Below are 142,282 nucleotides of genomic sequence, written 5' to 3' on the forward strand. Positions count from 1 at the left end.
GTGAAGATGCGGGCCCAGCAGAGGCCTTTTACAATTTATAGTCCATTTTCTGCGTCCAGGCCCTTCATTTTTAAAATCCACAGTACCCCTAACACAGATGTAGAAATTGAGGCTTCTGCAAGGTGCCTGGCTGAGAGCCTCCTGTGGGTACTGCCCGGCAGCCAGGGTGGGGGTGCTCAGAGCACTGAGTAGGCCTTAACTGGTGGTGACTTAAATGCACCGTTGAGTTCTTCCACAAAGGACGCTGCGGCCTGAGACTGCACGGCAAGCTGGGCACACACCAGCCACAGGCGACCCTGTCACCCTCTTACGAGCCCGACTGTCCCTGAAGCCCACTGAACTGTCTCCTTCTGGACATCAGGAAACATCAGACAAAGCTACGTGAAAAAAAACAAAACCCGATTCCCACACCAGAGAGGGGGTATCAATTAAACAAACTTGTCTTTGTAATTCCCCATTTTGGTGAATGAAGCAGCAGTATGTTACATTAACGTCTATCCATTCCCAGAACTCAGCATTTGCAATACGTATAAAAAAATGAACTTATCTGCAAAGGACCAAATTACTTGTATTTACAGAAAAAGGGGTTTGGATTTTAGTAACAAGTACCAATTGTCAAATTTAAGAAAACTGATTTTAATTTAAAAAATTCAATCAGAAACCATGTTTCATTTCAGCCATAAGCTCTGAACATCTGATGTGACCACAGGCGGGGCCTAGGGGTGTGGCTTTCTCCGCGATGCGGGTACTGATTACCTAGCCAAGGGCTTCGCACGTTTCGCTGAGATCAACTCAGCTTCTGTGCTCCACTAGCTTTCTTTAAAGGAAGTTATTAAAATGAGGTTTTCTAATTTCAAAACTGTGCTTAGTATTTTAAAAAATTAGTCTCACCTAAACTGCTCAGTAGGATTGAACACACATTTTTGTCAAGATTGAAAATAACGTTCCTCTTCCTTCTCGAGCTAGTGGTCAGTCAAGATGGACAAGGCCTGGAGTCCCTGACAGAGAGGCCAAGGACAGAGGGGCCCTGCAAGGCTCAGCTGTCCACAGAATGACCCAGAAGGTCCAAGTCCCCCTTCCCCCCGTCCTCTGATCCTCACGAGGGCCATTTCCATTCCTGGAGCAAGTTTCAACACCCCTACCCACGAGGCCTCCTTCATGTCAATCCTGGGACTTGACAAAGTGAACAGGTGACGACGAGGAAGATTGCCCGCCCTCCCCGGCGCCGGCAGAGTCCTGGCACTTCTCGCTACAGGTGTAAAGGCAGAGACCACACACCCGGGTGGGCCGCGTCGCACAAGGACCCGGCCTTGGGTTTAGGGAGCAAGAATCCTGGACGGAACCCCCAACCCCCAGAACAAAGTCTTAATGTCCCGAGTTCCTCACGTGCACACAATCCCCAACTCCTTTCACTGCTTTTATTCTTTCCATCCTTGGTTACCAAGCAAAATCAGTTTAGATACTACCCATTCCTGCAGGCCATTTCCCCACGTGGACAGCAAGTGGGCAGCAATTCCCTAGGATTCTTCCCTCGTAAGGAAGTCACCTCCAGGCTCCACACATGTCAAGAGGAGACACCACCCCTTCTCTGTGAGGCCTTTCTGGTCCCTTTAACAGTCGCTTTCTGGACCTTGTGCAGACAGACCGCCCTCTGTGAACGCCCAGTCTTAGCTGTCTCCTGCTTACAGCACCACCACACACAGAGGGAGCCCGCCTGACGCTCAGCACACAGGACACGAGCGTCCGATGAGAGCTACCCTTCACTGGCACTGCACGCAGGTCCGTCTCCTTTCTAAATGCTGGCTCGCACGCCCCTTCCTTACTGCCACCAGGTTTTGTGGAGCCCTAACGGCCCAATCAATAGGTGGGAAAGTTCATGACCATAACACAGGCCCCAGGGGCTCCAAAAATCTAAGAACCATGGAAGTGAATCCGGTCACCTGTTAATGGCATGCGTGACTGAGGCCTGAGGGAGCACCCATTTTTTCAATATGCTAGACTCAGGGTCAAAAATGCTGCTGAAATTTTCACAGACCTCAGGATGTTATGAACCTACTTAAGAGTGAAATCAATCCTGTCCATACAGCGACTGAAATGAGCTGTGATGCTTCACACCAGCTGACAACACATTCTTCTCCATTATGAAGAAAGCACCTTCTGTGACATACTCAGTGAGAAGTCACTCCCTCCGGTTTCCGGGTGACACACGGCTGGTGCTTTCGGCAGCGAGCAGCGAGCCCGAGTAGGCCGGCGTCACCTCTGCTCTCACCAGGGCCAAGCTCAGAAATGCCATCAGGAAAAAAAAGACGTAAACTGGAATTTTCCCAAGCTGTAAAGAGGTGTCTGGCCAGTGAGGGGAGCCATTGGTTTGGTCTGTGAGTTGTTCTAAATAGTGTGGATTACAGACTCCATCACTCCAGTTCTCTGTTTCTTGAAGGCTATTTCCTCAACCGCTACAAGAAACCCACATCTTAAGAAAAGGAAACTTAAAGTGGTAACTATTATGTTTAACATCACTGTAAAGATGCACATTTATTACACAATTATTTTTAATTAATTTGAACATGTTTATTGTATTCTATTTTTGGTGGGGAAAAAATGTAACATATATTTATTTAGCACAACCTTCTGGAATACACAAAGCGAAAATGGGGAAGACGCATTTTTCTTCTCCCAGTCCATTTCTGACGACTAACTCATGAACTGCTCCACTGTAATGAAAGATTTCTTGCAATAATTGGGCACCAAGGTTAACATTTATTAATTTTCTCCTTTCAGTATAGGCAGCAATTCACCATTTTCTTTTAGTTCCTAAAAAAAAAAAAAGAAAAAGAAAACAGTAACAACGTGTATATATAAAAAATGAAAATATCTAAACAAGTACAGATTTCATCTGTATCAGAGAAGCAAAAGAAACACCTTATTGGATTAAAAGTCCAGTCTACCAACACACTCAAACTAAATATTATGTCATAAAAACGATAAGATCACAAAATTAAAGTGAAAAGGTATTCTAAAACCAACAGATTGTTTAGCATTAGCGAATACAGGAATTGAAGCAAAACTATGAAGCCTACCATTAAAACAAGTTATAAAGAGGAAAAGAACATTTGAATGAAAGAAAAAGGGATGTGATGTTAACGCCCACTCACCCACCGGGCGCATGACGCCTGCTGCCCCCAAGTAGTAACACACTTCACTATTTCAACCCCACCTGGAAAAGCAACAGAACTACCTACCACGTAAATACCAATGTGAAGGCCAGAAATCATTAAAAAGACATGATAATCCAGAAACTTTTGTGCCTATCTCTGAGAATTAAAATTTGAAATACAGCATCGAGTTTAAGACAAAAAGGCAGAGAAGATTTTCTAGTTTAACGTGAACATTCAACCGGATGTAACATGTCAGAGCATTATGAGCAGCATGTACAGCAATCAGTAAAACCACTCAAACCCACGCGAGCTCCTCTCTGGGTTAAACCCAACCGGGCGCGATCCTGCAACACACACTCAGGCAGGCCCCGTGGTGTCTGGGGCTCGCCCACCCCTTGCCAAGCAGAGATCCCGCTGCACTGAAGGCCCTCCGGGAGGACGTAGCCTCACGGGCAGACTGGCTGTGACACCGCGACAGTCACCCCCTTCTCTACGTCTGTCTCCTCCGCTGAGAACAGGGCTGCTGGAAGACCCAGCGGTGTGCGTGGCACAGGGCATTTGTCATCGTCACTGCCGTCAATGGCCACCAGCAGCCTAGAGGGCCACGGTCGGCTCCAGAATGTCTGGAGGCCAAGCAGTCAGCAGCAGTGAACTGTCCACTCGCTAGAGGGGAGATGGACTCACTGAGTTCACATCAATTAGCAGCTGTTCTTCTGAGGACGTTGAGACTTATTCACCATTGAGCTACGAGTCATCCACTTACGCAGTCGCCATTCCACACAACAGGCCCTCAGAGCTCCAGCAGAGGCCAGCCGGACAGATCCGTCTGGAACCAACTGATGTTTCCACTGAACTAAAGCTGAACCACTGCGCTCTGCCAGAAACAGAGCAAAATGGCAGTCTGGAGCTAGGCCCGGTCATCTCCTCCAGAAGAAATGTTGCCAACAGCGCACATTTCCAAACGTGTCTGTTCTCAGCAGGGGCACATGACAATCACACAACACCCTGTTACACACCTACAAAGAAGCTGCCCACAGCTCAGCTGACAATGAGACTTATCGACTGTATCTTCCCAAGAGTTACCAATGGCTACGGTACAGGTTACCGAACACTCAGACCAGAACAGGCTCAAGAGTAATTGGGGTTTAAAGACTGTTGGTTTGCGTCTTACAGAAGTTAATACGCACACGTGTGTGTGCACACGTACATATATAAACAAACGCAGGCCGACTTTTGTGCTTTAGGACTATTCAAAAGCTGCTAAGTGAGGCCTTTTTTCCCGCCAGGAACGAGACTTTATTTACCAGGAAGACACCTCACTGGCTTGCTTACGAAGTGGGCCGCACACGGGAGCCCAGCAGGACACACCTGCATGGAGACAACGTGGGGCCAGCAGCCTCTGCACCCGAAGGCCTGTGTCTACAAACCCGGCCCGACCCCCGTGCTGATACCCTCAGGTAGACCCGAGTGCCTTTACGTCCCCAAGTGCCAGCGCGAGCCTCCTGCCCTGTGACATAGCTGGAACCACGGCTGCTCACACTTGCTGCCCGCTTACCACGGCAGGGATGTGACTGCAGGAAAGGCCTCCTGGCCGTGCGCAGAGGACGGCCGGGCCAAAGCAGCTCCGCCAGCCCGGCCGGGGGGGCCTGTGCTTCTCCAGCGTACCCCACTCCCGCGCAGGCCGTCCCACACCCATCCACTGCCACGCTCTTCCAACACCGTGACACAGCCCTAGGCGCAGTGGGGTGGGGGAGGCTGTGAGGACAGGAAAGCTCAGCTTCCCTCTGGGGGTCGGCTAACAGACAGCTCTGGTGCGATCGCACAGGGGTGCCCTCAATTCTAGACTTTCAATCTGGGAAGAGAAGTCATGCCCATTTAAAATTCAAAGAGCGCTGACGCAAAGCAAACCAAGGAAGGAAATTCACCATCAAAGACGCATAAGAAGCGGTGTCTCGCGAAGCACGCTTACAGCCTGACAGCTGACCCATTTGCTAACACCTGAGAACCAAACGGGGGCCTGGATGGCACCCAACGCAATCCTGCATTTTCCTTTTAGGAAACTGTAGTCAGTAGGTGACCTCGGGCAGTGCCGGGCCAGCATTGGGACTCAGACCTCCTGCCCAGGGCCTAGCACCTTTCACTCCGTCACCCAAGAGCATGTGAGTGAGGCCAAATGAGTGACACGAGAAGATAGTCATCATAACAACACAAGTAGGAAGGAAAGGAGAACTTCAGAAGCAGGAGCCAAACAGGCGTTTCTTGCTGGAAGAATCTGTACATGCTTCACAGGCAAGACGCCTTGAAGGACACAGAAACAGATTAGCTGTGGAAGACGCAAGGGTGGGAGACGCAAGGCCGTCCGCAGCAGGAGCCAGGGTGAAGAAAAGCTGAAAACATGCAGAAAAGTCCTATCGCCGTTAATACATTGGGAGTAAAATCAAATTGGGAGCTGGGAATAACTCGGCTTCTCTGACACAACGTTCCAGAGCTGGGATTGAGCTGGAAGTCCCTTGGGAGCGGAAGGCGCTCGGAAGGGACTCAGCACGTCGGGAAAGGCCCCACACTGGGGGACGTGACCGACGAGCTCAGGTGAGAGGCAAGAAGAGTGACAGTGAGAAGGACAAGACAGGATGGTCGTAGAAACGGTAACACTGGTTAGAAATGACGGGATGGGGCCAGAAAGGAAAGGCGGCCAGGACAACCCCCGAGTTTCTGTTCAAAATGAAATGATAATTTTCGCACACGTCAAAGCTCTCAGTTGTGCAGGAGGCCAATGAGTTCTGCCTGACCTTACCTTAACGATGTCCAATCCTCCGACTAGCTCCCCTTTCACATACAGCTGGGGGTACGTTGGCCAGTTGGAGAACGTTTTTAATCCTTGCCGAACCTACGGAAACAGAAGGGACCCTGAAACCTTCCACCACACTGCAGTGATTAAAAGTAAGACAAAGGACAGAAAACACAGAACTCACTTCTTCATCCTCCAAGATATCAAATGTCTCATATTCAACACTACAAAAAAGAGAAAACATTGTAACAGGAAATACAGAAAATTTCTGTTTTCAACAAAAATTGTAAAACCTATTTTTGTGTTTTAAAAAGTCAAGAAAAGTAAATAAAACATTTGTTGCTAACAAAATTTACTGTGGAAAAATGGAAACGATTTTACTTCTTAATCTGTCAAGAACTACACAGAATAAGTCATCCCAAGATACAAATGTCTGCGAATTTTCCTCTAGGCACCATTAGGTTAGACAAGGGTCAGCGTCCTTTTTCTTAAGGGGAGATGACACTGAGGCCCGCAGCCACGGCTGGAGGCTGGCGCACGGGCTGAGCGGGGCTCACCGGCCGGGAGAAACTGCCAATGCCGCCCGCACTGTGAGGGTCTGCCTATTCCAGAACACGCATGCCGCTTTCAGTATGCAGAAAGCCAGACACAGCTTTCTTTATGCTGTATCATGAACTCTACTTGTGTGAATGCATGAAAAATCTGTGGTTGCACCGACCTCCAACCACATACATCTACCCGGAAGGATTTCACTCTAACGTGGTCAGGAAATCAGCAGGAACGTAGGCCGAGTCCCTGCAGTGGGCGAGGGCATGTGTGCACTTCCAAAAGCTGGCCAAAGGAAATGCCTCAAAAAAAAAAAACCGAAACCACCTGCAGAGGAAAATCTTGTTTACTTAGTAAACAAGTTCCCAAGAAAACTGTCCATGTGCAGAAACAGTGAAAAAAATAAGACAGGATAAATCAGCAGCAGTACCAAAAAAGGGACTGTCTGAAAGAACAAAAAGCGGTTTGAATAAAGGACCCACACCACGTAAGTCTACCTTCAAGTTGAACTCCAGGACGTGGAGCTCTGAATCGAACAGTGTGATACAAATAATGAGCCACAGGAGCAGCTGCAAGGGGTCCAGGAGACCGGGCCCCAGTGTGAGCAGCTGCACGGCATCCTAACAGCCACGGCATCCTAACAGCCACGGCATCCTAACAGCCGATACACCTCCTGAAAGTCCTTTGTAAAGGGTACCTGTCACACCTCGATATACACCTGGGACTCAGCCCCTCACAGCATGTGAATTTGGGCTAGCAAGGAAAAGGTAAGTGCAAGAGTGGAGGAGAAGGGATAAAAAACCAGTTTTCTCCACATGCCATGACCCAGCTAGAGCACGGTCTGTTAAAGGAGCCACAGAGGTCCCCACGGCCTCGCTGGTCACAGAGCGATCGATTGTGTTTACCGAGTCTAGCGCTGGGCAGGTATTCTCTCCCAAAGGCGGCCCCTGCTCTGGGAAAACCGGTACTTCAATCAATGTGTTTTAGACAGATATGGGACAGAAAGCAAAGACAGAGAGACTTCCCCGTACACGAGCTGAGACAGGCCCACTGTTGTCCTGGCCTGTGCCCCGAGGGGACACGCTGAGGCCAGGGAGAGGTGAATGGAGTGTCTCACCGTGGAGCTGTGGCCGAAGAAAGACAGAGGAAGGGGGCCGTAAAGATGATGACCAAAACCAAGCCAGCCTCCCCTCCGCCCGCAGGCGGGTGAAGAAGGGGCAGGCTGGACACCACAGGACAACAGGCTGACTAGACTCTCGTCTGTAAAATGTCACAATCATTTGAGGAAATCAATCGTTTTTCTCTTTACTTACCAAAGGTGGTATTTCAAGCCATGCTGCTCAACTGATACTTTCTGTTCTGCCCAAGAATGTCTAAATATTGCGAAGGTTACTTTCCCTGTAATTTCATAGGGTTGCCTGCTCTATTTACAGCTATGGTTAGAATCTTTACAATATTAAAGAGCAATCATGAAGTGAGAAATAAGCAAAAACATGTGACAAACCTTAAGAACGTGTTAAATAAATTACCTCCAAGTAAGTGGTTTCTGCTTTTACTTTTTTTAATTGAAGTACAATTGACATATAAAATGGTTTTGTTTTTAGTCACAATTTTCTTACCTGGCAGCTTCATCCCTGAGCAGATCAAAAGCATGGACACTGCAATCTCACCTAACCTACATCTCAGATTCAGATAAGGGACTTTAATGTGTGCCTATCAGTTCTGTGAACTGTTTAGAAACTAGAATTGTGTTTGAAGAAAATTAAAAACCCACAATACACTTTCCCTAAAATGTCTTATGCCTGGTAAGACCTCAGTTATTAACTTTCCTCTGGGAACGTAGACAAATAGTTATGTCACTGTTGCCTAAGAACCTCCTTTGTTACCAACAGGCATGACGCTGGCCAGAAAATTCTACTGTACTCTAAGTTAAAACATTCACAAAACATTACAGCAAAATTAATACGTAGATAAAAACTCATGAATGAACAGACATCACAACTGAAAACCATCAGTGGCAGAACCGAAAAGTTGGAATTTCTTAAATACACCATTTGAAAATAAGGTTTACTCACCCAGTACTATTCAGTATTTCCAAAATTTGTTTGCTGAATCCACACTTAGCTTCCTAAATTTAGAAAAACAAATTTTAAGGTGGGTTGCATTTTCCACACGGCCCACTGGCATGGCTGTACCTAACGCTTTGTCAAGCTGACAGCAGCTGACAGTGACACGCCACCGCGATGACGAGGTTTCAGGAGGCCACCGGAGCCTCTGACCTTTGCGATTCAGGTACTTCTGAGTCCAAGCTGGACGCTCTACTGCTCTATTTCTCTCACACGGAGATCTCAACCAGCTCAGCCTTTTGGCGGCGATTTTCATCATCGCTTCCCTGGTCCATTACATTAAAGATGAATGTAACTTTGTCTTATTTTACAAAGCATCAAACTTTTTTGAGGTTCTGGAAATCTTACGCTCTTTTTCACGCCACAGGAGCCCACATCCCATCAATCCTGAAGAAGAGCTTTGCCACCACATAAGCATCTTGACAGCGCTAATAATTATATTCCCGAGATGCACAAACAGTTTCTGGGCTTCCAGAAAAAAACGTTTCGAGAATAAAAATAATCACCAAGAAGAAAAAAGAAAGACGACTTTTCCACCAGTGGGAATTATTAACATCCTCCATTTTGTTTTAATAAATACAGTGAACTGCTCACAGAATCTAGGTCCCATCCAGTGAGCACACGTTGAAATTTATACTACCATTTTCCTGGTTATATTGCTTTCATTATAACAGTTTATTAACTAATTCGTTATGGAAACTAATTGGTTTCATTACATTAGTTATATTAACTTTCCCACGAGTTATCGCAACCTCGTTCTCAGTATCATGCAGTCTGTTCACAAAAGGGGAAAGTGGGGCTCTGTGAAGTTCAGTCAAAGAGCTACAAGAACCATCCAATACAAAAAAGAATTAGTTGCCTTGATGTCAGAGGAAGAACCCAGACAAAACAGGATTTAGAGGGAAGTCAGATACATCAGTGGTTCATAACCAGTTAGGGGCAGACTCTGTGAGAATTGGATGAACACTAAGAACTCTCTTTTTAGAAAAGGAGGAATACACAGTCACATACAAAAAAAAAAAAATGCCCAACTGTTTCACTCAAACAAGTACTGAGCACACACAAGGCAGCCAGGGTTTATTTCTCCACCGTGGACACTTCGGACAAGAGCTCGGAGCGTCCCTGTATCCAGAGGTACAGTGGCCGAACTGCATGCTGCAAGTCAGTGGACAGACTCAAATGGTGACACAGCTCACAGAACAGGACGCAGGTCACAGTGCTGACCACGCTGGCAGCAGAAAGAAACGCACCATGGAGACTCCTGTTTGATCTCCATGAGCCCCGTTCAGGCCTGGAGAACTTCCTGAAGCCGCGCGGCTTCATTAGCTACGCTGGAAAAAAGGCCGAAGTGGCCCCTCGGTGCACATGTGAACATCGAAAGAAATTACAAATAAAACCATTTTTGAGTTCTTTACCTGTTTGCTTCCTTTCATAAAGAGCATCACAGAGGCTTTATTTGTCAGTGCTTTGAGCCTAAGGAGAGAGAAGTGACATAAAACGGCTCAGCGCAATTATTAAACACCACTTAGGTCCGCTTCAGGAGCCCCACGCGTGTTTCAGGGACAGCGGGATGACAGTTCACAGCTCTGACTGGCACTGAACAAGCAAAGGCACTGACACTTTCCTTTATCTCACTCCCTCCCTGAGCCACTGTAAAACACAAAATGGCCTTTTAAGGCAACGAATGTTCCTTCAAGCTGCAATTCAAGCCCATCGACTCATAGTACTAAAAAGATACTAATAACCAACTCAGTAAGGAATTGTTCAGTCAGGGGCCTGTCCATGGAGCCCATCAGGAACTTCCAGAACTGCAGCCCGTGTGTTCCCTCCTTTTCCTCAGGAGGCTGTGCTGGCTCCCCAAGGTCACACCTGGGTGGGTGGGTACCCCTGAGACTGACTGGCAGCAGCTGGGGGGCGGGGAGGACGTAATGCTCTCATCTGGTCTCAGGTTCACCATTTACAGTCTCCCAAACCCCAGGACCTGACTTGCTGTCGGGGATTTTCCGTCCTTCTGCTACAATGCCGAGTCGGTAACAGAACTGAGGACCAGTCTGCGTGGGGACAAGGGCCACCCAAGGACTGCTCAGCCTCTGGTGGTCCCGGCACCGTGTTCTCCTGCTTCCCCGGTGCTCTAGATCGTTCGAGGCTCAAGATCTGCTCACAGAATCAAGTCCTCACCAGTGAAACCGCCACCCTCGCAGAGGTAGCTCAGCACACACTGACTCCAGTCTGATTAGCTGGTCCTCAGAAAACCACTAAGAAACAAAGAACACGATGCTGGGCCCGCTCGCTCACGTACGACCCCGCCTACCGGGCCCAGGGGACCAGCACGGCCCCGCGTCCCACCCCCAGATGCCGCCAAGTCTCAGCACCGCTTACCAGGAGCCCTGGAAATTATCGCTCAAAATACACTGCAGTTACTTTCTTTTTTACATATTTCTAGCCAGTCGTCCTTTGGTGTCTGAAGCCACAGGATGTACAGAAGCAGCACACGAGGAACCAGACACAGGGACACACACAAGAGCAGTGCAGTCAACACAGAGCAAAATAAAAGGGAAGCATGTGCACAGACAAGGGCACAGCAGGCCCGCCACCCCGCGTGGGCTCCCAGGGAAGGGACACAACAGAGGACCCAAGTCACAAAGGGACAGCGGCATCACCTCCCTGTCAGAAAGGCTGGGAAGGCTGGGGATCACTTGAAATGTGGCGCTTACAGGTCCTCTTGACACACACGAACACCACTGCTGAGGACAATTCCGTCCCCAAGGGCAGGTAAATCAGGGGGTTCTTGTTAAACACTTGGAGAAATTCTCCAAATGGCATGTGGCACGACAACCACCGAGGCGTTTTACTTGACACACTGAAGCCCCAACAATGAACGGCTGACAGGCTGCCGCATTTCAAAATTCCTTTTAAACCTCGGCATTAATTCCTGTTTATTACAATAAAAGTCCCTGTAGGGCTCCCTAGGGGCCAAAGTCCCAACTTTCTATGAGACAAAATCTCTACAAGCTGATTGAGACCCTTCATAAAACAAGTAAGGCAGGTTTCACAGCTTCAAAACCTCCTTGAACTCGAAGTTCGCGCGGTTTAGAGAGGCAGTGTGCACAGGTGAACCACGGACAGCGTCTGCTTTTCACACTCAACACTTGCACGCGTCCCAATGGGACAATGACAGCAGCAGGCATGGCAGCTCCGCACAAGAAAACACAAGTAGTCCAGGTCTATGCCGTGAGCAGGAACTGTTACTACCACCTGAACACCAAGACAGCTGGATCCTGGCTCCAAAATATGGAGAACTAAAATGTGGTCAGCCCCCTGTGACAATGACACTTCTATAAAAACAAACACCATTCTCCACTTCATCATTAAATTGATGCAAAACTCTCCCCAATCCAAATTAGACCTTCCCAAATTTGCATGACTAGCTTGGCTATAAATAACACAATTATGACCTTAGCAGAGAAAAACAAATCTCTGACTTCTATATAGAAAGGCAATGAGAAAACTGAGAATTAAAAATTTTTTTAAACAATAAATGATCGACTATTGGAAACTTTTAAAACACTTACCTTTCCTCTAATTTGGGAGCTTTGGGGCAAATTGTATCTAGTTCTTTAGATGCTTCAAGCTCCTGAAATAAACACACATGAAAGTTTAAGAAAATACTTGTAAATGTACATCTCCTTGGTCATAATGTAATAGTATATTAGTCAATCCTCTCGTCAGAAATACTTTGCATATGTCCCAGATTCACACAGGTAAATGTAGAGATTCCTGAGATTTATGTAGCTTTATTACAGCGTTTATAAAAGTGTGCTCTAAACGAAAACTCTTTCCGAGGTGCAGATGGCTCAGCGCTGACCTTAATTATGTCCAGTCCTCCTACGAGCTCCCCGGAAACGTAGAGCTGGGGGTAGGTGGGCCAGTTGGAATAGGCTTTGAGGCCCTGACGAACCTCTTCGTCTGAGAAGATGTCAAAGCTGCTAAACTGAATATTGTGCTTGTTAAGAATCTCCACCATCTGCCTGCTGAAACCTGCGCACAGAGAAAGACAAGAGGAACTTAGTTTCTCTCGCTCACATACACGCAATTTTAAATTAATGCAGAGCACACATTATCTATTGACCTGTCTGCTTTCCCAGCGATTTCAGCAACACGGCTGAATGGCATGCAAAGAGAAAGCGAGTCCCAAGAACCCCTTATCTGACCGAGACCCACATACCACGTCCACGTATGGCTTAATTTTTTAACACACTGGTGAGTTAAAAAAAACTGTGTGTGTGTGTGTGTTTATCAAAGTTCCTCTTCAATACTGCACACATTTTTTTGGTATAGGAGAACAATACTGGCCAAAAAGCAGAGATCGCAAGCCCGGCACCGGGCCCATCCACCAAGGGGACGCACAGGGCAGCCCTGGGACTCAGGGGACTGGCCTGGAGCCCTGGACAGTCCCTCCCACTTCTGCTGGTTTGTAAATCTGTGCGAGGCAACACCAGGTGGAGGAGAAAACTCTCCCATAGTTATTTTAACTGCTAGCTGACCAGACTGGAAACCCAATTCTGCTTGGTTCCTGCTGCCCTGTACTACTTCCTGTGGATCCATCTCAGCAGCTCTCAATCTTCACCATCTCTAAGCAGAAGACATTAAACATCAGGACGGAATGTGTTGTCAGCCTAAAACGGGTGTTTTATAGCACAGTGAGTTTCAGGGCTGTCTTCTCGGTTGTTATGTATGAACTGTCAATAAAGTCACACTGTTCTTCCTCATCTGGTGTCACAACTTGACAGTCTCTCCTTTAAAACTATTTACATTCCCCAAAGCATGTTATGCGATGTTTTTTACTACACAGTGGTGACAACCTAAGTCCCATGATTTCATTGTGAGTCAGTGACACGTTTCTGTCCGGGCTTTTTTGACATCTTCTTCTTCTTCTTATGACCTTAGCACTGAAGGTAAGGGTGGGAACGGCAGCCTTTTACAAATCTGCATCTTGTCTGGAAAGAGGGTATTTTCCTTTCCGTAAGCTAATTCTTCCCAACACTTTATACCACTCTGCTCGTTCATGTTCCATAACTCTTCTTTTCAAACACAGCTCTAAGTCACTGGGAAATAACCTATTCTTCAGATTCCACATTCCTACAAGATTTAACAACATCAGCAATTATTTGTAAATAAAAATCGCACCATAAAATTCAGCATGAGATCAATTTCAAGGAGAGGCATTATCTGATGTCCTGCAAAAGCACTTTCACTATTGAAACATGGATCTGTTCCTGAGCTCCAGGCACCTTCCAGATGTGCAGTTTACTGAGATGAAGCACCGGTATTTATTTGTATAGCACATAAGTTGCTTTTCCTACAACTAAAGTGTTAAGTTCATGTACAGCCTGAAGTAAAACACTGATTCTGAAATTTTTCCATTCATCTGGGAGTTCATTAGTAAACAGCTAACGGCTGATTGCTGATGGTTATTCTGTTGCCAATATATTAACTCATTTCGACTGTAACTGGCTGAGAAAAACCTTTCTTTTAGCTTTAGGCAATTACATGCAGACTAGAAAGATTGATTGGTAGTGTTTCATTTTTAAGGGTTAAAGTGGCAGACGGGAAATGTTATGCTTCGGATAAAATAGTATGAAGGCTTTATTCTAATAACAAAATATTTGCACACTTTTTTTTTAAGAAATCGCATGCATGCATGCATGCATGCATGCAATAAAAATACTGAAATTAGAAAAACCATGTCTAACCACTACAGAACCACTGTTTCTATCCAGTCACGTGTACTCCTGACAGACATGAGTAACGGGCCCACCTGCCACATTTCATCACTATCTCACAACAAAAACACCCCAAAAAACACTTCTGAACCTGCAATGTTTTGTGTCTGATTTAAAAAGTAAACCAGTTAGATGACCCCTCACTGCGGGAGAAATTTCTGTGCTGTGGTTCAAATACCTTTTGTTTTGCTCAAAGCTTAGTTAATGGAAATAGATAGATAAATTCCCAAATAACCAAATTAACCTGCACGTTCGAGGACTTAACATTCTGTTTAAACAGATGTCCATCTCAGTGCTTCGTTACAGTCTTCCTGAAACACAAGAGCACCCTGTCTGTCCTCCTGGGAGCACAGAATAAGGACAAGCTGACCCTCTGGCCACGGAGACCCCAGCCGCACGTCAGGCCCCTAACACACTGCCCGGTTCTGAGGCAGCGCCCAAGGACAGGTTCGGGAGACAGAGCCGTGAAACGAAACGTGCAGGGGCTGGACTGAGCCCAGGACACTCCAGGGCAGCTCCCCAAACAGCTACGTAGCTTTCAAGGCTTCCTGACTCACCACTTAAATGCTCCTCATTCATGTTTCCTGATTAACTGAAGTGAGGTGGGGGCCAGCTAATCAAAAATCAAGCCTAGCTCTACTCCTCAAAAAGGGAGTAATGGGTATTACTGAAGGGAGTGTTTTCAAAGTGAATTCTGCACAAAATACGGAAAATACCAGCACCTCAAGTTCGAGAGTCCATGGCCATTGCTTTGACAAAGGAGGCTCTGCCTATCTCCACCTCTAACATGCCAACAGAGGAGCAAAGCAACATTCCACTAAACAGGCTCAGACAGGAAGAGGGGGAACGGCATGTGGTTCCTGCAGGAAGAAAGAGTCAAGCTAAACACTGTGTGCAGCAGTGTACCCAGGAAAGGGCCCGCGGGTCCGGGCCGTCACTGAAGGGCATCGCACGGCCGTGACAATGACAGCATTCCGATTCATCCCTGAGTGGGGCTTTGATTAGAGAACACCAACACCGTAAAAGCATCTAGTAACTGCATGTGCTAGAAAGACATGTAACAGAAACCAAAATATCGGGAAACAGAAAAGCCTATCATTATAAAAGTGTACCTACAAAAATTATAAAGAATAAAATACTCGTGAGTACTTGTACGGAATGAAACTGTTAAATTGTATATATCTAAAAATCTCTTAATTCCCTCATTACGTCTTTTATTATCTAAATGTCTGATACCGTGTTTTTCAGATTGCCCTGAAATGTTTTAAAGCTTCTTTTTGATTCTACCTTATTTGTACAGTCTTCTAAATGCCACTCATACAGGTAATATAAAAATGGCTATCAGTACATCATAAATTCAGTCTCGCAAAGTAAAAGGTGAGCAGGAAAGTGATTATTTCTAAGTGTAACTCTAACTTATCTGAACTAAACAGGATCTTCAGGATTGGCCGCAACCCCTGCCCTGCAAGGAAGAAGTGAATGGAGGCACGAGGGGGGTCACTAAGCTGCAACTCCAGTTACCGAGGCAGGTGGCACGGTGGTCAGGACCGGCCCCCTGTCGTGACATCCAGCCTACGACGCTTCCCAGTATGCCACCTGCCCACCTGCCCGAGGCGTCGGTTTCGTCACCTGCCCATTGCATGAGGTCGTCCTTCAGAAAAGCTGCCGAGGACGCTCCTGCCGATCCCGAGGAAGGGGCCACTCCATGGGCTTTCCTGTCGGTTTCCTGTGTCTGACGGTCCCAAGCGCTCTGGACCTGAAAGCCCACACTGACCTTGCAAGTCCTTGTCATGAGGCCACCACATCCAGTACCAGAAAGGACTGTCAGGCCTGATGGCAGGCAGCAAACCAGCTGCAACTTCCATTAAAACCCAAGCACCACATACAGAGACCGTGTTGCCATTTTTAGTTAATTCTGGTGCAGACCAAGTGAGCTTTTCAATACATCAAGGGCAGCATCTCACATGCAAATACCAGCAAGGAAATTTTTCAAGTAGAACTGAGAAATAAAGGAACCATTTATCTTTTTAAGTTAGAATTCACCACGAACCTTTATTTTTTAAACTGTAGACTTTTTCATAATTTAATATGCAATTTGGTAGCCACCCTGAGAAGAATTTACAATTCAATTTATTTTGGAGGCTTGGCTATTTTTATAAAGCCGCACCGGACAGGTAGTAACCCTCTGAACAGCACACTCAGTTATACTGCCACCTGTGCAGTTGAAATAACTACTCAGATTCTCAACAGAATCATCAAAGGGCACTAAACGCTCAATTATGCGGTATAATGTCACACGAGGCACAGTAAAAAGAAAACATAAACCCAATACCAGAGGGCTCAAAGAACTCTACCACTGACGTAAGGACAAAATCACAAGCATGCCGGTGTATGAGGTTCAGAAAACAAGAGTGACTACAAGCCACAGCATTGGGAATCTTTCAATTCCCAGAAGCCCTGGGTGACGATGACAGCAACGTGCGGGCGACATGGTCATTAGACCTGAGAGACAACAGGCCAGGCAGAAGCACCAGGGCAGACAGAGGGGCACTGCCAAATCCTGCCAAGGTGTGAACTGCTGAATCCGGACCAGATGAAGGAAAGGGGGCTGCCAAGAAAGAGATGATGGCTGTTACTAGCAAAATTCACCGGGCAGAAGCCTATTCCTGGAGCCAGCAAGATGGGAGCTGCATCCTAAGCCCAACCCTGCTACCAGGCGACCGTGAGCGAGTTGCCCACACCTTTGGGTACTTTGGGTACCACCACCACCTTGACTTAGATGACGTCTAAGATGCCTTTGGGTTCAACATTCTCTGAGTCTGTCGTGCAAACTCATTCACATCACCCACTCACACAACGCCACTGGGTGTTAGAACCGTTCTGCTTTTCTGCAGGTGTCTGAAGACAAGTCTAAGACACACGGTGCAGCCTGGAAAGAGCGTGTGCAGCCCAGCTTCCTGGAGCCTGGTCACGAACCTTAACAGCAGCTCCTTACCACAGCGAGGTTCCTGGGGAGTCCCCTTCATAAACAGCATGCAGGGGGCGGCGTGCGTTAACTTCTTCAGGCGGACGCTGAGGTCTTCTTTAGGGTGTTCACTCCCGCTGGGTGGGAAGGAGCCCACAGACGCGTGGCGCTGAACTTTTTTGGTCAACTCTGGGGCATGTGCGCCATCTAACCGGTCAATTCTCTGAGAATTCTAAAGTCAAAAACCTCCTTTAGAATACTTGTGACATTCCTTCATCATCTCTACACTTTAGGCTCCGAAATGGGAACAAGTATAAATCCATAGTTCTAGCCAGTTTGTAAAGGGGGCAACACTATTATTGGAGAAGTTTGTAACACTCTGACTACCGCTTGCCTGCGATGCACCTCAATTTTAAAAAGAAATGTTTTCTTCCCCCCCCCTTTTGGGAACACACCAGGAAAACATTTGTAAATTTTCAAGTATCAAATCCCTTCAAGTAGTTAATGTTTTGAAAGACTGCGGTACAAAAGTTTATGACACATTTACATCTAAATGAGACTCACTGGGATAGCTGTAAACTTCCTCACATCTCACACTCACACCAGATCAGAGTCTAATCTGAAAGAGAAAGGATCGCCCCACCCTCGCTGGGATGAACACTTTAAGTATAAATGACAGAGTTGGGGAGCTGTGGTAACACCCAGAGGTGCTCTGAAGCACAGATTTGCACCATCTCCTAAGAACCATAAATCAACCCAGACCCAGCCAGATGTTTCATTATGCCCTAGTGACCAACATCTGCCCCAACTCAGGGAATGTTTGGGGTCTACAGCACGTATCTGGATTTTTCTCAAGAAGCTCAGTTCTAGGTGCTGGACCTGCACAGTCTAGGTCCCTTTTCCAGGACCCCCAGGACAAGCAAACAAAGAGACTACGCGAAGAAAGGGCAAAGCCAAAACAACCCAACGCCCATGTTCAGGAAAGAGGGGAGAGCAGAAAGGAACCAAAACAGACCCCCAGGCCCGGGACAGATGGAGAATCTCTTGAGCCATTTTTATCCTTACCTTGAAAAACAGAAAGGTGGGAACAGAACTAATTTCATATTTTTCAGATACTTCAGGAACAGCCTCCGCTTCCAACTTAAAAGAAAAGAATTTAAGCTTGATTATAAAAAGGTCCTTTTTCACTACTTCAAATGCAAATCAGTTGACTTTTTTTTCCAAGAGTACACAAAAGTTTGTGACACATTTCCATTTAAATGAGACTCACTGGGCTGGCATGACATCCACTGAGTATGCAGTGTCAAAACAGGTTCAGAGGTTTTTATTTTGTTGCACATTTCAAAAGATGCCTGCAGGCTGTGAATAAAATTTTTGGTGCACTAGTGACCTAGTAAATTTTCAATCATATGCAGCTACTACTATATTGAAATCCATAAATCACTGACCCCAGTTATGTCATGATTACAGCGCTTATTTTCTGCCCACAGCAATTCTTGCCGTTTGCTCTATTGACTAATTTCGAGAGGCAGTGCATCATGACTGACAGTTGCAGCCTTCTGCAAATTACAACCAAAAAGGAATGTTTCTTCAATAAAGTATCGATGTCTGATAAGTTCACTTTTAACTCCTGCAAGGCTGCTGACACTAAGCAGATACCTTGCTAGGTTACCTGCTTAGGGTCTATCTACACATTTGAATGCACGTTAGAAAAGACGGCTGCACTCTGTCTGGTAATTTCCCCTCAACAAGAAATGATATGATACCTGATACATGGATTTAAAGCAAATTTAGTGACACAATTTCCAAATAATTAGAACACAATTACTGTAAACTATTTAGGTAGAACTTCATAAACAGTGTACTTTGAGAAAAACCGAGAGTATTATATCTTTCCCTCACAGGACTGCCAATGTAATATAAACTTTTTAAAACCAATAAAAATCTGTATTCATATTATACCTATAGGAAATAAGATTTATTGATAAATTACATTGTTAAAAGTTGTTTAAATACATGTGCTGTATTTCTCAAAGACTGAAAGATTTCTACTGGGCTTGAAAGACCACTTCTATCTAGTGCTTAAACCAACCCAGCCTCCCCGCCTAAATGCACCGTGAAGATAAGTGCAGGCACCACCATTTGTTTTTGGTCTGTATCTTCCAACTCATATATTCTTGGGTGCTCGTTGTTTTTAGAACATCCTTCTGAAACAGTATTTTTAATTATTTTCATTTTTTAAATGTATTTATGTGAAAACTATATACATTTAAATCAACATCAACTGTTCAATACAAGTGAAAAAAGAACAAAGACAAAAAGCACTGGGAGACAGCTATTTAGAACAGACTCTTTCTCAATTTTAGAAACTTTGGAGCTGTTTTCTTTCCCACAATTCCGCAATCAGACCAAAGCGGAGCAGAGGCGGTGACGACACAGGCAGTTCATGATTCTCTTTCCATCGAGCGCCCACCATACACTGGGCACGGGCTAGGCTCACGTAGGATCCCCACCTTTGGTATTACTGGATTCTAACAGAAAGGATACAATCCCAAAAAAGGGCAGGAGGAAGTAGAAACAGGAGAATACAGTCTTTAACCAGAACAAAACAGGTAGCATCCTGACTCATAAAAACCAATTCCTATAGGCTTTCAAAAGCTGATGTCTTCTGCTGGGTTTCAGTGGGGTCCCTGACGGATAACTCTCCTGGGAAGCAAACGACCCTACTGCTGTCCCTGCTGCAGCTGGGAGGACCACTACATGTGCCTCCCCCCACGGGCGGGCTCCCGGAAGACCAGCTCTTAATGAGACCAAGGCAGTAGTGACAGACAAACCCTCCTGAGCACAGGCCTATCATCAAAGGCAAAGCCATTCCTGGGACACCAAGGGCATCTGAGCTCCGGAAACCTTTGCAGCACTGAAACTCCTCAGAAATGTTCTTGATGGATGTAAAATATGAGTGATATGTAAATAGAAAATAAGTATATAAGTACTTTTAAATGTTCTGCATTCAGAAGAGATCAAAGACGGTCAAGACCAGGTGCCTTTCCCAGAAGGCCGACTCTGCCACAGACCACGTGTGCCCTTTACATAAGCCTTGTCTACTTGGGTACAACTGGAAAGGTGGCCGCATATCATCACATCAACCTCACACCTGGCTAGGGACAGAGGTAACTTGTCCAGACACACAGTTAATAAGTAGATGGGCCGAGAGACAAACCCAAGGGTGCCTGACAAAGCCCGTGCAGCTTTCACTACACTAAGGTTAGTTTTGTCTACGACGACAATCAGAAAGAAAGACTCAGTGTCACAGACAGGATTGACACATGACTTCACGACAACCAAGCACGCACATTTCCAGAACGGAATCCCACAGACAGAATGCTGTCGGTGGGAACCATTTGCTTCCTGTACCGTGAATCTCCAACCTGGACCCTTTCCACGCAGCGTGCCGTGGGTCCGTGGAGAAGGGATGAGCAGAGGCAGGGAGGTGTCACCAGCACAAGATAAAGCCAGGGGGAGGGAATTCTCTCTCCACAGTCTACTCCAATTTACCCGGGGTCACCGAGGCCAGTACGACAGTAATGGCCAAAGCTGTGGTTTCACTCAGGCCAGACGAGGCTCTAAGCGCGTGCGTCTCGTGTGCTGACTCACTGAATCCTCACACCATCTCGGTGCTGTCATTACACTCAGCTCAGGGAAGACACTGAAGCTTTGAGACGTTAGACGTTGCTCAAGATTCCAGCACCGCTGAGTGGCGGACGGAGGCCGCCTGGCTCCAGTCACATTGCCATTTACCAAACCCAGAGATCACTCACTTTTCCTCATTTTACCAACCTCTCAGTGTCATTCACTAAGCACGCGGCACTGAGCTGGTGACACCCTTCGCTTAGCTTTCCATTTCTTCTTCCCTCTCGAGCTCTCACTCATCTCTGGCTTCTGCCTGCACCTCTGGCCAACGGCCGCATGGCCGCACAGCCCAGGCTTGGCTTCACGCTTGCTTGTCCTCACCCCCTGCAGCGGTCTCATCCAACCCACAGCTCCAAGGAACCCAATACGGCAACGACACTCAGTGCAGTGTATCCAGGCCACAACTGCCCTGCCCTCCCCTCCGGGTCTGCGCTCGACGCGGCACTCGGATCTCTACTAGACATCGCCCACTAACCATGGTCTTTCCATGTAATCCATCCAGTTGCTCAAATCAAAAAAAGACAACCCTGATTAATCCATTTTCCTCCCCACAACATCCAACCCATCAACAGGTCATCTGAATTCCCCACCAAAACATAAGCCGACTCAGACAGGCCATGACATCATTTCAGTGCTCTCTCCCTGCTAGTGTCCCCTGGCCTAGTGACACAGCCTCCCCCTGGTGTACCTGCTTCTCGTCTGCACCCTTACCCCCTAAGGCATCCTCCAGGCAGCGGCCAGAGTCAGCGCCTTAGCACTTGGACTGTCCGGGCGGGATGAAGCCGCCCTGGCCCTGGCCCACCTCTCCACACTCCCGGCACAGCTCTCCCCTCTCACTACCCGCCAGCCCACTGGCTGCTGCCGCTCCCCTAACACCTGCACTGCTAAGCCTGCCTGAAAGCTGTCCCCCAGCGCTCCCAATGACCATCTCCTTTTCATGGCTCCTTTACATTTCTCCGCTCTTTCCCGCCCAACCTAAACAGAGCCCCATCTTTCATAGCACGCCCATTTATTTCTTCTGTAGCACTTTTTACTATCTGCAATGACCTTGGTGACAAGTGACCCATGACTGTCTATACCCTTTCTGCTCTGGACGCCCACTGACTAGCATAATGAGTGGCACACAGTGTCTCATCAATGAAGTCTGACAGACTACTGAACAAATGGCGGTCACTACTCCAAAGCCGAACAGGACAGAAGACTTGCCGGTGGCAGCACTGTGGCACCACGGTTGAGGAGGGAACGACTAAACCTACGTTCAGGGACATTTTGTTAAACCTCATACAGAGGTTTCTTTCTACCCTGTGACGTGTGATATAAAAGGAACAATTTTCAAAATCATATTCTTTCTGTCAGTCAGTCACATATAAATTTCAAAATGAACATTTAAATTAACATTTTTGGTAACTTTTTTTAAGCCTCTTGCCAAATGTAGCCCAGTAACAGCTAATAAACTAAGTTAACTGCGTTATTTTTTTCCATGATAACATAGATGAAAACTAGGATATTTTTAAGATTTAACAATCCTACCAGAATTATGAGACATTTTTAGAGTTCCTAAAAAAATGAATCCTACATAAACAAGTTGGTTGATTTTTCTCTGACACTGAAGAATAGGAATTCAGCTAGTTAGTTGGCACCTAGTTAGTTGGCACCTAGTTAGTTGGTACCTAATTAGGTGACACTCAGTTACTTGGCACCCAGTTAGTTGGTACCTAGTTACTTGGTACCCAGTTAGTTGGCACCTAGTTACCTAGCCAGTTGGTGACCGTCTGGAGATTGCCCTACATTGTCTGCTTACACACACTAATTGTACAGACATTTAAACAGTGTAAACTACAGAAATTACCTATACCGATTGTACAGACCTTCAGAAATTAAACAGTGAGCTATATCTTTAAGACACTGCACATTTAAGAAATCAAACTATAAAGGTTGCTATTTTGTAAAGAACCAAAAAATACAAATTTAAGTATATAACTCATTCTGTATCCTTGACTTTATATCTGAAGTTATAATGGACATAAAATGCAAGTACAGCAGCTATCATACAAACAAGATTAATAGTAAATGAAATACGATAGTGTGAAATCTCCCTGACCAGATGGCTGGTAAGACTGATGCTGAGAATTTCATACTAAAGTGCATCACATGGTAAAAACGAGGGCCCCAGCCCTGTGGGATCCGGGAACTGAGGCGGGGACAGAGGCTGGCAAGGGAGGTGGGAGCCACCTGCACAAAGGAGAGCGATTTTAAAAAATGGTAGGTAACGGTGCCTACACTTCAAGCACCCACCACCTAGTCAAGAAGCCAATCAAAACAGGAACTAAAGGACAAAAATACAAGGTATTTCCTGACAAATAGTTCAACCAATGGCACAGACTAAGTTCGGAGACTAAATAAACAAATAAATAAATAAACGAGCCAGAGGGGTACACAGGGACGGCCTCACACAAAACGGTTCGATGTGACTATCACTGCTGTACACCTCTGCTGGACACTGTATCTTGAAAGATTCTATCTACCAAACAACTGATTAAATGATAACGTGTATTCCCACTTTAGGTCGTGCTAACAAACTGACTTGACGTAATCGGAAAAGCAAAGGCATTTGACATTTTCATTAACTATTTAATTTTATTCAGTAAAAATAAGGTTTCTATGAGAACTGTAGTAACAGAAACCATTCATGTGTCTCCTCTAAGCTGCGGGAGGAAGGAATGCGAGGCTGGGACCCAGAGCCTCAGGACGTGACTAGACAAGCTGCCGACGCAGGTGTGTGGGACCCCACGCGGCATCGACGTGGCCCCGAAGGAGCACATGTGCACGTCACCAGCACGTCACCAGCCCGGGAAATGGGGGGGTTCAGATTCGGTGATGTGAGCACCAACTACTTGGACCCAAAATGTATGCTAACTTTTCTCAGGTATTATTTTACCATCTTCTACAAAATGAGAAATTGCTGAGGTCACCAAACTTTACCATCAAACTATTAAAAACATCAAGTTTAAGATCCCCTACTAATGATTCTATAAATCTAAATCATAGAATGAACTAATCGCTATACTTCACAAGTCAAAAGTGCCAAACTATTGCAGCCATTAAAAAAAGACTAAGAAATCAAATTAAAAGTCACAGAAATAGCAGAACATCCGTTCTATAGCCCAGAAGTTTCGAAAAGCTCTTATTATTGGGAAAAGAAAGCTGTTTTCAAATGAACCACATGCCTCTCTTACTAGGAAATGCCAACAGACGTTGCAAATATTTGACTCCACATTTGCCCGCCGGTGTTTAGCCACTGTGGCCTTTTAAATGGCCTACCTCACAAATTCCATGCAAACTGTCTTTGCCCTGGACGATGTCTAGTGAAAGGAAAACCGTGCCATGGAATGACTACCTGGAAAGTCACCGTGCCCGCACAAGCGCGCACCTGCGATCACCGGCCCGGGAATGGCAGGTGCAGTGGGCTCAGGTGTCCACAGGGAAGGGCTTCCCAAGCTTGGCTTGCTGACACACTTAAGCACCTGAACAACTTAAAGTCTCTCTGCCAAGTCTGGTACCAACGTGAGAGGGAATTCTATAGTCACTTTAAATAAATCATTCAGATGGCACCTAAGAACAATGTGCTACCCAAACCAGTAACATTAGACACATAAAAGCAGACTTACAACAATTACCATCATCTTGATTAATCTTATGATTGAAATGTTTAATCATTCATTTCACTTGTAATCATTATCTTTTATCACTGACCAAACATGCAGTTTTAATGTCCCCTTCTATTATTTATATGGGACATTTTAGGGTGACAGTCTAAGGTTACATTACACGTTTCATTGGAATTTTAAATAAGTCCTTAAATTTTAAAAAGCTAACCATTATATTCACACTCGCTCTGTCTGCATAAAGAAACACTGGAAGGATTCATACAAAATTAATACAAGCAGTTACTTATGGGGTGGGACATGAGGGCCGAAGTGAGAAGGCGGGAGGTGCCTACTCAATGCACACTGACACACCGGGGGCGCCTACTCAATGCACACTGACACGCCGGGGGCGTCTACTCAATGCACACAGACATGCTGGGGGTGCCTACTCGATGCACACTGACATGCCGGGGGCGCCTACTCAATGCACACTGACACACCGGGGGCACCTACTCAATGCACACTGACATGCCGGGGGCGCCTACTCAATGCACACTGACATGCCGGGGGCGCCTACTCAATGCACTTCGACCTGGTTTTGATTTTCAAGCCATCTAAGTGCAAAGCACACTGACCTATACAGAAACTGTCTGAAAGTTATATACCTACTGTACAAATGAATTAGCCCGTCCAAATTCAGTGTTTTCTGTTTACACAGAAAATGCCATGCAGTCAAACACAGCGCTGTCATTTTTCACCCATACATAGGTGTACTTGCCCACATGTCCCATGAACTCATAAATTCTGTTTTGAAAAAACAAGGCTTTGGTTTTTTGTTTGTTTGTTTTAAATCCTAAGCATTCAGGCTTTGAAAACAGGGTGTGTCTCCCTTCCCAATAACTCATTTCTAAGATTCTCAACTCCTATGTTGGCCATGCTGCCTAAACCAGCCCGGAGTCCTGACGACGTTCACTAGCTAAAGAAATGAGCTCCTCCACAGGTGCAGTGACCGCCTCCCTGTACTCACCCGCCCAGCGGAGGCACGAGGGACACACAGCACGCAGAACAGAGCGAAACAAAGCAGGATACACGTATCACGGAGCACAAAGCCAGAGAGACTGCCTGGCTTCCTTTGTCCTCTGCTTCCTGAACTAGTGAGAAAACCGGTCCGTTTCTCTGTAGTGCTACCCGATCCAGACAGCAACGTCCTCCTGTTCCGTGGATCCCCGCACCTTACACCCCTTCCCTTTGCACATCGCACCCAGCTTTCCAATGAAACACATCTTGTTACTCATTTTCCTATATTAAACCACGGTCATCACTCAGAAACTCCCGTGTTGCCATCCTGCTCCCTCCTGCCCCACGCACACGTTAGGAGAAGCGTGGTGGGTCTCACAGTACTCAGGACTTCAGAAATGCAAAACCATTTTAAGATTTTTATGCAGAATCTACTGCAAAAATCACAGAGCCCAACACCAATGATAAACGTGTGGAATTCCACACCACTCCGTTCCTATATTCGTTGATATAAACTCATAAAAGACACGACACTGGAAATGAAGTACCTTCACAAATGAAACTTGGGGGTGTTCTTTGGCCAACTCTGCCATGACGTCGTTCATCTGAACACACTGTGGAGCCCATGGTGCCCAAAAATGGACGACAAGGAGGGACCTGTAAGGCAATAAAACGCAGTTTTTAAAAATTCTGGTATCTTCAGAAATAAGCAAATACTGATATAAACTAAATTCTATCACCAAAACACAACCTTTATGAGATCTGCCTGAATGCTTTTCGTACTGCTAGAATTTTGTTATATTAAACACAGACTGACATATAAGGACTTGCAAGGTCTTGAGACTATTGTCTATGAATTTCCAAGGTAATGCTATTTCTTGAGTCAATACTTAGCTCATATGAAGTGATTCTGAATATTCATCCATCTCAACTAATAGTCACATAAATCCACCGTATGTTCAGCCCTTAGGAAAGGTGGAGACGAGGTTTCTGCAGTAGAGGCACACTGTGTGAAAAATGACTGTCAAAGCATGCTTATTAATGCTAGTGTTTACCTTTTTAAACACGATACTCTGATGAAGGGGCAAAATTGTGCCCTTAGGAATAGAAATGTTGAAAATGAAAGCATGCAAGCAGAAAACATGGGAAAATGGAACTGCTTTTTACAAAGATATACTTTTGTACCATGCTACAAAAGACTGTAAAAATTGACAGTATGAACAGACAGAACAGTGGATTAATTGTTGGTGACCTTCGTAGGAATCTGTGCACATCTACCAACTATTTTCATATAAAATTATCTCAGCAAAGGTATCTTTAAGTCTATCCTCATATACAACTGCAAAACACTTTAGTTTCACAGAATCCTAAGTTTAAATATAATCCCCCAACCAAAAAAATGTGAAAAATCAGGAAGAAAATGTTTTAAAATACGTTACGTGGAGAGCGGAACCAAGGACAACTAACCCGTGGGCAAGGAAAAGACAAACACGCTGTAAAACCAGACCAGTGCAGGTGAGGAAGGAGAGTGGAAGCAAAGGGTGGCAATGGGGGGTTCCAGGAAAAGGAAGGCAGGATTTGGAGACATTGGAAGCAGAGTCTACAGAAAACACTAAGTTTCGGGCTCAGGTCTGATGGCTAATGGGGGCACCAGCCAAGAATCAGAGTACAGAAGCTGCCACCCGGAAGAAAAGGAAGGCGAGTGAACTGCTGGCAATCAGGAGCGCAGGAAAGAAGTCTGCCCTTGATCTGCAGACGCGGGAATCAAACTGCCCATGCCGGCATCACGCTCACTCCCCAATGCAGCAGGACAAAGAAGGGGCCAAGGGCAGAGCCTCAAGGCCTGAGTTACAGGCCAGATGGAGGAAAAGGAGGCAGGCAGTGGGCCAGAGAAGGGCCCTAAAAGGCACAGCGAGATGAGCGCCTCACAGAAGTCAAGAAGGAAAGAGGGACAATCCCCCAGCGCAGCAGGAAAGGACAGCCAGCAGAGGCAAGAGGAATTCCAGGGGGTGGGACAGCGAGTCTGATGGCAGGATGTGGAGGGCTGACAACCAGGAAGCACAGGCCACTGAGAGATCTGGCTGTAAACAGGGAGGGAACGAGGCGAAGACAGGATCTCGGAAGGGGCTTTTCATTAGAACCAGAAAACCTGGACCATTTATTTTGTGAGGGGACAGTACAAATGGACAACGAGAGGCTGAAAAAGACACAAGAGACAGCTGAGGATGCAGGGTCTTGGTGGCAGGAGATGGAAAATCTAGAGCACAGGCTCCACGTTGGGAAGAGGGACTGTCCCCTCTGGATCAGAAGCAAAGGACTCAAAGAAGGGTAAAGCCATAGATATATGTGTAGGTGTTGGGGGGGGGGGGCAAGTAGGAGGAGAGCTTGGGAGACGATGCTTCTGGAAGTCCTGTTTCCCCAGGTGGGAAGCACGGTCTTCTTCTGAACCAAAGGAAAATGGACGACAGGGGTCAGAGATACGACTGACACAGAAGGGAGGGTTGCCCAGGGGCACACAAAAGGAAGGTAGGAGGCTCTAAAGGAGGACCCACCTAGGGAAGACCCCCATCTGTGTGTTTTCCTTTGTACCCAGCAGAACTCAGAAGCTTCCGTGTGTGAGCAGGTGGGCCTCAGCGTCCACGGCAGACACTAGAGTGTGTTTCCAGCACTGTTTCCTCTTCCTGTCCAGCATCTAGCTAGTCTACGTTTCCCAGTGTTCCTTGCAGTTGTTTGGGGCCCTGGGTGTGAGTTTTGGCTGATGGGATAAAGGTCAGAAGTAATCTACCTGGCCCTTCAAAACCCTCCTGCGTGAGTCTCTGCCCACTCCAGTCTCATCACGCAGAGCCTCTGAGAGAATGAAGGGGTGCCCCAAAGCCTAAGGGACGGCGAAAAGGAAAACGGTCCCCAAAGGATCCGTGGAAGAATGCTCATAGCAGCTTCGGACACAAGGGGCAAATCCTAGAGAAACTGCTGTACGTTCATACAATGGAATGAAAAGAATCCAACTATGGCTACTTGCAACAACATGGATGAGTTTCGAAAATATACTGAGTAAAACGACAGACCAGGAGCTGTGTGACTCCATTTACATTAAGTCCAAGAACAGGCAACCGGAGTTACAGTGACAGAAAGCAGATCGGTGCTGGGGAGCCCTGGAAAGGGGCTAAAGAACTTTCTGCGGCTCTCTGTCCTTGTTTTGAATGATAGCTATTTGTGTGTATACAACTGTCAAAATTCATCACATCTAACAATTAAGGTCTGTACATTTTATTATAGTATGTAAGTTAATACCTCAATTTTTTAAAAGTTAGGATACCACTTTTTACCGGATCGAAAAAAGATTTTTTAAATGATAATATTCAATGATAAGAAAGACGGAGTGAGACAAGCACTTTCATATCCTGCTGGTTCAAATTAAATTGGAACTTGTCAGAAATTTCCCACTTTCAAGTATCCAAAGAAAGTATTAGAGACAAAGGTTTATGTGAATGAATACTTTCCTATTATTTTCCATAGCAAATAACTGCAAAAATGTATTGCTCAACAAGTTTTTTTAAGTCATATAAAATATTATAAAGCCATGAAAAAATCGTATGTTGAAGATTTTTTTAATGACATGGGAAAATGCTCACAACATAATTACATGTATTTTAAAAATTGAAATACATTACCAAACTTTTTAACAATATGAAATGACATGCAAAAAAGAAAATAAAAAAGTACACACATACAACTTAAATTTCATTACTACGAATGTGGCTTTTAAGAGTAATGTAACTTCCACCTCTGTGAAGCAGCAATAACCCAAATCCTGGGATGTTGGGAAGATCAAACAAAAATATAAAGCACTTTGAAAACACTCAAGAATGACATTAATGTTCACTGTTCTTGTGACTCATCCGCAATATTCTCGTATCTAGACGCGTAGCTTCCACTTTCCAGTTCAGTACATGGTGCCTAATGTCGTAAGGACATAAACCTGAAACAAGCATAAATGCTATGTATCACCCTCTCTTGGGTTACACGGAACAGCACTGTCTCCATCTTCACGGACAGCCCAAAATGCAGGGTGCACTGTTTAAGGAAAACCTTTAGAGAAATCCTGATTCATGGGATTTCAGACAATGCCATGAACCTGGGTTCTTCATCAGTAAAACAATTTGTGCTCATTACTGGCTGTTTCTATTATTACAGGTGTTCTGCTCCGACAGTTATTCATCTGCAGGTAACACAAGCTACCACTTCTTAAACACTAGCACATGCTAGACTCTAGTAAACATTTTACAAATAGGCAAAACCTTAATTACTCTGCAAATGGATATTAATATCCCCACTGTACAGACCACCTGAGGTTTCACTAACATGTAAAACATGTGATTGAGTTAAGCAAAGAAAAATTTTCAGTTCATGTGAAATTTTAAAACTGAGAAGTGAAGATTTGGAAAGTAGACTTTAAATTATTACATTAACGAATGCTATTTAATAATTCTTAAATGCTTTGATTTTCACAAAAAGCTGCAGAGATTTGTTCCTTCCCCACATAGAAGGCATCACTTCCCATGTGCCCAATGAAACTCTCTCTATAGAAAAGGTGCACTGTTTTGGAGTCACTTCAAGTACAGACCAGTGACAAGAACACATCCAAATAGTACTTACATTTAAATTTTTCCTGATAGTGATAACCTTAAGGACCTTAATGTTTCAAAAAATGAAATACACAAAAAGCAAAATGGTCTTCCAGATGGCAGCAAGTTCATTTACTGAGGGCAGGTCCACACAAGCCCTGCTCACTTTAAGAGGCCACCTCTGGTGACTTCATAACTGCGCTGTTTTCAGATGTGTGGAGCGCGGGATGAACCAGAACCCACCTTCCATCAATGAGTAGACGTCACCCCCTCTCCTTTTCAAACAAACCGTTTTCCAGGTACCCCTGAAACGCCAGAAGAGCTGTGTGGTTAACACTTTCAACTCCATCCCCTTCCTAAAGCACGAAAGGCCGAGGACCAGCTATTCGCACCCTCCCCATCCTCCACGAAGGCACTGCGCCCCCGTCTCACCTGCACACGCCACCCGAGCTACTCGCCCAGAGCAGCACCTGTCTCTCACTCAAGTTCGTCAACAAAACTACCGCATTTAGGTCCGTGAGCATCTGCTGCGTGCGAGCGCCGCGCCCTCCGCTCCGTCCAGAAAACGCCGAGCGAACGCTGACCGCTCGTGCCCGCGAGGCCGCGCGGGGCGGTGCGTCACCCGCAGCAGCCGACTGTGCGCCCAACCGCGGGGCGGGCACTGTCCTGCCCCATTTCACCGCTGCGGACACCGAGGCCCGGCGACGGAACCTGCCCGGGGGCGCACGGCTGGCGCAGGCTGAGCAGGGCACCGGCTCCGGGCAGTGGGCGCTGGAGCCGCTCCGCCAGGGCCACGCCGAGAACGGCGTCCCGGGCGGGAGGCCCCGACAGAGTGCGGCTGGCACGACGGGGCCCGTTCGTCTCCAGTCGCGGCCCGCGCGCCCGCGCCGCCCCGGCGCCTTCCCGGCGGGCGGACCCCAGCGGCCCGCGCGGCCAACAGGAAACGCGGGCCGCGGCCCGGGCGGCCGTAGGTGCGGCTGCCGGCGGCGCCCCCGCGCCCCAGACGCCCCGCAGCCGGCAGCCGCGCCGGCCCTGCCCGGCCTTCCTCCGCCGCCGCCGGTCACACCGCGGAAGGGGCCGCGCCGGGGCTGTGCGGCCGGACCCGCTCCTCCGCCGCGGTGAGGGGCCAGGGCCCGGGGCCGCGCCGGCCGCTCCGCCTGGGCCGGGCCGCGCCGTCCCGCGAGGCCGGCTTCCGCCGCGACGCTCACCCCTGCCGCCCGCCGCCCCGCTCACCTGGCTCTGAGGCGCAGGAGCTCCTCAAACTGCTGGGCTGAGCCGACCTCCACGGCCAGCGCCGCCGTCTCGGCCGCTCCCGCCGCCATGCTGCCGCCGCCAGACAGGAGCAATCGAGCGCCGGCGGCCCGGGGGGCGGGGCCTCCGGCTCTGTGCGCGAAGCCCCGCCCCCGGGCCCGCCCCGCCCCGGGCCTGCGCCTGCGCCAGCGCCAGCACCAGCCGAGACGAGGACACCTGGGGACAAGCTTCCGGCTGCTTGAGCTTGCGCACTGCTCCTGAGCTTCCCGGCCCCGACGGCCAGGAGTCCTGCCTGCGGGGCTTTCTGCTCCGTACCTTCCCTGCACCTCCCACAGCAGCTGGGACAAGGATGTGCGTGTGATGTGAGTGTAAGTGAAGTCAGGTTTGCACAGAACAAAACAAAAATTGAACCTAAAATGAAATTACACCAAGGTGAGGCTGGATGGGCGGTCAGGGAAAGAGAGGTTGTGCCATCTCGGAACCTCAACACGGACGAAGACCTTCGAATTCGGACCTGAAGGACCCGAACCCGAGTCCAGCGGTGCCCCCCACCACCCATTGTGACCTGGAGCAGCGCCGCCTGGCACACGGCCCAGCTCCGGGACCCCTGCACCTCCCTCACTCGGGCCTCCAGGTCCCCATACTCTCGAACCTCGAGCCCTTCCCTGGCTCCCTGGGCATCGCCCTAATGTTGACTCTCCAGGTGCCGTCCTCCCACACTTCTCAGGCCCCGCACACACTCTCCGGCCTGAGTCATGTCCATGCCCTGAGTATCCTCCATCTCGACGGCAAGTCCCTCCACCCCCAGAGCCCAGTCGCCATCTGCTTTGGGGAGGGCTGTCTCCTCTTGGAGGACCCCACACCACACCTGGCCTTTTCTCCAAAGCGCCGCTCCTGTTGTAGCTCCCACGTCACTGACAGTTCGTGCTCCCACCCAGACAGGCGGGGCTCCTCCTGGACAGCCCTGGGGTTCTGGACAGGCTTTGAGGGCAGGCCCGATGGAGCCTTCCGTCGTGTTCAGGGCACCTGTGCCGCTTCTCCACGTGCACATCTCACCGGACTGGAACTGTGCTGTCTCCTCCAGCAGCTCAGTTCTCGTGGAGGCAGGCAGGGATGTGCGTACCCCAGCGTCTGCATTAGAGCCGGGCAGAGCCGTGCTCAGTGCGCGCTCGCCACGCGCAGCTACTGGAAAAGTGGGCTCACTGAGTTTCAAAGATTTAGTAGTACCAAAAAAATAATCTATCTCATTAGTAATTTTTAATTGATTGCATGTTGAAATGATAACATTTGGGATATATTGGGTTTTGTGAGACATGTTATTAAATTTAATTTTCATCTTTTTGTATTTTTAATGGGGTTGCTAGAAATTTAGTTATGTAGTGACTTTCATTTGCGGCTCACCCTAGATTTTCCCTTGGCAGCGCTGTTCTGGTCATTGACAGTGACGGTTAGGAGCCCATTAAACATGTGCCTCACCCTGAGAAATAGGTGTTACTGACAATGGTAAATTACAGTGTTTGAAATGCAACAGGAGAGCAATGAGGAACTGTTTTGTTCCTGACTGTGGTGGGAGATACTCAAACATGTGATAAAATTGCATAGAACAAAATATATACAAACAAGAACAAGTGAAACTGGGCAATTGAAAAGAATGGGTCGGTTGTATGGATACCAGCATCCTGGGTGTGGCACTACTACAGTTTTGCAGGATGTTATCTTTCGAGAAAGTGTACACAGGTCTCTTTGTATCGTTTCTGATACCTGCATGTGACTCCACATTATTTTAAAATAAAAAGGTTAGTTACTCTTTTTCTTTTTTCTTTTTTTCTTTTTAGTAAAGGAAACCGAGAGATTACTACGGGGGGGGGGGGGGGGGGAATTCAACGGGGGAAAAACAGCATGTTGCAAAACAGGGTTAGGCTCCAGTAACCATTTTTAACAGAATTATATGTACACAAATATATAACTGTACATGGCTGTATGTAGCATAGGAAGAGGCCTTCAGGAGGGTCTCCCCAAAGTGGTAGGAGAGCTCGCCTCCAGAGAGTGAAAACGGGCGTTTTAAAGGGAGGACCTTCATGCCTCACATTGTAGTCTTCTGAGTGTCATTGGCGTTTGTTTCAAAGAGCAGAACTGGCCTTGTAATTTAAAAAACAATGAAATTGTAATGCACCAGGGAAATGTGGTCTATGGCTCTTTTTCAAAAACAAAGCAAAACAGTAAGCAGCCCTCTAATGTGGCTGTTTTAAAAATCCTGATTTTTCCTTTAAATGGAATTTGCCGAAAGCAGCATACACCAGCTACAGAGCGCACTCCCTACTTCAAAACAAAAGTTAGGAACATTCCCAGACATTTCCAGTCCTGCCCCCTGCTCTTTTTGCAGTTATCACTGTTGGTATCAACAGGCCTGACATCAGCAGATGACGCCTGAGCTTGAAAATGCTCTCACGTAGGCAACAAAGACTGCTCCATTCGGCTTTGAGCCCGAGCCGCATGTTGGGGAGCTGTGGCATCTGGGTTCCAAGTACATAAGTGTATACACAGGTATATGGTGGTTTCAGCCTTCCAAAGCGATTGCACACGTGCCTGCATTTAGCATTCTGTGCAACCTTCAGCTGTAAAACCTTCACTGCCTACCCCACTTTATAGCCAAGGAAACCGGCCAGACCCACAGCAGGCAAGGGCCAGCGAGTGACTGTCAGGCCTCACCCCGGGGCCTTCCCGTTGGGCTTCAAGCTCGTCTCACTCCCACTGCCACCCCATCCCACGTGCTGCTCCAATGTTGGACAGCCCAGTCCTCTCTCTCTTGTTCAGGCCCAGAGGAGAAAACTTGTCATTGTCATATTAAACTGGTTTGGCCTGTTGCTTCAGTTACACTCTGGACTTGGCTTTTCCTTGCGCCCCTATTAGTGCTTGAAAGCTCAAAACCACTGGAAACCAAGATACGGGGGCTGATTTGGGCCTGTGTCCCCAGGGTGGGTTCATCCCAGGCACCGACATTCTGCTGACTCCATATGTAAGCATCGTTTAGCCACATCCTAGTTCCAATTTGGAGCAGTGAAGGAGGTGGGGACCCCTTTGGAACCCAGTGACACTTCATCTTAAGTACCCTCTGGGCAGGGGCTTCTCCTGGGCCCCTCTTGGTGAGGCACCAGGAACAGTTTTCCTAGGACAGCAGCACAGCCCTGAGAAGGATGGGACAATTAGGTTTCCCCAGGTGCTGTATGGCACTTCAGGGGCCGGGAGCATGGGGACCAGGAAGCTGGGGCTCTGGGTCCTCGGGGCTGAGGCCTGGCCTGAGAGAGCGAAGCTCCAGACAAAGCTGCAGGTCGCAAAGGAATGCCAGCCTATGCCCAAACTGCCCCATTCTAAAGGAGTGTGTGTGTGTGTGTGTGTGTGTGTTTTCCCAGTAATGACAGCTAACACTTACTGCTCCTGCAAAGGCAGGGAAATACTGCAGCCATGCCCTTCTGATGATGCCTGGCTTATTCCTTTGCCCAGCCAGGTGGTATCCTCCATGGCAGGCAGGGCACAGTGCCGAGTTCCAGGTGGGCACATATAACCCAGAGTGGAAAGGAGTGACAGCCAGTGGAGGAGCACTTGGAACTGAACCCCCAGCTGGCGGAGTCTTTGTAAACCCCACCCCAGGAGCTGAGACACACAGGGTACCAGGAGGGAAGGAGTGAGCCTGCTTTAATGGGTGAAGCATTTGCACTGGAAAGTGTGTTACTCAGGTAAAGTGGCCAACATTTCCTTTCTTTTAAGAGACTCTTAAATTCCAATTACTCTGCCCCCGAAGACCAGTTGAGGATAACCCCAACTGGAGGGAATTAATTTCCTTAGGAATTTCACTGTTGCAAGATTAATGGGGCCCCCTGCAGAGAAATAGTAAAACTGTAAGTACAGTAGATTGGCACCTGAAGGATACATATTTTCATTTCTGTTCTCAAGCTGCGATATCTTCTGGAGCTGCTATAAAAAGCATCAGTGAGCACCCGCACGTCTGCTGAGAACTTGCTAACAGCTCGCGGGAGGAGTCAGCTCAGTGCCAGTCTCCCGGGCTCTAACCACACAGCTGGCCGGGGGCCCACGGCCATGTCCAGGGGCTCAGTGACCGATGGGCGCCTGGCTGGGAAGGGCCCAAACGCCTTCCCCGGAGCCCTGACGGGTGGACCAAAGCCCAGAGCAGAATCCCCGGACTAGGTTCTCCTAAGCCTACTTGCATCCCCACGCCCAGCCCTGCCACCATCCTTGGCACAGCATTCGCTGAGAGACCATCAACCTGGACGCAGAATGGGGGAACCGAGAGGTGGACAGTCTGCATCTTGCCCTCCAGAGCCCACCAGGGAATATCACCCCACTGTCCATTAGCTTTGGTGGCCCCAAGAATGGGCTTTGTGAAAGGAGCCTCACAAACCATGTGGACATAAACCGGATTCTAGGTCCTACCAAGCCACTAGCCCTCCTTCTCAGCCCAAGGGCCAGCCTGACAGTTGGGATGCTCCAGCTGTCACCCTGATAGCGAGGACGATGCAGGCTAGGGAAGTGGGAAGGCTGTGAGGGCCCCTCTGTCAGCCCGTAGGAGCCGGAACTTGGGCCGGCACAAGTCAGCCAAGTTTCTGTGTTGTCTTCCTTACCAGGAAGTGCTTTTACTGGGAGAACTCTACGTACATGCGGGCTGTAAAGGTGGTTTATGCTGTCGTAGCTAGATGTTTATGGGTTGTATTTTTGCTGTACTTGCTTGAAAAATAATGATTTTCAAAGGAAAGAAGAATTACATATCCAGTAAACTAAATAAGACTCATATTTATGAAGGACCTCTGACAGCTCCTCAAACGTGAAAAAAGATCTCAAAGCAGTGAATGGACAATTTATGCTCAAGTTTATTTGTAAAACGGGTTTCAAGTCATACTTCATCTTGGCTCTGCCAATAAAAATACCTTCCATTTCTTTTCAGAAGTGTGTTATCTGACGGTTTCACAGTAACCCAGTTTCCTTTAAGAAGATAAGACTACCTAGATATGTGTTGGGTTGAATGTTTTGCAGTTGTCTGCACAGGGGGAAGAAGATGTGACCGCATCCCATATGATACTCTCTAGAGGAAACGTAAGAAACGTAGCTCACAAATCTCACTCCCATGGTGCAATTTCCAAAAACTCTCATCAAAATAATTTTTAAACATGTTTTTAATTGTTTACAATTTATCAGGAAAAGATTCATCTTGAGAGTTGACTGCCCATTTTCCATCCTACATGAATTCTCATTTCCTCAGAATTCCTCACTGAGGGAGGACCAGACAGGGTGACAGGTGAGGGCTGCAGTGCCGATTTCCCGGCTGTAGGTGGCATCAGCCACCTCTTCAAGCTGGGAAGGGGCGTCCTTTGTTGAGCGCTTTTCTGTATTCAACCTAGAGGCCACAATTCAGAATCTGCACAAACTGGTGATGTGTCTCTGGATGCTCTGCTGAGCCACCAAAAACGTGTGCTTCCCCTGGACCTGCCAACACTTCACACCTTCTCCCTCCCTTCCCATTTCAGTCGGCTGTGTATTTGAGACCCTGTACAATTTACCAAGTCTGTACCGTGCATGTGCAAGCATGCTGGCACGGGAGGGGTGGGGCCAACAAGGGGTGCAAAGGGCCAGTTCCCCATGTGATGACCCAGATGCAGATTTGGGGTGGTTATCATTCGCCATCATTGTGTACGTTTATATGCAGCTGCACGGTATCTTGTCAGGTGTTTTACAGAAAAACACCATGGTGTGTACGCACGTGTGTATTTATTCTCCAAGTATACCTGGAGTAAATTTTCTGCTTTTATTTGTAATTCTTGTTTCAAATTTGAGAAATTAAGGACCCAGATGAGTTTGCCTTGGTGTCACAAACACGATCGCTTACAAAACTCAGAGAGCAAAGAACTTGTCACCAGGCAAGCTACTTCAGGCTGTGCGGCTCCAAGAGCTCACATCTCAACAAGGTCCCTTCTGGACATGGGCCCCACGCACACGCTGCCTCGTGTGAGCTCAAGGGTCTTCTGTCCTGCTGACCTTGGCACTCTCTCACAGGCTGCTTTGGCATAGAGACGACACCTCACAGAGTGGACGTCTGGAGTGTCCAGCGGGCACCACAAGCAGACCTGGCCCTTCTCTGTGGAAGGGAGTCAGAGAACAGAGGTGTGGGAACACTGAGAGCGCATACACACCCCTTAGAGACACAGCTAAGTTCTGGGGTCCAAGCTATGGCCAAAGGACAGAGTTGGTCGCCAGTTTTCTCCCACTGAGCAGGTGCCATCCCAGCCTGGAAAGCTAATCAGTTTAACTACAGTTAGATCATGACCACCATAGTCCCCCTATGTTTGCCACAGTGCCTCAAAAGTGCCACAATGGCTCCTTTCCCGTTCTCTGTGTCCTCTAAAACATGACGGTGGCATGCCCCCGGGTGCAGGACAAAGGAACACCGAGTGCTGTTTCTTTCAATCATCTGAAATCTGTATTCTCGAGCCTCTTCCAGAGCCGTCTGGCCTGGGCTGTGTGATGCTACTCACCACGGTGGCCACATTAGAGACCAGGGAGCAGAACGGAAGCTGTGTGATGCCAGCAGCACCCCGCGTGGTCAGCCGTGGGGCCTCCGTGCCCAGGGGTCAGCAGCTGCTCCCAGCGAGGCTGGGGGGCACTTCAGGAAGATGGTGACAATAAAATAACCCTGGGCCATGTGACCCGTTTGGATTTGCTTCAAACTCTGAAAGGGTTCCCCATTCAGAGGGTCTGCAAACGGCCCTGCCCACCTCGGATTTCAATGGCTGGGATGATTCTTCTGTGGAATGATTGCTGATTTTAATTTCCTTCCTCTAGAATGAAACAAAAAAGGAAAGAGAAAAGCAACCCGCTGATGTTTAAACGCCGCGTAGCCCTGTTGCTCTGTAGGAAGTATATAAAATAAAGGGGCCGTAGTGCACATTCTCATGATAGAGACGCTAAGGTTCAAACCTCTGTGCTCACTCCTGTCCTCTCCTCAAAGCCCAAACTTGCCGTGACTCCATTATTAGCCCAAGTTTAAGTTAGTGTCTACTATCCGCTCATTCCTAGGACACACGTCCACTTCGTTTTAATCAGAAGAAATATCTCATTTAAAAATGTTGATGCCAGTATCACCTAGGACTTTCTAACTGTGATACATACTCTATTTTCAGCTCACATCTATTAAACTAAGAAATGAGTAACAGGCGATACAATGGGGAAGAGACAGACGTGTGGACCCTGAAATGGGTGACGCTTGATGCCAGGGACCCAAGGGCCAGAGCAGTGCTGAGCCCTGTCTGGCCAACTGCAGACAGGCCTGGCCCGGCCAGCCCTGCCAGGCACAGCTGCCCTGAGGGCTGAGCGGGAAACCAAAGAGCTCCCGGTTCCAGGGAGGCCTTCGGCCATAGCCCCTCACGGGAAGCCCCACAGGGCCTCACCTTTTAACTGCTGGGTTTTATTCCTGTTGTGTATGTTCTCTTTTCTGTAGATTGTGTATCACAGCTAGTGTGACTGGACGCCTCTTCAGGGTGCACTGTCAGTGGGGTACTGGCCACCCGGTTTTCCCTCCCGTGAATCAGGTTGTATCGCTCCTCACCCAGAAACGAGTTATTGGCCATTGCTGTATTTACCCCACAGAAACATGTCCTTTTATGATGGGACATAAAGGTTAAAGAGCAGCGTTCTGGAATACCTGCTCACTAGCACAGCAGGAGAAAGCCGAATTCCAGACACGTCCCAAGGCCTGTCTATTCCTGTCTTTAAATGAAACATCCTGTTTTAAGGAATGGCCAGAAAATCTTTAACACTATTTAACAGTCTCATTGGAGGGGGGGGGGTTGTCTCTTATTTGCCAGAAGATGTAGTATGTGAGTTTGCGTGCCTTTGGTTTTGTTTTATAATTTCAAATAGTCAGAAAATATTGCATTCACTGGCAATCAATTTATTTTGATTGATAAAAAGGGGTTAATAAAAACCCCCTTAGAAATAAAAAAGGTGAATAGTAATATATCTTTCACGGTGCCTTCTTTCAGCTGTGCATAAAGAGAGCAAGCTTTTTTGCTTCCCCCCAATAAGTCTTCTCCCCTTATTTTCTATACCTAGTGAGTCATTTATAATCCTTATTATTTCCAACCACACACTGATGTGGCATCAGTCATATTTCCACGTGCTGGGGTTTCTCTGTACTATGTTGTGAGAGCTGAGAGGCAAAACACCCTATAACTTATGTGAGAATACGTGCCAAAAATGGATTATCAAACATAACCGATGTGACTTCATACACTTGCTAATAAAAAATTTTAGGATGAAATATAAAACATGCTAAAATTTCAGTCTGTTGTTGAAACATGGCGCAGCACAGAAAGTGCACTGGTGTCTGGCATTTAACAAACATTACCAAGACATTAGAAGCAGGGATAAGTTAAAATGGGACACAGTTAATGCTTTCTGGCCAACGCTAAAGCTGTGGGCTTTAGAAGGCACACTTGCAGTTACTAATATTTTTATTGACCTATAGCACCTAGGAAGAAAACGCAACACGACAGGCTCTCAGATCCCTGCCTTCTGGACGTAGCCAGTGTTTAGTTACATTGGGGGTGGGTCAGGGCACAGTGCCCAGTAGCCTGTACATCTCTCATTTGCACTGGTCATAAAGTCTTACAATGGTAAATAATTATCTATTTTTGGTCATCCCTGAAGAGCATAGTTACAAGGTCAGTAAATAATACAGGGCACTGGCTGAGCTCACGAAGTTCTCCATGTAGAGATATTTTGAAAGTTCAAAAGCAGGGGGTTATTTTACTTTTTGCCTTAATGAAGTATGCCTAGATCATTATAAGTATTACATTTAGAAAAATCTTATACCGAGTCTCATCATAAAAAAACACCTGAGTGAAGATGACATTGGGACAAAACCATGACCCTCAGAAAAACAAACATGTGCTGACTTGGGGGATGGGGGGGGCATCCTTGGGATCCTGACCCTCCTGGGGAAGAGCAACCTGTCCCCAGTGAGCAGACCATGCCGGTTACCTGTACAACACACAGCTGAGGACCAGGTGTGGGCCCTGGAGACAGTCCTGACTGGTCATGCTTCAGTAACATTTTGATCTGAACACAGAAATGTAAGATGTAATTACGAAGACGAGAGGTGACCTGGTGGGTATCTTGTGCATTCGCATTGTTTGGGTTCTCCTTAACATCCCGGGGATGTTACAGAGGTTTTTAGTTGACCACAGCCCAGACCAGACTGGGGTGTGGGTGGGGGCACCTCCCTTGAAGGTGCCATGGCTGGAGCAGAAGCCACACAGCTAACGGCTAAACTCATCCATTCACTAGCCTTGCCCTCTCTGGGCCCCGCGTCTGCTGGATGCTGGGAACACAGATTCTTAGGAGGACAAAGCCCTTGTCATTCCAAATGCAAAGGTGGGTGTTCAGAATAAAGACCACTGGTGCCCATGTAAGCCGCTCCAGGCCCTGCTCCCTCCAAACTTGCCCCTTAAAATTAAGGCCCTTGGGGGGCCCTGCACTTGTCCTGTCAAATTAAGGCCCTTAGAAATGGTGGTGCTAGAGCTTGTGTTTGTTTGCTTATTTTATCAAACTCGCCATTTGCATGAAGACTGCAGCTTAATAAGAAGCGCTCACAGGAGCCCAGGGCTGTTGGGCAGCAGAGGGTAGAAAGGGACACTGTTCTGAATCCAGGTGTGCCACTTCATCCTTTGGCAGCCCTGGGCATGACAGGTAGCATCTCTGAGCCTGCTTCTCGACCTGAACACGAACGTAACCGGCAGCATTGCTGTGAGGATCAAATGAAATCCAGGTGCAAAATTGGCTAGTCAAGTCTCTGCCATCCGTGGGCAGTTATGTCCTGAGTGCCAACTGCAGGCCCGGCTCCGTCCGGGCACCAGCATTCTGGAGCAGGCTACAGACACCAATTGGAAGTGAGAGGTACCACCTAGTGATGTGTGCCCGGAGCACTGGGTCCGTCGACGGACATTTGGGTTGCTTCCACCTTTTGGCTACTGCGAATGAGGCTGCTATAAAGCGGGTGTTCGAATCTCTGCTTAGTTATTTTGTGTACATACTCAGAAGCGGAATTGTGGAATCAAGGTAATTTTAATATTTTGAGGAAATGCGTTTCTAAGTGGCCGCACCATTTTACATTCTCACCAGCAATGTGCAAGGGTTCCAATTTCTCCACATTCTCACCAACACTTTTGTGTGTTTTTTATAATGGGTATGCAGTTTTGATTTGTATTTCCCTAATGATTAGTGACATTGAGCATCTTTTCATGTGCTTATTGATTATTTGTGTATCACCTTTGGTGAAATGTCTATTCCAGTCTTTTGTGTATTTTTCACCCATGTTGTTTATGTTTTTGAATTGTGGGTGGTCTTTATGTATCCTGGATATTAATACCTTATCAGATAGATATATTATTTGCAAATATTTACTACATTTCGTGTGCTGCCTTTCCACTGTGTTGATAGTGTCCTGTGATGCACAAAAGTCTTTAATTTTCAAATAGTCCAATTTATCTATCTTTTCTTTTGTTGACTGTGTTTTTGGTATCTTATGCTGGAATCCAATGTCATGAAGCTTTCCCTATGTTTTCTTCTAATAGTTAATGTATTTATTTTAATAAATCATATTTCCCCAAAAATAAGACCGGGTCTTACATTAAGTTTTACTCCAAAAGACGCATTACGGCTTTATGTTCAGGGGCTGTCATCCTGAAAAATCATGCTAGGGCTTATTTTCGGGGAAACACAATATTAAAATAACGAGCACTTTAAACTCTCATTTCACAGATGTTTTACATTAATTTTAAAGGTTTTAAGTTTTAGGTAGTAAGAATTTAAATAAATATACTGGGTAAATAGTAGGAGAGGTTTAGTGTACACGTTGTGGGTGGTACCCAAATGACTGATGTTCGGTAAACAGCATGCTAAGCTATACTGCATCCTTCTAAATACACCAATTGCTGTATGCAATGTTAAAGAAATAAGTATTCAGGATACTTGTTAAAAAATGGTAAGGCTGACTTTATTCAGGGACTATCACAAAAGTAGAGACCCTGCAATGGGTTTTGGAGTAGGGGGAGAGGTTGGGCTCAACTCTGAACACCAGGACAAGTGGAGCATGGTGAGGTGGGGTGGGGGGCAGCGGTGGAAAATCACTAAGAGCCAACATCAGAGGTAAGGGGGGATTCTGGCTAATTGACCTAATAGGACTCTTGCTGAAGGCGGGCCGGGGTGATGAGACATCTCCTGGGGGATGCTGGAGGGGGAGGAAGCCCAGCAGATAGCGAGGCTGGGGGGGTTCTAGCTAAGCTGACTTAGCAGGATTCTTGCTAAAACGGGCCAGTGCAGAGATGAGCATGGGAGCCCCGAGCCAGGGCCTACTTGAGAAGAGAATTCAGGGGAGCCTGTGTAGTTTATCGAGGAGAGTGTCTGTTACCAGGTCAGGGGCTAAGCTTCGCCCCCTCCAGCCCCATTACCCAGCAGCTATCTCCAGCAGAGGCAACAGTACAGTGCACAATAGTATCCGATTTTTAATCCTGAAATACAAAAATTTTAAAACTTAGGTTATCCCTAAGTTTGGAGCAAACTCATTTGAACGAATATGAGCAGTTATAGCCTTTATATCTCACTTAGGGTGACTATTTGTGGACATTCACACATTTTTGCAGCAGAAATATTGGTGTTTTCCCAGACGCTGCTGGACGTGTATCATAGTTACACGTATGCTACCCCCTCAGAGTTACATTTGTGCGCACGCACAGTGAGCACTTAAAAAATCTACTTAGCAACTTTCATGCACACAACACAGTATTAACTATAATCACCCTGCTGTACGTTATGTGGACCCTGAGAAAGCTGACACCTACTAAGAAGGGCTCCTGGTGGCTAACTGGGTTCCAATTGAAAAGCAGTTCCTAGCAGCCTTTCTCAACAGGGCCCTCTCACTCAAATTGCACTTCAGGGAGAAGCCTGTACTAAGCTCCTGCCTGCACTATGTTCCTGCCCTCTTGAGCCAGCCCTTCTAAAGGAATTCCTGGAACTGCATCGCAACCAACAGGACTGAGATTTCCCCATCCAATCAGAGCTGAGCAGCTTAGCTCCATCATATTCACTGACCAATAAGAATAGTTTTTTTTTACCAAATTGTGAGAAATTGGAGTCCTCATTTTCATAACAGACCAATCATGGACCAGTGGTGGGGACTTCTCTCTACATCAGCTCCCCTGTGGCTTGGGGAAAGCATTTCCCAACTTCTGGAGAGGTCTTTGAGCTGTTGGAATGAATAATTTCCTTCTTCATAGCCCCCCAAATCAGGGATTCCTGTTGGTGAATTGGCGTCAGTTTAGTATTGGTTGACAATTACACGCCCAGACCTTATTCATCTCATAACTTGAAGACCCCCAAGGGTTTCTGATCCAGCAACGTGAACTGTTGTGGGAGTATTAGTCCTAGGAGTACTACTAGTCGTAAGAAACCACTGTTTGAATACTGAGTTTGTGTCAGGCATTGCTCAAAGTATTTTATATGTAAACGCATCATTTAAGCCTCACGATACCGAGTCATTAGCTTCTATTAAGGAAAATACTAAGGTAGATTAGCTACTTAATTTGCCGAACATCATGTAGCGAGTAGCCCAGGTGAGCAGGGCTTCTTCACACATCTCACCAGGTTAAGAACAGGGCTTTGTAATAACGGAGCCTTCAACTGTAGCGCAACGGTAAACTCACAGCAGCTCGAGAGACATAAGAATTCTGGAGACGGGGAGGCAGCTGGCTGTTCGGTGGTTCAGAAGCTCCTGTTGCCTGGGCCTGGGTGCTTCCCTGTTTTCCACTAGAGTTCCCACCAGCCACCCTCACAGTGACAGGAGGGCTGCAGCAGCTCCAGGAAGCTTACACTGGCACAACCCCAGGGAGGAACGCAAGTGCCCACCCAAACAGTCCCTTTTTAAACAGGAGGGAACATCTTCCCCAGAGTCCAGGCCTTAACAGACCGCCTTTTCTCCCCACTGACCCAGACTAGGTGACCCGTCCCCCGCGAGCCAAAGCAAAGGAGGGGTTTAGACCAATTTTAAGTAATCAAAATGGGTCCCGGGCTGGGCACTTTGCTGCGGGCGGGAGCTCGGCGGTGGGGAGGGTGACGGGTACAGGGGCCCGCAGGGCCTGAGCGCCCTCCAGCCTGGACAGGTGTGAACAGACTCCTGGCCCTGAGTAGCCCAACGCAGTGGAGTTGGGCCCAAGCCCGCGGTTTGCAGAGGACTGGGCATAGAGCCCCTGCTCAGGAGACGTATAGATGGAACCCTACCCCGAGCGCGTGGGCGGCGAGGCCTCGGTTTCCCCTTCTGCACAGCCCGAGGGCCCCGGCAGTTCAGCCTTCATTCAGCCTGCAGAGAAGTGGGGCGGCCCCAGGGCCTTCGGGCCGGAAGCTATAGTGCAGAAGGCAAAGCCCGGGTTGAGACCACTGTGCCGCCGCGTAGCCGTCCCACGTCCCTCCCTCCCGGAAGTGAGGCCGCCTCCTCAGGACTACAATTCCCAGAGACCCTGCGGCTTCGCCCATACTGATTGGCTCTCTGTGCCATCTATTAGCCAACCAGTCACAGGAAGACGACAGCAGACGGGGCTCACTGACCAATCACAAAATCGAGGAGGCGGGCGCTCCTCCGGCAGATGCAAGCTCTGTGGTCGAAGCGTGGCGGGACCCTTAAAGAGTAGGTTCTTCGGTGCGTCTGTGCCAACTCAGTGATCGAAGAAATGACAGGCCGGCCCTCTGCGAAATAAAGACCTGGGCAGACGTGTCATTATGTCCAGAGAACTCTGGTCTCCGCTACTCCTGCCTGCGGCACTCGCCGGATAAGACTCAAACGCGTCTTTGCGGTGCCCTGTCCCAGTCTCTCATTGGCTTCCCCGGGACACGTGAGGGAAGGGGGCGTGGACGCGGCGGTCGGCCAAGGGTGTGGATGAGAAGTCCGCGGACTCTGGCCTGTGGGCCAAATGGACGCTGTGGCGCTGGGCGGGTGGCGACGGCGGAAGCCGGAGGAGCTGCAGGTTCCCGGGGACGCGGTAAGTCCCCCGGGGCACGGGCGTTAGCAGCGGGAAGGCGGTGTCCTTGGGCGGGCCCACAGTGGGCTTCGTGTCTCCCGGCGGCCCAGACGAGGAGGAGGCCTGGCGGCAGCCGCCCGGCTCACCTGTGGGGGCGGAGCCCGGGTGGGCGTGGAGCCCCGGGTGGGCGTGGCCCATCCTCCGGTCGCGCCTGCGCAGAGGTGCGGGACCCGGGCGCCGCCAGACCCGCACGCTCCCGGGGATTGGAGACCAGGGTCCTTCAAAGGTGCGCGGGGCTCCCTGCGCCGCCTGTGACTCGGTGTCTAGTCCACGTGGTGCCGCACGGTCTGCACGCTCTTCTTTCTGAGTCCCGTCGACACGCGCAGGCGCTGGGCTGCGGGAGGTCGGGGTACTAGTTAAGCAGTCGTCTGTCGGTCGGGCGTGGGCTGAGTGCTTTGACCGGGGTCGACAGGATGAGAGGTGATAGGCAGGGTGGGTGGGTAATCAGGCCTGTGAGACTGGAAGGGGAAACAGCGTAGGAGCTGGGAAAGCGCTTGGCCCTTTAGGGAACTGAAAGAGCAGCGGGACGAGCGGGAAGGCAGAGCCTCGGGGCAGCTTTGCTGTCGTCCGCCTCTGTCTGCAAATTGCTGGTTCCTCCTCCACCTCGTTTACGTCTTGGGTCCTCGCCAAGAGCAGCCAGCGTACCCAGCATCTGACTTTTCTGTTTGCTTCTTCCGGACTACAGGCTGGATGAGCGCAGGGTCTGTCTTCAGAGTTAATGCAGCCTACGTTGTTTTCACGTGTTTTGCACAGCACAGCGAGTGACTAGCATTCTCCCTGCACCATTGTTTCCTCGCCACCCACTGCCTGACCACGAAGCCACTGTCACAGCTGCACCCTACTCAGGGACCATGTTACTAGGTTTAGCTTCTGTAGCAGAGACACTTCAAACGACATTGGCTCAAACAAGGTGGAAGTTTGATTCTCTGCTACATAACAGTATGGAGGTGAGCGGTCTGGGGAGGTGGAGCATAGGGACCCTAATACAGGTCGATGACATCCAGGGACCCAGTTCCTTCTGTCTCAGCCCTGCTACTACCCCTGAGTCTTGCTTGTCCTTTTCTGCGTGGTCAGTGCTGGCTCATTACTACGGTGCTCACAGTCCATACAGTGGGAAGGAAATAGTAAAGTGACAGGGTCACACTGACGTTTTAAGAGCAGCTCTGTGGAAATGACAAGGATGGTGGTCAGAGTGAAGGTGGAGGTGGGGTGAGGTGAGGGGTGGGCAAGGAACATATAGATCACAAGAGGTGGCGGAGGCTTGGGCAGAGACAGCGGTGAGATGGTGAAAGTAGACAGACTCAGCTCTCTAGTTTGGAGGAAGCACTAACACGTCTTGCTGATGGAGTGGATGTGGAAGGTAGTGTACGGGGAGCCGTCCAGGATGACTCCCAGCCTTGTGATAAAAGCACCTCCCAATAAAAGTGGTGCTTTTATTGAGAGAAGGTCGGTGTGGGGCTGTGGCGGGGAAAACGAGGCATTGCAGTTAGGCCGTGCTGAGTGTCCGGCCTTTGAGACGCTTAGCAGAGATGTGGTACATCCTGCGAGTTATGGAGTGGTTACCGGCTGGATTATCTGAATTTCATAGCACCCTGTTATTGTGAGTGAGGAAACAGGTACAGAGAGGTTAATTGGCTGGCGTAAGGATACCCAGCTAGTAAGTGGAGGAACGAGGTCTGAAGCCCTGCCATCTGCCTGCAAAGCCTGCCCCCTTAACCACCGGGCCCTACAGCTTCCACTGTGGGACTTGTGGAACTGAAACAGGAGGGTTTGCAATAAAGTCCTAAGTTGGCCATAAAATGATGGAAAGTGTGATGGCACGGGCTGTCAGGGACGGGCAACCAGGGGTCATTATTGATCAGAAAGAACAGGAAAGGCTTCTGGAAGAAACTTCGAATGATCTTTCAGGTTGAAATTGCTGAAATGAAGTGCCCAGCTTCAGGTTGCAATACTTGGACCAGTGAAGAGTGAGTTGGGTGTCTTATTGCCCTGGTGTGTGTGGCCTCCTAATTTGATAAAGTTCTTGTTTATATTGTATTGTGTCCTAGTCTTTGATCTAATAATCCAGATTGAGGTCAATAAAGTGTTCAAGTTCTTGTCCCAAGTTTTCCTCCCCTCTGCCCGCCCCCCACACACCCGTGGCTCTGCACCTTGTGCGCTGTAACCACCAGTGGAGGTTTAGGAACTGCAGCAGCCGGGACCCATCTTTACTAGCTTCGCAAGTGGGGCTCGTGCCGAGCTGGCATCTGGCACCTCTCGGTAATTCTGACTGTGGGAAGTTAGCTAATGTGGTAACACGTGTAGCAGTTAGGTACCAGTGGTGTTTATTGTGTCCCTTGGGCAGATGTTTTTTGAACACCTGTTATATACCAAGCAGTGTTCTGGGCTCTGGAAGAAGAGAAGTGAAGTCTTCAGTCAGGTTGACCCTGTGACGTGGGGCATCCCGTGCTGGCTCTGTCAGTCCCCCTGCCCACGCCACTCACCACACCACATGTTTCAGAATGAAACTGTCTTCCGGGAGCACATAAGCGTCTTGTCCACTCAGTCTTTCCTCTCCGCTAAGATTCTCCTGAAAGAGCAAGGGCTCTGAGCACACCTGAGATGCCTGGGCTCACGGTCCACTCGGTACCATTCGGGTTCCATCAGAGCTGATTCAGGATCCTTTTCCGAGCTTTTGATCCCGAGGCTAAGCAGCCATTTCCTCTGTTGCTATTTCTTTCCATTCTTAGTCGATGTCCTTTAGAAATAAAATAGAAGGATGCATTAATTCATTGGCTGGTATTAGGATGTTTTGCTTATTGTTTCTGTTTCTTTTTATTTATTTTTAATGCCATTGTTGGGGTATAACAAACTACACATGTTTATAGTTTGACTTTTGGCCCTTATAAATAATGCTTTTATGAACATTTATGTTCCAATTTTTGTATGGACATGTTTTTATTTCTCTTGGGTATATACCAGTTGTAGAATTTCTGGGTCAGTGTGGTAACTGTAACTATCTTTAAACATTTCAGGAACTCCTAGATTATTTTCCAAAGGGACGGCACCGTTTCATATTCCCATCAGCAGTGTATGAGGTTTCCAGTTTCTTTATATCCTCACCAAAACTTGTTATCTGTTTTTTAAAATTATAGACATCCTGTGTGTTACCTCTCTGTGGTTTTGATTTGCATTTTCTTTATAACTTAAGACTTTGAGCATCTTTTAATGTACTTCTTGGCCATTTGTGTATCTTTTTTGGAGAAATGTCTATCAGATCCTTTGCCCATTTTTTAATTGGGTTTTTTTGTCTTTTTATTGTTGAGTTATAATAACTTGTTATGTATTCTAAATATAAGTCCCTTAACAGATGTATGATTTGCGTATTTTTTCGCCCATTCTGTATCCCTATTTCCTTCTAAAAGTCATCGTTTTAGCTCTTACATTTACATCTATGTTCCATTTCAAGTTAGTTTTTTGTATGGTGTCGGGTAAGGTTCCAACCTCATTATTTTGCGTATAGTAGTAAATTGTTCAAAGCTCTGTTTGTTGAAAAGGCTTTTCTTTCTCCCTTGTTATTACCTTGGCCCCTTTGTTGAAAACGAATACACTGTAAATGTGAGGGTGTTTTTTCTGGATTCTCAATTCTATTCTGTTGATCTATGTCTATATCCTTATGTCAGTACCAGTCTTGATTACTGTAGTTTCTGGTAAGTTTTTAAACCTGGAAATGGGAGTCCTCCAATTTTGTTCTTTGTTGTTGTTCTGAGCCCTTTAATTTCCATACGAATTTTAGGGTCCCTTGTCAATTTCTGCAAAGAAGGCAGCTGGAATTTTGGTAGGGATTGTGTTGAATCTATAGATTAATTTGATTCCGTCTGAACAATATTGAGTCTTCTGTGAATATTGAATGTCTTTCTAAGTTTTGTTGATGTTTTTAGATTGCTTTCCTACTTACTGTGTCATTAACTTTCACCCAGATCTTTATTATTTCTTTTCTTCTTACATTTGGTTCAGTTCTTTTGTTTCTTAAGGTGGTATTTAGGGTGAAAGCTGAGTTCATTGGGTGGATACCTGTCCTGTTTTCTCTTGTCGGCATTCGGTGTATACATCGCCCCCTAAGTTTTTCTTTAGTGCAGTTTTAGGTATGTTTTGTTTTCATTTTTTGCAATTCAAAATGCTTTATAATTTTCCATTTGATCTCTTCTTTGATGCATTTCTCATTTACAAGTGTGTTATTTAGTTTCCAACTATTGGGGTTTTCTAGAGATCTTTTATTGCTTCCTAATTTAATTCCAGCATGGTCAGAGAACATACTTTGTATGACTTGAGCCCTTTTAAGTTTACTGAGACTTGTTTTCTAAAATTTATTTTATTTTATTATAAGTGAAATATTTTATTTCACTTAACATGAAATCTATTCTCTTAACAAATGTTACATGTGCAGTACACTAATGGTGACTGTAGGTACAATGTTAGACAGGAGATTTCTAAGCTTATTTATCTTACTTACCTGAAACTTTATGCCTGTTGATTAATGACTCCATTTCCCCTCCCCACCTGGTAACCAACCTTTGATTTTATGCATTTAACTATTGTAGATACCGCCTATAAGTGGAATCATGCAGTATATGTCTAGCTTATTTCTCTTCGCCTAATGTCCTCAAAGCCCATCCATGTTGTCACATACTGCAAAATTTTCTTTCTTTTTCAAGGCATGTTTTTCAGGTTCGTCCATGAAGAAGCACACGTCAGTCGCTTGTTCCTGTTAATTGCTAGCTCATATTCTGGTCTGTGAGGAGACCACGCTCAGTCTGCCCGTTCATCAGTTGATGGACATTAGGCCTTCTTTTCCTTTTTGGCTCTTATGAACAGTGCTGAAAATTAGGAAAATTTACATGTAGATCGTTGTGTGGACACGTTTTCATTTCCGTTAGGTAGACACCTAGGACTGGAATGGCTAGTCCCCCGGTAGATTTATGTTTTCACTTTCTAGGAAACTGCCAAACTGTTTTGCAGAGTGCACCCTGCCAGCGCCTTATGAGGGTTCCTGTTTGCCCACATGCGCATCCGTCTGTCTGATGACAGCTGTTCTAATAGGTACGAAGCTGATGTCCTCTGATGACTAGTGATTTTGAACATCTTTTCATGTGCTTATTCATCACTCAGAACTTTTTTGGTGAACTGTTAAAAAAAATCTTTTGCCCGCTTTTAAAAAAAGCTTTATGTATAATTTACATAGCTTACAGTTCACTCTTTTGGAATGCACAGATCCGTCTTTTCAGTATATTCACAGTTGTGTAAAGACCACAATCTAATCTCAACATTTCCATCTCCTGGGAAGGATCCTGGCACCCGTTAGCGGCTACTCCCTGCTTCCTGCTTCCGCCGTCCTAAGCAACTGTCAGTTCACTTTCTGTCTCTTTGAGTTTGCCTGTTCTCCACAATTGGTATTGATGGAATCACAGAATAGTTCATATGTGGTCTCTTGTGACTGGTTTCTTTCACTTAGCATAATAGGTTTTGAGGTACATCCATGTGGAAAATCGGTGCCTTTCTCATTTTTGTTGCTAATCAGTATTCCATCGTCTGGACAGACCACATTGTCTTTACCTGTTTATCAGCTGATGGGCATTTGGGTTGTTAGCACTTCCGGGCTTTATCAGCAATGCAGCCGAGAACATTCGCGTCCAAGTTTGCGTGGACAGATGTTTTCATTTCTCTTGGGTAGCTACCTAATTGTGGAATTGCTGGGCCATAGGGTGACTGTGCTTGGCAGGTTGAGGAATCTCCAGACTGTACCCACAGCAACTGCACCCTTTAGATTCCCGCGGGCAGTGAATGAGGGTTCCAGTTTCTCCACACCCTTCTCATCACTTGCTATTGTCTCTTTTTTGGTTGTAACCATTCTGGTGGGTGGGAAGTGGTATCCCATTGTGGGTTATGGTTTTTTTTCCATTGTGTTTTTGATTTGCGTTTTTCTTAGGACTAATGATGTTGAATCTCTTTTCATGTGCTTATTGGCATTTTGTGCATCTTAGCTGGAAAAATTACTATTCAAATCCTTTGCCCATTCAAAAACTTACGTTATTTGTCTTGTTAAATTGAAAGACTTCTTTATATATTCTGGGTACAAATCCTTTAACATATGTATGATGTGCATTTTCTCCAAGGATGTGGCTTGACTTTTTACTTTCTTAATGGTGTCTTTTGAAGTCCGAAAGTTAGATATGGATGAAGTCTAATTTATCAATTTGTTTCTTTCATGGATCATGCTTTTGGTGTCATATCTAAGAAATCTCTAACCCAAGATCACAAAGAGTTTCTCCTGTGTTCTTTTCTAAAAATTTTATGCCTTTAGTTCTTACATTTAGATCTCTTATTCATGTTGAGTTAATTTTCATCTGTCATATGTGGTAGGGCCCTAAGTCCCTCCTTTTGCATGTGGATACTGAATCGTGGCAGCACCATTTTTTTGTGAAGGCCGTTCTTTCTTGGTGGAATTGTCTTGGCACCTTTGACAAGTCGGTTAGCCATAAATATGAGGATTTTCTTCTGATTCTCAGTTCTGTGTTTGTTCCTGTACACACTGCCTCAATTATTGTAGACTTACGTTAAGACTAGAAATCTTTTTCCTACACGGTTTAACTTTTAGTGCTTCTTTAGTTGTATTTCTCAGTCTTGTCTGTGACTGAAAATACACTGAAGATCCAGGTCTTACATTTCAAATCATCGGACATCAGGCAAGTTAACCTCGGTTTTTGGACTTTCTTCTCCTCATCTATGAAATAGAAATAGAATTCCCTGCTCTTCCCGTGTCACAGAATTATTGTGAGGATCAAATGACAGAAATGTGGAAACACTGTAAGCTAGTTTTTGTGATGGGAAGGGATGCTCATTAGGGTCTGTCTGTTGTAAGAAAATGTGTGTGCCTGCTTGCCTTAAGGTCCTTAATTGTAATCCGGAGTATGACTCAGGTTATAGTGTTCTTGATAAATGTTGCAAGCGTAAAATTCATCCTCAGTAAGTCTAGTGTGTGCATTGATGTCTTTTTACGTGGATTAGAAGTGACTGGTTTTTCTTTGCTCTTCCCTGCTGTCTTCCTTCAGATAACCAGCTCTCATAGAGTTGAGTTGGCACCCTTCTGACCAGGGGCTCTTGGTCGTCTCCTCAGAAATCGCCTTCTCTCTGCCAAGCTGGATTGGCACCGTACGTTCAGATCTGTTTGGTTCGAGCCCCGTTCGCCCTGATGACATGGGAGTGGAGAGCAGGAATCCTCGCTCTGTCCTCTCTGGCGTTGACACGGTGCCAGATTTCACTGTGTTGTAGAGCAAACCTCCTAAGTGCAAGGTCATTTTCCAGATGAAAGTGTCATCGAGGAGGACACTTTGTGATGGAAACCGTGCTTTCTTCTGAATGGCGGTGTGACGGGCCTTGCCAGTCGAGTTCGTCAGCGGTGACACTTCTGTGTCCAGGGCTGGTGGACGTCCACGTCAGCTCCTCCATCCACATCAGCAAAAGTAAACTGTTTTTACTTCGGTGGAATGAAAACTAAACCAAACTAAACTAAAACGCCTCCTTGGACAAACTGTTTCCGGCAGCTAGGATGCAATTAACCAGCATGACACACTTATAATGCACATGATCTTCAGAATAAAGGCCACTAGTCAATACAAATCCTCAAAATGAAGGGTGTGTGTGTGTGTGTGTAGACGCCGTTGATTGCATTACTGCATTCTAATGATTTACACTGGTATTCCAACACATGGTGCATATACCTAACTCACATATTAGCATATATGTTAGACGCTCGTATGTTCAATTCAAGGTGTGTAATCTTTAAGGACGTGCCATTTTCTGGCTGTGCTGATTTTCTGTCGAAGTGTGCAAGGAAGTTGGTGTCTTTTTTTTCTTTATTCTCCACATTCTTCCCTAGTAGAGTGGAGGGTGGGTTTTGGGAGGTGGCCACATGTCCGAGTTCAGCCCCCGCAGTGCTGGTACCTGACCTGTGTCTTCTCTGTGCCCTGTTCCCTGCTCTGTTCATGGGCTCACCAGTGTGTGCCCAGCTGTGGGGTGACAGCATCCCCGTCTGGTTTCTCTCTTCCTCATGGGCCTCAAATTTCATAGGAGCCGTGAAGCCTTTAGCACCTGCCCCTCCCTCCCAGCCGCCCAGGCCCTCTCCTCAAGCTCACTGGGGCCCCCTCACTTCCAATAGGGGAGAAGGTCCCGGGCAACAAAGGCGCGATCGGCCTCCGCAGTGAGGGCAGCGTGTCTTTCCCAGACCTGCCACCTCTGTTCCACCGTTGAGGAACGTGAGACGTAGTTTGTAGTTTATATTTTAATTTATGCATCTTATCAAGTGTCTTGGTCATGTTGCTCCTGCAGTTGTTCTCTGGCGAGGTTGCTGTTGGACCGGTCTTCAGTTACTGTGGAGAAATGGGGTCTTTGTGTCCACGCAGGATTTTAATTTTGTTTCTACAGTATGGGGGCTTTGTAGCCAGGTGGCCAATCTTCACCTGCCTCTAGGAAGGCTGATACCCCCTCCAGAAGGCTGTAGAGTGACCCGTCATGCGCGCACCTTGGAGCTAAGTGCCTCTGCAGCCTTCACTTGCTTGGGTCCCACCACCCCCGGCACTGGGCTGTTTGCCAAGTAAGTGTCCAGGTCAATATCGTGTACAGTCAGCTCTCCGTGTCCGCAGTAAATAGCAGGAACATGAATCATTCAGTCCACTCAGCTGGCCGAGGGCCACCAAGCCCGTAATCACGTCCCTGGAGGAGCCCGGCCGTCACCCAGCCATCACCCAGCACCTTGGTCTCAGAGTGGCTCCCCCTTCGCCTGCCACACGTGTGTGGGGGCCTGACCTGAGCCACTTGAAGGATGCCAGCTGGACCATGGACGATCACAGGTCTGCCAAGCTTCATGTGCCACACGTTAGGTGAGCCCACAGAACTGGTTCAGAATGGAGCCCCAGAGGGTCCAGGTTTCATCGTCAGTGTAGGTTCTGCCTCTCACTCGTCCGTCCATGCCCTGTGCTTTCCTTCTTGGCAGGTCTGACGTTATTCAGGAGGAACAAGGGAAAAGATGATTGCTCCTAGCCGACTGGTGTCACTGATGGGGAAGGGAGACCTAGGCATAAAGTAGTATTTCTACCTTTTCCCTTTAGCACAGATTATTGAAAGTTGAGAGTAAACCAGTTTTAACACATTACACCTGATTTTTAAATTGAATGTATTGGGATACATTGGTTAATAGCATTATATAGATTTCAGGGGTACAGCTTTATAATACGACACCTGTGTACGCTCTTATGTGCTCACCACCCAAAGTCTAGTCTCCTTCCGTCACCATGTATCTGACCCCCTTTACACTCTTCGTCCTTCCCCCTGCCCTCTGGTAACCAGCATAGTGTGGTCTGAGTTTGGTTTCTATTTTCTGTTTGTTGCTTTTTGTTTTATATCCCACATAGGAGTGAAACCATACGGTTCTTGTCCTTTTCCAGCCATTGTATTTCACTTAGCATCATACTCTCAAGATCCATCCATTTTGTTGCAATGGCAGCATTTCATCTTTTTCTGGCCGAGCCGTATTCCGTTGTGTGTACGTACCACGTCTTTGTCCAGCCGTCTGTTGAAGGACACTGAGGTTGTCTCCATGTCTTTTCACCCTCTTTTTACAGTATAAAGATTGAGCAGATCCCGAATGACCAGAGCTCCAGGCCCTTGGTCTTTTCTTCTCCAGTACTGTCATCTGATGTAGGTGAAGGTGCAGGAGGCCACATTATTTGCAAGTCGTGAAGATGATTACTGTGATTATTGCAGCATTAATATGATTACTGCAGCATTAACATGATTACTGCAGCATTAACATGATTACTGCAGCATTAACATGATTACTGCAGCATTAATATTACTGCAGCATTAATATGATTACTGCAGCATTAACATGACTATTGCAACATTAATATGATTATTGCAGCATTAACATGATTACTGCAGCATTAATATGATTACTGCAGCATTAATATGATTACTGCAGCATTAGTATGATTACTGCAGCATTAACATGATTATTGCAGCATTAATATGATTACTGCAGCATTAATATTACTGCAGCATTAACATGATTACTGCAGCATTAACATGATTACTGCAGTATTTGGCAGAATGATTGATTATATTTTGATATGCTAGAATACAACATGGAAATCAAATTAAATTTAATGAGGGTCTGCAGGAGAGCATGCAGTTAAATTTAAAGAAGAGGGACACTCAGTAAGGGCCAGGAATGGGACAGTTGCTTCATGTGGAGAAGACACGAGGGTTGTGGAGGGTGCGAGTCTCTCTCAAACCCACGTGTGATGTAGTTGCTGAGACCATTCAATTAGTGTATGTTTTCACTGGTTATTTCCTCTTCGTCATTTCTTATTTTCTACATTTGTGCTTTTACCTCTTTTTTCTTGATCAACTTAGCTAGTGGATTGTCTGTTTTGTTAATTCCTCCCACCACACAAAAACACCTACAGTTTAGATTTATTAGATCTGTTTTACAATGGAAAAACCTCTACCTCATCAATCAGGTATTCCCTCAATTATTTCCTTCCTTGTGTTTTCTTTTGGGTTACTGTGTTGTTGTTTTTCTAGTTTTCATGAGCTGAGATTTATTTGTTAATTTTATTTTTTTCATTTTTATTGATAAAAATGTTAGCATAATGACTATTTCTCTGATTACTGCTTTAAATAAACCATTCCATAGATTCTGATATGTAATGTTTTCTTGTCATTATTTGTTTTAGAGTCTGTATTTAGTTTGTATTTCCTCTTATTCACCTAAGAGTCAGTGATGGGGGTTTTAAATACCCAGGTGCAAGCACCTTTCTGTGTTTTGTTTTTGTTAGTAATGTATAGTTTTATTGCATTGTGATCAGAAGGTGTTGTTTGCAGTATTTCTACCTTAAGGAGGTAGTTTCTACATTATGTTGGTATTTACTTTGTGACCTAATGTATGATCAGTTGTTGTGACTGTGCCACAGGTTCTTGATAAGAATGTGTATTTGCTGTCATCAGGGTGTAGAGTTCAAGATATAGCCATAGGCTCTACCTTGATTGATAGCGTCTAGATCGTCTGTCTCCTTATTTCGTGTATACTTGCTCTACCTTGTACTGAGAATAGTGTAGTACATCTCCTAAGATTAGTGTGTTTCTAACTGGGTTTCCTTGGGTCCGCTGTCGTGTTTGCTTCATGAAGGTCGTGCTTGTGTTAGTTGGTGCGTACATGTTCATGAGTATTATGTCTCCGTCGTGCACTGCGGCTTTTAGCATGAAATATGTCCTCAATTGTGTTTAACACGTTGGGGCTTGATTTCGACTTGGTCTACTCCTGTTCTTTTTGTTTTCATTTTCCAGGTGTACTTTTGTCCATCCTTTTTATGTTTAACCTTTCAGAATGACTTCGTTTTAGGTATGTCTCTTCTTTACAGCATATAGTTGGGTCTTGTTCTGTGAGCCAAATTAAAAATCTCTTTCTTTTAACAGATGACTTAAGCCCATTAATATTTATTGGCATGACTAATTTGTTTGCAACTCTTTATCGTAATATTTTATAATTATGTATATTTTGTTGTATTTGCTATTTCTTTCTCTATGAGATTTGTCTTCTTTTCTCTTTTATTGAGATTTTTAAACTTTGGATTTACACAGATTTGTATTTAAACCTATTTTGATGTCCTTAGTAACCTGTTTTATTATTTTACTCGTCACTGTCTGATTTACCAGTTTTTTCCGGTATCCTTTAATACACACCTATAAATAATAGCCTAGATATTAATCAGACTTTTTCTACTTTCCTTCTCCCTTCATCTCCCATATTTTAATTGAATTATTTCTGCTTTGTATATAATGTTTGTACATTAGTCTGTCAGCCAAATCCCACCTTCATTTCAGTCTTAGATACGCATCTAAATAACTATAAATGCTCGTCAGAATCCTTTTGCTGGAATTTTCCCAGTCACCGCTTGGTTAGATAAAGCTCATCCTCACATAGAATCCACAGGAAGGGCTGATGGGTGTAGGGGTGTAGTATTCTCTAAATTCACGTATGTTAAAAACGGTTTTTGATAGTCTTGATAACAAAGGCAGCTTGCTGGATTTAAAATTCCTGGTTCGTTCTTTCTTTCACTGAGTTGTTTAGAAGTGTTGCTCCATTGTTGTCTTACTTGCATGTTGGCTTTGCAAAGTCTGATGCCAGTCTCGTTCCTTGGCACGTTCACTGATCTTTGTGCCCAGCCAGGGGCCTTGAGGATTTTTGTCTTTGTCTTTGAAATCTCATAGTTTTGTTAGGATACGTCTCCGAGTTGATCATTCTGGGTTGATTTCCCAGGTACCCTGTGAACCTTTTCATTTTAAGATTCAGTCCCTTTTCTATTTCTGAAAAGTTTTCTTGGATTATAGTTTTAAATATTAGCTTTGCCCCTTTATTTTGCTTTCCTCTTTCAGGAACTCTGATTTATGAGCGTTATTCCTTCTTTGTCTTCCACTCCCGCTGCTTTATTTCTTACTCTTTAATTCTTTTTTTAAATGGCATTTTCATTCTCTCCATTGTATTCCTATCTTTCCTCCATGCCCTTTACTAATTGTTATTTGAATTTATGTTCCTTGGGCACTTTATAATTTTTTCTTTGTTTCTGAAATAATGTCGTTTTTTCCTTTCATTACTTTCCTGAGTTCATTCACCTTTTCCTTCCTTTCTCTGTTTTGGTCCCCTTCTGCTTTTAATTTTACATTTCTAATTCAAGGTGATTTTTCGTATCTTCTTGTTTGTTTGAACATATTTAATTATGTTTTTAGAGTACTGACCTACAGTTTTCTTTAGATTCATGATTGTTTTCAGGAGGAAATTTTCATGGTATTTGTGTTTTTCAAAAGCTCGCTAGTGTGATGACACCTCTTTTGTTAGTGGAGCCAAGTCCCCAGCTCAGGTTGCTGTTTGCGTGTGTGTTTAGGTGACTGACGGGGAACCGCATGTGCAACCCTTCTGGTATTATGGTCCCTAAACTTCCCCTCTCTTCCTTCTTTTTATCTTCACCAACCAATTCCCAAAGAGTGCTTCTCCCTTCCTCTGTTGCCTTGTTCTCCCCCCGGTAGTCATGAGTTTTGAAGCCTGCATCTTTACATGGTAGCTGGTCCTTTAAATTGTGTGGACTTTGAAATCGCTTCCCTGAGTCCCTGCTGTGGTCTGCGCAGGTCCTTTCATAGCTTTTTCATGTTTGTCGTGGACCTTGCAGGGGGTAGGGCGTGAGGGTGGCGTGTAAATCGCTCGCACCCTCTGTGCTAGTGTCCCTCCTCCGTCCATCACAGTTTTTCCTTCTGCTCTTTCCCTCCACGGAGCCCACGTCGGTGGGTGGGGGGGCGGGCACACTTGAATTTGGTGGCGTTTGTATTTTTATAAGCCTTATTTTCAGATTTCGGCAGTCTCTGTCTTTAAGTTTTAACCAGGGTGTGGTTAGGTGTAGAATTTCTGGTTTCCCTTTCTGTAATTTTGTGTCGTTTGGGAAGAACTATAGAGAGGTGGGTGACAGCTGTGCCCTGCGCTTGTCCTTGGCTACCTGGGGGTCAAGTGCTTAGCCCAATAAATTATTCTAGTGGCTTACGGGGCTCAGAGTTCAACATTTTTCATTTTAATCCTTGAGTGTTTTAAGGTATGTTAGAGAATAGTAAAACTAACAGTATACACCAATGATACGAAGTTTCTATATTGAATAAATCCATTAAATAAAAAGAAGTCAATTTAGAAAATATTAAATACATAATAGTACAGATAAACAAATGTGGCACAATCATAGCAATTGTGGTTTGCAAGTGACCGGAGGCGTTGGGAGCCGCTGTGTTAACAGAAGTGTCTGCCGGCAGCAGGAGCTGTCCAGCAGCGGGGCCTGAGGGCTGGCTCAGGGACCCGGCCACCATTGGCGCCAGCAAGGCCGACTCCGGGGCTGTTTGCAAAGGCCCTCCTGCCTCTGTCAGTGAAAGCAGAGTTACCTCTCAGAATACACAAAGTCCTGGAACTTTGAGAGTGAATAATGTTGTCTTTAGCATTAGAGGATTGTTTTGATAATTTATCTTCTTCAGTTCAGGGAAGCAAAAACCAAGTGGTAACTTTCCCAAAGGTATCCAGTTATGAACTGTGTTTGCAACTTTTGAAATAAAATTAATTTGCTCTAAAGTGTCAGTAAGAGAAAGAATTATTCACATGTGAATTATTCCTATTGCATTAAGAAAGTATGTAATGTAGCACTGGGCAAAATGTGTTGAAGCATAGAACTAGTTTCTTGAACAAAATTTATAGGTTTCGTACATTTTCAATATCAATAAACCAATCACAATAGTTTATTACAAGAGTTTCGGCCAAAATTGTTAAAATGACTATTTTAAATCTATAAAGCTAAGTAAATATCAGACGATGCAGGAAATAATCAGGTTAAATGTAATTGATGGCGGTTATTGCTGAAGATAAAGTTTAAAGTCATCTCCTCAGATGTCCTATAAACTTTCCCCGCTCCACAGGGGTCTGTATGTGCCACTAAAGTTTTCAGAAAGCAAATTTAATTAGAGTGTTGTGTGCTTTATGAGGCCATCTCATGTGAAATTTTGTTTGTTTTAGAAACGGGCATGCAGGAGCTTGGAAGCAGCTGTACAGGAACGGGGCTGCCCCCCAGGCAAGGCCAGCGTCCTGGGGTCCTGGGGCTGTGAGAATCTGGCCTGGCCGCCTGGAGGCCACCTCCCTGCAACGAGGCCAGACATTGGCCAGGGGCCACCACGTGTGGGGGTAGGTTCCTGTTCCTGCCACACCAGCTGGGAACCCATTTAAATATTTTAATAAAAAGTGTAAATAACCATTGTTCTGATACATCTGCGTCTGTGATTTGTTAAATAGATTCCTCCAAACGGTGGAAGGAGCCTGGCCCAGCCGTGCCCGAGATGTATTGCAGGAGAATCTGTAAGTGCATTAACCTTCTTGCTGTGACATAAAAGATAGACTTGTTCTTAAATATTAGATCCATAAAACAAAGTTAATAAAAATGGCAATTACGTTTCTAAGGAATGAGGGATGTAAATAAAAAGGTGCAGATTGATTTAAGCTTTTCTTAGTATTCTACTGGGGTGCAAACTAATTTGTTTCCAGCTTCAAGTTGGAAATAGAAATGGAAAATACATTTAAAATTCTTTCTAAAAGCAGGACTCAGGGAAGGGAACAGGCCATGGAATAGTGTGACACAGAGATCTTTTCAGGGCATCTGGGAGACAAGACCTGCCCTCATTTCGTCATCCAAATAGAATGCACATTGTTTTCTCTGGTCTCTGTTTAAGCTGCTCTGTCATGTTTCCATAAACTTCCCATAAACCACACATTTCAGAAGGAGACATGCAGCAGTCACACCACTAGTTCAAAGTAAAGGGAGGTCTGACTCTGCCAGTCAGTCTCAGGGTCCTGTATCAGGCAGAACGTCCTAGAGTGCACATTAGCATAATAATACCTTTGTTATTAATTTTGAGCTTATTTAAGAACAAGTTAATATATATTTGATAAGCTCTGTAATTCTTGGGGTTTTTTAAATTTAAAATTTGGAATCTTAATACTGTAATAAAATAGAATTGTGTTTAATTTCCAAACACAGAAACCAGGAGTGTGTGTGTGTGTGTGTGTGTGTGCGTGTCTGTGTATTTCTGCTATTGCCCCCTAAAGATTTTTAGAGAAATGTATTGCTGTGTTTTTGATGAGCAAAAGATTGAGTCCATAAATTAGAGAGCTCTTCAACGGACACGCTGGCAAGCTACTGTGTTTCACAACGAGAGGCAATGAGTGTGTTTTAAACCAAGACCTGAAACTGTGGCAGTTGTCACCCGTGTGAACCTCTGATTATCTGAAGTCATTAGACAAGTATAAACAGAGCCTTTGTTTCGGAGTCAGTCCCTGAAGGCGTGTGTCTCCACCTCCAGGAGCATTTCCGCTGGTTCTGTACGTTCCCTGGCAGAGTCCTTCCTGCACAGCGGGAAATCAGGGCCCTGCAGTTTGAACTGCCGTGCTTAGGCTGACTCATGCAACTGCCAGACAGACCCTGCCATGCAGAGATAAGTCACTTGGAGAAACAGGACCCCGTTCTGGGCACCTGCATTAATGCTGTGACTGTCCTTGTTCTCATCGCACGCCAGGGGAATGTGCTTTCAAACCCCCATCTGTGGGGCAAACCCTGAGAGTGGAGAACGGATTCTCGGCGCCCTGGGAGCTTGTGTTCTGGCATGAATGGTGTAAAGGGAAAAAAAATTTGGCTCAAGCAACTGATTGGATCATTTTGGCTAATATTCTGTTTGAACAACAGCACCTATTTGATGAGGGTTTTCCTTCCTTTGTAATTCCCCAAGCTTGCCTCTGTTATGTTTCAGAGGAAATGAATCTATGAGCAGAAAACCTATATTGATATGTAAATATATCATTTTTTTGTTAATGCTTGATATTCTTTTTCATCTAAATTTCAGAAACCGACTTTAAAAAATCAGTTTCCCTTTATTTGTAGTTATTCTCAATAAAATTTCACCGAGGCTTGGGTGATTTAATATTTACACCCACTATTTCTAAGTCTTATGTAAATAAAGATTGAAATGTGAATTTGAAAAGTCACACCTCTTGATATTTGAACAGACTATAGCTGCATATATCTTCTTTTTCTAATAATATGGCTAGTTTCCCTCTAAGCTTTTAAAATAATAAGACACTATTTTTGTATTCTAGAGCATCGAAAGTTCAGTGTTAAATAAAAAGCAAACAGTATTTTTAGTGATGCAGGATCCCAGGGAGAAGTACTTAGCACAGCTCGCCGGGGGCCGCAGCCCACGTTTCGGATGGCTTCATCACACAAGCAGCGCCATGCGTGCACAGGTGTGCCCCCTTTGCACATGAGTGCCCCTGCCCCGCCCCACCATCCCCTGCCAGCTCCTGGAGCTGACCCAGGTGACGGCCTTGGGTAGTTTGCCTGGAATTCCCAGCAGGAAACGTGTGTGTGATTCTCAGCTTCTTTGGTGCTTTTCCGCAGTCGCTTATCCTTTCGCATCTTACTCCGAAATTATTTCTGATCCTGTGTATTTCTGACCCGGTGGCTATCGGTCATCTGATCAGTTCTGCTCTAAGTTCTCCACGCGGCTGTCTCAGCTCGGTGCCTGAGTTCCTGTTGTCCTTCTGTTCCTAAGCTTTTTCTTGTTTTTGTCGTGAATCATTTCTCACGAATGCGAGGTCCTGACTTCTCACATACGCAAGCACTCTTCCCGTAGACCTTCTCACACTCACGGTCCACAATGGCATTGAGACAGGTTAGTTAGTGTGACATCAGGCACTTAGGAATTCCCTGGTAGACTGAGCAGAAGCTGAACTGACCATGTCTTCCAAGCCTGAAGATAACCTGCTCCTACAGGGCAAAAACCTTAATGATGCTCTGGAGCAACCGGAACATTTCAAAAGTCTCCCCTAGGCTGAAACGGCAGAGCGGCTCTGATAAACATCATACTGGTGGGTCCCAGCATTCCAATAGTCCCCTCCCGGGTAGAAATAGAAATATAAAAGTAAAAGCCTTTTGCCTCAGTCACTGGGCTTCCCAGTTTCGGGTACCCCCTCCCGCTTGGGAGCTGTAACCTTTTCTCTTGCTTTAATAAACTATCTTCCTTTACGACTGCGTCTCCCTGGTCTGGGTTCCATTCTTCTGCTTCACGAGACACGATCCCGGCCCACACCCAGAAATTGCCGGCAAATTCTACATCAGCACATGACTCTCTTCTCTGTTTCATCTATTCCAGCTCATTGTACAGTGCTCAGTGTTTCAGTAGTTGCTGACGTAGTTTCTTATGGTAATCACTGTGAAGATTCAACTCACAGTGCAAGTTATTCAGAAAAGCATCTCTTCCTAGTCCTGAGTCACCCTGCTCGTGTTACTGACAGATGGGATGAAACTGTCCTCTACTCATGTGGCGGGACGTGGTAGTGTCGTTCCGGGCGTCCACTCCTCCCCCCAGCGCCAGGCTGCCTCTGCTGGGCACCATCCGGTGCTCCAAGTCCAGAAGCAGCCAATGGTCGCCGTCACCAGCAGGCCCCCTTTCCTTCCGCAGGGGTTTCCAGAGCTGGACCGTGGCCTTGGAGCAGGCCTCCTTCTTGGGCCAGCTCAGCCTGTGGGGTCCAAGTGTGAAAACAAAATCGCGCCGTTCTTTGCAAATTCAAACCCATGAAGGGAAACCTCCAAAGATCTCCAGAATTAAAAAGACACATGAAAACGGGGTGTCGTTATAAGGCAGAAAACTATAGGAAGAAGAGAGTTAGGGTGTTGGTTGGGGGAGGTGCTGTCCCCTCAGCCCTGTGTTTTCCGAGTGGCGCCTGCTCTCTGACACTGTAGCTCCCCAGCGCTGGAGTCCCTTGGGGGAGGGGGCTGCCCTCAGGTTTCAGGGGGTCAGCGTGAGGGTCAGGTGCCCATTTTCCCTCAGCTCCATCCCTGGCTTTGTCTCCCCTGCTCTCTGTGGCGGAGCCTGCATTTCTGCACTCCCGTGCCTCTGGTGTCTGACTCTGGACAGGAGTGTGGTGGGAGGGCATTTCTCCCCTCCCCCCTGCAACCCCCAAGGGCAGCCTCAGCGCCTCCCTCCAGGGTCACGGTCCTGCAGGGGTGGTCCTAGCTCTGACCAGTGGGTGCCTGGGCTGCGATCACACTCCTCTCCTATGTCCTCCCAGCCTGAGGGTGGGGCCTCCTGCTGTGGGTTGTGGTGTTGCCTCTCCCCCTGTGTGGCTTCTCTCGTCTCACCATTTGTGCAGTTGAATCTCATGTTAAATTCCCCCTGTTGGAAATACCTAGATTGGTTTCTGTTCTCTGACTGGACCCTGCCTGGGCTAATCTGCTGATGAGCGGACAAATTCCTTTGGGGGTGGGGAGGAGGGAAAAAAGATGAGCTTGCTGTTTGAACACAGCACTCGGGGTCTTTGCTGCCCACCTCAGGCTTAGCTTCTGAGTCCAGAGCCCAGCATTTGGGACGCTGGCAGAGCCAGTCGGGCTGTAAGTCAGACGGGGCGTGTAACATGGAAAACTCCAGTTGGGCCTTGTAATATTGCCCATCACTGGTGTTACTTTGCTTTCTTTTATCTGGTGTTACTGGGTTTTACCCAAACTGGTAGTGAATTGCCGCCTGAAAACCAACATGGAAACATGATTTTGTTGGTATTGTAGACCAGCCCCACCCCCCACCTCCCAACAAATTGACTTCGGCTACTGGCATGATCCTTCGTGTGGAGGGCAGATACTGAGGGAGTCGTTTTAGTAAGCCTCCGTCTTACTCGCTTTTTGACCTCGAATCCACTGCCTGACCATGGGGTGGGGGCGGGAAGAGTGGCAGGCAGTGCAGGAGTAGAAATGGAAGACCAGGAAAGGGTCTGCAGTCTGAGCCTGTTTGGGGTTCATTTTTCCTCGCAGGGGGCAGCGGGAGCCCAAGTATAATTATTATTGGATTCTAAGTGGATGTATGTTTTTTCTTTGTACTTCTTTTATCTCCAAATGGATGACCTTTAAAATACTAATTTTATTTGCTGTGTCACTGGCGATTGTATCTATAAACACTGCACTGGACCGGCGCAGACCCAGGACCCAGTGGAAACGAGGTTTCTGCCTTTCTCCTGTGCCTGCCTGTGCTTGGTACGGTAGGCCAGCTGTCAAGCCGGCCACAAAGGCCGAGGCTGAAAATGTAGCGTTCTGACCTAGATTAAGAAAGCAATGTGCAGGGGTTTGCTCTTTGTGTCCTATTTCAGCAGCAGCTCGCTCTTGTCAGTCCTTTATTCTTATGTCCTGAGAGAAGGAAATGCACTCATGGAAGGCTCAATGGGAATTTCATTGATCGTGCTGTAAGAATCAAGTTGTGCTTCGTGCATTTTTCCTTTCGGTTTGTCAGGGATCCCAGAGTTCACTGGTCTAACCCCGTCAATTTACAGATAAGGAAAATGAGGTCTGTAGGGGTTAAGTGATTGGCCTGCCATGCGCTGGGCTCGACGGGGAGGCTGGGGCTCCAGCTTTCACTACAGCCCTCTCCTCCTGCTCGGGGCTGCTGTGTGTGTCCAGCCAGTGTGCCAGCAGCAGTCCCGCACACTGGGTACAGCGGCGGCTAACCCCCTGCGAAGTGCAGCAGTGACTTTGTGGGTCTTCATGTACATCGTCCCCACACACCCTCAGAGCCCCTGGCTAAGACACAGAGCTGTGTTATTCTAACCGGGGAAGAAACAACTGGCAAGAGGAGCGTTGGGCTGTGTCAGTAGCCAAATGCGAATCCCCAAATAGATGAGTTTGAATTGACTCGCTGACAAAATTTTCAGATTGAGCTTCTGACAGTAAGTGTTTTCTCTGGAATATGGATACCAGAAAAATAGTGTTCTTTAACAATTTTAACTTACTTTGATCATTTCTAGGCTCTGAGGGATCAGAAAGCCTTCAGATGACGGGAAGAGCAAAGCAAAACCCTCTTTCTCTAGGAATAAAATATCTTAAACTGTGAGGAGATGGTGAAAAGGAATAAAAAAAAGTGAACACTTTAAGAAAAGTGCATTGTTGACTTCTTACAAGCATGTTAGATTAAGCTAATACAGTGTGCGTCCCTCCTGCTACAGATGAAAACATGAAGTACATAGTTAATCATATAAGTGAAGAGAGAAGTGAAAACAGAGCAGTAGATGCCAAACACATCCCTGTGGCTGCCCTGTGGTCGGCCTCTGTTGGGTTTGGTCCTCGACTGGGCCCAGAGACAGGGGGCTAGAATTCTAATGTCCAGAGATGGATGTGACTTTGGCCAGTGGAGGTGTGGCAGCTAGAATTTGGACCCTTGCCTAAAGTTCAGAGCCTTGAAAAGCTGCCTGTACTTTAAAAGGGGATTACAAATTAAAATACCAGGCCATGCATGGGTGCAGGCTCCAATTCATTCTATCTCTGTGGTATAAGAATCAAAAGTTAGCATTAACATAAAAATACTGCAGCTATTGAATCCTTAAGGTTTTGGATAGTGGCAAAGGCAGCATTGTCCTGTAGGCTTCCACCACCCAGAGCATACAGAGCTCAGGGATGAAATAGCTGCACTGGGGATGAGATCACAAGAAAAAAGACCCACAGAAACAAACCACCATGGTTAGAGAGGAGGAGAGGGGGTCAGGAACTCTAACAGGAAAGTAGAAACGTCCAAGAATCTGAAGTAATAAAGGAAACTGAAGTTCACTATAAAAGTATTTTGATTTTAAAAAGTGATTGAAGAAGAAAAAGTCATAATGAAAGAAGAGGACAGTATGAAAAAGTAATTGGAAGGTTTAAAAAAAAAATAAAAGTAAATGATATGGTCATTGAAGTTAAAAGGAAAAAAAAATCATTAGGTTAGACACAGTTAAAGACAGAATTAGTGAATTAGAAGATAGATCTAGGGAAATCATTCAAAATACATCAAGAGAGATAAAGCGATATAAACTATGGAAGGGTGATTAGGAATCATAGAGGAAAGAATGAGAAGGTCCATTAGGAAATGCAGAAAAAAAAGAATTTATTATGGGAGAGGAAAAGATAATGAAAAGATCTGAAAAGAAAAGTGACTTTTGAAAAGATAATGGCTGAGAATTTCCTAGAATTGAAGAAAGCCAAACAATTTTGAAGCAGAAGAACAAGGTGAGGAAGATTACCTATCGAGTGTCAAGATATATTATAAAGCTACGATAATTAAGATGATGTGTCATTAGCCCAGGAATAGACAAATAGAGCAATGAATAAACATGCATTTATGGCAGTTTGATGCATTACAGAGAAGATAATCAAATCAGTTGGGAATGACAAGGTACTCTATAAATTGTGCTAGGATGACTATCCCTATATGAGGAAAGATAAAATTAGATTTCTACCTCACACAAAAATCAATCCTGGGAGGTGGGGGAAGATTAAAGACCCTAAATGTCAAAAAAAAAACAAAAACAAAAACAAACAAACAAAAAAAAACCCCAAGAAACAAAGAAAACAACCAAAAAAACGAAAAACACACAAAAAAACTTTAAGCCTTTCAGTAGAAAAGGAGAATACTAGGTATGACAATTAAGTTTGCGAACTTGTTGCAATAATGTTACTAACCTTTTTTTATATCAGAGGGATTATTCATTATGAATTTGTACCAACTGGACGAACAGTTAAAAGTTAATCAAGTTTACTATTTGTAAGTGCTGAAAAGGCTGCATGAAAAAGTTAGACGACCTGAATTTTTCGCCAACAATTTATGGCTCTTGCATCACAACACTGTCTGTGAGGGAGTTTTTGGCCAGTAAACAAATAACTGTATTGGAACACCCTCCCTACTCACCTGATTTGGCCCCCAGTGACTTCTTTCTTTACCCAAAGATAAAGGAAATGTTGAAAGGAAGACATTTTGATGACATTCAGGACATCAAGAGTAATACAACAACAGCTCTGATGGCCATTCCAGAAAAAGAGTTCCAGAATTGATTTGAAGGGTAGACTAGGCACTGGTGTCGGTGCATAGCTTCCCAAGGCGAGTACTTTGAAGGTGACCGTAGTGATATTCAGCCATGGGTTGTGTAGCATTTTTTGTAGGATGAGTTCACGACCTTAATTGTCAGACCTCATATATTTATGAAGTCAGGTAGATTTATGAAGTGTAATAAACCCAGAGCACTTATTTTAATATATTTGACTGTGTGCATTAAGACACATTGCATTGTCAAAATTTCCCCATCACTATCTAAGAATATGTCATAAAGCAGGGAGGACATTTACAACACACAAAATGGAAAGTAGCAGATAAATGGGGAGTGTTTATGAATTGGCAAAAAAAGAGGAAACCCAGTTAGTCAATAAATATAAGTGGGTGTTTAACCTCACTAGTAGTTAAGGGCATGCAAATTAAAGTGTCACATTAATAAAAATAAAAATGATAGTATGAGGAGAATGCAGAGCTGAAGGATCTGTCCTCTTTGTTGGAGGCGGTATAAATTGGCACAGTGACTTGGAGAGCAAATACCTAGTAACAGGGACCGTGGGTATTCCCTGTGACCTAGAAGTTTCAGTCCTAGGTATGTATCCTAAGAGATGCCCTAGAAAATTCATGTGAAATAATTGTTGTAGTATTGTTTGCTTAACAAAATGCCAGAAATAACCTAAATGTCTATTAATAGGAGAATGAATAAATGAATTGGGGTATATTTATTTAATGAAATACTATACACAGCAGTGAAAACGAACAAACTGAAAAGAAAAATACAGAAGGATATGTACAGAACAATACCATTTAGATATAATTTTAAACATGTAAAACATTGATACATATTGAATAAGATAATAAAAACATACCTAAGAATGAACGTCAAGTTCAGGATGATGAAGTGTATGTCTCCTGAGGAAGTGGGGTCTCAGGAGGCAGAGGGTATTTCAGTCATATCTGTACTGTTGTATCTCTTCAGCCATGTGATGGTTCATGAGTGTTGTTTATATTGTTGTGTACACTTTTCTGTTTGCCTGAAGAATCGTGGTGAGTCTTGGGCATGATGTTTCCACACATCCGTCATGGTAAAACTGAAGAACATTGAAGACAAAGAGAAAAATCTATGGAGCTGCTAGAGAGAAGTGACTGATTATCCATGAAGGAAAAATACTTTGACAACAGACCTCTCCTTGGTAACAGTAGGCACTAGGAGTCCTTGGAATAGCATCTTTGAAACCCTAAAGGAGCTGCCTTTGTGGGCATGTGGGTTGGCACACAGCTGGACCATCCCAGGTGGTTTCATAGGTTAAAAGTCAATCCTACACGAAGAAACATATGGATGACTTAACATTAGAAAAACTACTATGTTGTCTAATCGAAAAAGAAAAAACAAAGGATCGTCTTAGTAGATGTGGAAACAGTGTTCAGTTATCTGCAGATCCCATTCGTGACAAAAATTCAGCACACCAGAAACAGAACGGAGGATTTTTCCTGGTAAGGATATTGTTCTCAGTGGAAGCATTTCCACTGATGAAGAAAACAAGACAAGTCTGCTTGCTATCACTTCTGCTTAGTGTACTGGGATTCCTAGCTAACACAAGTAGACAAAAAAGAAATAATAGGTATAAAATTAGAAAGGAAAAAAATAAATTTTTATTTATAGATGATATAAATGTCTATATAGAAAACCTAAGAAATGTACAGATAAATTACTAGAACTAATATTCATCAAGGTTGTTGAATATAAAGTAAACATGTAAAAAAATCTCATTCACATCATTTCTTCATGTGGATTTGAGTTAACTACCTAGTGTCCTTTAATTTCAACTCGAAATATTTCCCCTTCAGTATTTCTTGTAGGGCAGGTCTACTAGTGACAGATTTTCTCTCTTTGTTTATCTGGGCATGTCTTAAGCTCTCCCCCAGTTTTGAAGAATAGTTTTGTTGGATATAGAATTCTTAGTAGATGACCTGTCAGCACTTTGAATATGTCGTCTCACTGCCTTCTGACTTCCACATAGCTGGTGAGAAATTAGCTGTTAATCTGATTGAGAATCCCTTGCATGTGATATGTCTTCTCTCTGCTTTCAGAATTCTTTGGGTTTTGACACTTCTTGTGATGGGTCTAGGTGTCTATCTCTATGGGCTTGTCCTAGTTGTAGTTCATTGTGCTTCTTGGATGTGCAGATTTATCATTTTCATCAAGTTTTAGAAGTGTTGGCCATTATTTCTTCAACTATTCTTTCTGCCCCTTTCCTTCTGAGCCTCCTGTTGTGTAAGACTTAGAGTCAAAGCACAACTGTTTTCTGACTTAATCAGATCGGAGACTCAGTGCTGGGCACGTCCCATCAGACATGCCCCTGATGTCTGGTCCGTGCCATCGGCATCTGAGGTCCAAGGACTCGAGACCTCACTGGACCACCCCTGTCTGGCTCAGGGGCAGCACAGCTCCTCTTTGGCTCTGCTTTGAGAGGGCCGTGGACTAACTGGAACCTACTGTGAGAAGAGGGAAGTCATGTCAGGGGACAGAGCATTGGGTGAAAGGTCTAAATGAGCAATTTCTGCAGGTTCTTTCGTGTTTAAGATTCCAGATCTTGGACCTCATGTTGTGTCGTGTGACTCTGTCTATCTAATTGTCCCCAAGTCTTATCCATTCTGCCTCCAACAAACATGTCTTCCGACACATCCTGTCCAACGGAGGTGGGGGTGGGGCAGGAGGGAGACATCTTAGCATAGACTGTTTTTTAAAAAATCAGTTTTTTTTGAGCCATGTGGTGGTGCTGGTGATGATGGTGAACATGATGACAATGAAATTAACTGAAAACATTCCCCCCCGCCCCGTCCCACTATCTCTCCTGAGACAGGCCCAGGCCCCGTCTTCCCTGGGATCTTGCGTCCTGACCCCACCCATTCCACCCCTCACCCCCAGCGCCTGGGCTGAGAGGTCCTCCCGACCTCTCACCTGCACAACTCCTGTGCCCCAAGCAGCCCTTCCCCATCTGGGGTCCTGCTACCGAGGTCTCATGACGAGTGTTCCCTGGCCGAAGATGTTTGAGAAATGCATCCTTTCCCCCACGTCTTGGAGACGTGATGTGCATCAGACTATTAAAGACCCTGAGAAGGACAGTAAATAAACCTGTTTAATTTTGTTCAGTCTACTGTTTCCAAAATGTCCTTTAGTAAAAGGGCACCTGTCACACATGGACTTGGAGACTTTGGGAAACAGGCCCGATGATTAAATTCAGCACCTAATTCATTATGGTGTTCAGGGCCTTTCACAGTCTGGGCACAGCCTGACTTCGCAGGCAGATCTCCTGTCACTGCCCGTGGGCACCATTGTCACAAAGATTCTCCAGTTCTGGAACATTCCGACCGCATGCTAGTCTCACTGCCTGCGATGCCCTCTCCCACCTTGTGAGATTCCACTCTGCCTTCATGGTCCATCGAGAGACCTGTCCTGAGTAAAGCCTCCCCCAGCTCCTCATGAGGTAGAATCAGTGCCACCACAGCATCTTGTCCCCATCACCTGAATGAGCCACCTGTGTGAAACCGGCCCATGAGCTTGGGTACTGCTTCCCCTGCTGTCAGTAAGACCCGAGTCTCTCCTGTTGGGTCCCCATGGCTCAGGGCGGCACCTACCTTCCAAGAAACGGGGACGCCATCATGGGCAGACTACTCTGTTCTCCCCACCACCCGGCCCACCCCGCCCTTCCTGGCCTCGGCTGGCCCCGGGAGCCCACCTCCATCAGCGTGTGGTCTTGGAGAGCAGGGCTGCCCTGTCGGCCTCTGGCCATGGGCCTTGGAGCCTCGCTGTTGTCCGCTGCTGTGATAGCCAAGTGGGACAAAGGTTTCCGAATGCTGGACGAGACCTCATTTCATGGTGGCACAGTGTCTGGCCACCTGTCTGCCAGCAGCCGTCTGGCTCCCCCAGTTATTTGTGCGGTAAAGGTGAGGAGCCCCTGGTGGGGACGGTGACGAACCCGGGTTACTTCCATCCACATGCTAGCCCCCCAAAGGGGCCACCGCACCGGTTCTGTATGGACCCCGGTTCAGTACTTAGGAGACAGCGTCGTGTGCGAGTCCTGTTTTTCTGAGTATTTGGATGATCGTCTCATTCTCTTTTCCCTCATAGCCAGGAAGAAAAATAACATGTATGAGAACATTCTGTTTAACAGTCACTGTGGAAGCGCTTTAAATATCTTAATTATAATATTTTTATATTTACAGGCACATCTCGTTTTATTGTGCTCCGCTTTATTCTGCTTCGCAGACACTGCGTTTTTTACGCATTGAAGGCCAGTCCCTCCACCAGCCAAAGATTAGGACTCGCTGAGGGCTCCGATGATGGTTAGCAGTTTTTATCAATAACGTATTTTTTAATTAAGGTTATGTCATTACACACTTAATAGACTACAGTGTCATGTAAACACTTGTGTGTGCACTGCAAACCAGCACACTCGTGTGATGGGCTGCATTGCGGTTCTCGCCGTGGTCTGGGACGGAGCCCACGTCTCGCTGAGGCGTGTGTGTGCGCTGTATACGTGCACACGGGCCTCAGAAGTACGGCCTCGCTCAGCCGCGCCGGGTCGCTGAGCACACGGCCGCCGTAGGTGAACTGAACCAATGAAAGGCATCCCCACAATGTGCTCCTTTATCATTTTAGGGACATTTCAGCCACATCGAGAATCGGTAGAAGATGCAAGTCGGAAAAGGAAGATTCCAGTTTGGGTTTCAAACCCCCACGTGGCGCAAACGTAAATCTGTCACGGATGGATGTGGGCGTCCACCTGTTGTCCCATTCAGGTAACCCACGTCCTCCACGCTCAGCCAGCAGAACCTGTCACCCCCAGAGCCTGCACCTCGCTGGTGCTCGTGAAGCTTCTCCCGCTGTGTCCTGGTCAAGAAGGAGACCAGGCGTCATGGAAAAGTGTAAAACATTCACTGTCAAACTTCCTGCCTTTGGCTTATGGAACCAAATCCAGATGTAGCCCCACTTTTGTGCTTTTCAGGGGTTTTGTCCATGTATCCAGGGCTGCTGTGTGTTCCTTTTTAATGAAAAGACCTATTTTTATATTTAAAATACTCTCTTACACTGAATTTTGCTAAGTGCCAGTGTTCAGTCTGTGTAATTTTCTAACTGGAATTATCAGGCACAGGACCCCTTTGCTATTAAAATGGAAGTTTCTCACTTTCTCTTGGGTTTTCACTGTATCGTGTGACTGTGGAGCCTGGTGTCATTTTCCCTGTTGGAAGGCTTCCTGAGACGTCCTGGGCACTGAGAGACAAGGTCCTGACAATCCGCTGGGTTACAAGACTGCTCTCAGGTCCCCTCCTTCATAAAGCCAGAGCAGCCCCTGTGCTCTCGTGTTTTCATTGTGTTATCCACGTGGGCTGGGTCTCCGGCGGTGACTAACCATCAGCATCGACTCTGAAGAGCCCAGTCCATAAACAGTCACGGTGTGTGGTCCCGGAGGGGATTTCATGCTGGAAAGACAGACAGACATAAGACAGGGTGCTGGAAGGAAACCGGAACACTGCCAGCCGTGCTGTAGATTATCCAGAAGCACGGGGCACGCTGCTGTGTGGCAGGAAAGAAAGCCGCACTCCTGCCCTAGCATCTCTGGCGGTCACTAGACATTTACCCTGAATAAGGTGACAGCTGTGACAGATGTGGGAACGCCCAAGGCTGAGAGAAAGTGTTGACATTGTGGCCTTAAAAATACGTACTTTAAAAGAGCTTCACTTGGCGCCTCCCTTTTCAAAATGAGATACACACCTTAATTTTTACAGAAAAAATGAAGTCTTAGATGCACGCCATTTTCTTTTTGTGCATCAGTCTTCCTTTCCCCCAGATTCCCAGGTTGAGTGTCCACATATCCACGGGTAGGTATTCTGGTAGTTGAGCGGCACACAGATCGCCCCAGCTCGTTACCTGAATCGGAAGTTGTTTCGTAGAGAATATGCCCCATGCAGAATCCTGCTCGATGGAAGACGCCCTGCTTTAGAATCCAGCAAACGGGTTCCAGTCTCAATTCCCCACAGCATCCAGCCATGTGACCTTGGTCGGTCATTAGTCTTTGAGCCTCATTCTCTCATCTGTGAAATGGGAATGATGACTCACAGGGCTTGTTGCATGAAACTCAGGAAGGTACACACAAGGCCTTGGTGACCACTCTGCCCCCAGCCCTCGCTACAAGCCCCTCAAAGCCAAAGCAGGCCTTCTTTTCTGGAAAAGCAAAAGGATGTGAAAGATTATAACAGCTGGAAGGTGATGGAAGGGGGAGGGAAGCCAGCCAGAGGTGCGGGAAGCAGCAGTTAATCATGAATTCTGCCGTTCCTACCTTGTAAAGAGTGCTCAGCATGGAAAGCTTGCCGTGGGCCCTTGGAAGATATGGCCTCAACATTGCCTCAGCATTTTCAGTCAGTTTAGTAGAGGTCAGAAAGAATGCTCTGAGACGAGGCTTCCAGAACCTTCTGTGTACACCCACAGAGCCCATCCTAGGCCGGCCTTCTCGCCTCAGCAGAGATCCGGCCCGCCCTCCCCGGAGTGGCCATTGTAGCCTCCCACCTCCAGCCTCCCTTTGATCTCTACTCCCCCCCAGCCCACCTCTGGACCCTGAAGCCTGAAACATAATGAGGGAAATGAACGTTTCGGTAAAACTGTTTTATGATTATAAAAATAATAACCTGTTCATTGTAGAAGAATGTAGAAAATACAGAAAGGAAAGCAAACCCCAGTCACCCAGACGGCCACCCTCAGCCTGCTGGCACACTGCCCTCCTTGTGTACTTCTTGTTCATTTCTGAGTATTACACACGGAATGTTCTCCTGAATCACCGTAGGAGAACGTCATTTCCCAAGGTTAGTCCACCCTGGGACAGGCCACTGTTTGGACAGCCCTGACCCTAAGTACGCCCGTCTTGTTGGAAGAGGCCATTTTCAGTCTGTAGGGAAGTATGGGAGCCTCTCTCTGCAAAGTGCAGTCAGGCCAGTGTTCGGTGTGACAGGCAGGAGGCAGGACCACACGTCCTGCTGGGAACCTGGAAGAGAGCGCCCAGCGCAGGTGGGTGATCACGCTCCTCACAGAAACTGTCTCCCTGCAGGACCACAGGTCCTCACAGGTTCCCCAACAGGCCTAACCTGCAGGTCTCCCTAAACAGGCTTTGCACACCTAGGACGAGTGTGAAATGGGATCAGCCCTGTAAAGGTCTTCATCTTTGTTTTCTTGTCAGAAGAGGAGGGAAAGACATTTTCTTACACCCTGAGGAAACAGGCTTTATGTATGTATATTTCCATTAGATAAATTTCCAGTTCTTCAATCATGAGCTGTCATTGTTTTCTGTGTAGGGATGAAAATATCAACACACACCTTTTAACATTTCACAAAAATAAATTTATAATGGTTTCTAAACCAACAAATTATAAAACTCAAAAAATTCAAAACCATGGTAAATGGTTAATGAAGAGATATTAACACTACTTGAAGTGTTCTGCCTTCTTTTAAAATATAATTTATTTCCAAAAAAATTTTAACACGTTTAAAATTATACCATAAATCTGTACTTCTTAAAGAAAGAGATGTAAAAATAAAAATCATTCATAATCTCATTACTCAAAGATTCTAATGTTAATATTTCGATGTGTATCCTTACAAAATTTATTCTCTGTGAACTTACACACCCATAAGTACGTGCTTTGAATGGCAGCATGTACATGTTTGTGTCAGGAAATGTGTGTTAGGTTGTCATTTTAAATGGCTGCATAGTATTCCACTGAGTGGACCTGCCACAGTGCATCTCCCGTCTCTGTGATGCACAGTTAGGTGGTTTTCTTTCATTCATGTATCTTCTTGCTATTACAAATGTTGCATAAACATTCTTACACATACATTTTTATAAAGTTTCCCAATTATACTCGTAAAAGAACATTCTATAAGTATCCCTGGGTCAGAGAGTACACTGTGGTTTTCTGTCCTCTAGAAAGGTCCCAAGAGCGCGTGTCCCTTCCATTTCACCAGTGCTGGGTAGAGCCAATTTTTTTTTTTTTTATCGAGCGTTTTGAACACAACAGTAGGCAGAACAGTACAGTGGTACCTCGGTTTTCTAACGTTATCCATTCTGGAAGACTGTTCGAGTTCTGAAACATTCAAAAACAGCCAACAGCTAGGCCTCAGGATCTTGCACTCAGTGGAAGAAGCCACGTGACATGTTCGACTTCCAAGGCATGTTTGAAAACTGAAGCATTTACTTCCGGGTTTACGGCATTCATAAACCTAGACGTTTGAAAATGTACTACTGTATAAGAAACTCTTTAGACGTCCAGCTCCAACAACGGTCAGCCCATGGCCGGTCCTGCCCACCCACTGCCTTCCCCTTCCCCCCCGTACTAGAAACAGATCCCAGTCTTAAGTTAGTTCATCTATAATTATTTCATGTGTCCCTCCCAAAGAGACATTTAAAAACATAATCATAGGTGCGGCCTGTAAGCTCAGTTGATTAGAGCATGAGCTCTTAACAACAAGGTTGCCAGTTCGATCCCCACATGGGCCACTGTGAACAGCGCCCTCCACAAGTAGATTGAAACAACTACTGACTTGGAGCTGATGGGTCCTGGAAAAACAAAGTTAAAAACAATCACAATACGATCGTCACTCCACCAACAAAATTTACAATAATTCCTCATATTATGAAATCGCATCTATTATCAAATTTCTACATGCTTCGTCGACTTCATAAATGATTGTTTCCATTTTATTTTGGTTTTTATGACTTACTTGAATTGGGGTCCAAATCAGGTCTGTATACCTGACTAACTAATTGATATGTTGCTGTCTCTTTCCTGCCTTCTCGTTTCCCCTTGCGGTATGTTTTCAAGAAATGAGTCTTAAATGAGTCTTGCAGTTGCATCCCTCCTGTTTCCCCTGCTCCTCTTGCCTCCTAGAAATTGGTTGTTGGTCTAAAGCTTACTGAGATTCACATTTTTTAATTTTTTTTTAAGTGGGGAACAGTGTGTTTCTCCAGGGCCCATCAGCTCCAAGTCGTTGTCCTTCAATCTAGTTGTGGAGGGCGCAGCTCAGCTCCAATTCCAGTCACTGTGTTCAGTCTTTAGTTGCAGGGGGCACAGCCTGCCATCTCATGCAGGAATTGAACCGGCAACCTTGTTGTTCAGAGCTCACGCTCTAACCAACTGAGCCATCCATCCAGCCACCCACTTAGATTCACTTCTGATTTTTTTGGCAAAAGTTCTTTTTTGACCCTTGCCATTCTGATCTTTGGTGCTGACTCTGTTTTATGTGTCCTGCATGACATTTCTGACAGATTTTGGCCACGTGTTTATCTTTTGTGAACTTCCCAGCTTTGCCCGCTTTTCTAGTGAGTGTATGTCTTTTCATTATTTATTTTTAAGAGTTCTTCATATATTAAGGCCGTTAATCTGTTTTTGTCTCCTATGTTACAAAAATGTTTCCAAATTTATAACTTTTCACTTTCTTTTCAACGATATTTATGGTATCCTTTGCTACACAGAAGTTTTTACCTCTCCTGTCTGTTGGCCTCTTTTTTGCTGGTTTCTAGCCTGGGAATCATTCAAGAAAGGCCTTCCTTTCCCCAACAGTATGTGCATTAAATAAATTGATATGTAAATTATGCATCTATATTTTTGCATGATTGGGATTTCATTTTTAACATTTAAAACTTTGCTGTAGGTACAAATTTGGGGTGGATAAAGTGTGCTATATCTAACTTCATTTTTCTCCCGGATATTAACCAGTTATCCTAACCACGTCTTTCTGCTCTGATTGTAAACCCACTTCTACCGCGTATGGGATTGCTTCTGCACTTGCTTTTCTGCTCCTTCATCTCTTTCTCATTGGGTGGCTGTAACCCTGTGTGTGGGGGGCCTTTTTGTTGAAATGTAAACGTGCAGAAAAGGGAAAGTGTGGGTGCAGGCCCAGGGCGTGTGCTGTGTGGAGGAGCTACTGCCCCCTCCCTGTTAGTCCTCAGAATATTCCGGGTCTTCTCCCGTGCTCATTCTTCCAGGCCAACTGGAGGGTCGTTTTGTCAAATTTCAAAAATGAAAACCACAAACACATTGATTGGACTTGTGCTGAATTTACCGATTAATTGCAGGATAAGTGACAGGTTTATTACCCAGAGACACAGGACATTTAATGTGGTAAGTACTTCTCATGTATGTCTAACAGTTTCCTTTTTCTTCTTTTTTTGGTTTTCATTTTATTGATACAGATCTTTGCACTTTAAGCTTAATCTTTTTCCCTTACATTTTCTGATTTTAACCGTTATACCCAATCATTTACTGGAAATAGCTACTTCGAACTCGGTCGTGCATTTTTTCCCCAAATGCAAAGGAAGGAAGCTGCTCGGCACTGAGCAGTACATGTGCCAGCACTGTGTTGAGTTACGTAGTCAACTCTCAAACGCCCTCTGAGAACAGTCACCCTCACTTCCATAAGGATGGAGGCTCAGTGAGGCCAGGTCACTCGTCCACAGCCAGCATCTGCCCCTCCAGGCCCGCGATCCCCAGACCCCAGCTGGGTCATGGGGTGGGAGGGGCGCTGGGGAGGGGCCTGGGAATCTGTATGTCAGATAGGCTCCCAGGACACGCTGTCACTCACTGAGAGCGGGGGCTTTGTGGCGTGCAGGCAGTCCCCGGTCCTAGTGTGGAAAGTGTTTCCCAGTCATGGAGATCCCTAAACATGGCGTCCACCACCTGAAGGAGTGATGTCTGCTGGATCACCGGGCCTGCGACTCTGCCTCTCCCTCACTCTAACCCTGAGCCACCATTTCCTCGTCTGGAAGATGAGAATGGCAACGGTACCCCCCTCCTGACGTGCTGTGAGCAGTAAACCATACAGGGGTGTATTTGAGGTGCTTAGAACACAGCCTGTCAATAGGGACCAGTACTAGTGTTGCACAGCTGTGCACGGGCCTTAGAGCCCTTCCGACCCAGGGTCCCAGGAAGTCAGTGACAGTGGAGGTTGAAGCCGGGCTCTCTGCCACCGCCACTGACCCTGTCGTGAAGCCCCCTCCCCCGCAGTCACAGGCTGCAGGGAGGACACCATCCCAGACTTTGTCTCCACAGCCCACGCCCCTTGGCGCATGCCTGGTATTGATTTTCTGTGTATTTTAAAGCATCTTCAGAAATTTCTGGCCCATCCGTTACTTACAAATATGTACACACATTTGGTGAGGATTTCCAGTGTCTATCTCATGATCACTATTTCTTCTCCTGCAGCTTGGTTGGCAGACAGGGCTGTCTAGTGCGAACTTAGAAGGGCTCTGACAGTGTGGGTGGGGGGAGTTATGTAAAGGGGCAGACTTTCACTTGGGGAGGATGGAAAGTTCTGGAGATGGTGGTCATAGTGGCTGTACAACAGTGAATGCGCTGAATGCCAGTGAAATGCACTCTGAGAAATGGTTATGGTGGTGAACATTGTGTCGTGTATTTTATCCCAGTAGAAAATTCAAATCAAGACTTACAGTGACTCGTCTTTCCCTTCACTGTGAGAAAGGGCGGCGTTTCTTTTCTTCGTTTCCCATAAGTCACCGACTGACAGTCCAAATACTAACCACTGGTTTTCCACTTCCTCTTCTTCCTCAGCCACTGGAAACCCTGGGACAACGTGGGGACTCAGACAATGCCCCCCTCCCTCGGTTCTGTGGGCAGATGGTCATGGAGAGCTGTGGCTGACCCTTCAAACCCCACGTCTGGGGGAACACATCCCTCACAACTATTTGGAGGGGCTCCATTTTTTTCTGACCGTGCTGAGTCATCCTGGGGGGTTGGCGGCACTCCTGGGCCTCCTTGCGCAATTGCCAGAGGGCAGGGCAGTGGACAGCAACACAGGGTGACGACTATGTTAACTGCATTTAATTAGTGTTGCAGGGGGAGGGCCACACAGTAGCAGCTGCACGCATCTTGCCGCCTTTCTCTGTGTTGCGCAGGGACGGCAAAGCTGATCAAGAAAAAATAGGACAATAGAAAGCAAAGTCGACTCGGAAGCGCTGAGCACTGCAGTACATTTCTGCCAGGTGTCACCTAATGTCCTTTCATCTTGGACCCAGCTGGACCGCGCAGCTTATATCTGGTACAAGTTACGGTCTGTCTCAAGAACTCACCAGTAATGCCCTCTCTCCAGGTGACCACCGGGAAGGGGCTGCTCAGTGGCAGTCACAAAATCAGGTTCCTTAGTTTCCAGGTCTTCTGTGGACAAACAGCTGGGTATGGATCCAGGAGGACAAGCAGGTTTGATCCACTGCCAGCTCAGAGCAGTTGAAACCCTGGGCTGGTTGGTCAGAACGAGGCTGCACACATCCTGTAATCAGGGGATGGGTAACTGCATCCCACAATCACTGATGGTTTGTTTCTCTCCTCTGTCTCAGGCTCCGCTGGGGTTTCGGTCAGACCATGGTTTCCTCTGTTGTGTTTTGGGGTTAACGTCTTCTTAGTCACTGTAACAGTTATTAGGCACCTCAGCTGAAATGCCCAGTATACTCGCGGTAAATGCCCAATGTAAGGTAACTGCCCCTTCTGAGCCCATCCCGGGTCCTCTGCTGCTCTCCTGTCGTGCTAATGACAGCCCTCCCGCGCCTTATCTCATGGTGAAGGTGAGCATCCGGGAGCACTGGGGGCCTGGGAGCAGCCTGCCCTTCTGGAACAAGAGCCCAAGCACTCTGTCCGAGTGGCCTGCTCAGGTCAGTATAGTTCAATTACACTTTTAAATAAATACACACTGATTCTTTAGCCCAAATTCAGGACAGACAAGATTTCTTTACTGACATCTAAATTTATGTAGATGAACATAATTACACAGACTTACACAAGTAGTTATGACCTGTTATTAAAAAGAATAAAATTACAAGAGAAGATGCAACTGTCAACCACAAATGTGCACATCAGTTAAAAGGACCTTTTTGGTCACCCTGGTGAGGCCCACTTCGTCATGTTTCGGGAAAGCCAGTTTAATGATCTGAGTCTCAATTTTTTCAAACTTTATTTTCTATTTTTTTGCTTTTAAAAATATGATTAAGATTTTTTTTTTCCAAGAAAAGGGAAAAATTTTAACGACAATATTACCAGTAAGCATTTACAAGATTAATAGATAATATCAAACTATCCAGGCAACATTCAAATTAGTCTCACAAATGCATTTAATTTTTTTTTGCAGTTTGTTGGCATTGAGATCGAAATAAAGGCCACATACTCCTATGGATATGTTTCTTAAATCTCTCTTTTTTTTTTTTATTTCAGGTGCACAAGACAGAGCAAAACTTAAGAGATTAAGATTTTTTTGACATGTAATATTTTATATTAATTTCAGGTGTACAGCTTCGTGGTTAGACATTTATATAATTTAAGAAGTCATCTCTCTGACTAGTACCCACCTGGCACTATACATAGTTATTACCATATTATTGACTATATTCCTTATGCTGTACCCTACATCCCCATGACTACTGTGTAACTACCGGTTTGTACTTCTTAAGCCCTCCCACTTTTATACATACCCCAATGCCCCTCCCATCTGGCAACCATCAAAATGTTCTCTGTACCTGTGAGTTTGTTTCTGTTTCATTTGTTTATTTTGTTCTTTAGCTTCCACTTATAAGTGAAATCATATGGCATTTGTCTTTTGCTGTCTGACTTACTACATTCAGCACAATACCTTCTAGGTCCATCTGTGTTGTCACAGATGACAAGATTTTGTTTTTCTTTTGTTTGCGGCTGAGTAATATTCCATTGTATATATGTACCACTTCCTCTCTATCCATTCTTCCACTCAGGGACACCCATGTTGTGTTCATATCGTGGCCATTGTAAACAATGCTGCAATGAACATATGGATAAGCACGTCCCTTCGAAGTAGCATTTGGGTTTCTTTGGATAAATACCCTGAAGTGGGATTACTGGGTCCTTCTTTGTCTCTTGTTATAGCTTTTGTTTTAAAGTCTATTTTGTCTGGAATAAGTAATGATTTTTGTTGGTTTCTTTGTTTCATTTTCATGAAATATATTTTTCCATCCCTTTTAGTCTGTGTGTATCTTTTATATGTTGATCTGAAGTGAGTCTCTTGTAGGCAGTATATGTAAGGGTTTTGTTTTTGTATGTATTCAGCCCCTCTATCTTTTGATTGGAGCATTTAATCCACATTCATTGAAAGTAATTGTTGAAAGGTATGTAGTTATTGCCATATTATTATTCACATTTTTTATTTTTATTTTTTTTCATGTTAAAGAAGTCTCTCTCATATGCCTTGTAACACTGCTTTCGTGGTGATGAACCCCTTTAGCCTTTTGTTGTCTGGAAGCTCCTTATCTGTCCTTCATTCTAAATGACAGCCTTGCTGGGTAGAGTAATCTTGGTTGTAGGTCCTTGCTTTTCATGACTTTGAATATTTCCTTCCACTCCCTTCTGGTCTGCAAAGTTTCTGTTGAGAAATCAGTTGAGTCTTCTGGGAGCTCCCTTGTAGGTAACTGTTTTTCTCTTGCTGCTTTTAAGATTCTCTCTTTGTCTTTAACCTTTGACATTTTAATTATGGTGTGTCTTGGTGTGGACCTGTTTGGGTTCATCTTGTTTGGGACTCTCTGTGCTTCCTGGTGTTGTATGTCCATTTCCTTCACCAATTTAGGGAAGCTTTCTGTCATTATTCCTTCAAATAGGTTCTTAATCCCTTACTCTCGTCTCCTTCTGGTACCCCTATGCTGCAAATGTTGTTAACACTTGAGATTGTCCCAGAGGCCCCTTAAACTCTCCTCAGTTTTTTGGATTCATTTTCTTTTTGCTGTTCTGATTGGGTGTTTTCTGCTACTTATCTTCTAAATTGCTGACTTGATCCTCTGCTTCCTCTAATCTGTTGATTCCTTCTAGTGCATTCTTCATTCCTGTTACTGTATTCTTTATTTCTGACTGGTTCTTTCTTATGTTTTCATGTCCATTTTTATGTTTCTGTCTCCTTGTTGAAGTTCTCCCTGAGATCATTGAGCATCATTATAACCAGTATTTGGAACTCTGCATCTGGTAGATTACTTGTCTCCATTTTGTTCAGTTTTTTCTGGAGTTTTGTTCTTTTATTTGGGGCATGTGTCTTTGCTCCCCGTTTTGGCTGCCTCCCTGTTTCTATGTGTTAGGTAGGGCTGCTATTTCTCCTGGTCTTAGTAGAGTGGCCTTATGTAATAGGTGTTCTGTGGGGCTCAGTGGTGCAGTGTTCCTGGCCACCTGAGCGGTGCATTCCAGGTGTGTCCCTTGTGTGGGTTGTGTGTGCCCTCCTGTGGTAGTTGAGCCTTGGTTGCTATTTGCACATCAATAGGAGGGATTGACCCTCAGGCTCATTGGTTGTGAGGACTGGCCATGACTACAGTGGAGGAGCCATTGTGCAGGGGCTGACCTTATGGAGCAGGATCTGCCTCAGCAGGGCTCAGGTGCCTATCCAATCCACCCCTTGGGTGTGTCATCCTGGGAGGCAGCTGGGTGATGCTCTAGCTCGTTTGGAAGCTGGCTGGTGGGCCTGCCAGCCCTGGGGCCTCCTGGGAGGGAACCCACTGGAGGCCAAGTTCACCTGCAGCCAGTGCTCCACCCTGGGCCACTCAGCAGGAGCCACAAAGAAATCTGCAGATGGCCGCCACCCATGCCATGCTTGGAAGTGCCTTGAGAGGCCAAGCCGTGAACCAAGGCTGGCTGCCACAAGTGCGGGGCTTAGGGCTGCTCAGCCAGAGGTACGAGACATGCTCAAGCCAGATGCTGCTTGTTTGGGTTCCATGAACCTTTGAGCAACCCTAGGAAATTCTGCAGCATGAGCCAAGGCAGGCGGTTTATACAAAAAAAGCCATTGGAAACGGCTTGGGTATGCCCGAAAGTTGGGCGGGATGGGGTCTTAGAATCACTAGGGCGGAGCCATGTGTGACGTCTGCATACGTATGTGCGTCTGCACGCAGGGAGGGGGCGGGCTCAACAAACAATGGCTTCTGCCATCTCCTCCATCAGAGAGAAAGCTGCCCCTCCAGTCCTCACCCTGAGGCCAACTCAGTTCCTCCGCGTATGTCCCTGCCGCCTGTCCAGCTGTTGCCCCAGCGCTCGAGCTCAGAGCCAGTGATTCCATTGGTGGGTAAGTCCGTGTGCGGGCCGTTTAAGAGGAGCAGCTGGGACTTCAGCGGCCCTCTGTCTCACTCAGCCACAATCTCTGCTAGTTTTCACAGCCAAAAGTTATGGGGACTTCTCTCCCCAGCGCTGAAACCCTGGGTTGAGAAGGGGCTGGGACCACTCGTTCCTCCGAGGCGGTGGGGGTGGCGTGATAGCCCTGTTTTTAATGGTTACACCCGGGTGTGGGACCAGCCTGCTCTGCGTCCCTGCCCCTCCTACCAGTCTCAAGGTGGCTGCTTCTGCACGTCTCGAGTTGTAAGGCTTCGGTTCAGCAAGTTGTCAGGCAATTGTCAATGATGGCTGTTGTCTAGTTTAGTTGTGATTTTGATGTGGTTGTGAGCGAAGTTAAGCATAGCGTTTATCTACTGCGCCATCTTGACCGGAAATCCTCAAACATTCTTGATAAGCCTTTTAATAATTAGCTTGAACTAGCTGAAGAAATTTAATCTCAGGGGTCATAAATGCCTCTTCCAGTTCCTAAAAGTTGTTGATCATCAAAAATGACCTGTGGCCATTTGTGTATATCTTTGGAAAAGTGTCTATTCAAATCCTTACTTAAGGGAGTTTTTAGGTTTTTCTGTTTTTGCTATTGAGTTATTTATATATTTTGGAAATTAACCTCTTATCAGATATATGGCTTGCAAATATTTTCTCCCATTCCATAGGTTGCCCTTTCATTCTGTTAATGGTTTCCTTTGCTGTGCAGAAGGTTTTAGTTTGGTGGAGTCCCGCTTGTCTGTTTTTGCTTTTGTTGCCATAGCCATGGCGTATCACCACCACAGTCAGTATCATGACGCTTTTCCTCTGTTCTCTTCTAGCAGTTTAACAGTTTCGGGTATTATGTTTAAGTCTTTAATCTTTCTTGAGTTGTTGTTTCTGTGGTATGAGCTAAGGGTTATTTTGCATGTGTATCCAATCTTCCCATCACCATTTGTCGAAGAGATTGTCCTCTCCCTATTGTGTGTTCTTGGCTCCTTTATCAACGATGACTTGACTGTATATTCATGGAGGTATTTCTGGGCTCTGTGTTGTTTTGTTGGTCAGCACATGTCTTTATACCACTACGTTGTTTTTTGATTGCTGTAGCTTTATAAGATATTTTGAAATCAGGAAGTGTGATGCTTTCAGCAGGTACGTGAAAAGATACTCAGCATCACTATTTATCGGGGAAATGCAAATGAAAACCATAGGGAGATATCACCTCACACCTGTTAGGATGACTATTACCAAAAAACTGAAAGGTAAGCGCTGGAGAGGACGTGTAGAAATCAGAACCCTGTACACTGTTGGTTGGAATGAAAAATGGTGCAGCTACTGGAAGACTATGGTGGTTCATCACAAAATTCAACATATGATTTAGCAACCCCACTTCAGGGTGTACAGCCAAAGGAATTGAAATCAGGACCTGGAAGTCATATTAGCAGCCCCAGGTTCATTGCAGCACTATTCACAATCGCCAAGATATGGAAACTGAATGTCCATCAGTACATGTTGCCTCATGTCTGGCGGCAGATGTTTATATGAATGACCCCTTGCCCCCAGTATTCAAGTGGCATTAGCAGACATGTTTAGAGAACATTCTTAGAACATGTATTTTTCTCCTCAGAGTTAGTGTGAGCATTTTCAAATGCTGTACTAATGCTTATCCACGAAGCTGTGGATGTCAGAACACGCCTGATAGGGGAACAGAACCATGTGACTGGACTGGCATAGTGAGACTGTGATAGCAAGTCAAGGGCTTCAAAGGCACGTCTCGTAAGTGTGAGGCTAGTCCCGGGGGCTGCACCTGCCTGGGCAGCGTCTGCGGCCAGGCCAGGCCTGAGACTTGGGCTCCAGCTGGCTGGTCCTGGCTGCCTGCTCTGGGCTGGTTGTCTCCCTTGATGAACTATCCTGACTGTTGGGGAGATGGCGTGGCTGGTGCTGCCACCGCCCACGGTGACCTGCATCGCCGCATGGGGGTCAGAGTCACTCCCCGGGCTGGGCGGCCCAGAACTGACGGCTGGCCCGTGTGGCTGCACAGACACCCACTCCGTCGCCTCAGCCTTCGAAGCTCCCCATGGGGTCAGGTGCAGACAGTGCTGCAGCCTCCTTGGCTCAGCTTCTCCCGTCCTGTCCCGCTCTCACCCCCCAGGTTTCTCCTGCGGCTCCTGTGCCCTCTGTCACTAGCACAGGAGCCCCACCTCGGCTTCCTCTCAGCGTCTGTGAGGTCAGGAAGGGTGCTGGGGGCCAAGCCAGCTGGGGTGGGGAGAGGGATCGAGGGTCCAGTGATGAAAGGAACTTCAGCTGCAACTGTCATGATTTACTAATTAAAAAATCAAAGGCAAATAGGACCAAGTGTAATGGTTAACTCTGGTGAGAACATGGGTGTTTGTTATGTGTTGTATTTTTTTTTCCTTTTATATTTCTTAAAATGTTCTTTCAGAAATTAACTTTGAATAAGAAGTACGTTGGCTTGGCAGTGCGGCCTAAGGTCTGTGAGCACAGCTTCCCCGGCTCCGTCCATGCCCGTCCTGCACGCTTTGCACTTGGCAGCTCGGGCAGCACCCCCCCCCCCCAACGGCCCAGAGGCAGGTACAGTCATCCGCCTTGGAGACCAGGAAGCCAGGGGACTGGCTGCGGCCACACTGCTGGTCAGCGCTGGACCAGGGCTTGACCCCAGGCTGAGGGCTCCAGAGCTTAGGTGTGTGTGAAACTGTTTGGTTGCTCCATGCTCTCTGTATATAAAACAATCTCAGATACATTTTCTAATCTGAATCTGAGCTTGTTTCTTTGATTGCTTATGTGCATTAATTCACAGGTCACCTATGTTATTTGAGAGAGAAAATGTCGTGTAGATTTTCACGTTCCATTTTAAAACGTTTTATTTTAAAGCCTTCCTATGATTACGCTCTGTATTCTTTTCCGTTTTGCATTTATTTTGTGGCTTAAATGATTCTCACATTTCAGTGATGATACGTCACCCCAGTCCAAGGAGTGGGCTGTCAACCCAGGACCCCCATCCCTGTCCTGTCGCCCGGGTCCCTGTCCCCCAATGCCCCGTGGGAGGCTGGCTTTCAGCCACTTGGGCTGAGTTCACTGCCCCCGTGCCCCAGCAGGTGCCGTCTTCATCTTGGACATGAGAAAGGCAGACTGTAGGATGGAACAGGGCTGCCAGGGAGGTTTCACGGGGCGGGAGGACGCAGAGGACGGTGCGGTACCCCAGCGCCGTCACTCCCTGGCACCCAGGAGGGTTCAGCGTGTATTCGCGAGTCAGTTTGAACCGATTTTTAATTAGCATCTGAACCGGAGCCCAGCCACCATTATACCGACGGCGTGCGCAGCCGTGAGGGGTGGGAGGTGCCCACCGAGTGAGGCCCAAGGGCTCTGAGATCCTGCAGCCACAGCTTCCGGGGTCCCTGCTCCCCAGGCCAGAGCGCACCCCGCTTCCTGTTCCCACGCCCCACACTCCGCCTCTCAGCTCCGCGTCCTCGTGGTGCGTGATTCGCTCCCGTTTGTGAAGCTGCGCACCGCAGGGGGCCTGAAAACCCAACACTGGGCCGTGAGTTGTAAAGTCACCCTTGATTTAACCACTAAGGGACAGACACTTCCTAAATGTCGCCATAATCCCTCATCCTCTGCTGCGCTTCCGGAACAATACAAAATTGAACACCTTGAAATTTTCATTTCACATTTTAAATATTTCCAGCGATATTCAAGCTCTAAACCAGCACCTTCAAAGTCTAAACCCCAGACTCGGCCCCCTCGTGGGATGCTCTCCCTCCAGGATTGCTAGTGGCGCCCCTTCCATGTGGTCGAGCAGGAATTGTCAACTTGGTAGCAAAAAAACAAACAACAAGGTGACTGCAAAGCCTGAGCCGCCCAAGGTGGGGCCTCATTACCGTAGTCTTCCCACCTGTGCGGTGGGCGTGGCTATGGCTTCTGTTTCAGAGCCTGGAGCCAGCCCCTGACACATCAGAGTGAAGCCTCCACATGCCACAGGCCAGGCCTTGTACCCGCCCCCTGCCCCACCCTCTGGGACATACCTGGGACCCTACTGAGGATTGGAGCCCAGACCTCTGCATTAGGAGTAAAGTCTATTAAGAGAACGCCTCCCGGTGTAGATGCCTGATCACTGCGCTGTAGACCTAAAGCTGAAGCTGAATAATAATGAATGTCAACTATTGTGTGTGTGTGTGTGTGTGTGTGTGTGTGTAGTCACAAGAAGTGGAGCACAGCATAAGGAATAGAGACAGTGGAAATATAACGACTATGCGATGTCAGAGGGGTAGTACATTGAGGGAGGGGGATTATCACTTTGTGAGGGGTGTAAATGTCTAGTGCATTGTTTTGTACACCTGAAACTAATAATAATAATAATAATAATAATAATAATAATAAAAAGAAAAGAAAACGCCTCCCAAGCTCTTTCACTTGTGAGTTTCTCTGCAGTGCTTGGTCTGTGAGAAAAGTCAGTAAACTAGTGGGTGGCCCTTGGAGCCTGAAACTGACTCAGGTCCCTCAGGCCTCACCTCCCCTGGGCCCCCTGGGTCTGGAACTGCTGCCAAAGTCACTCACCCTGTGTCCTGAGTTGGGAGCTCGCACAGCTGTCCCATAGCCCCAACCGGAACAAACAGAAGGGGCCATGGGGGCCCCAGCAGCAGGCACTGGGGACTTAGCCAGTCCAGCCACGCCTTGGGCCAAGGACAGTGACGCATGGAGGATGGGAAACATGGAGGGTGTGGGTTGCAGGGAAAGGGGATACCTGCTCCAACCAGCCTGCCCCTACCGGCCAGTGGATGGGACGCCTGCAGACTCAGGCTCCACCCCTGGCCTTGGTGGGTGGGGCCAGGGAGGAGAGGCAGCCTGGCCAGCCTTTCCCTGGTCCCAGTGTCCTCCAGCTTGGAGAGGGAGCCCTTCGGTGACGAGCCACAGACATGGGGGCAAAAAACGAATGCCATTATACTGAATCCAAGAGCAGCGGGCCCAAACCCGGCTGCCGGACATGAGCAGGGACTTCTGCGTCACAGAGACGTCTACCAAGTGTCCCACAGGCCCTCACAAAGGAAGCACACCTGTTCTTCAGGAAAAAGAGCATTATTTCCCCAGAGCTAAATCAGAAAAAAGGCATCCTGTGGGTCTTTGTGTAAATGATGTTGGTGGGAGGTGGGAAACACCCCTGACTTGGGCCACAGAGGCCAAGGCCATGTCTCCAGAGCCAGGTGGATGTGACCGTCATGTCGCTGATCTCAGCTAGTGCAGGGACCACAGTTAGAGAAAGTGGATGTGCTCTGTCACCTTCCCAGCCCCTCTCCCTTTGTGGGAGTCTGGCCTTGCAGTGGGGCAGCCTGGAACCCTGAAGCGTAGGTGTCATAAGTAACTCACAGAACGGAGACCTAGGTCCTTGAGAAAGGTGCTACAGGATATAGAGCTGTGGGTCCTGTTGGGGCGGTGAGGGGGCGTCAGGGAAGGGCAGAGCCTCTGGAGGCCCTGGGACACCCCCCCACCATGGGCTGGCTATTTGCCCCTTGGACCTTAAACAGACCGTCCAGACTCTCAGGTACTTGAGTTGACCCTCAGGGACAGAGAGCAGATTGTCTGTATCACTCATGCGGTAGCAATGGCGCTAACAAGATCACGTTAGTGAGCGCCTTTTACCTGCAGCCGTATTTCTCTGGCATGGCCGTTGATGGCCTCTTGGTCACCACACCACCACCATGGGCACATCCCAGCCTCGTTCCACTTGACAGATGAGCACACCAGGTCCAGGAAGGCTGTGGAACACACAGTGTGTCATCAGGGGTCACACGGACCATCTGAGGTCACTGTGTCAGCTGGGGTCACACAGCAGGTCATCTGAGGTCACTGCGTCAGCTGGGGTCACACAGTGGGTCATCTGAGGTCACAGTGTGTCATCAGGGATCACACAGCGAGTCGTCTGAGGTCACAGTGCGTTATCTGGGGTCACAGGGCCATCTGAGGTCACAATGCATCAGCTGGAGTCACACAGCAGGTCATCTGAGGTCACTGCGTCAGCTGGGGTCACACAGCGAGTTATCTGAGGTCACAGTGCATCATCAGTGATCACACAGGGGCCATATGAAGTCACACTGTGCGTCAGCTGGGGTCACACAGCGGGTCATTTGAGGTCACACCTTCAGCTGGGGTCACACAGCAGATTGGGTGGCTGGTTTTGAAGCCCGCCTGGATATCAGCAGGAGTCTAGGCCAACCTCTGAGCTGTGATGTGACAAGCCAGGTGACCATCATAGATGGAAAACACACCTCTCCCTTGCAAGCACTTGGATAAGAATGTGTGTGCCTTTCCTTATAGTCAAAAAGTTACACGGCCTGTTTTTGAGTGCAGAGACTTGAAAAGCAAGTGTGCACAGGTGTACACACACACAGACACACACACCTGAGAGCTAACCCACAGTGCCCACAGCCCCACCCTGGACAGACAAGGGGATGCCCCCTGGGAGACACACCTGGCCTCGCAAGGAGAGCTGAGGGCCCAGGCTGTACAGAGGTGCGTGGATTAAATCAGCCTCTCATCTGTTTAAAGCTCACGCACGAGGGGTCGGAGCAGGTGTGGCCTTGCTCCTCCGGAAACACGCCCAGTCCCTCTCAGGCAGCAGGCAGCGTGCTGTCGGTGACTTATCCGGAGATGGCGGCTTTCCATATTTAAAGGAGCATGGCCAGCTTCCTATCTAAAGTGTGTTCCCCAGAGAGACCACCACCATTTGATCTATTTTTGATTAAAATGTAAAAATTAAAAATTAAATCAAATGGTAGTATAACTCCTTGGGGAAAACACACTTCGGTTATGAAGTATTCCCTACAGTAACCTTGAGACTCTTACGGCAGCACTGTCTCATCTGTAGGTGGTCTTTTTATGTCACACGTAATTAAAATGCATTGCAGTGAGAACCACCAAATGCCTGCCTTCCAACGAGTGGACTCTGGATGGTGCTTCCGGAGCAGGTCCTGGGGGGGAAGCACCAGGTGGGGGGGCAGGTGGGGCTTCCCAAGGTGCCCACTCGGGAGCCTCCCCTGCCAGGTCCCCCCGGTGCCGTCTCATCCCGCCTTTCCTGCTCCTGCAGCCTGAGCACATGTCACAGAATATCACCAAATGAGATACCGCCCCTGAAACGAAAGCAGGCGTTAGTGGATTTCCTGGGAAAACGTCCTTTGCAGAATCTAATCTATAACCTCTTTGTATCAATCTACTTTATCGGTGCGCCTCAGAATATGGGAAAGCACGATTGGTGGGGTTAGAGGACGGCTGCCTCGCACACGAGGTGCCAGCGTTTGCATCCACGATCCCAGCCGCTGACGGGCATGCGCCACGCTGCTGTGACAGGGATGTGACTTCTGAGTGGTGACTTCATCTCCATTTGTGCGGGGTGTGACTAGACATGCCACGGTTGCCTAATGACATTTACTTGTCTGCATTCAATTTTTGAAGCCTCTGCTTCAAATGAAAGTGCCATGGAATACAAACATTTCTGTAGTGAAGGCTTGGATGCGGTAACGCCGTGTGGGCGTTGCTGGTACGCGAATGAACGTGTGTGAGGGTGTGGCCCAAAGGTGACCGCGGAAATGCTGAGCCCCGTGTCCCAGGGCCCAGGGGCTGTTGCTGCTCTCTCATCAGACGCACAGGACGGGGCCTGTGCCATTTTAATTATCGACTAGCGTCAGACCAACATCTGACACGTGCAGATTTCCCTTCTGGGCTCAGAGAGTCTGGCAGCAGAGCCTAGCTCTGGAAGCCAATCACGGTTGTAGGGGTTTAGGAAGGAAGTCCTGTGAGAGCAGGGGGAGAGCAGAGCCTCTGTGTGGGGAGCTGTGAGCACCTGGTCACACCTCCCCCAGAGCCTGCTCTGTAGGGAACCACCCTCTGAGTCCCCAGTGGCCAGGCCTGGGCCTAGGAAGCCGGCCCCTGCCCTCCAGGAAACCCAAACCCCCAGGTCATGTCCAAAACTTTCTCCAGGGGCACGTTTTGCTCACCTGGACAGGCAGTGCTGGGACGCTTGAGCCCCCTCCGCACCCTGTGCCCGGCTCCATGTGGCCTAGTGACTTCTGGAGCCCAGTGAGTAGCGGGGCAGTAGAGACAAGGGCTGGGGGTGTGGGGACCAGGCCCTGCCAGCCCTCTGTGGGGCAGGCACGGGGACTCAACATGTCCAACCAAGCCACAGGCCAATGACAGGGTCACGGGCAGACCCGAGCTGGGCCCCACATGCCCCCATGATGGGCATCCCTGGATGTTTCCAGTAACGGCCTCTCTAGTCCCCTCTTGTCCCACATGCCTCAGGAGGTCCTTCCTGGGGACAGAGACCCTCTGCGGTGGCCCGGGCACATGCCCAGAAGGAGCTTGTGATTTCCTGAGGCCCACAGCTGGCCAGTGGCCAAACTGGAGCCAGCCTGCTTGTTGGGTTTGGGATTTCCCCGCTTGATCCCACCAGAAGTCATGTACACCTCTTCCACTCAAGCCACACAAGTCCTAAGATCCAAAGGCTCAGTCCCCCGAATTAGCCCTCTGTGTCCGGGTGCAGTTTGAGTCCTGGCGAGGCCTTTCTGTGTCCTAAGAGCAGTGAAGCCCCCTTTTCTTGGAGGCCACCGCCCTGGTGGTAGGGGTCTCCCCAGCTGGTGGAGGTGCAGGTGGGAGGAGAAGGAAGGACAGGCAGGCAGGGAGGGCAAGCACAGCTCGAGTGGGGATGGGGGCGGTGGTGTGTGCTATACCCCTCTTTCCAGCTCTGGAGGAAACCCCCCATTCCTTCAACTGCAGCCCCGACTCGGTTTTTCATATCATGGGAGCCTCCCGTCCACCCCAGGGGTGACCCCACCTGAGCCAGAGTCCCAGCATGCCCTCTGGAGCCCTGTTAGCCTCCTGTGGCAGCAGCCCCAGGCCAGTCGCTGTATCTGGTCCTCAAAGGGTCCCCTGGCGCAGTCTCCATCCAGGTGTGGCGAGTGGGTCTAACCGGAGGAAAGCATCCAACTTGCACTCAAGTTCTCACTCCTGTCCCCCCCCCTCTCATTCCCCCCTCCCATTCCCTTCCTCCTCCCTCCCCCTTCTCTCCCTTCCTGTGGCTGGTATTTGGCATGAGTTTTAGATTCATATTGATGTGTTTTGTATCTGGCCAGCTGACAAGCCTTCCAATTATTTTTAATGTTTTAACAAATTAATCCTCTTGGATTTTATAAGAATACCAACATGTTTGTAAACAATGATATCTATTTCGTTGTAAGTATATTGATCGCTTCCTTATTTTTTTTATTTATTTTTTACTATTGGTAGTTGTTTCAAAAAACTTGATTGTTAGGGAAAATGCAGACACGCTCAACAGTAGAGACCAGGAGACGGCTCCCCACACGTCACACGTGTCACCGGCCTCTCCAGCTGTGAACTCTTGGCCAGTCGCCTTTTCTCTCTCTTCCCTAGGGCTTTTTTTCTTGAATATGTTAAGCAAATTCAGGGTATCATTTTATTTCGTCCTTAAATGCTCCAGTATGTATCTTTAACAGGGACGGGTATTCTGGCAACACTTACACCATTATGACATCTAACAAAATAGACAGGGATTCCCTAGTGCAATCTGATACCCAGTTCAAGTTTAATTTTTCTCCAGTGATGAGGTCTGCCCAGCTTCCTTCATTTCCAGTTTCCTGCCTTCTCACGTTGGCTCTGCGTAGGCTTTCTAAACACAGGTTGGAATGATGAAGACGTGTGGCTGTGAGCAGTTATGGCCCTGAGAACAGAGGGGTAGATGCAAAACAAACAGAAAGAATGATTTTCAGTCACTCAGGTGAGTTGGTAGGGAGCAGAGCAAGCAGCCGTGCCGAGGGCCTGGTCCTGCTCACATGGGCAGCACAGATGCTCCAAGAAGCTCGCAGGCTCCAGCCTGAAACACACTGTGCAGAAAACTGCACATGAGGCAGACGCTGTGGGTGCCTCTGAAGAAGGGAGCTCAAGGACTGCGTGTGTACCCACTGGCAGAGTCTTCTAGGGCTGTGACCAGGCTAATCTGCAGACTTTTCACTTCCTAATGTATTTCTTTGCCAGTTAACTTAGCTCCATTTAAACTGTCCTAAGTGGACTTCCCTCCTACCTGGCGACCCACACGCTGTGTGACTTCGCCCAAACACTAGCCCTGAAATCCTGGAAGTGACAGCCACCCACGTGCTGGCCTGGCCCCGTCTCCTGTCTTCCTACCTGATGCCCAGAACACGGCCTGCAGAAGTGTGTGTGTGTCTGTGTGTGTGTCCATGCACATGAGTGCATTTGTACGTATGTGCATGGGGGAGTGTGTGTGTCTGTGTGTGTGTCCATGCACATGAGTGCATGTGTACATGTGTGCATGGGGGAGTGTGTGTGGAGCCTACTTAAATGACACACAAAGGACCTGCAACTTCCCTTCCCTAGCAGTGTGTCCCAGTCTTTCCTATGAGCACCAGTCCCCGCACAGGTCTGGCTCGTCATTTAAGATCCTCGTATTCTTACGCTGACTGATGCCCAGTAATTCACAGAGCTGGCATCCAGTGACAGACACTTGGGTTGTACTTGAATTTTTTACTACAGCAAAAGATGCTAAACCTCGTTAGTTAAAAAGTGCAAATCAAATCTGCTAGGTACCATTTTCCTACCAAGTTGGCAAGAATGTTTTCAAATTCTGATACTTAGGGCTGATGAAAATACTGGCTTCGATGACTTGGTAACAGTGATAAGTGTTGAAGTCATTGAGGAGAGAACTTGGCAGAATCTGTCCGTGTGTGCAGCGCCCTGTCCTTTGGTGCTTTCGCTGCCCTCCTAAGAGTTGTTTCTGTGTGTAGATTTATGCCCGAAACTGCCCTCTGAGCCCCACCACAGACCTGCTGAAGGGACCGCCGTCTTCCTCCCTCTGGGGTTGATGCCATCTGGGGTACCTGGCTGCACCCTTGAGATGTAAGGCTCTGGAAGCCCCAGCACTCCGCATTGTGGGTGCTGTTTGCATCTGTCTCAAACACAGCATCTTCCTGGCAAGGTGTCAGCTCAGGAACCTTGTCTCCTCCAAAGTGGGACACATTTCACAGACTCTGCCCTTCTCGGGAGGGAAAAAGGGGACCCCATTTAGGTTGCTGCAGCACCTCTCCCACATCTCCGCCCTCCTAGGCTGAGAGCCTGTGCCCAGAGGCAATGTCTGGAGGGAATGTTAACACAGACTAGTAAAGACTCAATGTGTGGCCATGGGGACCGTCCTCAGGGGGCTGACACCTGGGCAGAATCCAATGGCCAGGAGCAAGGTGCTCCAGATGGCATAAAACAAGTGAGGGACTGCAGCAGGAATCACAGGGCCAGGCCGGGTCTTGCCCAGACCCGCTATTCTTCTCGTCTAGTGAACACCACGTGGCTGCAGACGTCTTCCTCATAAACAGATGAGAAGGTCTGAACTGGACGCTTCAGTCAGTAGCTGGAGTCCCCTCTGGGGCCCTCTGGTCACCCCCTGGCCTGGACGCCTCGGGACCTTCACCTTCTTTCTCTGCCTGTGCCTGCTGGAAGCTGTCACTGCATGCTTCTCCCTGTCACCATAGAATTAAAGACAACATCTTGGGCAGGAAGCAATTGTGGAGGGTGCAAGTTTCTGGCCAGGCAAATAAATTGGATTTAAGTATATTACAGTCATAATCTTTTTCTGCCTCTCTCCAGACGGTCTCTGTACATGGAAAAATGAGGATGTATTCACAGACAAAGCGTGACCTGAGGGAGAAGCCTGCCGGAATCTGGGTTTTCAATAACATAAGACAATAAAGCTTAGACTTCGAACCTGCTGCAATATGGTCAAAGTATAAAGAGCTTAGCTGCTAATAAAAGGGAAGGGACTGCCCCTCGTGTTTGACGATCCAGACCCCCCAGAAGGACACTTCATAAAGCTCAGAATGGGTTAGCGGGGATCACCCTGACACAACGCCCCTTGTTGACCGATTGTCTGACAGTTGTCACCTGCGGGTCTGATATTAATAAGTCCTGTGTTGATTTCCTTGGGGTATTTTTGTTCCTGTAATTGCACACCTTCCTGTTGTGTCCGTAAGCTGGGCACGCGTGGGGCTCCAGCTACCTGAAGGTGAGATGCACAGGCGTCACTTGGTCCGGGTGTGCCCACCGTGCAATGGCACCTACCCTGGTGGGGGAAGGAATTGGCAGCCGCACCAGCTCTTAGGACACAGGACAGAGCCAGCTGCCCATCCCTGGGGGGGACAAGCACCCCAACTCCTCTCACCGCAGGGGGAGCTCATGAAATTCACCATCCTGTGTGATCCTTCTCTGAGTTAGTTTGCTTATACAATACTTTATCAGGGGATTAGTGGTTACCGAGCTGTCCCCAGACAGTGTAATTGAGGCAAATTGCATGAATATACTTCATGAATATGATTTCATGAATCCAGCTGGGAAAAGTAGCAGTGTTCGGTTAAAAATGTTCTTTGATGTGTAAAATGCCACTGACCCTGAACGCAGCTGTGGGGCACTGTACTGCCATGCAGCCTTTCTGCTGTCCGTCCCCTCCCGTGGTATAGAGGGCACCCACCCCACCCACCCTGTCTCCACCCGACTGGTGGCTCCAGGGCAGGGTTGGTCCGTGCCTTAGTTACCCTGAGCCACGCTCTCCAGCAGCATCTGTGCTTTACAATGATATGGAAGCCAAGTTCCAGAACATTCCAATTCCGCTCATTCTGGGTGTTGCTTCCTCCCTGGACCCGCACCTCGGAAGAGCCAGCCACACCCTTCAGGGGAGGCACCTCTGTAGAGGTTTTCATTTTCGGGGGACACCCTAACGGGGAGAGACAAGTGTGTCATGGCAGACACTGCCGGCGCAGCCCACACTGTAGACTCTGCGAGGCACTGCCGTTCTCTGGGGACCCCACCCCGGCCCACTGCAGAGGGAGCAATGTGGCGCAGAGTACACTGGGCTGGGCTGCACGCCTGCGGCGATGCCCCACACTCATGGGCCACGTGGGCTTCTCCCTTTGGTTGTCAAGTACAAACCATAGAAACGGGACGCTCGCAGGAACCATGCAGCCACGAGACAGCTGACAAGGAGAAGGGTGCCACTCCTTTCGGGTGAGGAACCAGGCAGGGCTTTTACACGTGTCCAGGCCCTGTGTCAGGGGACTCAGAGGGAACTGTCGGCCTCGGGGTCAGGCTACTGGAGCTCCCGGGAGCCGATGCTGAGCCACAGACAGGCCTACAGAACGATGAGGACCCTGCTGGCCAATGTGGGAGCTGCCCCAACCGCTGCTTATGGTTCTATGATGAGTAGTGCCCATGACCTATTGGGCTCGGAAGGCCAGAGTCCAAGACCAACATGGGCTGCTGGTCAAACAAGCCTGGCATGGGCAGCGGGCACCAGGTGTGCCACCCACCTCTTTCTGCATCCTTCTGAGCCCCAGTTGCCTCATGAGAATACGCGGATGACACGGGTACCGTTGGGCAGATCAGCTGAATTAATTGCAGCCTTGTAAGAGATGGCAGTCCTCAGCCTTTGAATGACAGTATTATGGGGTGAATTGTGTCCCCCCCCAAATTTCCTATGTTCAAATCCAACCTCCAGTACCTCGGAATGCGACCGTATTTGGAGATAGCCTTTATAGGTAACTAAAGTGAAACAAGGTAAATTTAAAGCAGTTTAGCTAAAATAAAATATCTGAACTGTGATTTGAGCTGATACTAAAGAGATAGAGTTTATACCTTAAGTCCAACCATGTTAATTACTTACTGAAAAAAAGAGTCAACACTCTCTAGAGGATTAGAACAGAATTCAGACAACACAACAGTCCCAATACATGCATTTCAGGACACAATCTAAATTTGCTCACATAGGAAGAAACAGGACCATGTGGCCTAGTCTCAAGTGAAAAGTCATTCGTGAGAACAATCCTGAGATGACCCCAAGGTGTTGGAATTAGAAGACAAGGATTTTAAAGAAGATATTATAACAATACTAACGGAAGTAAAGGAGAAGAGGCAGGCAGTGAAAGAAGAGATTAAAAAAATCTCAGTTAAGAAATAGAAGTTATAAAAACAACTCCATGGAAATTCTAGAACTGAATACAATATCTGAAATGATTATTCCCAGCATGGCGACAACAGATGAAAGAGGCAATGAGCATGCATATAGATGGGTAACAATGATCCAATGTAAAGAAGAGAGAACAACAGACTGAAAATAACGAACAGAGCCTTGGAAACCTGTTTAACAATATCACACAGTCTAACATATATGCAGTTTGAGTCTAAAGAGGAGAGAAAACAGGGAATGTAGCAGAAAAAATATCCAAAGATATAGCAGCCAAGAAATTTCCTACATTTGGTGAAACACCTAAATTTGCTCAAAAAGCTCAGTGAACCCCCAGCAGGATAAATACAAATAAACTATGCTTAAGTATCATAATCAAACTGTGGAAAATCAAAAGAAAGAGAAATCTTGAAAGCAGCCCGAGAAAAACGATACACATTTCAGAGGGAAGAATATGATTTGAGTGACTGCAGATGTCTCACCCGAAACTATGGAGGCCAGAAGGCAGTGGAACAGTGTCTTTAAAGTGTTGAAAGAAAAACCTTCCACCTAGGATTCTATAATCAAGGACGTTATCCTTCAAAAGTGAATATATTTTCAGATTAAAGAACACCTAGAGAATATTGCTATTTATGAGAAATGCTGAAAAAGAGTTCTTTGAAGGGAAATAATACCAGCTGGAAATTCAGATTTTAGGGACATAATGAAGATGGTCAAATCTGGGAAATATGTAGGTAAATATAAAATACTTTTAAAATCTTAATTTCTTTAAATTACATAATATTGTTTAAAGCAAAAAAAAAAAAAAAAAATCCGACATTGTCTTCTGGAGTTTATTATGTGTGTGGACATAGTACTCATGACAACAATAGCATAAAGGACCAGGGGGCCTAGCATTTGTAAGGCTTCTACATTTTGCATCAGATGGTACAATAATCTAGCAAAAGACAGAAAATGAGAATTAGAGGAACTCAAAACAGAGGGAACAAACAGAAAACAACTAATAAATTTGCACACCTAAATCCAACCAAAAATTGCATTAAATGTTAGTGAAGTGAGCACTCCCATTAAAAGGCAGAGATTGTCAGAATGGATTTTAAAAAGCAAGACCCACACCTCATACTCATTAAGATGCTACAATCTAAACACCAGGAAATACTAGCTTGCTGCAAAAGTAACTGTGGTTTTTGCAATTATTTTTCACCTTTTATTTTTGTTTGTTTGTTTGTTTGTTTGTTTTAGCCAAATTGATGACATATGTGGGGGAGCAAGATCTCAAATGCTCCGTATTTTTAACCTTTTAAACTGCAATTACAAGCGTTGGGGAGGATGTGGAGAAATCGGACGTCTTGTGCACTATTGGTGGGAATGTGAATTGGTGCAGCTGCTATGGAAATGGTATGGCAATTCCTCAAAAATTAAAAATAGAATTACCATATGACCCGGCAATTCTCTGTCTGAGTATATACACAAAAGAACGGAGAGCAAGGGCATGAGCACATGTTTGGACACCCACATTCCAGGAGCATGGTTCACAGTAGCCCAAAAGTGGCAGCAACCCAATGTCCATCGAAGGACGGATGGATAAACAAAATGTAAATGCATACAAAGGAATATTATTCAGCCTTAAAAAGGAAGGAAATTCTGACACAGGCTACAACATAGATGAGCCTTGAAGACATTTTACTGAGTGAGATAACCCAGAAACAAAAAGACAAATATGAGATGATTCCACTTATATGCGGTACCTAGAGAGGTCAAATTCAGAGAGATGAAAATAGAATAGGGTTTTGAGGGGCTGGAGTGGGAGGGAGCAATGAGGGAGTTGTTGTTTAATGCGTGTAGAGTTTCGTTTTTGCAAGACGGAAAAGTTCTGGATGTTGGTTGCACAACCGCATGAATGTAGTTGGCACTATTGAACTGTGCAATTAAAAATGGTAAAGTACACTTAGGATGGTAGCAGTATACCCAAGGTGATCAATTCCATGCTATGTGTATTTTACCACAATTAAAAAGGAAAACTAGCAAGACCCAACTGTAATAGTTATTTTAAATATGTTATTTTAAAATACTCCATTTAAATATACTCCAATAAATACTCCAATAAATACTCAGAAAAAACTCAGATGGGCTGAGCATAAATAGATGGAAAAAGATACACCATGCGACCAGGAAGCATAAGGAAGCAGGAGTAGCTGCACTAATTTCAGACAAAATAGACCTCAAGACAGAAAACAATTAAGAGATAAAGAGGGACATTTTGTAATGAAATAGTCAATTCATCAGAAAAACAACAATAATCATAAATGTGTATGCACCTAATAGAAGAAGAAATAGACAATTTTACAATCTTAGGCACCTTAACAGCCATCTTTCAGCAATTTATAGAGCAAAGAGAGAAAAATGTAGTTAAAACATTAGTGATATGAAAACGTTATCAACTACCGTGATCTTAGTAGTTAATTATACTACATCCTGCAACTTGAGATCACACATTCTTTTCAAGTGTGCATGGAATGTTCTGCAAGATAGATGACCACATGCTGGGCCACGTAAGAAGTCTTATTAAATTTAAAGGATTGAATTAATGCAGGAGATATAATCTGACAGGAATGAAATTCAATTAGAAACCAACAACAAGAGGCTACCCCGAAAGGCCTTGCGGTAGACAGAGCAATGTGTGAAACCCCACCCAAGGCCCCCAGGTCCTCAGTGGGCTGCAGGGCAGAGGAGTTCAGGTTGCTAGTCAGCTGACCTTGGGATGGGGAGATAACCTTGCATTATCTGGGCCCAGTGTCATCAGAAGCATCCTGTTAAGAGAGGCAGAAGAGGAAGTGCAAGTGAGGTGATGTAAAAAGGACTCAACATGCCAAGGCTCTGAGATGGAGACGGCCACGGCCCAGGAATGCAGGTGCCTCCAGAAGCCGGAGGCATGGATTGTCCCTAGATCCAGTGGGAGGAAGCAGCCCTGCTCGCACCGACTTTTGTCCACTGTGACCCGTGTTGCACTTTTGACTTACAGAACTGTAAAGCGAGACATTCGTGCTGTTGGAACCCACTGTCTGTGTTAATTTGTTACAGCAGCAACGGAAAACTAATACAACCCCTGATTTCACTCCTCTAGGGTTGTCACCATAATTACAGCTAATTAAACTGAAACGTAAGGAGTTATAAAATAAAGGGGAGGTCTGTCTGGGAGGGGAGCTGTCTCGGTTTCCTCCTGGGCGCCCTTCCTCAGGTCTGGGTGGGGTGTGGACACCAGTGTCCACACTGCTCACAGTGGACTGGACAAGCAGCCCCGTACCTATGGGATTTGGTGGGTAGTGCCCCTTCAAATCCAGGCACTCAGAATCACAGAATTCAGCTGTGTGTGGAAATAAGGTGTCTGCAGATGAGACCAAGATCAAGATGAGATCTTTCGGAGCCGAGGTGGGCTCTGGATCCAACAGTTGTCAGTGTAAGAACAGATAGGACTCAGAGACACAGGAGAAGGTGCGGTGAAGATGGAGGCAGAGCCTGGAGCGCAGCGTCTGCACGTGGGGGGACTCGGCGCCCCCCGCAGCTGGGACGGCGGCCTGGGGTGGACTCCCCTCTGAGCCCCCAGAAGGAGCCAACCTGCTGACACCTGGATTCGGACTTCCGGACTCCAGAACTGGGAGAGGATACGTGTCTGTTTGAAGTCACCCAGTTGGTGGTAGTTTGTCATCACAGCCGCAGGTCACTCCCCACGTGATGGTCCTTTGAAGGGTTAGGACCAGAAGCAAGTGTTCGTGGATGGCAGGAAAAACCCAGCCAGAGCACCAGCGGGCAGGAGGGGGGCTTCCTTCTTGCGCTTCTGTGCGCTCATCCTGAGGCACGAGAGTCACCCTCAACCTCCATGGTGGCCCTGACCCAGGCACTGGCCTGGCTCCTGCCCTGTTGTCTGCTGGGCGTTGGCCAGTCCCTGAGATCTGCTTGCTCGGGCCATGTCGCCTGCTGTGACCAGTATTCTGACCTGTACCCTCAGGTCACCTGGTTCCCAGGACATGCCAGCGCACACCAAGTTACGCTATCACAGGTAGTGTCCCTGTACCTTACCTCTGTGGACCCCAGGCCAGGCAGAGCCAAGGGCTTCTACATGGTACTCCAGGGAGAGGATCCCCAGCTAGGCCAACTTGCTAGGAACGCACTTCCCACTCCAGCCAGATGCTGGGCCTGGAAGGGGTGGATGGTGATGCCAGGGTGGACAGTGATGCCAGCGTGACCGGGCCTGGTCCCTGGGCTCAGCCCAGCATCCCAGTGCAGAGTGGAGACCAGGCTCTTGGGACAGATTGCTGCTATGTTGGCTGGGAGGCAGGACGAAGCGAGACAGCCCACAGCCAGCCTCCTGCCTCCTAGCCTCGCTCACAGAGGGCTGTGCTCCCTGGGCTGCCAGCCACGGGCACTTGTTCCTACTCAGTGGACAGAGAATGTGTAGGACCCCCCTCCTTCTCAACAAAGAGCTGAGATGGGAGGAAGTTGCCCCACACTGTTCCAACACCCAGCAGGTTTGCTGGAGGAGGCGAGAAGCCCCGTGGACCTGGGGCACCCAGCCTGACTCACTGAGCCCCCTGCTGTGTGTGTCACCACCCAGCCCCCTGACTGTGTCCCAGTCCTTCTTACTGGGACCCACACACATGGCTTCATGCTGCTGCCTGCAGTCCCTGCTCCTTTTATAAATTTCAATATGCACACAGAGGTTTTTATCTCCTTAATCTGATGCCTAAATTGCCAGCTCTGCCTCTGGTCGCACCAGCCAGAGCTAGAACTCTGATCCAAACCTGAACACTGGGATTGTTTGAGCAAATTCTTGGGAGCTGTGAGGGGAAAACATTTCAAATTGCAGAGAACATTCCAGTAATTGGGAGCACTTGGAATCCCCAGCCTCCCCAACACAGCCATTTCTAAATGCATTCAAAAGAGAGAGGAAAAAATCTCTCTGTGTGAACATCCCTTGAAATCGCCCTGCAGAGAATACGCTGGGCACGAATGAGGATGCGTCCCAAATTCCTCGGAGGAAGAATGGGAAGAAATCGGAGATTGAAACTTCTCTCATGTCGTACAAGCAGTGTGACCCCCGAGGAAACAGTGACAGTGCTCTGGACACAGCTCCAGTGTCCCGCACGCCAAAGGCACCACGGCACCTTCCGCCACAAACCCCACCATCAGTGCCGCAAACTGCTATGGTGAAACCACCCATGAAGCCTGAGTGCGTGGAACCACGTGCCTGTGAGTGGAAAAGAATCATTCTCGAAGCTTTGTGGGTGGCTTCTAGCAATATTCACAGGGACCGTCGACCTGGAAACAGATTTTAAAACACTTACCTCCATCTTGGAATATGGCAGGGTATCAATCAATGAATGAATTTAAACAACTGAGTTTTAAGGGCAAATGAGTGAGATCAGGGAAGCTTGCTGAATTCGTCTGCCTGAGTCCGGCGGTTGCACAGACGAGACGCAGGCTGCTGGGGCCGGCCACGGGCTTTGTCCACCACAGGAGCATCGTCCATGCACTCATTCTGACCCATCGGAAGAGGAGGACGGTTTCCTGAGTGGGGAAGTGAGGCATCTTTGGGAAGGGGACCACTTTCTGATTTACCCAAAGGCGTAGTCTGGATGATGGGAAACCTGGCCAAGGCCCTTTCGGGTGTACCTCAGTTTGCACGTGGTCGAGACAACACGGGAACGGACTGAAGCAGAAAGGGGCTTACTGAAGGGACCTGGGGTGTCTCCGCGAGCCACAGAGCCACTGTGGAAGCAAGAATGAGCCAGACCTGGGTACGACACCAGGGCCACGACGCCCGCTGGCCCTTCCTGCTTCCCCAACTCACTTCCCTTGGCATTTCGGCCGCCAGCTTCCTTCACTGTCACTGCACCTCGGCCTCTCCACGGGGCGGCCAACGGCCCCCAGTGTCTGCCTCAGCCGACAGAGCACCAAGTCCCAATCCCTCAGGGCAGGTGCCCCTGCCATTGGAGGCCCATGGGGACAAGGAACTGCCCAGGGATTGGGGGGACTGGCTGCAGGCAAACCCTGCAGATCTGCTCCCGGGCTGCCATGCGTGGTGCTCGTTCACTCAGCTCCGGGAAGGGCGTTTGGGCCCCTGGGCCAGTGTTTGTCATTGGGAAACCACTTCCTGTGCAGAGCTGGTCAGGTGCCTGGCGTGGCAATGAAATCAGGTGTCGACTGCATTCGGCTCACACCGAGCTGGTTTGAGGAACAGATTCTCCTGCCTGTGGCTGCACTGCAGGTATATCACGCGTCCCCATCACCAGACAAAACCCACCTTCATCTACTCGTGGGCGTCTTCCTTTCTTAAGGCCTGGGAAGCACTTGGTGGTGGTTTGGAAAAACACGGGACCTCGTGGTCATTCTCCCAGCGATGAATACTTGCTCATGTTGAATGAGGTATTTGCTACCTAATCTGAGTCAGCTGCCCCGTTCTGTAGCTCAAAATCCTTTCATTTCCATGCCGAATCGTAGTGAGTCCCTTTGAGGACATTTTAACAAAAATTCAATTCAATCCACCTGGTACGTCGAAGATGGACGGCTCAAGTGTGGGGAGCAGGCCCAGGCAGCTGTCGGTCGCTCGGTGGCTCCTTGACTGTCAGACAGAGATGCTAAAAGGTGAAAACTGTGCATTCCAGGACAGACAGTGAGGATTGGTCAGCGTGAAATGCGTTTCCTGCTGCGGGCGGGGGTGAGGAAGTGTCAGGAAGGACCAGTGTGCCCGGCGCTCCCAAGGAACCCTGCCTTCTGCAGGGGCTCGGGTTCAAGCAGAAATGGCCTGGAAGCCTAGTCACGAGCCATTCCTAAGCTGACCCCTGAGGTCAGCCCCCCACACCACCTGGGTCCACACAGGAAACGGGGAGCAGACAGAGCAGCAGCTGAGGATGCAGGGCCAGAGCCAGGTGGACGCTGTCTGCGTGGTCGGCTACGTGGATCCCTGGACGCACCTCATCCTGACCGTGGCTTGGGTGCTTGGTGGGGCAGGGCCTCGGGGGCCAGGCTCATGCATTGCCTCACAGGCCAGGCACTATGCTCATTTGTTCTTCCAGTGGCTCTGGAAATGTTTGTCGAGTGTGTAGCACATGCAGGCACAGGCCAGCTGCTGACCAGAAGAGAGCGGTTTCCGGGGAGAGAAGTGCCAGAATCTCCAAGGGAAGTGACCAGGTCCAGAATGTTCCACTAGGCATGGGGGGAGGGGTTACGTGTGACATCGCTGGGCTGAAGGCACCACGGGGAGCTGAGGCCGTTCCCAGACAGATGCCCAGGTGGAAGCACCACATGCAGAGGGAGGAGTGAACACGGAATAGATTAGCTAACCAACCAGCCCACCAACCAGCAGCTGCCAAGCGCTGTCAGATGCACTGTGTGCTCCTCCCCCTGCTCCTCCCCCAGCTCCTCCCCCCACCCCACCCCTTCTCCTTCCCTGCTCCTCCCCCACCCTCCCCTGCTCCTCCCCTGCTCCTCCCCCAGCTCCTCCCCCACCCCTCCCCCACCCCTCCCCTGCTCCTCCCCTGCTCCTCCCGCTCCTCCCCCACCCCTCCCCCACTCCTCCCCAGCTCCTCCCCACCCCTCCCCTGCTCCTCCCCTGCTCCTCCCGCTCCTCCCCACCCCTCCCCCACCCCTCCTCTTGCTCCTCCCCCACCCCTCACCCCCTCCTTCCCTGCTCCTCCCTGTGCTCCTCCCCCCACACACCCCTGTTTCCTATCTCTGCTCTCCCCCTGGTCTCCATTAACAGAAGCTCCATGGAGATGGTTGACCGTCTGCAGTAGAAGGGACGGCTCTAAGACTGCCCAGCCCCGTGTCCTCTTTCTCATCTCCCTGGTGCAGTAGGGTGGGGGCCCTGCTGCCCGCAGGTCCTCTCTGCACCTAGCTAGTTGGCCCTGCAGGACGCTGACCCCAAGGGCAGCCCCAGGTCTGGCCCATGGTCGACCCAGTCCTACCGCTCGCTGGGGGAGCCGCCGTGGTCTCACGCAGGGACATGTTTGGCTTTCTTAGAACTGAGCAGATGGTTTCCCTTGAGCATGCACAACAGGCAAAGCTTTATTTCCTGTTTCTCCTGGGGAGCGGTGGCAAAGTCTCCCCCATGCGGCATCTTTCTGCACGCCCACATCCTGGATGTCGTGGCTTCAAGAACAGGCAGCAAAGCCATGACACATCCTTGGTGGTGAGCACTGAGCACGCGGCTGTAAATGAGGTTGGAAAGTTTGGGGCGATGCATTTAATGAATTTTGTATTAAGATATCACACAGCTGCTACCATGTGCACTTCACAGAGCTATCTAGAACAGATGTTTAATACTTAATGAATTGACTATTTAGACATAGCAATGCATTTGACACCCACCTTCAAGTGCAGGGAAGTCCACAAGCCTGGGGTTTGGGCAGTGACGTCTCTAGATGGGCCAGCGGGGAGTGAAGACCTTGAAGGACGCATGCCCTGCACCTTGGCTCCCAAAGTGCCTAGACGCCCCCAGCAGCCCACCTGACCCCAAGGCTGCTGCCGCTGGACACTCCCTTCATGCAGATGAAGCACGAGTGAGCTTTTCTCTCAAACAGATTGTTCTAGAAAGCCATCCCATCCCTTGCAGGCTGATTCAGGAAGTAAAAACAAAGTTATGAATATCCGACAGCCTTCTATATATCACGGTGTCTCCTGTGCTCCGTGGAACCCTGCAGCGTGCTTGTTGTAGTTTATTTCATAAGTAGATGCACCTTAACAACAATTTATTCGAATATCAATCCCTCTTCGGGGAGACATCAGCAGCCTGCCTAGAAAACGTTACTATGGTACAATCCTGGGGAAACCTTGCATAGCAAGGCAGCAGAGTCAATACAAACCCCAACGTGTGGCCCACGTGATGAAGGACACGTAGTTTCCCTGCCATCGCTCAGTTGCTCAGCCCACCTGGGGGACACACAGACCTGACCCTGCCCACCTGGACCCCACGGGGCTCCTCAGAGCCCCTGCCCAGGGCACCACTGGCCCCTGCCTGCAGCACATGGGGCCAAAGCCAGCCAAGGGCCCAGCCACACCGCCAGACAGACCCACCTCACTGGTGATGGCCACTGGCCTTAGTGGGGCTCTCGAGTGGCAGAAGGAGACTTGCCCAGCCAAGCAGCCATCTGGGAGGATGGCCTGGAGTTGCTAACATCTCTCCTGGGAAGTGTCCCATCCATGCCTCTCTCTCGGCACTGAGGGCTGGAGCCCAGATGACCTGGGGAAAATCTCAGCTTCCCACGTCCCAGCCTCCGTGCCTCAGTTTCCTCCTCTGTGAAGTTTGGGCCTATTGTGAGGACTCAGTGGGGTAACGATGAAGTGCTCAGGGTAGCGCCTGGCACAGAGCACGCTCCACGTGGGCATATGCAGGTGACGCTGCCGTTGTCACAGAAGGTAGCCGCAGGGCCCTGACTGGGCTGCAGGGTCCTCACCTGCAAAACAACAATAACAACAATTATTATTACTATGCTCATCGTAACACGTTGAATACGATGAATTGCAAAGCCAACCCCTGGCCCAAGAACACATTTGGGGGGTGGCCCGGCCCTAGTCCGGCTTCTGTGATGGCTCCACCGCCCACACCCAGGGCCCCACCAGTCACTGCCCAGCTTGTGGGCTCGTTTGCAAAATGGAAATTTGTGTCCTAGCCCCATTTGTCATGTTATCAGCACCCATGACAGCCGCATGGCACAATCCAAAAGAAAGATTTAGACCTAACAGGGAAAAATCAGTTAAAATGGACACATCCATTAGAAGATTTTCGAACCGAAACAGTCTTCCTGGAGTGTGGGGATGACTTCTCAGGTGATGCTCGATCAATACCTCACACCTGCACTGAATTCATTATTTTGTTTTATGAGCACTGTCTGCTTCCTAAATTCGCTCCTGCTCACCTTTTCAAATCCAACCCAGGAAGCCGCAGCTGAGAGAGCAGCCAGGGTTCCATCCCGAAACCCCTCTGAAGAGAGGAGAGGAGTAGAATGGGGCAGTTCCAAATGGCTCCCTCCTCACTGAATGTGGCTGGCCTCCCTCTCACCTCTTCTGGCAGCCACCTTGTCCCAAACCCCTGTCCTGCATGTGATGCTGTTTCAGGGACCCAGTGCCTGGTTACAGGCCCGCGATTGTCCCTCCAGGCCTCGGAGCCATCACAGGCTGAGGTCTCTATGGTTTCCTCCTGCCTTCTTGGTCCCTGTGCTACGCTGGTGGTCGTTACACGTGAGAGACTCAATGTGGTCACCAGAGGAGAGCCATGGCTCCCATGGAGAGGAGCGGGACCGCAATGACTGCCGTTGTGATGATGGCCAGATTTTCCACATCCTCTGAGGATGGTGGACAGACAGAGGGACAGAGGGCGAGCCTGGAGGAGAGAAATGGCAGGCGGCAGCCCCCAGACCACCCGCCTCCCGGCCCCTGGCCGGGCATCGCCCTGGTCCTGGCCCACCCTGGATCGTACCCCAAATTCAGCACTGTAAAAGGTTCCCTTATGATTGTCGCTGAAGCGAAGCTTTCATTCACATCTGAGAACACACCACATCACAAGGAAAACATGAAACTGGCTATAAAATATAAGCCTTCAGATGAATCACTTATTTTGATAAGTGTAACATCTCCTTGGGGAAGCAGCGTGGGACAGGGGCTGGGGTGTGGCTTCTGGAACCAGAATCAAGTTCCACTTGAGCATCTTGTAGCTGCGGCTGGGCCGGGTGGTTCTCACCTTGGAGATGGGGCCAGGACCCTCCCCACGTCGCAGGGGTGCACTGCAGCACTTGGCAGGGCCTGGCTCCAGGGCAGTGTGCAGCATCTGTGGTTCCTATGACTGGTGGTTTTGACCTGCATGGTGAGGAGAGGAATGCGTGGCCCGGCAGCGGCCAGAGGTTTGGGGCAGCTGGCTGACAGGGCCCGACCACCGACTGCCTGAACGCACTCGTGGACACGCCATCTTCCCTCTTCAGATGAACTTGAATGAGTTGCTCCTCCATGGAGGCACCTTTGAAGCCCTGAGTTTCTGGGGGCCGTCAAGCTTCCCCAGACATGCCCAAGTGAAATCTCAAGAAGAGAACGAGATAGGTCAACACAAAAATCCAGGCAAAACTTGTTGTTCTCTGGGCTGGTTAACTATAGGCAGCGCCTCCGGCCTCACCCCGCCCCTTCTCCAGTCACCTCCTCTGGCTGTGAAGCATCGAGAAGTTAATGAATGAGCTAAGGGAAGGTGGCAGCAGAAGAAAGCCTCCCCCAGTGACTGCTGAGCCAAGAAGGCTCAGAGACACGTGCGTGTGAGTTTCTGCTCCAGCAGTGCCCGGCTTAGCGGCCTCAGCAAGGGGCCCAGCGCCTGGGAGCTGGGAACCCTCTGGGCAGGGAGCACAGACGCTCACCTGCACCTGCTCCCGTGGCGGCCTTAGCAAGTCAGCACGAGGTTGCTTACATTTCTGATAAATCGACAGGAATGTACTCCCTCACTGTTCTCGAGGCTGGAAGTTCAAAGTCAAGGTGTCAGCAGGCCACGCTCCCTGATGCGCTAGAGGAGCTGTCTTCCTGCCTCATCCGCGCTGGGGCTGCTGGCCGTCCTTGGTGTCCTGGGCTTGCGGCCACCTCACTCCAGCACGGCCTGTCTTCACATGGCCTCCGCCTCTGCGCCTCTGTGTCCAGTCTCCCAATGCATCTCTCTAGGGGGACAGGTGATGGCATTTAGGACCCACCCAGACAATCCAGGGTGAGGCCCTCCTCTCAAGCGCCTTCACTTAATGGCATATTTTGCCTTGGAAGGTAACAATCACATTCACAGGCTCTGGAGATCAGGATGGGGACGTACTTTGGGGGCCACGATTGTGTCCTCTCTACCCCGTCAGAGGCAAGGTAGGGATTGGACGAGATGTTGCCTGGGTCCTGGTCAGCACCCTGGGTGTCGCTGAGCCTTCATGAGCCGTGCCTCTAGCCTGGGACTGAACTCATGGGGCCGTCCATCCACCCTCACTGTGCTTGGCGCAGAGCCCTGACATTGCACAGTGGCTAGGGACCCCTTTCTTGTGCCTGGGGCCTGCTGACCTGTGGTGCCATGCCAGAAAGCTGCCACCACTGCCTCGCAAGCTCTCAATGCCACCTGCTTGAGTACTCACTCGGCCACCAGGCTTTCTGTCGTATGGGGGGACAGCCTAGGTGGTGCCCCAGCAAAGCTGCCTGGGAACCAGCATTACCGCTCCTCCAAGTCCATGCACAGCTGTGGAGCCGTCTACCCCAGGCTGCAGCTGGGCCAGGACCAGGTCTGCTTTGGGCCACTATCTGTCCCCAAAGTCACTGTTCTCCTTCAACTCTTGGGCGTTGGTGCCAGGTCCTGTATGATGGGAGAGTCCTCAGCGTCTCACCAGCCAGACGGTCATCAGCCTCCTGTCCTAAGAGGTCAGAACCAGCCTTGGTGCCCCCTTCTCATCACTCTGTGAGCTTCTGACATTCTACGTCAATAGATGCCTTGGCCAGATGGCCGCCAGGGTGTCTGTCTTGTACCACCCCCACCTGAGGGCAGTACAATACCACCACACCTTTGGTGCTTGGGTTAGAGCAGATGTGTGTTTTGCTTTGTTTTTTTTGGCTTCCAAATAAGCCCTGTCTGAGTGCCTGCTGTGCGCTGGGAACAGTATCCAGTGGATGGACGCCACCGTGCCCACGGTGCCCCCGGTCCGGGTGAGGAGCGACACATGAACGAACCGGGCAAGGACAAGGCATTGCGTTGGGACAGCCCCGGGGCCCACAGCAGGCAGAGAGCACGCGTGTACACCCGCAGGTGGCCCAGGAGCCGAGTCCGGCAGCTGTAGCAACGGCCAACAGGGCATGTCCAGGCTGGAGCGTGGGCCCCTCTTCGCGGCCCGCGCCTGCTCTCCAGGTCCCCACTGCATCCCAGAAGCCCTCCCAACGGGCTTCCAGGGTCCTCACAAAGCAGGGGCGGACCTCCTGACACCTCCTGACTCAACTCCGAGCTGGATTTTAGGGCCAATGTGCCAGGCAGGGGTTTTCTTCAAAAGCTCCGACAGCAGGAACAGAGCAGAACGTGAGAACCCGGATCTCAGGGCTGCCGCGCGCCCACACCTGTGCGCACGGCTTGGGGCTCTGACCAGCTGGGGGCAGACCCACCGGCCTGGAGTGACCGTTCCAATTCGAAAGCCATACGTGTCCTGCCGTTGACGAGGTCCCGCTGTCGCTCCTCTGTACCCATCCGCTAGTGTCTGTCGCGCTTTTCTCGAAGCCCACGTCGGGGGAGTGCGTGGAAATAAGGTTTCACTTCTGAGGCTCTGCACCCAGGCCACCTCGGAACCAGAAGCCTGTTTTGTCAGAAGAGAACAGCGCAGAACGAACCACCGGAGCTCTGCAGCGGAGGGTCTGTACTCAGTCAGTTCCGTGCGCCGTTCAGCTCTTCATCATAAAACGGGCTTCTGGGGAGATGGTTTCGCCCAACTGTAGGCTGATTCATGCAGCTCTGAGCACGTGTGCGGTGGGCGCGGCTAAGCTGCGCCGTTCCATAGGTTAGGTGTAGTAAACCCATTTTCAACTCACGATTTTCTCAATTTATGATGCGTCTATCGGGACATAACCCCAGTGAAAGTCAAGGGACATCTGTAAAAATACACACACACCTTTTTAAAAATAGTTTTATTGAGATACTACTATTCACATACCGTACAATTCACTCATTTAAAGTATACATTTCAATGATTTTTTGTATATGCACAGGTAAGTGCACCCATCACCGGTTAATTTTAGCACATTTTCATCACCTCATGAAGAAACCCACACCCTTTAGCTATCTCCTGCATCCATACCCCACACCCACCGTCCCTAAGCAACCTTCTTGCTCTGCACCTTCTGTCTGTATGCATTTCTCTGTTCTGGGCCTTTCGTACAAATGGCATCATGCAACATGCAGTCTTCTGTGACTGGCTTCTTCACTTGGCATCGTGCTTTCAAGGTCCATCCATGGTGTACAATGTGTTCCTACCTTCCTCCTTCTTGTGGTGGCGGCGTGCTGTACCACGTTCTGCTAATGCATTCACAGGTGTGCAGATACCCACAGCTCTTCTTCCGCATGTGCATTGTACACGGATACTACATTCCTGCAGCTGTGCACACGGTGCCATGCCAGTAAGAGCAGGTGGAGCCCCTCCTTCCCCTGGCAGTATGGTGTCCCCTCTGTGCATGTGCCATCACTTCTTTAATAGCGGGGTCCAGCTGGTGGCCTGTGTGCCACCTTTTGCCCACCTGTGTGTATCACTGTGCATGCTTGGTGGTCAGAAGGCACACAGCATGTAAGCCTGGCTTTTCTGGAAAAGGGAAAGGAGATAGCCACTCTGCGCCCTCGCCATATGGCACTGGGCACTCTGCAGCAGCTTTCTAGCCGCCCCCCCCCCCCCCCCCGCTGCCAGGGCCACAGTAACTCAGTGGTGGAGGGGAGCAATCACACTGTGCCAAACCCCCGATCCGTCTCCCAGCTCCCTTTTTGGAATAGACCCCTGGAAGTCCCAGGTGGGCTATGGCTCCCAGCAGGGGCTGCCTTTCGCAGGCCCCTTGCAGCTGGGTGATGGCACCCAGCTTATGGGACAGCACACAAGTGACAGTGCCACCACCAAGAAGAGTCCTCACAGACAAAGCGGCTTTCTCCAGCTTCCCTTTTCCCCCCTGTGGCCCTGAAACAGTGACACTGGTGGCAGCCATGGGCCCAAGATGGAGCCTCCATGCAGGTGGCAATCCGGCAGGGGGGTGCTGGATGCCCTTGTCCAGCCTGAGATCGGCGGTCCACCTAGGCTGTTGGGCACGTGCTTTAGTTTCCTGGTGTGTGAGCAAGTGCCACAGACTGGTGGCCCATAATAATGGAAATGCAGCTCCGGGGTCTAGAAGCCCCAAATCTAGGTGTGGGCAGGGCCCCACTCCCTCTGGAGGCTCTGGGGGCGGGTCCTTCCTTGCCTCCTTCCTATTCTGGTGGCTCTGGGTGTCCCCTGGCATCCCTGGCTTAAGGCTGCATCACTCAGCCTCTGCCTCTGTTGTCACACGGCCTTCTGCCTCTCCTGTGTGTCCTGGGGTCTCTGTTTTCTCTTTTTGTAAGGACACCTGTCATTGGATCGAAACATATGTTTGCACATTTAACCAATTATTTCTTTAGCCTACATTTCTAGAAGTGAAACTCTTGGATTTTTGATCATGTTACTCAGTTGGCCCATGGAAAGTGGTGCCTCCAGCTGCAGAGCCAGGGGCCAGGCTCCCCAGTGACCCCACTCCTGCCATATCAGCTGTTCTCCTCCTCCCCTTCCTCCCTCCTCCCTCCTCCCTCCTCCCCCGTCCTCCTCCTCTTCCTCCATTAATTTTTGCCAGGATGAGAGTAAAAATGTTAGTTTGCTGTCTTATTTATGTTTATTTCTTTGGTGAGATACTTCACATCCGTTATCCTTTTTTCTATTGAGGTATTTAGGGATTTTTTTCTTAGTAATTTGAAAAAGTTTCTCTATTGAAGAATGTCAGCCCCACGTCCTTCATATCAGTTTAGATACGTTTTTCCCGTCGAGACAAACTTTTTTCCAGGTGAGAAATTCTAGGAGAAGTTTGTGGCATGACTCATCGTATGAGGGGCATTAGGCGATACAATGCATATGCACGTCCTGTATCGCAGTTTTTACACAATACGGATGTACTCTTCAGAAGGCCATTTCGTGTGTGTTGACTCTCTAAAGTCCAGTGGCATAAGCCTAAATCATAAATAACTGAAGACAGGTTTACAGGCAACAAGGGCACTGAAGTCTGTGTACGTGGCTTTTTCTCCACATTTTCTAAAATTATAAAAGTAATACACACAAAATAAAAATATTAAAGCAGGGTAGACTGATTTTAAATGAAAAAGAAAACTTTCCCATCCCATTGCCACTCTCGGGAGAGAAGCATTTTAACCGTGTATGGTTTTAGATCTTGTCGTTACCACCATCGTTCTAAACAAAATGCTTCTGCATTTGTCATGTTAAGCAATTTCTATTTGACTTCTCAGTATGAAAGAGAAGCTGAAGTCATTTCCACTTCCGGCGTTCTCCCCTTACGCTATTTTTCGCCCTTCCATTTTTTTCACTGATGGCTGGAGTCACGTGCATAGATCTCCCTTTTTGTGACCAGCCTTGGACACGTCAGGACCCCTGTGTCTGGTGGGGAAGCGAGGGCTCCCCTGCTCTTGTCCTTCCCTGCACACCTGCCTGTGTCAACGACGCCCTTGTATTTACACTGTTCAGCAGTCCTGTCCCCACAAGAAGTGGTGAGCGCCTGCTAAATGTCAGAACTGATGTGGCAGCAAGCGGTACAGACCTCGGCCCCTAGCCTTGCACAGCTCATGTTCTAGTTTGGAGGAGACTGACAGTGAAGTCCATAAGCAAAATCTACAATGTATCATGTGGAGGAGATTGGCCTGGGAGAAAAGTAAAGCAGGGAAAAGAGGGAACGAGGCCACGGATCACAGGTCCATAAAGGCCCAAGGAAGAATTTGTAATATTTATTCTCTGTTTTGGATCTGTAATTATGTCTCCCTTATAGTTGATAGTATGTTGAGTCTATCATTCTAAAGTTAGTAAACATATATTATAACTTTATAGGTATTATTCCAGGAAGGCAATGAAGTCTTATACCTCTAAGCGTGGCTGCTGGCAGGGAGATGACCCAGGAGCCAATGTCAAAAGGGAGATATATATGTACATATATAATCACTTTATCAGTTGCTCAAAAGCACGTCACAGTGTTTCATCTGACACCCTTCTGTAACTCTTCGTGATTGTTAATGGCTTTCCCCATGTTGATGGAACAAGCGTCTGGCCTCGCCACGTGAGGAAGACCGTCCTACTTCTTCATACACTTGCCTCATGGCTGATGTGTGTTAGCTGTTTTCTAGACTCTCCGACTAGAATTTCTTCTCATGTTGCGCTCTTGGGTTCGTACAACTGTTTTTTTACTTTTTCTTGAATTCCTTTTGTTGTTATTGGCTTTTTTGAAGTACTTCCTCAAGCAAAAATTTCTCAGAGCACGAAAGGGGCATCAACAGGTAAACGTCCCCAAAACTTGTATATCTGGAAATTCGTCCCCAAACATAACTGATGGTTTGGCTGGGCACAGATTCTGAGTTCAAAACATTGTCCTCAGAACTCTGAAGTTCAGCTCCCTTGTTTCCCGGCATCCAGAGTGGCTGATGGAAAGCCTGGCACCAACTGGGTCCTCATTGCTCTGGGGTTAACTGTCTTTTCCCTCTCCACATGCTCCAGAGATCTTTCCTTAATCCTTGGTGTCCACAAGGCGGGCACTGAGTCCGAGTGCCCTTTGGGTGGAGGCATCAGAAGCTCACAGGACGACAGGGCTGACTGGGCCTGAGATATGAGAGCAGGTGCTGCTCCCGCCCACCTGTGAGAAGGGCTGTGGAGGGCGCACAAATTCACACTAAGGTGTGAGTGGCTGATAGGCTGATGGCTCCCAGGAGGAGTGAAGAGCAGGTGGCAGTGTTTGTGGTAAAAGGAAGTTGTTTTGTGTCTGTGTGGAGACTTCCGTGGCTGAGGCCCCTCCCTTCACCACAGCTCACACCCCCCTCCCCTGTGTGTCCCCAGATGAGAATCAGCAGTCTGGCTCCCTAGTCCTGAGGGCATGCCAGCCCAGCCGTGATTGATTTCAAAGCCTGTTACACAGAGTGGAGCCCATGGTGCATCACACTTTGTGTGTGTGTGTGTGGGGGGGGAGCGGTCTGGCTGCAGGACGAGAGCTGTGCACTGCGGCACTTATGCCCGATGTTGTCCGCACTGCCTGGCTCACGACTCAGACAAGCTGAGCTCTGTCCCGGGCCGGCTCCCAGGAGCCAGGTCTGGAATCCTTGCATCATGGTGGGGGTCCAGTTTGCATGAAACCGCAGTTCAGGACAAGACCCCAGATCTCCAATCTTTCTGACAACTTTAGTTTATAGCCTTCCTCTGGGAGAGAGAGCTCTTGTGGGAAATGGTTTGAGCGTCCGTCACTGGTGTCCTTGCCCTTATAAACTGCTTCCTTGCTCAGCACTGGAGCAGCCTGGCCCTGACCTCCCACTCTGCAGCAAGCTGCGAGCGCAGGCACAGGTCTTTCCCCAGCAAAGCTAGACTGGTGTGGGGGGGGCCTTCAGCTGCTAAGGCCTGGGATTCGGGGTTTGCTCTTCCCCATCTCCTGGCATTGCTCCCTCCACCCGGGAGTCAGGGTAGGGCCTGGCCGGGTTGCCCCAGGAGCAGGGTGCCGGCCGGACACTTGCCTTGCCGTGGAAGCCCAGGCTCCCAGCCTGGCAGAGGGCAGATGGAGGAAATTCCCACACACTTCAGCGCGGAGCCATGCCTGGACCTCTTTGAGGCAGCTGGGCTGACTGGCATGGAGCTGCCCACCGCAGGTGTCTGGAGGCCAGCCCTGGCCTGGGAAGCCAGCCCGGGCAAGGCAGCTGCAGCCAGGTGCTGGCTGTGCCCAGCACGCCCTGGGCACAGCCTGGGCAGCTGGCCGCCTTCCCCGCACCAGCCTCTCCTCCATGGAGGGCAGATGTGCCCGCCTTGCAGCCGGGTGTCCTGGGGGCCCAGACCTATGCCCAGGTGAAGGAGGTAGCATCTTGGCTCAGAGTCCCAGGGAGAGGCTGCGCCTGCTGCCGGAATGCAGCCAGCCCCAAGCCGGGGAGAAAGCTGCAGGCTCATGGTTTCTGGGTCAACAGCCATAACCTTGGCTCCTCCACAGGCGGGTGTCCGTGGGTATCCAACACCCATTGGTTCTCAGTGAAATGAATTTCTGTGTCTTCCCCAAGCTGAAGACCCTATGGGGACTGGCCCGAGGGGGAGCCCTCTGGGCCTGAGCTGAGGCCCCTGAGATTAGGATGGGTGAGAAGTGAGGAGGAAGGTGGGGTTGCAGTACACACTCAGCCACCACGGGGACGAAGCACCCATCCATGCTACGGTGGGGACGGGCCTCAAAAGCGTGACGCAGAGAGAAAGACGCCAGACACAGGCGGCTCCCTATTGTCTGATCTCATTTGTATGAAATGTCCAGAATAACAAATCCATAGAGTCGGAAAGCAAATTGGAGATGACCATGGGCTGGTGGGAAGGGGCAATAAAAGGTAAACTGAGGCACATTAATACTTTTTGAGAGTTTGTTTGAGCATACATCTGTTCAGATTGGGCAATGCCAAGCCAAAGGGGGTTAGGAGTGTGCCCCCAGCAGGAGCTGGGGGAGGGCTTTTTATAGAGAAGATGGTTAGCAAAGCAAAAAACTTACTTGATTCGCCATAGTTTAAAGAACTGCCTTATTTGGGAAAGCCTCATTTGGCTGTTAGGAGTAAAGCAGCTACAAACATTCAGGTACAGATTTCTGTGTGAATATAAATTTCCATTTCTCTGGGCAATGCCCAGGGGTGCGGTTGCCAGGGTGTATAGTGGTTGCATGTCCAGCTTTTAATGGACCACCAAACTGTTTTCCAGAGCGGCTGCACCATTTTCATTCCCACTGGAAACGTACGAGGGTTCCAGTTTCTCCACATCCATGCCCACATTTGGCGGTGTCACTATTTTTTATTTTAACCATTTTGATAGGTGTGTAATGGTATCTCATTATGATTTTAATTTGCATTTCTCTAATGACTACTGATGTTTTACGTATTTTCATGGATGAATTGCCGTCTGTATACCCTCTTTGGTGAAATGTTTCTTCATGCTTGTAGCCAATCTTCTAACTAGATTATTTGTTTTTGTACTGTTGAGTTTTGAGAATTCCTTATGTATTCTAGATACTAAGTCCTTTGTCAGATATTTGATTTGCAAATGTCTTCTCCCAGTCTGTAGCTTATCTTTTTATCTTCTTTTTAAAAAAATAAACTTTATTGGGGAATACTGGGGGGCAGTGTGGTTCTCCAGGGCCCATCAGCTCCAAGCAGTTGTCCTTCAATCTAGTTGTGGAGGGCACAGCTCAGCTCCAAGTCCAGTCGCCGTTTTCAATCTTTAGTTGCAGGGGGCACAGCCCACCATCCCATGCGGGAATTGAACTGGCAACTTTGTTGTTGAGAGCTCCTGTTCTAACCAACTGAGCCATCCAGCTGCCCCTTTCATCTTCTTAGCAGAGTCTTTTACAGAGCAAACTTTTTAAACTTAGTTTTGCTAAGTGTGTGGCCTCTGTTACCTACCACCAGGAGTGGAAGCCCGAGCATGTCTGCCCACTGCACCAGACATCAAGTCGCCAAAGACAAAACGACACAGTCCAACACTGAAGGGGACAACACTTGCTTTGTCCGAGAAAAGACAGTGCAAGACCAGCGTCAGTAGTGGGCACTGGCCCTGCCCCCATGGCCAGCAGGTCCCTCCCACAGCCGGTGCAGGCTCATTTACCTGTGCTGCATCTGAACGACCCAGCCCCCTCCCTGCAGGGGACAGATGCAGTAGTGGGGTTGGCCAGGTGCCGATGACACACTCCAAAGCAGAACAGGGGAGCACACGTTGAGTTTGAAACAGGAAAAGATATCCCAAAAAGAAGGTCAAAAAACCATATGCACGAGACTGCCTTTCCCACCGTAGTTTGATTAAGCCCCATTTATCTGTTTTCTCTTGTATGGAGTGTTTTGTTTCTAGTCTAAGAACTCTTCGACTACCCCTAGTTACCCAAGATTTTCTCCTATGATTTTTTCCCTAAAAGTTTTGTACTTTTACATTAAGTCCGTGATTTGTTTCTGAGTGAATTGTATAAGGCATGAGGCTTCAGTCGAGGCTCATGTGTTTGCCTGGGGATGTCCAGTGGGTCCAGGAGCTTTTCCAATGTGCATGTAATGCGGCTGGTTGTCCGCTCAGCACTGCTCTAGCTGTGCCCCACACATTGTCATAGGTTGTCTTCACATCTTCATTCAGTGCGGTGCATTCCTTCCTTCCTTCACAAAAGACTTCTTCGATCCCTGGGATCATTTAGAAGTGCCCTGCTTAGTTTCCAAATGTTTGAAGACTTTTCTGTTATTGAATATTACTTCGATGCCATTGTGGTCAGACAACAAACTCTGTGTGATTTTGATTCCTCTCCCCAGAGGTCGGACTGACACCATGGGTCCAAAGCACCAGCCCTCTAATCACATGACTGCTCTTTCAGGCATGGCCAGCCCCCACCCTGAGTTATCTCATCAGCAGAAACTGTCAGATGAGGTCCCAGGGGCTCCGGAATAACAGGACACACCTTTCACCTTGTCCTACGCTAGGACAAAGCCCAGGCCTCTCTTCGGAGGCCCAGCTCCTTACCCGGCAGGCATTCCTTGCTGAGGCAGCCCACACTCGCAGGGCATCCTGTCCCGCCCAGGCACACTCACCAGCCCTTCACTTTCCCCTGGGGAGTGCTTGGAGCCAGGAGGGGGCCGTCCTCAGGCGAGGTGCAGGAGTAAGGTCTGGGGATGGAGCTCTCGGTGGCCTGAGGAGGTAGGTGACCAGCAGCACAGAGCTCTGGCCGCTCCTGGTGATCGAACCTCATGTGGAGGCTGGCCTCTCCGAAGGCCAGGCTGACTCTGAGAGAACTTGGGAGGTTTGCATGCTCTGGAAGGGTGTGGGGTGGGGGTCGAGGAGCCCAGGACCCAGGAGGACGTGCCTGTCCGCAGGGCTCCAGCACCAGCGGGCTTAAGGACCCATGCAGGCTTCTCAGGGCTCGCTTGGGCCAATGGGCTGCCAGCAGAGTCTCGGGTGTGCATGCCATGGCTGGTCCCAGAAAAGGAGACATGTGGCATGTGGAGCAGGCCTGATGGATGCATGGTCTGGAGCCACACATGGCTGGAGCCACCCAGTACACCTTCCCCAGCTTCCCCGCAGGGACATGTGTGAAGAGCACGATGGTGGTTTAAGCCTCTGAGTTGGGGAAGGTTTTCACAGCATCACCATGACAACAACTCACCAGTACACAGTGTAGGTGAGCAGCACCCTTCTCCGGTCCTCAGACGTGGGGGTATTCATTGCCTGTTGCAGCTGTAACAAATTGCCACAAAACTTAGTGGCTTAAATCAGCACCTGTTTCCTGTGTCACAGTTCTGCAGGTCAGATGTCTGCATGGCCCGCCTGGGGCCTCTGCTTCGGGTCTCCCAAGCCTGAAGCCAAGGTGTGGCTTGGCTGTGTTCTCATCTGGAACGTGGGGTCCACATCCTAGCTGACCCTGCTAGTTGGCCACGTTCAGTCCCTCTGGCTGGCGTCCTGAAGTCCTGCTTCATTGCTTGCTGTTAGCTGGGGACCCATCTTTCCGTGTTCCTTCTAGTGCTTTCCGCATGGCCCCTCTGACAATGGTGGGCCGAGTTCCTCTGGCCCTTCCAATCTCTGTCACCTCCCTCCTGCAGCATCTCACTGACGCTTCCCCCTTCCTCGTCTGCTCTTGAGGGCTCATGTGATGGCACCCGGAGAACCCACGGTCATCTCCCTGTCTTCAAGTCGGCTGGCCATGAGCCTGCAGTCCTCTACACAGTCCCTCCCAGCAGTCCCTGGCTTAGCGTCTGAGGGCACAGCCGCAGCCGGAGGACAGGAATCTCAGCACATCTTTAGAGTTGCACCCCCACCACAGGACTGTGCTCTCACCAGCCGGCTGTGACCTCACGCCTGGAAGCGCTGGGCCGGAGATGACAATGCAGGGAGGGAAAGAATTCATTAGGAATCTCTTCTGATAGTTTCACAATCAAGTACAAGGATTTATATATATTTTTAAATGACTTGTTTCCTCTTTAGTCGGTCGAATTCACAGTACGAAAATATATTTTTTCAGATTGAGGAAATAGTCTAGCAGACGAGTAAAATGAATTGAATTATGATAGAAAATACTCCTGCGCAGGTTAAGTCTGCTGTGGTCACACTCAGTGTCCTCGTCCTCGTCCCGTTCCTGGGCTGTTACCCTGTGCCATGGGGACTCTGGCTTATTCAGAGGACAGTCTTTCTCTGGTTTCCCTAATTACCAGTCCCCCCACCACCAAGGCCAGCTGAGTCTGCCCTTGGAGCCCCAAGCTAACCGACATGCCATCACGTCTGTAACTTTGTTCCAGACATGCCAAGTGCACCGCCTCTGTGGACTTGACAGCATTCTGGCCGGTGAGAAGTTCTGCTGACTTGGACTTGTTCCGTCCCTGGGAAGCAGCTGCCACATTCTTCTCCAGCTCCGTCACCTGATGTGTGACCTCTCACCTCACAGCCGCATTTCCAGTGGCCCCGGAGCTGGGCAGCCGAGACACTGGTGGGGGATTGGCACCCCAACCCCCATTTCACTGAAAGACTAACCGCCTCGCCCAAGACCCGACATCACTCTTTCGGTCAGAGGGTACGTGACCTTTCCGTCTCTTCTTTCTTAGTGTGCGTGGGGGGAGAGGCTGGGACACTGCTTGATGCTGCCAAATCCAACGGCCGCCCGGGCACTGGGCATTCATTTCCCAGGCCTTGGGCTGCTGAGCTTCTTACCAAGTGGACTTAGTAATGGCTTCCCAATCACAGACGCAGGTGAAGCTTTCTTCAAGCATCAGATGTCTCGCTAATAAGTGGGTTTAATTATAAATAGTGTGTAACACTTGCACACCATTTCTCTTTACAAAGCTTACTGTCCTGTGCAGCATCGTGACTGCACCTTCCATGGGCATTCTCAGCTTGGCATGTGCTGGACAGACTCCCTGACCCTCTTTCCCCAGTGGGGTGTCCCCTGGCTTCCGTGTGCTGTTGCTCCCAATAGTATCAATGGTGTCAGATGTCGGTGCTGCTCAAATGGAACTACATTGCCACTGGCAGGGAGGGCTGGAAGTGCTGGGGACATCGTGTCTCCCCTGGGCAGCCTGTCAGCCAGTGACTACAGGCCACAGGAACCCAAAAGTCCAGCCCCTCACCTCGGGTCAGGAGGCCCTGAGGGTAGCTCACACTCCGGGTCCCCTGGGGACCAGGCTGACGCCTACTTGATCGGTCCTCTATGCCACAATAAGGCTGCATAACAAACCAGCCCAGGCCACACCAGATGTGTGACTGAGGTGGGGATTGGCCTCGCTCACATCTGCCGCCAGCTGTGGGTTGGCTGGAAGGCTCTGCTGATCTTGGCAGGCTTTCTTGCCCATGTTGGGGGTCAGCTGGCGGTGGCCAGTCCTGGATGGCCTTGGCTGAGCCATCAGCTCTACGCCCTGTGTTCATTCCACACATAGTCGCAGGCCTGGGTCTGTTCCCACGGTGAGGGCAGAGGCACAGAAGCAGAAGTGGGAACATTGCAGATGACAGCTCACATACAGAGGCCAAAGCCAGTCACGCAGCCCAACTCAAAACCAAAGGGTGGGGGGGGGACTGACTTCCCACCCCCCATGGGAGGGTCTGAAGAGTCATGCCACCCAAAGTGGGACCCTCACTTAGCCTCCCACCCCTGGCCTGCCTGCCCACCCACTTCCTGGTCTTCCTGGGGAAGCTTCTAACAATCACCTGCATTCAAGTTCTGGTCTCGGGGCAACCGTGTTTAATGCACTGACCGCTGTACTTCTATCAAAGTGTCTCCTCTGAATTACAGTGTACTTCACGTGACAGACCTTCAAAATAAAAATAAAAATACAGAGGCCTATACTTAAAAATAAAGGAGATGGATACACATATTTTGAGGTGACAATAAGACTCAGTGATCTTTTTCCCACTCAGCATACACATCTCGGTCTTTCTACCTCGAATTCTGTGGTTCATGGGCCAAGAACACAGCGAAGGCTTCCGGCCCTGGGATCCCCACCCCCCACGAATGACTGCAAGACAGAACCACCATCACATTCCTTAGACCCCTACAGTGGCGGGCCAGGGAAGGGCAGGGATGTCGCAGGAGGGGTGACTCTGACCACCTCCCTTCACACTTCGAAACAGCTTCACAGTTGCTTAAATCTAGTCTCTTGGGGAAGCAGTCTGCCCATGAGCCTGAAATCCATCTCCACCACATGCAGTGAGTTTCATCCCAGTTCACAATCCAAGTACATCTTTTGACACCCCCAAAGCTTAGCTGTCCCTCAACACCCACAGGGGATTGGTTCCAGGACCCCTGTGGGTACCCCAATCCTCGGATGCTCAAGCCCCCTGTGTACAATGGTGTGGATCAGTGCACACAGCCAGCCCTCCCCACCCGCAGGCTCCCAATTGTGGATCAAAAACAGCGCAGGTGTTTATTGAAAAAACTGCGTATAAGTGGACCCGTGCCATTCAAACCTGTGTTGGTCAAGGGTCAACTGTAATTTGTCTTCCCTGCAAGACAGAAAGAGATGTGCAAGGACAACCCAGGACTGAGAAGAGGGACGTTTCTGTCATTCTATCAGCTATGTGTGTGTGTGTGTGTGTGTGTGTGTGTGTGTGTGTGTGAAACTTTCCATAAAAGTCTTTAAAAGTGAACCACATCTGGATTACCATGTTTCCCTGAAAATAAGACCTAACTGGAAAATAAGCCCTAGCATGATTTTTTAGGATGACACCCCCTGAACATAAGCCCTAATGCGTCTTTTGGAGCAAAACTTAATGTAAGACCCAGTCTTATTTTCAGGGAAACACAGTAATTTAACAAGTTTTTGCAGAGCCCCACGCTGTGCCCAGGCTCTGTGCTAACAACTAAAAAGCAGATGAAGAGAACAGGTGGGTCCTGACATCCATGCCGGACACGTTTCACACCAGAATGAGAGGTCTGCAAATAAAACAATTATTCAAACCATTTGTGCTCAGCAAATGCCCAGGATTAAGTTCTGACTTCCGGTTAGGGGTCCGAGTTCCACCTCTGCCAAATTTCTGTGACAGAGCCCCTCTGTCCCTCTGTGACCTTGGACTGGGACTGGTAGTTGCTATTTGGGCACTGTTAAATCCCCACCACGTGTCACTTCAAATGTTGGCTGGTTAGCAGTGGCCACCAGCTATATTGCTTGTTATGGATAAAGAGATAAAAGTAAATATTGGAACAGGTTTGAATATTGATGTTTGTGAATTTACCTTTCCAGGGACAGTGGCCAGTGACAAAGCATATACATGTGGACGATGACAGAGGATCACTGATTTTTATGTGCCTGAGAGAACTGGGCTTAACCTGTCAGATCTATCAAAGCTTTTTCCTGTGCAGACACCACAAAGCTGTTTCCTGTTACTCACGTCTCGTTCTTACACAAAATTTCAAGATCCATGAGGGCAGGGCCCTGCTGTCCAGTGCGCATGCAGCCTCAGCCAACCTAAATGAACATTCGTGGGAGCAAGGAGGGACAACTATCACTGTATCCAGTAAGTGAGACACTGAGAAAGGAATCATTTCTGCTTAAATTAAGGATACCTCTGTGCTGTTATTTGTATGTGAAGATGAGGCCATGGGTCTCCTGTCAGCGGCTGAGCTCTCGGACTTTTTCTTTCCCATCAAGGTGATGAATTTCCTCAAACCATCTCCATCTGCTCAAGTTGTTTAATCTCATGCAGCCACCTGACCAAAGCCATTCCTTTCCCAGGCCCCTGACACCAGGAATCATTCCCCACATGGCTAAATGTTCTGCATCCATTCCTCATGACTGTAGAAAAAACAGTCCTCAATGACCTACCCCGGGTGAGGCCTGGGGTCCATGTTCTAGGAGCATCTCAGGAATGGAGGTGCGGGCACACGCCCTGCAGGGTGGCGGAGGTTCAGGGGTGCATTTGGAGGAAAGAGGCCCACGACCGCAGTCTTTGGAGGGCAGGGGGAGCAGGCGAGACCGTGCAGAGGGGATGGCATGGGAACTTGGGGTGAAACAGCAAGGATGAGGGTTGGGGCGCTATCATTAAGGGGATCAAACCCATCCCCTTAGCCTCCTCCCTGTCATTCCACAGCCAACCTGGTCATATGGATTGGGCAAAGGCCACTTCAAGACTCCACGCATGCAAAGTGATTTCAAGACCCTGAAACCCTCTCCCATTTGCCTCTGAAGCCACACATGGCTGAACCATGTACTGACCAGGGCTCTGGACTCCCGCACCACGGTTGGAGTCCCAGCTTCCTTGTGGTGTGACCATGACATGTCCTTTAATTTTTCTGTGTATGTGTCTGTCTCGGGTGCCTGGCATATAGCATTCAATACATGTGAGCTGCTTTTAAAAACATGGGTAATTTTATATCTTAAAATATTGCATATTGCTTAAATGGTTTCATGCTGGCTCACATTAAAAATGATTCCCAAGTGAAGATGACAAAGGGGAAATATTCGTTATTTAGTTCTTTTCTTACATTAAGCTATCATAATAAAGTACATTTCTGGGTTGCATTCTCTAGAGTGCTTTTTACTAAATAAATGGCCAAAAATAACTTTTCCCTTCCAGTAAGATTTCATGACTCAGCACATTCAACTTTCACTATAAAAGGTTGAAATAAAGAGTACAGAAGGAATCTAGGCGTAAGAAACGAGGGGGGGGGAGCAGTAAGTGGTCGCAGCTGAGGGTCACGTTTGGACACACTGGTGATGTTTTCGGAGATAAACCTTGGTGATCTGAAAGTGGTTTTATTCAGGTATCTACACTGCACTTGGGCTTTGACAGAGCAGGAAGATAAGGAGACAGTCCTGGGTTCTTGGCACAGGGTTAGATGAGAGAGGAAACAATGCAGCCTGGAGGTAGGCCTGAGCCTTGGTTACAAGGCAGCTCCACCAACCCAGGGCCAGCCAGCTGGTTAGGGTGGGGATACCCGCCAACCCCTTTCCTTGTCTACAGCAGCAGCTCCCCAGATGTTTATGGCAAAGGTCCCGCATCTGGTCATTTGCCGGGGTGTGGGGTGGTCAGGCTGCCTGGCCTCACTCTCCCAGAGCAGTGGAAGCACTTCAGGGGACATTGACCTCAACGCAGTACCCAGCTTGGAGGGGGACAGGTATTTTCTTTCTCCGTGACTTTTCTGGGAGAACCGTGGCCCCTCTCCCTGCTCTGCAAGATCGCTCCCCCCCCCCCATTTCATGTAACCGCAGGGCAGTAGAGTACTTCCCAGTAGAGTAGAAGCCTGAGGATGGAGACCCCGCGCCATCCTCAGGCTTCAGGGAGTGCACGCGTCTACACCGACGGCTTCAGGCCTCCAAGACCCGGCGCTGCGCCTGGGGCCTGCCTCGCTCTCTCGGCCCAGGCGGGTTACCCACGCCCTCCGAGCCCCTGAGGAAGGAGCGGGGTTCCTCCGGTCCTTGCAAAAGGCTTCCCGGCGGAGGGGCCCCACGCCGGCCCAGGGGGCGCCCAGAGGTTCAGCCGCCCCTGCCCCCAACGGCGGCGGCGGCGACGGCGGCGGGACGCAGCTGCGGCCTGAGGGCACGGGGGCGGGCGGGCCGCGGGGCTGCCTGCGGGCACCTCCTCGCGTCCTCGCCCGGCCCCCCGCCCGCTGCGCCGCCGCCTCCCGCGGTGGAAGGCAGCACGGCGCGTGCGCACTGGCGCGCTCGCGGCCCGGCCCGTGGGCTCTCCCGGGAGGGCGGGAGGTGGGAACGTGGGCAGGCGCCGGGCCGCACACCCTCCCGGCCCGCCGCCGGCGCCGCCGACACCTCGCGGCCAGGGCGCCCCGCGACGCCCGTCGAATGAGCGGCGCAGGTAAGCGCGCGGGGGCTGCTCCCGATCCCGTCGGGGGCTCCCCGCCCAGCCGAAGCCCCCCAGAGGCCACAGGCCAGCAAAGTTGAACTTGGCGCGTCGCCGACCGGGCGCAGGGCGAGGGGGGGTGCGGGCTGCGCGGACTGCGGGGCTAGGCGAGCCGGGGTGCGCTCTACTCGCCCGCGGGAGCGCGGGCGGGGGCTGTGGCGGGGGCGCGCGGCCAGGCTGGGGACGAGGTAGCCCGGACCGTGGGCGGCGCTCGGGCCTGGCCTCGCAGTGAACTTTTGCGCTGCGCGTTGGCAGCGTCCTGGCGGCCGACGAGGACTGGCTGGGCGGCCTAGCGGGCTCCGGGTGGCCTCTCCTCGCGGCCTTCCGGGCCGGGCTGAGGGTAGGGGAGCGCGTGCCGGGGGCCCTCAGCGCTGGGGAGGTGCGCACAGGCGCAGGCGGAGATTGGGGGTTCCGGGTATTGAGTTAAAGAACCCAGGATTTTTCAGTCCCCGCCCCGCCCCCAATACAAAAGTGAGACCCTGGGAGGGAGAGAGAGAAAGGTCGAAACGCCGAGGTGCCTGGACAAGAACGCAGGAAGCAATTAAAACTCCTCCTTTCGGATTAACAACCAAAAATTGATCGATGTGTCAGGAATACCGCTGATTTATGAAAGGTGGTTATTTCTTTGGTATGGAGAATTTTATGTTCTCCAGGTGAAACCGAGTTCACCCAGCTCTAGCATAGATTGATGTTTTAATAAAAATAAATAAAAGGGGAAAGCTCGCCTGGTCTTTGGGGACATCAAGTCTCAAATCGCAGAGTTAGACTAACAAATCAAATTGCATTATCTTCACATTTCATATCTTTTAATCGTGTGCCTAAAAATCGCAGGCAGGAGAGCGCCTTGATTTCAAAAGTTTTAATATAGTGCTTAAAAGTTCGCATAACTAAGCAATCAATGTTTCATAAGCAAAATAGTACGGGGAGCGTCGGATAATTGTGACAAGTGGCAGGCATCGTGGTGCGGGCGCGGGCGAGCACCGGTTCTGGACGCGAGAGGGAGGCGGCGGCGGCACCCGGAGCCGCGCGGCGCCCATAGATGGCGCCCTGGCCACACGCTAGGCTCGGAGCGGCGTTCCGCCGGGCGGCGCGAGGGCGGGGGAGCTGGCGGGGGCGTGGGGCGAGCGCGGGGCTCCACACTTGCAGTTGACTTGGACCAGGGCAGCCCGGTCCAGCAGGAAAAAACTCGAACTTATTGTTGGCATTTTAAATTTAAGGCCTGGGAAGTACTGGGGGTCTGTGATTCCGGGTCGTTCCTGGGAGCCGAGGAGTTCCTGTCGAGAGACCACGACCTGGCTGCAGCTCAGGCCTGGCGGCGACAGCGCAGTCCCAGTGCCCGCTTTCCGGGCGCGCGGCCCGGGCGGGGCATTGGAGTGCAGATACGCGTGGGTGCTGATGAGGGTCGGCGGTGCGGTGGCAAGGACACCAAGTTCAAAGCTACCCATGGATCACCCCCGAGGGCGGCCAGGACCGCTCAGAGGCCGCCTCCGCCCGGGCGGGGTGCACCGCCTGAGCCTGCGCTGGCCCTGCCGCCGCGGCTGCCGGCGCGCTCCGCTTTGCAATGTAAATTTCAGCGGGACAAATTGCTTATTAATAGTCTAGAAGAGAAGCGGGTTTCTTTCTTTCTTCTTTTCTTTATCTGTTTTTATTTCTGCATGGCCCCTAGCTATGCCCTGGGCAGCCTCGCCGCCCAGCAGTTTTCTCTTCATTTCAATATCCTAAAGAAAATGCAAATTTCCACAGTGTGGCCTTTTTAAAAAGTTAAATTAGCAACAGCTTTAAGTGACTCCATTAGTATGGAAAACATAGACATGTTTAACGTGGGAATAGCTTCCTTTTAACGGGGCTCATTCTGGACTGTAAATTTAGCAGCCCCTCGGATCGGTAAAGAATCAAGTCTCCGCCAAATGTGTCGCCAAAGGCGTCCCCGTCCCATCTCCCCGCCCTCCCCCGCAAAACACGACCAGCGCGGGGCTTCCCCAGAGGGTCTGTCCCGCCCAGCCGCGCGCCGCGGGACCCTATCAGCCCGCGCGGATGGATCCCTTAGAAGTTGCGCGAACGTGGGTCAACCGAAGGAGGGCTTGATACATTTCTTCCCAAGGGTAGTGTGCTCTCGCTTCCTTCCCAGCCTCGTCGTCTCTGTCTCCGAAGCTGAGATAATTACCCTGGCAGCCTGACCAGGCCGGGCCGCTGTCACCCACCGCCCCACTTTTGCGCAGGGGAACGGATGTGTACACACCGTTAAGGTGCGGCTGACGAGTGGACGAGGGTCGTGGCAGAACAGGACGTCAGTACAGTGACAGCCGGTCCACCTCCACTCCTTAGCTTTCTAGCATCCCATCTCCATGAGCCGTGTTGGCAAACCCGTGTTTCAAACCAGAATTTCATCGGCAAACTTTTGCGCTCCGTTAGCTTCCAGATGAGGGCATTTAATTCTGTCAAGGGGTCGGCCTGTCCCTCACCTTTACCTTTTAAGCCAGTGGCAAGGCACTCCAACCCTGCCAGGAAAGAGTTAAGATTTACGGTGTACTGGAGAGGTCTTGTCACGATGTAATCTGCATTTTTAAACTACTGCGTAATAAAAAGTGAGAAGTTTTGAGACACCTTTCTTGATTATACCTTTGGTGATACTTTAGGTTTTACATTTAATTTGCATTTTGTTCTTAGTGAATATTGAAGTCTTGAGTGGAGGATTGAATTTTATTAGGACATCTGGACTGACAATATCAAATCAGACACCAGTGTCCCAAAGCATGCTAAAATTTCAGAGTTAATTAGAACGCAGTGTGTTTAATTAAAGCCAATTATAATATTTGAAATTATCTGATCGATCCATGTTACTACAGTTTGGGTCTGTTTAGGTGTTGACTGGCGCACTCTGCGCGCCTTTCCATCTAGAAACTACTCTAGGGAAAGTTTGCTTTGTAAACTGGCGCGGGTGGGCAGACGCAGAATCCGCGTCCGGGTGCCGGCTCTGGCGCGTCCAGCCCGACTGCCTTGGGGCGCCGCTGAACGCAGCTCGGGAAATCCCGGCTCGTTAAACGGCTGCACCTTTTCGGGTCCGAGGGACCCTGCCACGCACCAGCTGTCTTTCCCAGCTCCGGTGCTGCGCCTGAGCTTTCTGCGGAGAGGCAACCTTGAACGTTGCAAGGTGAGCTGGGAGAAGCCCGGCTCTCAGAAAGCGAATGTTTGATTTGGGGTTCTCGCTCTGGCTGAGAAGACCCCAGGGCTGACTCAGAACGGTGGGGTCAGCCAAAAGGACCGAAGGAACCAGAGAAAAGTTAGGACAAGGAAACAATAATTAACTGTTTCCTCTCTAATTTCGCACGCGGCAGTGCCGAGGTGCGCCCTGGCGTTTTCAGCCCGCTTGGAGCGCCCTGGATTTTCCAGGGAGGGCATTGAGCGAGTTCCGTGTGGTGTCCGCTGTTCCCGCAGGCCTGGCCACTAGGAGCGCGCGTTACTCGCCAGCAAAGGCGTGGGCGCTCCCCGCGTGGGCCTTGTTCCCGGTATCCGGCTAGGCCTGACTGATGCAGACGCACGTGGGCAGCAATTAGGACCAGGCCGCGGGTGGACGGTTCTGCGAGCTCCTCGGGGTCACGCGGTCAGCGAGGCCCAGGTGCACCCGACACGCAGGAGCTGTTGGGGCCGGACAGGGAGTCGCTGCGGCCACCTGCCCCGGGGTAGGTGGGAGCCTGGGCGGCTCGGCTAGTCTCAGCTCTCCGCTGCGCAGTGGCACTCTGCTCTCCCCACCCCAGGAGGCGCTGTTTGTCAAACTTGGCCGCCTTGGCAGGAGGCGCCTGCACGTTCTCACTTGGAGAATTGAGCCTTTTTCAGTACTCGGGGGTCGGGCTTCAGGAGTCTTAGCCTTACCGAATAACGGGGGCCAGGGGTGGTGCAGAGAACAGGGGTCTGAGACCCTTCAGCGTTGGCTTTTTACCTGTGAACCCTGCCAGGCCTCCCGCATTCCCCTCGCATGGGAGAGGAGCCCTTTTGGTGTGCCCCACGTGTCTGGGGGCAAGGTGCCCAGTTAGTTGCCTCCCAGGGAAGGTGGGACGTGCGATCTGGCTTGGGTTCGATCGCCACCTGCCTCCGGAGGACCCGATGGCTTCCGTCTCTGCGCAGAGAGGGCGAAGGTGCTTTCTCTAGGACTGAAAAACCCACCCGAACCTGGCCTGGCACTTTTTGTGAGCAACTTAACAGGTTGGGGGTGGCCTGAGTGCGGAGCCCTTGCTTGACAGGCCTCCCCGGCCCACGGGCAGCGTGACCCCGCTGCGCAAGGCAAAGCCCAGGCGCTCTCGGGGGCCGTGTCACTGACCCGCAGTGGGCAGGGTTTGAGAATGCGTGGCTGTACACCCTCTCCCGCAGTTCACGGCATTTTCTAGGTGCGTCCTCCCGGGATTTCCCTATTCTCCGGTTCTCCGGGCCCCTACGACCTCCTTCCCGCTGGGGCCCAAGGTCAGTCTAGCTATCGGCTTTCGGGTTCTTTCCTCGGCCTCCGCTTGTGCGTGGCGCTGGGCCCTGACCCCAGGCCGGAGCCAGGCTGCAGGCCGGGTAGCCAGCGCGGTCTGAGCGTGACCCCCGGGCGCGGAGGACGTGGGGGCGGGCCGCGCCTGCAGCTCCGCACTGGCGGCGGGAACGCGAACCGCGCGGGCCTTCGGCGCATTGGCTCGCACCGGTTCCCGAGCGCTCCGAGTGGCCTGGCCGCGCAACCTGGGCAGAGGCCACCGGCCCTTTGAGAGCGCTGTGCCTGGCCGCGGCCCTGATCCCTCAGGGGGCTGGGCTTCCAGGAACCCCCCGGCCCAGGATTCTTGACGCCGGAAATGCACTTTATTACTCTTTGGAAAGCTGGTAGGGCTGTCGACAGGCTCCCCGGGCTCGGCCGCAATCAAGAAGGGGCGTCAACAGAGTGCCCTGGACGGTGGGAAACGCCGGCCTCGCGCCCTGGGACTCGAACTTGGCCGAAGTTTCTGGGTGGCTTGGAGGCCGGCAGCAGCCCGGCTTCCGCTCTCCAGGCCTGGCACTACGCAGCGACGGAGGGCCCGGGACAGGGGAGGTGCGAGGGGGGAGTTTACGCTTGCCGTGCGCGGAACAACCCCCTTACCCGGGTGGGTAGTGGGCGCGAGTGGAGGGCCTTGGAACGCGCGACTGCCAGGGAGGGCGGGCTGGACTTGGGTGCGGGTGCTGCGCGGTTGTACCGCCCGGGCCAGCCTAGGGAGGTGCCGCGGCGTAGTGGCCAAGCGCCGCTGCGGCCCTGCGCCCTGCACACTGCTCCCCGAGCAGGGCTTCAGGGGGTGCCGGCGCTGTCTCTTTAAGGTCACTGCCTGCTCCGGCACGACGTGGGGAGGACAGCTGGGCACTGGCCATCTGACTGACTCCGGCGTGACATCTGGGAGCCCACTGGTGTGTGGCACGCGAAGCGCTTGATGCCGCTATTTAAATGCAAATGTGAGGGGGCTCATTGAAGCCTCTCCCCGTAAATCCGCACAAAAGGAATACTTCCCACCCTCCGAGGAGGAGGAGGCGGTGCGAGGGCCACCCGTGCAAATCGCGTTGAGCGGGGCCCTGAGCGGTTGCCTCCACCTTCGCGGCCCTCGGGGTTCCCAGGGAAGGTCAGGCCCGACTGGCCCAGCCCCTGGGAGCGCTCTGTGCGCTGAGTCTGGACCGTTGGTCTCTGGGGACCTGCGCAACTTCCACGGTGTCAGCCTGGTTTCCCCTCAGCTTCCCCTACCTGGGTGCTGGGCGCTCCTAGTTCTCTGGAAATGGAGAGGGGCGGAGGTTGGGCTCCCCCGGGAAGCGGCTGGGCGCGGGGACGCGCTCCCAGCATCTCTTAGGACTTCCAGGAATCGCCCTGCAGCCTCCCTCTCCCCTCCGCCTCCGCAGCCTGGGTTTCCTGCCCCTCGCTCCCCTGCGCTGCTGCTCCCGCCCCATCAAAGTGACAGTCTGGGATAGAGTGAGGTGGGGGCCGAGGAGGCTGCCCTCCCAGGCCGCTCTCCAGCAGGCCCGGGTTGGAGATCCTGACCGGGCGGCCAGTCCCTGTGCCCGCAGCTCGGAGCCAGCCGTGGAGTGACAAAAAAGATAAAGTTGGTGAATGATAAAGACCGTATTTTCCACGCTTTGGGTGCGGGACCAGATGATCTAGAAAATGAGCTGAAATGGATTCAGCCTCCGAGCCTGTTGTGAGAGCAGCTGATTCCCCCATTTCGGGCCAGATGGCTGCTGAACACAGATTTGCATTCATTTTCGCTTAATATCGTCCAAAATAGTGGGGCAGCTGCATTTGCTGTCAGAAAGGTTTAAAACCCCTTTTCTTTCTGGGGCAGGATCGTTACCTTATGTGATGGGCTTATAGAACTTTTTTCTCTCTTTAGTCAACAGTATCAGATTTGGAAGGATTTGTTTTTAAACCTTCTAATTTGGTAATCAGATTTAAATCGCCTTGGCGCGTGTAATCTGAATTAAAGATACTGTAAATGATTTTAAGCATGATACTTTCGTTAGAGCAAGGAAGGAGGCACCTCCAGCTCGGGCTGGGCATTTTGGGAAGTGTGCTACAAAGAAAGCATTGTTTCCTATTTCCAACTTCATCTTTCCCGAAAAGACATTTTGCATATTCTGACAATAACACTTGCCTGGCCGCTCACCCTGCATGAGCCCCCCAGCCGCTCAACACGAAGAGACAAAGCGACTCCTCAGCCCCACCCTCCACTGATGGCCAACTTTTATTTTGTGCTCTTCCTCCAGGAAGAAAGTGTTGCCTCCTACACTCAGTCTGCTATGTGTGGAAAGCTCTGGGCTTATTAGGAATACAGAAATTTTCTTTTAATTTATCGTGAATAGTTTCCATACACTTTGATTTAAGGCTATTAACATTCTATAGACAGTGGCATCTTTAATATGTGGCGATCGCTTCTAAAGACTAATCTCATTACCCTCAAATAGTCATAAAATATGATTTTATTATACTTACGTATTTAATTAGACGGCCGGCACCGTAATGGATTTTGAGATGGGACTGGCGCAACAGCTTTGATAATTCACTTATCTTTGGCAATAGTCATTAACCCCCAACACCAGCAAAATAGATTGCTTTCCAACACATCTTTTTTCTCACCCCTTCCAAGAGGCGTGGGGGTCCCCAGATAATGTAAATCGGACTTCGATTTTCCCGATTAATTAAAATATTAACGCACACACACTGCCAATTCATGAAAAAAAAGGGAATGCTACCCCAGACCGACGGGACTAGATTGCCCTGCGACAACCTTGCACCCTGTAACCTGTTTTGGTTTTGTTTGTTTTAATCAAAAGGGCCTGATTTCTCTTGGCAGAGAAGTGCCGGGACAGCTCCTGGTCGTCCCCTGGGTCTCCAGTCGGTGAGGCGCAGACGTTCTTTGGGCGGGCGCACGGTGCGCCTGGGCTCCGAGTCCCAGCTGCAGGAGCCCGGCCGCCGGGCCCACGCACTGTCCGCGCCCGGCTGCCCTCCCAATTCCTCGAAACCAGGTTGGGCAGCCGCGCGCCGCGCGCTTACCCAGCCCGGCGGCACCAAGGGCAGGACCCGGGCGCCCGCGGCGTCCGCTCGGCTTTTAGAGCGGCTGGCGCCGGGGAGGTCTGGGCACCGTGCAGGGCGCGTAGCCGGACACCCGGCTCCAGGTCGCTGCAGAGGCCGGGCGCGCTTCCTGTCTGTCCACAGAGCCCGGAGCCTTCTTTGTCACTCGCCGCGCCTAAGGACAGGCCAGGGTACGGGGTCTCCCGTGGCCACCCGGAAAGAGGGAGCATCTGGTAGAGCCCGCCTCCGACGTGGGTCCCCAGCCCGGCACTCGGCGGCCTCCGCCGGGTCAGAAAACACAGGCGTCCGGCGAGGCCCAGACGGGGGCAGACCAGCACCCCAGCAGCCTTAGGTTTGCTTAGAAACCAGGCTGAGCTGCGTCCCCCCCACCCCCCTCCCCCGCCTTGTTGAGGGAGCCCTGCCCACCCCCCCAGTCGGTGGCTTGCCCCTCCAGATCCCTCCCTGCGGCCTGCCTGCCTCTTCCCATTTTTCCCTTTGGGCCACCCCAGGGCGAGCTGCAACCCCTTGCGTTTATTGCATGCATTTGGGCAACTTGGGGTGCCTGGGCATGTTACCCCCTCCTATCTACCGTTTTTTGACTATGTCTCTGATTTGGTAGGAGATATTAAGGGAACCAAGCTGCAATTGTGCACTGGTTGTTTTATTTCAAGATTTATTTGGGCGAGTAGTAACTTCCTTGGCTGCGGGTGGGAGCAAGGAGCGGCGGCGCGTGGCTGGGGGCGGCGGCGGCGCTTGGTGGCGCTCGGTGGCGCTCGGCGGCGGCGGGGCTCGCGGGGCTCGCGGGGCTCGGGCCGGCTCGCGGCGCCGTCAGGCAGTCAGTCGGCTAGCGCGGCAGCAAGGGGCGCGGCGAGGGGCGGCCGCTCCCATATATGGCGCAGGCACCGCCCCCCGACGTCACCCTCTGACAGCGCCGCTCCCGGGGGCTTCGAGTTTTGGCTCCCGGGAAAGGGTCCATTCCTCGGGGAGAGAGGGCTGAGTTTTGTGCGCCTCCGTCCGCTGCGCGCGCCGCTCCAGGCCCCGCCGCGCCCCGCCTGCGCCCGGGACTGCGCCGCGGCACTCACTGCCCCGTTTATTTGTCTTTGGAGCAGGCGGGCCGCGCCAGAAGCGGGCGATCCCGCAGTGTCCTGCAGCCGCGGACGCCGCCCGGCTAGGATGACACCACGTTGAGCGCGCCTGCAAACAACAACAACAACAACCAGCGCCGCGGCCGCCGCGTCCTGCTTCTCCGGAGCGCCGCCGCCGGTGTAGCCGCCGGTGTAGCCGCCTCGGCGCCCCCGGCCGCCGGTGTATGTCGCGCCTGCCCGGGACGGGCTGAAGCCGGCGGCGGGCCGGACCGCAGGCGCCGAACAGGGCGAGCGCGGCCAGGGCAGCCGCCTGCCGCCGAGCCCCGAGCGCCGCTGCTCGCGGAAGCGCTTTCGGCCGGGAGCCGCGGCCGCCGCCAGCAGTTTTCATGTTTGGGATTCAGGAGAATATTCCGCGCGGGGGGACGACCATGAAGGAGGAGCCGCTGGGCAGCGGCATGAACCCGGTGCGCTCGTGGATGCACACGGCGGGGGTGGTGGACGCCAACACGGCTGCCCAGAGGTACGTACCGGCCGCCCCCGCGCGCCCCGGCCCGGGCCCCGGCTCCGCGGCGCTCCTCACCCGGCCGCTGTCTCTTTCCTCCCGCAGTGGCGTGGGGCTGGCGCGGGCGCACTTCGAGAAGCAGCCGCCTTCCAACCTCCGGAAATCCAATTTCTTCCACTTCGTGCTGGCGCTCTACGACAGGCAGGGGCAGCCGGTGGAGATTGAAAGGACCGCTTTTGTGGACTTTGTGGAGAAAGAGAAAGTAAGTGTAAACATACAGTCACACCCTCCATCTTTCTAGGACTGGGAGGCAGGCGGTGCCCAAACTCGGTGGCCCGGAGTGCCCCCCTCGGCGGCGGGGACGACTCGCCGAGGCGCCCCCGCCGCCACGTGCGCCCGCTCGGCCCGGCAGAGGGCTGGGCAACTTCTCTGCGCCCCCGGACTTCTGCAGGGCCGGGAGAGCGCTGGGTTTCCAGCAGGAAAGTGACATCACCGCGCTGCTCCGAGCTAGGAATCCTGCCCTGTGTGAGGCCAAGGGGCCTCGGTCGTGGAAGGGGACCGAGCGCGGTGGCCGCGCCGGACACCGACCACACTAAATGCAATTATTTACCGTTCCTTTCAGGAGCCGAACAACGAGAAAACCAACAACGGCATCCACTATAAACTCCAGCTGTTGTACAGCAACGGTAAGTGGCCGCCGCTGCTGCCGCCTTCCCGCCCCTGCGCGTTCACTCTCCTTTCCCGAGATGGTTAAAGGACCCAGATTCTGAGATTAAAATGACATGGATGTAAACACGAAATCTTCTCATGGCATAGAAGAAAACAAAACATAAACGATCAATAAGTCGATGGCACTTCACATGATTAACCGATGGGGCTGGAAGTAGAAAGTAAAAAGGGGATCGATATGGGCTCCAGCTGAACATCACTTTTAAGTGACTTTTTTCAATTTTGCAAATTAATGTTAATTATGGAGATGAGTGTAGCTTCCTAAACTGAGCACAACTTACTTCTTGGGCATGAGTTTTTTAAAAATCCTGGAGAGACATTAGAAAGAGTTCAGACTCTGTTTCCATTTCTTGCTTTCTGTTCTCTAAAAATAAATGACCACATGGGCCCACCCAGTGTAGCAACCAGGCCTGCTCTCAGCCATGGCAAAACTCTGAGAGTCCTAAGGTTCTTGATTAAGAAAAGAAAATAATAAAGCCAGAAGTGGTGGGGGTTTTCTTTCTTGCCTGTTAAAGGGCATGCCGAGTTTTGCTGCATCACGAGGCCCCAGTCCCTGAGTCCCGGACTTCCTGTGCCCGTGTGCCCTTGCTAAAATCCTGATGAGAATGTGTCCCTGTTGTTTTGCAGGAGTCAGGACGGAGCAGGATCTGTATGTTCGCCTCATAGATTCGATGACCAAACAGGTGAGAAAGTTTAAGCATCTGTAGTAGTTTTCAGTGCTCAGCTGGGGTTGTCCTGGGGTTCAGAGACTAGCGACTGACAAATGGATCTCCTGTTTTTGTTTTTCATTTAGTTTCCTAGACATGCTAATGAGAATTCCATATTTATTGGAATAAATGAAGCGATTGGTAAAATAGTTTGTTGTCATTAGAACAGAACATATATGCTTTATTAAATGGCTTGTGATTGGATTCGAATTCCCTCTGAATTAATTGTGGAAATTAATATTTGACAGAAAAATTTCAAGATGTCCCCCTCTGTATATTTTTAAATGTTTCTTTCTCTCTCTCCTTGCAATCATTTCATTGATTTTTTTTCTATAACAATGGCAACTAACTCCTTTTCAAAGCCCATTGAGTGGGACTTGATTAGTTCATTTTTTTCTTCCGAGTGTGATGGTCTAGTAACACGAGACGTTTATTTGGATTTAAAAGTTAAATGTGTTGGGGTGAAAAGTCACCTTGTTCTCTAGTCCATCTTCACCTCTCAGCCCCCCATCTCCATAATTCAAACTCCGAGCTCCAGGGGTCACCCAAACCCGTCCATTGCTCTGGGAGCAGCTCCTTGCGCCCTCTCCCACCCTCTGTCATACCTTGTAAATAACATAATTACGAGCCATTCCTTATTAAATTATTTAACCTGTCTTGGCCAACTTTTCCGATGATAACTGTTGGCTATCAGTAATGTGATTAAGTGCAGAAAAGCACTTCCTTGCTTTTTGACGTTGTGCAGCCGCTGGCTGGTTTGGTGCTGGGTGGTATGTTGTCTCGTGGTTTTAAAAGATTTTGTTTCCCCATTTCTTAAAATAGAGGATTGGGAGAGGGGCAGGTCCAGTGTGTAAATTAAATCCACTTGGCACTGATCGATTTAAAATATACTTCCAAGCTGGCTTCACGCTTAGAAATGAAAGTGGCGTCTTCATTTCTGATGCTAACTTTAAGACTTGTGAACCAGTAACCGAGCTTCGGCGTGCTTCCTGCAGCCCAGCACACATGCCTCCCACTCTGCCCGGCAATTAGTGTTCCGATTTTACTTCCCCTTTAGAAAGTTGGTCCTTACCTAGGCAACAAGCGTGTTAGATTTTAATGTCTGCAGCGGTGAAACGGTGTGCTTTTCTCTTAGAGGAAAACAGATCTGACAGGTAAACTCCACTCTTTCTTACAAAGACGGGCGGTGTGCCCTTCGGTAATTATTTCACTGGGAGTTAGAGAAGCCTCTGGAAATCGGGCTGCTGGTTGATAGGGCGCTTTTATTTCTTTGTGTATAAGGGCTGGTGTTCTTGGAGAAGCTGTGGTCTAATTAAGAGGTTGATGTAAGCAGCTAAGTTTCCCTGTTGTCGCATAGAGAAGGGAGGATTCGTCTTAAGTACACTTTTATTGTTCATTTAGCCATGGACCTTTGCAGTATAAACAGGGCTGAAAATAAAGGCATTTAATCTCCTCTAGCTGACGGGGGTTGGGGGGAAAAAGGGAAAGAAATAGCCCAGTAACTGATCAAAGAGTCAATGGCGCTGAACCGACAGTTTATGGATTTCTGTTTGTGCTACAAAATAAAAAATAAATCAAATATAAATACGAGGCTCCATCCGAGGACAAGCCGCTCTCTCAGGAGGGCTGATGCTGTGCCACGCGCCCTGCAGCCCCAGGCGGCCCGTTGGCCTGCGGCGACACTAACACTTTTGTGGATCGGAGCGGGGTCGGAAGGGAGCCTGGGGGAGATGGGCTCGCAGGGACCCTTTCCTCTTCCCAGAGGGCAGCCCGGGCTTTCTCGGGAGAGAGCTTTGTCCGCCTGGAAGTGGAGGAAAGTGTCAGAAGTGCCGGAGGAGGTTGGAAGTAATTTCCAGATAATTTTCGGGGTGGGGGTGGGGGTGGCGGGAATGGGGAAAGGGGACTCCCCTCCCCCTCCCGCGGAATTTTCTGCCGGGAACTTGCGGCTCCCGGCCCCCGCCTCCTGCTCCTCCCCCAGTGGCATTCCCCCCGCTTTTTTCTTATTTCTTTTTTTTTTTTTCTTTTTTTTTTTTTTTGCGAGGCCCGCGGTGGGGCTTGCGCTGGCGGCCTGGCCCCGGCTCGGGTTCCCGGCGGCGGCGCTGGGCTGAGCGCCGTGGAGAGCGCACCTAGGGCTGCGCACCATCTGGCGGGGCCTCTGCTCAAAACCCACCAGAGCGTGCGCGCAGACACTGCCTTTTTACCCGAGAAAAATCATTGTTAGCAGTTTCAAAATAAACACCAGATTGGCCATTAGCACTTTCTTTCCAAATATCATCCGGCGAGGAGCACGTGGCCACGCGGGGCTGGGTACCCCAGGTCCCTGAGCACTCCTGCCGGGTGCCGCGAGGCCTGGGCCCCGGCGCGGCCACGTGTCGCTGCTGCGCCCCGGCCATCGGGCCGCCGCCGCGTGCAGAGCCCCGCGTAGCCCAGCTCGCAGGGCGGCCGCCGCAGGCAGCTGGGCTTAAACACGAGCAGCGGCCGGGCGCCCACCTTGCCCGAGCCCGGGGAGCGCTCAGGGCAGGCCGGGCGCCACCCTCGGCTCCAGACAAACTGCTACCTCGGCGGGGGCTCTTCCCCGCTTCTTTAGTCGCAGCGCGTTCTGATCGGCCTCTTGCAATATGCGGATTTGAACTCGGTGTAGACAATGGCCGGAGGACGCGGCCGGGCAGCGGTGCTGGCAGCCGAGGGACCCGGAGCCCTGGGCGCCGAGGTCGGTGCCTGCTCACCGTCGCTCCCTGCGCCCTGGCCTCCCCCGGGCGTGCGCGGCTGCGTCTTCCGGAGCCGAAGGGCCCCCGCGCAGGCTCGGAAGCCGCCTAGGCCTAGCGCCGCTCCAGGTGACCTCGCCGGAGGGTGGCCTGGGTGGGCCGCGCCACCTCCCCTATCCACGTATCCACCGTGCACCTGCAGCCCGCCCGCCAGGCCCGCAGCGCCCGTGATGGATGGGCACCGAAGCCTAGGGCGCCTCGTAACCCGCGCTTCTGCTTGTCCCCGCTCAGGCCATCGTCTACGAGGGCCAGGACAAGAACCCAGAGATGTGCCGCGTGCTGCTGACCCACGAGATTATGTGCAGGTGAGCGTCGGGCGGGCGGCGGGAGCGGGCGGGCGGCGCCAGCTGCGTCTACAAAGGACGCCGTGTCCAGGCGCCGCCACCCCGCCCAGCTTCGGGAAGGGCATCGATTGAAATGTAATCGGCCGGGCCACACGCTGGTCGCCCAGGAGCCCGGCTCATTTCCCTCCAGTGATGACGATCACCGCGACGGTCTGCTCAGCAGAGCCGATTAATATGTTGGCCGTGTCGCTGCGATGTCGTCAAAAATGAAAACGGGTTCTGGGTGGTGCCTGTGTCCCTGGCGGAGGAGTCAGAGATCACTTGGAGTCACTTTACTATTTCCTTCTTCAGCGCTCGCATCCTGAGCTATACAATCGGCTGTTTTTGATAAAAGGAAAACGCTTTTGTACTTATTATGGAGCTGGTGTATGTGAGAATAGGGCTGCGATTCTGTCAGTTAACCTCTTCCCCAGAGCAGCCAGGCATCGTTCATATTGTTGTTAGAGTGTGCGCCTTACTGGAGAGCTCTGTCAGAAGAGCCATTTCCCACCTGTTTTTTCTAACTACCACAAGAGTTTCACCCCTACATGGCAAATAAAAATGCATCATTGACTTTGTATGTGCGGCATGTGAAATATCGTTGCGAGAAATAATAAGGACCTGCTTTGCAGGCTTGCAGGCTACAGTAGCAGGCCGCAGACTCTGAGGGGCATACTCTGCCTGGCTACGGATGCCGGTTGCCTAAATGCCATTTCTGAGCAGACATATTGTTACAGCACTAATATACAAAAGCTGACTTTTTCTCATATCAGGTAATAAATATAAATTACAACCAATAAAGTGGAATTTCTTTATTATCCACTTCTGCATGTACTGCAATTAACATAGAAAGCGCACAGATGTGATTTAAGCTCTAAGTGGAAGACTGTAGACTTTCTTTAATCACTTTAGCTGTCAGCTTTAAAAGGCTTTATATACTTTGCCTACCATATGGTGTTAATTTAGCTAATTTAGACATGTAACCATTATACAAGTATGCTTTTTTAAAATGCAAGAAGCATAACATTTTTGTTTCATTTCTGCTTTAATTAAAGTTTCAATAACGGAGTTAAGGTAGGCTTAAAGAAGGAACAATAGAAGTTTCTGATAGATGGATGCATGCTTTTGTGCTTATAATTATTAAATGCCCAAAAGAAATATTGGTTGAAGGTGGCATCTTGCATCTTTTCCAGAAATAACAGCTTGACAATTAGAGGTAAACAAAAGCTGAAGCTGTGAAAAGTTATTCCCAAGCCTCCTGCCTCCCTTCTCCTCAGTTCCCTGCAAAGGCAAACACCAGCAGCATGTTTTCCATATTTTACCATCACAATTTAGGTGGTAGCTCTGTTACCCTCCTACTAGGAACAGATAGGTTCAACTTTGCTCCTTCCGGTAGAAAGTTCCATTAGAAGTTTGGCCATGGAGCACGTGAACTCACTGGGTTTTAATTCGCCAAACTGCCTTGCTAGGATAACTTACTTTCTTGACTCCAGCCGCTGCACTGTCAGACTTAGAAAGAAAATTACAAGTTGGGCATGAACGGATGAAATGCATATTAAAACCACTGTTGCCGATTACTCCCCAGCCGGTGCTGTGACAAGAAAAGTTGTGGCAATCGGAACGA

At 49.2% G+C, this 142,282-nt stretch overlaps 3 protein-coding genes and 2 long non-coding RNA genes across 25 annotated transcripts in view; 3 read left to right on the forward strand and 2 right to left on the reverse strand.

Moving 5' to 3' along the window:
* Positions 1–2,529: 2,529 nt before the first annotated feature.
* Positions 2,530–31,732, reverse strand: GLRX3 (glutaredoxin 3). Its single transcript, XM_074338793.1, has 11 exons — positions 31,576–31,732; positions 26,266–26,374; positions 18,429–18,503; positions 17,394–17,595; positions 12,481–12,653; positions 12,188–12,249; positions 10,031–10,088; positions 8,565–8,617; positions 6,128–6,167; positions 5,950–6,042; positions 2,530–2,811 (listed from the first exon to the last, which is right to left on the reverse strand). Exons 1-11 carry the CDS (start codon positions 31,662–31,664, stop codon positions 2,761–2,763), a joined length of 1,005 nt encoding a protein of 334 aa, XP_074194894.1. The 5' UTR covers positions 31,665–31,732; the 3' UTR covers positions 2,530–2,760.
* A 10,897-nt stretch (positions 31,733–42,629) lies between these two features.
* On the reverse strand, positions 42,630–45,246 carry LOC141572872 (uncharacterized). 3 transcript variants are annotated; one of them, XR_012498350.1, is made up of 3 exons: positions 44,361–45,246; positions 43,773–43,953; positions 42,630–43,169 (listed from the first exon to the last, which is right to left on the reverse strand). It is a non-coding gene; the product is annotated as an uncharacterized LOC141572872 (long non-coding RNA). The 3 variants fall into 3 exon arrangements; XR_012498349.1 differs by having other exon boundaries at positions 44,299–45,246; XR_012498348.1 differs by having other exon boundaries at positions 44,935–45,243.
* Positions 45,247–45,266: 20 nt separating this feature from the next.
* On the forward strand, positions 45,267–73,421 carry LG07H10orf143 (linkage group 07 C10orf143 homolog). Of its 2 annotated transcripts, none has more exons than XM_074338794.1 (4): positions 45,267–45,689; positions 60,361–60,525; positions 60,634–60,696; positions 61,698–61,859. In XM_074338794.1, exons 1-4 carry the CDS (start codon positions 45,621–45,623, stop codon positions 61,791–61,793), a joined length of 393 nt encoding a protein of 130 aa, XP_074194895.1. In that variant the 5' UTR covers positions 45,267–45,620; the 3' UTR covers positions 61,794–61,859. The 2 variants fall into 2 exon arrangements, with proteins under 2 accessions (XP_074194895.1, XP_074194896.1); XM_074338795.1 differs by lacking the exon at positions 61,698–61,859 and adding an exon at positions 72,892–73,421 and having other exon boundaries at positions 45,273–45,689.
* On the forward strand, positions 45,710–53,393 carry LOC109445695 (uncharacterized). The gene is made up of 3 exons (XR_012498351.1): positions 45,710–45,954; positions 46,414–46,675; positions 52,817–53,393. It is a non-coding gene; the product is annotated as an uncharacterized LOC109445695 (long non-coding RNA).
* A 53,393-nt stretch (positions 73,422–126,814) lies between the features above and the next one.
* The window catches only part of EBF3 (EBF transcription factor 3), a 125,330-nt gene continuing 109,862 nt past the window's right edge, over positions 126,815–142,282 (forward strand). For 2 of the 18 annotated variants that reach the window (XM_019728260.2, XM_019728259.2), the window contains exons 1-6: positions 135,248–136,152; positions 136,240–136,396; positions 136,757–136,820; positions 137,491–137,546; positions 140,567–140,640; positions 142,244–142,282. The exon at positions 142,244–142,282 is cut by the window's right edge and continues 30 nt beyond it. In XM_019728260.2, coding sequence (XP_019583819.1) covers positions 136,019–136,152; positions 136,240–136,396; positions 136,757–136,820; positions 137,491–137,546; positions 140,567–140,640; positions 142,244–142,282 — 524 coding nt within the window. In that variant the 5' untranslated portion in view covers positions 135,248–136,018. Of the gene's footprint in view, positions 126,957–134,394; positions 134,900–135,239; positions 136,153–136,239; positions 136,397–136,756; positions 136,821–137,490; positions 137,547–140,566; positions 140,641–142,243 lie in introns of those variants that run through there. The other 16 variants (XM_074338797.1, XM_074338802.1, XM_074338798.1 and 13 more) reach the window with 13 other exon arrangements.

This window comes from Rhinolophus sinicus, linkage group LG07, assembly GCF_036562045.2.
Source record: "Rhinolophus sinicus isolate RSC01 linkage group LG07, ASM3656204v1, whole genome shotgun sequence".
NCBI lineage: Eukaryota > Metazoa > Chordata > Mammalia > Chiroptera > Rhinolophidae > Rhinolophus > Rhinolophus sinicus.

Bases quoted from the DNA above. Each gene is read 5' to 3' on its own strand.
- GLRX3 (XM_074338793.1), bottom strand. From the start codon at position 31,664: ATGGCGGCGGGAGCGGCCGAGACGGCGGCGCTGGCCGTGGAGGTCGGC. The intron at 18,504-26,265 runs GTACTTCATTTC...TTTTCTTTTAAG, and splicing joins CCCAAGTTTCATTTGTGAAG to TTGGAAGCGGAGGCTGTTCC. The intron at 2,812-5,949 runs GTAAGGTCAGGC...TTTTTTTTTTAG, and splicing joins GAGGATTGGACATCGTTAAG to GAACTAAAAGAAAATGGTGA.
- LG07H10orf143 (XM_074338794.1), top strand. From the start codon at position 45,621: ATGGACGCTGTGGCGCTGGGCGGGTGGCGACGGCGGAAGCCGGAGGAG. The intron at 45,690-60,360 runs GTAAGTCCCCCG...TGTTTGTTTTAG, and splicing joins TGCAGGTTCCCGGGGACGCG to AAACGGGCATGCAGGAGCTT. The intron at 60,526-60,633 runs GTAGGTTCCTGT...TTTGTTAAATAG, and splicing joins AGGGGCCACCACGTGTGGGG to ATTCCTCCAAACGGTGGAAG.